Source organism: Sorex araneus, chromosome 4 (assembly GCF_027595985.1).
Source record: "Sorex araneus isolate mSorAra2 chromosome 4, mSorAra2.pri, whole genome shotgun sequence".
Lineage (NCBI taxonomy): Eukaryota > Metazoa > Chordata > Mammalia > Eulipotyphla > Soricidae > Sorex > Sorex araneus.
Window position 1 is genome coordinate 46,140,582 of NC_073305.1, and position 114,100 is coordinate 46,254,681.

Below are 114,100 nucleotides of genomic sequence, written 5' to 3' on the forward strand. Positions count from 1 at the left end.
AGACAGGAAGGGTCTCAGTCAAAGGCAAAGTGAGCACTTGCCTGAGGAGTGGAAAACCAGCTAGGCTGGAGCATATGGAGGAAAGGACATTTCCGCTGGCTAGCTGCTACCCAGCCTCTCCTTCCTCCTCTGCCCACGCGATCCCACTGTACCAAGGAAAGATTCTTTTCCTCAAGGGAAATTCTCTGATTCTGAGAATTCTGAGTGGAAACTGCTTCCGCCAACTTTGTATACCTAAGTTTGGACAGAGTGAAGCCACAGGAGACAGGCTGAGGTCCAACTGCTCCAGATCCCCAGCAAGGCGCCCCTGAGCAGGGCGGGTGAGCTCTTGCGAGGAGAGATAAGTTTTGGGACAGGACTGGTGGCTGATAGCCTAGGCGACACCCTGAGAACTCGGCACCCGCCCTTCTCTGTTCTGCACCTCTGACCTCTGCATGGTCCGCCCTCGGCCCTTTGCTCCCCGTCTAACTGAGAACCCCTCAGGTCTTGCACGGTCTAGCGAACGTCTCGTAAAGCAGCCAGAGGCCCTCGGACCTTCAGCCCTGAAACTGCGAGAGATTGTGGCTGCCCCAGGATTAGACCGCTACTCCGCCCTTACTCTGGCCCCTCATCAGCGCAGTTTCATTGAAGAGAAACTTCGAAGGACTTAGATCGGGCTCGGCCCCGCCTCGTCCCCCGTCTTCAAAGATCCATTGGTCCGTAACCTCAGGCCCCGCCCCTCATCTTCAACGATCCATTGGTCCGCATTCACCTCAGGCCCGCCCCTCGCCTACATAGATCCATTGGTCCACATTCACCTCAAACCCCACCTCTCGTCTTTAAAGATCCATTGGCCCACATTCACCTCAGGGCCCGACTCTCATCTTCAACAGCCATTGGTCCGTATTTACCTCAGGCCCCTCCCCTCAGAGGCGAGGACCCACCCCCCGACCAGTCAACTCACAACCTGGGCGGACAAATCCCCGCAGTTCCTCAGAGGCCTCGCTCCTCCCTAAAGATCTGCTCCCGTATTCCGTTTCCACAGTATCATCGCCTCTCGTGAGAGATACCCTTGGTCCCTTCCCAGTAACAGGGCCAGGACTGGGGCCCGCGACCTAGCCTCTCAGCCGTCTACTAGCTCTACTGTGGAAGGCCCTGCTCCTTTCCTCGAGGTCTTCATTCCTCCCCGGGCCTCCCCCGGCCCCCAGGCCCACGGTTCGACTCTCGCAGGCCCCACCTCCTTGCCACCGGGGCCACGCCCCTCTGCTAACGGTCCTCGCTCATTTGCCGGAGGTCCCGCCCCTCCCCGGGCGTCCCGGGACGGAGGCGGGACCACTCGGGCCGCTCTCGGGCTCCGCCCCCTAAGCCTCACTTCCGTGTGCTGGCACGCCCCGCCTCGCCCCGGGCCGAGAGCGATTATGGAGCGGCAGGTGAGGGCTCGGCTCGCGGTTCCCGTGGTCCTTGCAGCCCGGGCCGGGCCTGACCCTGGTGTGTCCCCTGCGCAGGTGCTGCTGAACGAGCCCGAAGAGGCGGCGGCGCTGTACCGGGGCCTTAGCCGCCAACCCGCGCTGAGCGCCGCCTGCCTGGGCCCGGAGGTCACCACGCAGTATGGGGGCCACTATCGGACGGTGCACACCGGTGTGTGTATGGGGGGGACCGGGCGGCGGGTCCGCTCAGGGCCGTGCAGTCGGGTGGAGAGGAGGGAAATGTGGAATGCTCGCGGCTTGACGGTGCACATGGGTGTGTGAATGAAAAGGAGGCTTGGAGGAATGGGGGTGAAAGAAAGGGTGCACACAGGTTTATGGGGGAGGGGAGGTTGTTCAGTCATTATGGGATGGTACCTATAAATATGAGTTGAGAAAGTGGAAGTAGAATTGGAATCTGGAGGCCTGCCAAATAGTACAAGGGCGCCGGCAATTAGCCTTGCATGTAGGTAACCCTTGTTATAATTCCCTGTACCATATACGGTATAACAACCAGCAGCACCACCAGGGTTACATTCCTACACACTGAATCAAGAATAACCGAATAACCACCCAGGGCACCGCTGGGTGTGGCCTAAACCTCATTCTTCCCCCCCAACCCACCCTCCAAATTAGAATTCAGATGTGAATTTGGGAGTGGGCCTTGTAGACCACAACTCATTAGTGGTTTCTCTGAGAGGTGTCAACTCAGTCTCTGGAGGACTAGACTTGGGCTGTGGCCAAGTTTGTCCTATCCTGTACCCAGACTATCTGAAGACAGATTGAGAAGGTGGACTGGGCCTTCCGGGCAAGGTAGGGAGGCAATAGCCTGGACTGGTCAGACCCAGCAGACTAATGTCTTTCCTCACAGAGTGGACCCAGAGGGACCTGGAACGCATGGAGAACATCCGATTCTGCCGCCAGTACTTGGTGTTCCACGACGGGGACACCGTGGTTTTTGCAGGCCCTGCAGGGAACAGTGTGGAGACCCGGGGGGAGTAAGTTTGAGGGAGGAAACAGTGGGCAAGGCCTCATCTGTCTTGGTGGGCATTGGATGAATGCCTACCATGGATCTGGGTGCAGGTGGGACCTCATGGGAGCTCAGGAGATGTCTAGTGATAATGCTTGAAAAAGACATGGGAGTCTTGCTCCAGAGATGCACCCAGGCTGTGCCATGGAAGCCCTGGGAGTCTGGGCAGAGGGGAGCTCCTGCCACAGGGGGAGAAGCAAGGTCTGAAGGGTTCATGTGAAGTCAAAGACTTAAGAATTTTGTTTTACAGTAGTGGAGGCTCTTGGGCACTTTGGTGGTGGTAAAGGTACAGTAACCTTGTACAACAAAATCATACATTGATACTGTTGTAACTATGTTACCTAAATTATAGTAACTTGATGGAAACAGACTTGCTTTTATAAAGAAAGAATTTAGGGGCCTTGGGGCTGGAGTGATAGCACAGCGGGTAGGGCGTTTGCCTTGCACGCGGCCGACCCGGGTTCGAATCCCAGCATCCCATATGGTCCCCTGAGCACCGCCAGGGGTGATTCCTGAGTGCATGAGCCAGGAGTGACCCCTGTGCATCGCCGGGTGTGACCCAAAAAGCAAAAAAAAAAAAAGAATTTAGGGGCCTAGTGATAGTACAGTGGCCCAGGAACCTACCTTGCACCCAGGCTGGCTGACTGGGATCGAGACTTCCCATATGGTCACCTGAGCACCACCAGGAGTAATTTCTGAGTGCAGAGCCATCAGTAATCCCTGAGCTTCGGTGAGTGTGGCCCCCAGACCAAAAAATAAATAATAGAATGAATCTAGTTTTAGGAGCTGTGGCCTAGCGGGGGAACAGACTTGCCCTTGTTGGTCATTGGGTGTAAGGTGACTGATTCTATTCCCTGTCCTCAGGCTGCTGAGCAGAGAATCTCCTTCTGGTGCCACAAGAGCGGTGCTGCGCAAGACTGGAGGCACGGGCCCTGGGGAGGAGAAACAGTTCCTGGAGGTGAGTATGCAGGGGACCAAGCAGTGGACATTATGGGGCTCAGCCCCTTGCGTGGGGGCAGATAAGCTGATAAACAGATATTCTTAGATCTGGGAGAAGAACCGGAAGCTCAAGAGTTTCAACCTGTCAGCGCTGGAGAAACATGGGCCTGTGTACGAGGATGGTGAGGCAGCTGGCTGGTGAGAAGGCAGGGTGGACAGGAGGGACATCCGTAGCCCAGAGTGTCCCCTGATGACCGGCCCTCCCTGCACCCAGACTGCTTTGGCTGCCTGTCCTGGTCGCACTCGGAGACACACTTGTTGTATGTGGCAGAGAAGAAGCGCCCCAAGGCTGAGTCCTTCTTTCAGACCAAAGCCTTGGACGTCAGTGGCAGTGATGAAGACATGGCCAGGCCAAAGAAGTCCGACCAGGCTGTGAAGGTGCTCATGGCCATGGCCAGTTCATGAAGGCCCCTTAGGGGAACCCTGAGGTGCAGGATGTTCCCTGCCCACACAGTGCCCATCAGAGCCGGGACAGCATTGGCTTCTGGGGGGTAGGGCAGAACCCTGTGGGATTGGCAAGGTGTTAACTCTCCTGTGTTTTCAGGGGGATCAGTTTGTCTTTTATGAAGACTGGGGAGAAAGTATGGTTTCCAAAAGCACGCCTGTGCTCTGCGTGCTGGACATTGAGAGCGGCAACATCTCGGTGCTTGAGGGGGTCCCTGAGAACGTGTCCCCTGGACAGGTTAGCCTGGCTCCTCCTGCATTACTCTTGGACCCTGGGTGCCTGCTTGCTCCGCTGCCCCAAGTTCACGCCTGGCCCATGGTGTTTGTAGGCATTCTGGGCCCCTGGTGACACAGGCGTGGTGTTTATTGGCTGGTGGCATGAGCCCTTCCGGCTGGGCGTGCGGTTTTGTTCCAATCGCAGGTGAGGAAGCAGCTCGGGGCCGGGGCCAAGCATGCAGGCTGATCTCGAAACTGACTGTGTGTGTCTCTGCTGGTTCCAGGTCAGCTCTGTACTACGTGGACCTCACTGGGGGGCAGTGTGGTAAGTGACTGGTGCCCAGCTAGCTGTGCTTTGCTGACACACACCGCACTGCCCATGCCTGCCTGTATGACATTCACATTTCCTTCTGGTCCAGAGCTCCTGTCCGACGACATTGTGGCGGTCTCCTCTCCCCGGCTGAGCCCAGACCAGTGTCGCATCATCTACCTGCGCTACCCATCCCTAGTGCCCCATCATCAGTGTAGCCAGCTGTGCCTGGTGAGCTTGGGGGCCAGGGGGTGAGGGGAGGAGGGGTCAGCAAAAAGAGGAGGAGGAGAGATGAGAGATGAAGGGAAGGTCATCTGGGTCTCCCCTGGGTGCCTCAGAACACCTCTTGTCTTAGGCAGTGTTGGTGTGAGTCCTGCTCCCGCCCCAAGGCAGGGCCTACAGGAATGAGAGGCAGGACTGTCTTCGGGGAGTCGGGACTCACCGCCTGGGGAGCGTCTCTGGGGAGAAGTGTGCTCCTCCGGGCCATGGGAGAGGACCCAAAAGCAAAGTACATACTATGTGTGTGGGAACCCCAGGTTTGATTCCCAGCATCGCACTGTCTGGTGTGGCCCCCAAATAAAAGAACAGACTGCTCCTCCCTTTGCTTCTCATCTGTGCATGCCCAGGCTCTAGGGGGAGCTGAGATCTAGGAAGCAGTAACGGTCTTATAGACCCAGGGCAGCTCACCCCACCCTTTCCCGAGACCACGCAGGGCTATCAGTGAAAGAGGGGGACTAGAGCTCTGTGTCCGGGTGGTATTTCCAGTATCCTGGCAGGCCTGACCTTCGTGTCCTCTTATAGTATGACTGGTACACCAAGGTGACCTCGGTGGTGGTGGATGTCGTGCCTCGGCAGTTGGGAGGTAAGTGGAGGCTAGCAAATGGATGTGTAGAGATGGTACCCCAGGTCTCCTGCATGACACTCCTGCATGGGGCCAGCTCCTGCTCCTGGGGTACGCTCTGAGGCCACCCTTCCTGCTGAGCAGCCCCGTGTCTGTCCCTTGCAAGGCAGGGAGTGGGGGTCGGGGAGGGAATCAGACAGAAGAAAACCCAAGGGGCCAGCTGAGACCAGAGCAGCCCAACCTGCTAAGGGTCTCATTGTTTCATTCCTGTGCTCCTGATTACTATTTTGTTTTCTCACTGCTCCTTCAGATGGGGTCTCAGAATGTACGCAAGCTTGGGGTGGCCTAACTGACCCCACTGAGCCACTCCCCAGACCCTCCAAGTCTGGTCAGCGGGCCTTGGGGATGGCCCTTGGCAGGCAGGCCCATTGGATCTCAGGTGTTCCCCGCTCTGTGGGACCCCAAAACATGCCACAGACAGGAGGGACGAGAGTCTGTTTCCTCGGCAGCCTGGGCAGATCCAGTGTCCAGTGGATGAGGAGTGGCCACAGCCTCCCGGCTGGGGTCTCAGGGAGGCCATGTTGGGGAATTGTCTGAATCTAGCACCACCCCCTGTTAGCTGCGGCCTCAGACCGTGTCCTGGCATCATGGCTTCCACTTCTTTGTCTGTGGTGGGTGCTGGCTTTGTGAGATTGATTGCTGTGGGGGTAGATTAGGGGTGAAGGGCCAGCTGTGTGAGCATTAGACTCAGCAAGCCCCTGGGCAGGGCCACTGAGCACTGCTCACAGAAGAACAGCACAGAGCCCTTTAGCCCTCACACCTCTGTACTCCGACCCTTAGAACCCTCGTGTGCAACAAACATTAGTGATGGGGTGCCACGTGAATCCCCCAACAGCCCAGAACCCCCACACCTCCTTTCCTGGAAACACCTCCCCAAGACCTCTCTTCCCCAAATCTTTGCAGAGAACTTTTCTGGAATCTACTGTAGCCTGCTGCCCCTGGGCTGCTGGGCAGCTGACAGCCAGAGAGTGGTTTTCGACTCGCCTCACCGCAGCCGACAGGTACAGGGCCAGGCCAGCGCGGAGGGCGCCCCTCTGACCAGCACCCAGAGCCCTCAGCCTGGAGCATAGCCCGGACACACCCCAGGGCCACCTGCCCTGGAACATCCTGTGCCCAGGGCTGGAGAAATAGTACAACGAGTAGAGTGGTTGCCTTGCATGCAGCTGACCTGGGTTCAGTCTGTGGCTTCCCGTATGGTCCCTGAGCACTGCTGTAGAGCCAGGAATAATCTTTGAGAATCATTGGGTATGGCCCAAAAAATAAAAAAGACCCTGTGCCTAATTCAGTTCCTGTGGGGTGACAGCAAAGTAACCCCAAAACATTTCCAGCCAGGAGAGAAGAAGCATGGGTGAGACGCTGAACACTATGAGAATTGTTGGCGTTGACACTGAGCCCTTCTCCCAGGCCTGCCCAGGGTCCCCGCAGCGTGCCAGGCTCCTCCTGGCTCTGCTGTCACTTGACTCTTACACTCCCTCAAAGGGTGCAGGGGCAGTCCCTGCCTTGTCCAGGGTCACCCAACATGTTTTGACAGGGCTGGGATTTGAACCCAGGCCTGAGGTCACTTGCTACTGTCCTGATTTGCTACAGGGGTCCCCAGGAGGGCAAAGAAAAGATAGGAGACAGGGGTAGGCACTGGAGGGCTCTGGAATGAGGGGTCACACTACTGTCCCTTCTGCTTTAGGACCTGTTTGCTGTGGACACCCAAATGGGCACTGTGACCTCCCTGACAGCTGGTGAGCAGGGCTGGGGTGGCAGGGGCACCTGGTGGCCTTGCAAGGACCCATCCATGCAGGATTCTTCCCATCTGGCTCTATCCTTATCACCCGGTCCCACCTCAGCATGAATGGCCTCCACCTACCCCACACAAACACACAAACATACAAACCAAATATACAAATTACAAACACAGAGCCATTGGGCCACATACCCTCCCTGCCACTCCCTTCCCCTGGGCTTGGTACATTGTTTCCAGTGGTGACTGTCCTGTCACCCTGGGACCCAGGACATGCTGGCTCCCTCGTTTTCCTCTCAGTCCTGGTGATTCTGTCCCTGAAATGTTTTTTAACCCGCCTGGGCTCCTCCATGTCTCTCCACTGCCTCCTGTGCACCCCAGCCCTCTGCACGTGGCCTCTCCCCTTATCTGGCATTCCCTCAGCATCACCAGCATCTGCCCCACAAGCGGCAATTCAAGCAGGAAGCCCACCCAGACCCTGTGACACTCGGTGACTGGTGTTTGTGACAGTCTCTCTGGTGTCCTTTGTATTTCAGGGTGGAAGGGGCACCTTGTCATAGAGTCTCTAGCGGTGGGGGGGCGGGGAGGGCTTGGCTCCACAGAGCTGGGGGAGTGAGGAGGGGCAGTGGTGCTGTTGCTTAGTCCTTTGTGTTCTCTGATCCTCCCAGGGGGCTCAGGTGGGAGCTGGAAGCTGCTCACAATGGACCGGGACCTCATGGTGGCCCAGTTCTCCTCGCCCAGCCTACCCCCAAGCCTGGTGAGTGATGGGAGGCCCAGGCCCAGCGAGTGGGGATTCAGTGCAGACATAGCAGTTCAGGCTGGGAAACTGTCCCCCGAGTCAGATCAGGGCTGCTCAGCATTTGAGAGACCAAGATGTGGACCCAGCCCAGCTTGGTCCACAGGTTCCAACCCCGCTAACAGGTTAGGGTCTGCTCTGAATGGAAGTATTGGAGAAGGTACCCCGTCCTCGGCATAACTGAGCCCAGGAAGTTGAGAAAGTGTGTTGAGAGAAGTGTGTATGTGAGTGTGTGCCCGCTAATGGGAGTCTCTGCTGTACCCGGGAGGTGGGCAGAAGACCAAGTCTAGTGAGGAGTGCCCATCTTCTCTGGGCACAAGCAGCCTGCCTCTGGGAAGCAGCCAGCCCCTGTGACACACTCGTCCCCCTGGCAGAAAGTTGGATTCCTGCCTCCTGCGGGAAAGGAGCAGGCGGTGTTGTGGGTGTCCCTGGAGGAGGCTGAGCCCATTCCTGACATCTCCTGGTGCATCCGGGTGCTCCAGCCACCCCCAGAGCAAGACAACGCGCAGTATGGTGAGCTGAGCTGGGGCTGAGGGACCTCTACGGCCCTGTCACACAGTGCCTTTGGTCCACCTTTTCCACCTCCTGTCTGATGTGGTGCTTGTGGACAGTTATAGGGTGCAATGTCCAGACTGGGCACCAGCAGGGCAATTCATAATTGGTGGGAAAACCAAGGTCCCAAGAAGTCAGGCCTGGTTTGAGACCTCTCTAACACTATCCCCAAGGAGAGCCAGTTGAGCCTCCTGTATGGGGGCAACAAGTGGGACTACCTAGTTTAAAGTCTTGGGGGGTCCTGGGCCTGCCTCTCTGGCCGAGGCGTCAGTGTGGAAGGCCCTGGGTAGGGCACTGGCCCTGCTGACACCTGTCCTCTCCCTGCAGCTGGACTGGATTTTGAAGCAATCCTGCTGCAGCCCAGCAACCCTCCAGATAAGAACCAGGTCCCCCTGGTGGTCATGCCCCACGGTAGGCATCTGGCCTTAAAGCCCCTGCCCTGCCATCACCCCTCCTGACTGGCTTGTTCATCCTCTGCTTCCTGTCCACAGGGGGGCCCCATTCGTCCTTTGTCACTGCCTGGATGCTGTTTCCAGCCATGCTCTGCAAGATGGGCTTCGCAGTCCTGCTGGGTGAGTGGCCAGGGCCTCATGAGTATGGGCTCAGTCTATACAAGTACCATGGCCGCCACCCTGATCTCCAGGCCTCTCTGTAGCCTCGATGAGCACCAGCAGATGCCTGGCTCAGCCTGACTCCTCTGTATACTAATGTGGCCTTGCACGGGAAGTGTGTTGTGGTCACTGAGGAGCAGCCACAAATCTTGGTCCCTTCCGCTTATGAGTCTGTGGAGCCTGAGCCCCAGAAACAACCTTGCAGAAGGGCAAAAGGCATCTGGGGAGCTGGGATTGTCACTTGACCGCCCTGTCTGGTCCCTCTGTCTAGTGAACTACCGTGGTTCCACGGGCTTCGGCCAGGACAGCATCCTCTCCCTCCCAGGCAATGTGGGCCGTCAGGATGTAAAGGACGTCCAGGTAGCAGAGTGGGGCTCTGAACAAGCGGGGGTGGGAGACAGCCCTCAGGATGTGACTACGCCTGATGGGGAGGCAGCTGGCTGCAGTGCTCTGCCTGCCCTGTCCTGCAGTTTGCAGCGGAGCAGGTGCTCCAGGAGGAGCACTTTGACGCAGGCCGAGTGGCCCTGATGGGCGGTTCCCATGGCGGCTTCCTCTCCTGTCACCTGATTGGTCAGTACCCAGAGACCTATGGTGCCTGTGTGGTTCGGAACCCCGTGATCAATATCGCCTCCATGATGGGCTCCACCGACATCCCTGACTGGTGGGTGTGCCGCTAGGTCCCTGCCACTCTCCCCAGGCCCCTCTGGCTGGCCTCAGGGCTCCCGGGGGCTGCAGCAGCTACATCTCTTGCAGGTGTATGGTGGAGGCTGGTTTCCCCTATAGCAGCGACTGCCTGCCCGACCTCAGTGTGTGGGCCGAGATGCTGGACAAGTCGCCCATCAAGTACACCCCTCAGGTGCGCAGCCCTCCCCCACCCTGTGCGTGGACGGTCCCCAGCCCAGGCCTGGCTCACCCCCACACTGCACCCCCCAGGTGAAAACACCGCTATTACTGATGCTGGGCCAGGAGGACCGGCGCGTACCCTTCAAGCAGGGCATGGAGTATTACCGCGCCCTCAAGGCCCGGAACGTGCCCGTGCGGTGAGTGTGGTGGGGACAGCCCTGGCTGCTGGCGGGCAGGTGAGTGGGGAGGTCCCTCCAGCTTCCAACACTGGCCCAACCCCTCCAGGCTCCTGCTGTATCCCAAAAGCACCCACGCGCTGTCAGAGGTGGAGGTGGAGTCGGACAGCTTCATGAATGCTGTGCTCTGGCTGCGCACACACTTGGGCAGCTGAGCCTGGCCCCTCCGCTGGGCAGGTTGGCCCATGGCACACTTTGCTCTGGAGGAGCCCCGGGACCTGGCAGGAGGCGGCCTGGGCTCTTGGCTCGGTGGATAGGGTGAACCAAGGACTGGGGGCTCTGGAGGCAGAATAAATGAGAACCAGAGTCTGGTTCCTGCTGGACTTTGTACCAAGCCACCTCTCACTTCCTCCCTCCCCTTGCGTTCAAAGACTATCCACTGGGAGTGAGGCCGCAGGGACCTCATGGCCCTCAGGGTGAGAAGACAAGTTGGGGATGGTGAGACTCAGGTTTGGCCAGCCGGGACGCACCGAGGGAGCTACCTCTGCTGCTGCACCTCCTGTTAGGAGGCCCGCACCATTCCTCTCTCCCGTGGTGTGTCTCGGAGACACATGAAGCCCTCCCTCAGCAGCACAGTCTGCATCTGTGGGGTCAGATCTGCTGCCCCAGGGTGCCCTGTGCTCAAGCCTCCCCGGCCAGAGCAAGGCGTTGTCAGCTGGTTCCCTGGAAGCAGAAGCTAAGCTGCATGTGCATAGGTGTGAAGAGGAAGGCAGCTTTATGTCGGACAAAGGCTCACCCTCATCAAGGCCCCCGGGCTTGCAGCCAGGCCTAACCCAGCTGCATGACCTTTTGGATCCAGTCTGTAAACACAGAGACGCGAATGTAGATGGCTGGCCAGCGTGGCCGCGCACACACTCGGTTGGGAATGATGATTCCCTGCAGGACCCAGCAGTCATGGGTGAAGCAGGCAAGCGGACCCCCGTAGTCGCCCTGGTAGGAAGGAAAACGGGTGAGGGACCCTGGGCCAGGGCAGAGACTGCTTCCCTGGTAGGGGTGAAATGTTTTCCTCTCCTCCTCCCCCCCACCCCTGTCCAGGCTGGTCAGTTGCTGACCACTGACCTCACAGGCCCCTACAGGGGCCAGCAGCCCCTCAGTGCACAGCTCATTCTCCCGCACACGCCCTCGGTGCTTGATGTTACATTCCTGATTGGAGATGACTTTCACTGAGGCCACGTTAAGGACCGAGTTGTCCCCTGTGCCTACAGTGAAGGGAATGCAAAGAGAGGGCCTGTGGGTAGAATGCAGGGCTGGGCACAGGGGCCCAGCACCCTACCTTGTCTCTCACCTTTAGTCTCCCCCCAGCCTGCAAGTTCACACTTGGTACTCGGAGGCACCACGTAGCGCTCAGGGGGCAGGCAGATCAGGGCCACACGCTGATTCAGGATCACGGGCCTTCAGCAGGGACCAGGGGACTCAGAGCCTGAGGCCACAAGGCCCAGCCCCACCTCACACCCTCTTCACATACCCCCCTCTTGAGCCTACACACCTCTCTAGCTTGAGCAGAACCAGCTGGGAGCCGGAGGGCCCACACACCAGCCTGGTGATTGGGACCCGCTGCAGGTCTGGCTCTGAGGGCTGGGGGTTCTGGAACAGGGTGCCCAGCCACACCTCATAACCTAGAAGGGGCATGTGGCTAGGGGAGGAAAAAAGTCCATGAGGTAAGCCCACACAGTCCCTGAGGCCCCGCTATTGGCCTGCCCAGGGGAAGATGAAGAGAGGCTCACCAGGAGGAGAAGCACTGGCGGGCAGTCAGCACCCACTGCTCCTTCACTAGGGACCCCCCACAGAAATGATGGCCCTGCCTGGAGGAGGGGAAGAGAGACCAGTGAGCCAGCTCTGGGCTCCAGGGCCACCGGCACCAGTCCTCAGGTACAGCATGCCCCCCCACCCTCACTGCTGCTCATGGCCTCATAGCCAGTGTGTCTCACCGGTTCCGCAAGCTGACAGTCCAGGGTGAGTTCCCAGGCTGGCCCCCCACCACCCGCATCCTGCGGGGCAGCTGGTCCTGGCGGGTCACCCTCTTGCCACATTTCTCAAACAACACCTGGTCTGGGGGGTAAGGTTGGGTATGGGTAAAACTGAGAAGTGGGCAAGGGGGACGGTCTCATCTACACCTGGTCGGGTCCATACCTGCCGGCTCCAGGATGGACGGGTGTTGCTTATCATCTGAAAGACCCGAGTTCACCGAGTTAAGGGAGCCGGGACGGCGGCTGGGACAGGGACTGGGGCTCGCGGGTGCTCACCGCAGCGCTTCAGGGCACAGTAGTCGAAAGGCGTCCCCGGGTCGGTGGTGTAGCACCAGGGTCCGTGGCTGTCGGCGTCGGGGTTCCGGCAGAAGTTCTCCTCCAGATGCGCATGGGGGGCCGAGGCGGGCGTGAACCTAGGCAGGGCGGGGAGGCCAGAATCAAAGCTCCGCGATGCGGAGCCTCCCTGGGCCCGGGTGCCTCGCCGATGCGCCGCCTCAGGACGATCGGACTCACTGGGGCTTGTGCGGCGTATCGGCGGACCAGTGCTGGCAAGTGACGCCCTTGCGGGTCTTGCTGACCGAGCCGCGGTAGCTCTCCCCGACGCCGTGGTAGCAGTCTGCAGCGGCGGACGCCCCGCGGGGCGGTCAGCAGCAGCGCGCTCCCGCGCCCCGCGCCCTCACCCCGCGCCCGGAACTCACCCTCGGCCCGCACGTCGTCGGCGCAGCGCCGGATCTGGTAGCAGAAGGCCATGCGCATTCCAGGCCGCGAGGTGAAGCACCAGGGTGCCTCCGAGCCGTCGGGATTCCGACAGAAATTCTCGCGAAGGTCCCTGCGCGGGCGGCCCCTCAGTGCCAGGGACGCTAGTCGGGCCGGGCAGCCCCGCCCTCTCAAAGCCCCGCCCCAGGCCGCCTGGCGCCCCGCCCACGAGTGTGGCCCCGCCCACGGGCGAGCGCTCACTTGCAAGCATATTTCTCCGGCTCGAAGAGATGCTGATGCGGGTACTGCGCGTCCCAGCGCTGGCAGGGCACGCCCGCGGCGGTGGTGTTGGCCGTGCCCCGGTAGCCCTCGCCCTTCCCACGGAAGCAATTGAATGTCGTAGCCTCCTTCTGCCGATGTGTGTTGGTCCCTTGGATGGACCCCAGAGACTGAGACCCCAAGGATGGGAGGGCCCGAATCCCGTTTTTCTGGTCCCTGTGGTCCTTTGATAGCCACCGATTCATCCCCAGCCATCCCGCAGCCACTGCTCTCCCTGGTGCGGCCACGCGCGTGCACACACCCCCCTCCCCGACACACACACACACACACACACACACACACACACACACACATAACCACACCCTTCCCATGCATGCCCCATCCCACCACGCTTGGTCACCCTACCGCAACGGGGAAGGTTGCAGAACTCCCGCTTGAGCTGTGGGTCAGTGGTATAGCACCAGGGCCGCTCGGAACCATCTGGATTCCGACAATAGTTGTCGTCCAGGTGTTTGTCTAGGAACCTGGAAACAGTAGTGGTGTATGAACAAGGCCCCTGGACTCAGGCCCTATCAGATTCAGACCATCTACCACCTTCCACTCGATCTCCTCCCTGGAACCCTGGCCCACCCCCAGGATAGCCGGTTGGTCAAGCCCACCCATGCGTACTTGCCGGGTTCGAAGGGGTGCGAGTGTGGGTGCTGCAGGTCCCAGCGCTGACACTCGCGCCCTGACTCGGTGTGGTCCACGGCCCCGCGATAATCTTCGCCATTGCACCAAAAGCAGGTTGCTGGAGGGCCAGAGAGACAGGACAGCGGGTAGGGTGCCTGCTTGCATGTAGCTGACCTTGGTTCACTTCCCTGTACTGGCTATGGTCCCCCCAGCACTGCCAGAAGTAAGCTCTGAGCACAGTTGGGTGTGGCCCAAAATCAAACTGAAAAGCAGGTTACTGGAGACACAAGAGTACAGGGCTGAAGTAGGTTCAATTGCTGGACCATGCAAGCCTGATTCCCCCCTCCCCATCCATTTACCCTCCTTGCAGGACTTAAGGCCGCAGCTCTGGTAACGCTTGGCAGGGTCTGTCGTGTAGCACCAGGGACCTCCAGGGTCCCTGTCAGGGTTGCGACAGAAGTTCTCTTCCAAGCCATTCTGTGGGGTGGGCGTGTACCTGTGGGCAGAGAACCCGCCAAACAATGGCACCATGGGACAGCATGGGGACACCAAGGGACAGAGGAAGGATGTCCATCTCACTTGTGGTCATTGGGGAACTTGTGTCTCCAGTGCTGACAAGGTAGGCCCTCCTTGGTGACCGCTGCGGTTCCCCGGTACTGGACCCCGATGTCTATGATGCAGTTCCGCACATAATCTGAGAGCAAGAGAACAGTCACTATGGCCCAAGCCCCCTGTCCCTGCAGGGCATCCTCTTCTACATCACTTGCCTTTTTTTTGGAAGAGGTCACAACCCCCAGATCGCTGCAGCTGTGTATGAGGTGAATATTGGGTCCAGGGCAGCATCTGGCAACCCTGGCTGCTCACACTGTAGTGGAAGGCCCTGGGTGGGGTGGAGGTGGGGGGGAGCAGGCAGTTACCCAGGGCCCAGACCACCCCCACCCCCAATCTGTTCTAGGTCCAGTGGTGATTTACCTGCAGTCCAGCAGGGCCCCGCAATATTTTGCACACTCCTCCGCATCTGCCACATTTTGTTGCCAAGGTCTGGAGTCCCCTGAGTGTAGCAGGTGCTGTAGCTCCGTACCCCGAAGCACCTGGAAATCATTCAAAGGCGAGCGCTGCCCTGTAAGGAGGTGGGGGTGGGTGCATGTCAGCACACATATGCCAGCGTGTCCACAAGTCATTCATTCAGGGTCAAAGCTACAAGGCCTCTGGCATGGACCCTATAGGCACAGTCAATAGTTAGTCCCCTATGAAAGAGTGGGGACAGCCACCCCACCAGATGGCAGTTGTCACCAGTGTGTGTCCCTGTTTAGTGGGCAAAGCATGAGGCGCAGTCTCAATCACACAGTCTAGGAGAACAGTGAGTGATGGTACTGGCCCCATGGAATTGGTCCCCTCTTATCTCAGCTGGGAAGTTATCACACTACCCAGCAGAGCAGCGCCCCCCTTGCCCCCCAGCACTTCTGACTTGAGTTCCAGCTCTCACCAGCCCAAGGCTGTTTGCTAGATTTGCCTGCGTCTCACTGCAGCAGCCCTGCACGCAGGCCCCAGGAGGCAGCGCGCATCTGCTCTAGGAACGCCAGCTCCCAGCCAGAAGCCAAGGTCACTGACTAGCCCGTGCCCAGAAGCTCCTGGTGCAAACAGCAGGAGGGGTCTGGGGCTGACCCTTTCCCAGGGACAGGTGGGGGACTCAGGGTGGGGGGCACTCACCAGGAACCCCTGAGAACTGTGTCAGCAGCAGCAGCAAGAACCACCCCATCCTCCCGTCTGGAGGTTGTACTGTGACCCCCCACAGCCCCATCCAGAACATTGTGAAACCTGTCCCAATGGGATTGGGTGGCTCTGGCTTCCCACCTCCCCGCTGGGCTCTGGAGCCTGATCTCAGACACAGGGGCAGGAATGGGGGTGGGGCTCGGCCTTCGCCCTCAGAGCGAGGGGAAGGCACAGCTAACTCCCTCCCGGTCTGCCCAATACATTGGGCACGTACGGGGGGGTCCGCTTGAGGCGCCCCAGAGAAGGAACAGAGCCTTGCAGAAGAGGATGCACAACCAAAGGGTAGTGGAGCTGCCAGGAACTGGGGTGCCCATGCCTAGGCGGCTACATTAAACTTGACTGAGCCTCAGCTATTCCTGGCAAAGTGAGGCCGTTTCTGTCCCGGTCCCCAGAGCAGCCTCCCGCCCTCAACCCCGCGGACTTATCGGGGCCAGCTGTCAGGTCTGCCCACGCCCAGGCAGCGCAGCCCAGAGGGGCTCCCCTAGTCCCGCCAGAGGTGCCTTCCCGTGGCAGGTGAGCAAGGCCATCTGCGGCGTGGAAGTGGGGGGTGACAGGTTAGCAGGGACCCCGGCAGGGGAGGCCTTTCAGACTTGCAGGGAGAATCTGTGCTCCGGGCCGCAGGGACGGGTTAGGAGCTGGGCTCGGCGGCCTGAGGTTCCCAAGCAGGAACCTGCGTTGGGACCTGCAGGCCCCGGAGACCGCAGGGAGGCCGAGCCCTAGAAGCCGCCGCCGGCGGCCACGGAGGGCGCCCCCTGGCGGCGGCCGGGCGCGGGATGAGCGCGTGCGCGTGCGCAGCCGGCGCGCAGTTTGGCCCCGGCCGGGCGCCGTAGCCGAGAGGCCGGGCGGATATCGTGAGCCGGGACAAGGCGGCCGGAGCTGGGGGTGAGTGAGGGGCGGCCGGGCTCGGAGTGGGGCGGGTCCCCGCGGCTCCCCCTCGCGGCCTTGGCGGGTCCGGTGCGAGAGGGCTCGCCGTGCGAGTCTCAGCCCCGCGATGCGGGGCTCCGGCTGGAGCCGGCCTGGAGGAGCCTCCCGAGCGTGGGGCCGGGTGGGGACGAGCTGGGGGGGACAGGCGCTGCCCTTCTCGTCCTTGGGCTCCCAGGTGGGACCTGTGAGATCGCAGCCCGCACGCCTCCCCGAGGCTGCACGGGATGGACGTGGACGGGATGGGCACCTGTCTCCTGCTGCGCAGCCCCTGCCCCCCCTCTCCCCGGAGTGGCTGGCTGTCCGACAGATAGCGATCAAATGAGTGACGGCCGCGTCCCATCCGCCCTGCACCTGCGCCCGTGTGAGGGGTGTCGCGGGCCGGGACCCCGCAACGGGCCAGGGGTGGGGGACCGGGTAGGAAAGAGTCGCGCCCCCCCCACTCCCGTCGGGGGCTGCGAGGCTGGTGGCGGGCGCGTGGGGGGGACGAGGGACGGGGGTGTGGCGCGATCGGAGGACTGCGAGGTGAGATAAGACCATAGGACAGCGAGCCTCAGGGAGTGTGGAGAGCCACGACGGGTGATAGAACTTTTGGCGCTGGGAAAATGTTCCATGCTTGTCATCGCGGGCCGCTTGTGGCCACTGAATCCTCCCAATAGGGCCAAGAGAAGTGAGACTCGAAATGTTCATGTTTTTAAACTTGAATTCAGACTTAAGGAGCCACCTGTGGCCACAGAGGACCATGGTGACGGCAGCGCTAGGCCAGTGCCAACCTTGGGCTCCCGGGAGCTAGGGCACCTCCCATGTGTGAGGGATGAACAGGCAGTGAGTGCCGGGGTGCCATGCCCTGATGGAGTGCAAGGCTGTGCGTGAGGGGGAACACAGGACCCAGAGGTGGACTGCCCTCTGAGAGTGGGGCAGGGGCTCTCACTTCTGGTCCAAGCTGGACACTTGGTGCCTCCTGGAAGGCGACAGGGTCTCTGCCTATGGGTCATTCACATAGGACACCTTGGTCTGGTTTTCCCAGGACGGAAGCGGTTAGTTTGGTTCAACAAACATCATTCCCTGGCACCTGCTTCCGGTCAGACTCCCTGCTGAGCACTGGAACTTGGTGAGGCCTGCCACGTGGGCCTCACTGTGTGGGAAGCTGAGGGCCGCTGCTTGCCTCTTCCCAAAGGGTTGGTGTGAGTGTGCATGCACCTGACCCCACCTGCCTGAGAGCCCTGTTAGTTTGGGGATCCTGAGACAAGCTCTGCTCTGGCCCAGCCCCCAGGACCGCTGACTGCCTGCAAGAGATGAAGGATGGCATCTAAGGGGTCTGGCGTGTCTTTCCCCCGCAAGAGCTATAGGCTGACGTCCGAAGCTGAGAAATCCAGGGTCACAGGTATGGGCTGGCAGGGTTGTGGGGAGGCATCTTGTGTTGAGGCCTGGAAGGAAGAGATCAAGGCGGTGGCAGAATCCTGCATAACATGAGCCTCCGGCCAGCTCTGTCCACCAAAAACCTTGCATGGAGGAGTGAGCCCAACTTCTCACAGGCTGACCCCTGGGATGGAGAGTTGTCTAGGGTCACCCCACTGGGAGCCTCACTACACCATGTCACCCTTCTCCTGACATGTCATTCAGGCATTGTGCCCGAGAAGCTGCTGAATGATTACCTACACCGCATCTTCTCTTCACCTGACCAGGCCCCCGCCACAGCCGCCGCCGGCAGGTATGTGGAGTGGATTTCCCCCCTCATGGGACCAGCCCCTCCATAGCTTGCTGGCTGCATTCTCTCTGTGTAAGGATGAGAAAGGAGAACACCTGTGTGTAAGAACTTGGGCAGCGAGTCTGTCTTCCAGACCCCACTTCTCCCCGCCCCCCCAGCAGCTGGCACTTCTTTTCCTTGGTCAGGGACCCAGCGTTTAGCTTAGCCCCTCACACTCGCCCCATGCTCAGTGTGCAGCCTGGCTCTCTCTCGCCTCTGCCTGAATCTGCCACGTGTAGGTACCATTTTCCCCTGCAAATTTATTATGTCTCCCAAATGATAACTGCACTTTAGCAAAAAAATTAGAACCAGGTAGATGAAAGATCATTAGCAAGACCATTTTGAGTGTTTCTCTTTTTCTTTTTTTGGTGGTGGGGGTGGTGCGTTGCTGGAATTGGACCCAGAATCCTGTTCATGTGAGGCATGAACTCTACCAAAGAACTTTGTCCTTGGCCCCTCCTGTGTGTTTTCTTTTTTCTCTCTCTCCTTTTTTTTTGGTGGGGGGGATTGGGTGGGGGAGCAGGATGTACACCTAATAGTGCTCAAGTGCTCAAGGGACCATATGCAGTTCAAGGATTGAACCAGGATTGAAGCTCTTTCTATTTTTTGGTGATACCAGACTCAGACGCAGGGCCTCACACTTGCAAGTCTGATGTCCAGCTGCTGAACTGCACGCTTGATCCTCCTCTCTTGTCTGTCTTATAATGTGTATTGTTTGGGCTGCACTGTAGCACTGTCGTTCCATTGTTCATTGATTTGCTTGAGCGGGCACCAGTAACGTCTCCGTTTTGAGACTTGTTACTGTTTTTGGCATATTGAATACACCACGGGTAGCTTGCCAGGCTCTGCTATGCGGGCGGGATACTCTCGGTAGCTTGCCGGGCTCTCCGAGAGGGAGGAATAGAACCTGGGTCAGCCACATGCAAAGTAAACACCCTACCCACTGTGCTGTCGCTCCAATCCCTTGTTTGGGCTAGGCCATGTAAAACATGTTTTAAAAACTTTGTCATGTGTTTTTAGCATACATTAAAATTTATGTTTTTTTTAGAAAAGAAGTTTTTTTCAGGGTCAAAAATGTGATTTAGCAATAGAACACTTGCCTTGCATGTGTGAGCCCTGGGCCCAAGCCCTGGCACTACAGGAAAAAAAAAAAGACATGGAAATTTTATTCAGGAATAATTGACATGTAATAAATACATATATTTATTTATTTAAGACTTTTATTGATTGAGGCTCTGTGATTTACAATACTGTTTATGGCGGTTTCCCATGTACATAATTCCAACATCACACTAGTGAACCCACCTTTCTGTCCCAAGGCCCCCCCCCATTGCATTGCCTTTGGCCCTTTGTTGCTATCTGGGTGTGGATCTTTAAGTCTCACATCTGAGAGAGACCACTTTGTATTTGTCACTTTCTTTCTGACTTCACTCAGTGTGATATCCTCCAATTCCATTTGTGTCACAGATTTTATGATTTTCTTTCTTCTTTCTTCGAGCTGCATAGTATTTCATTGTTCAACACATGCATGTATTTATTTATTTTGGGCCACAACCAGTGGTGGTCAGGGCGTACTCCTGGCTCTGGCTCTGAGCTCAGGGATCATTCCTGGCAGGGCTCAGGGACCATATGGGATGCCGGGGTCGGCTACGTCGAGTCATGCGCCCTATCTACTGTACTGTCTCTCTGGCCCCTATATACATGTATTTGAAAGTGCATCATTCAGTAAATCTTAAATGAACAGCCTGTGAAACCATTGCTGCCATGAAAGTGATAAACACATCTCTCACTCCAAACCCTGCAAGGGGCCAGAGGTGGGGTTCGAGGGGTTGGCCTTTGCATGTACAAGGCCAAGTTCAGTCCCCCCTTCCCACCCCCGACTCCACTGGGTGTAGCTGCCACAACACAGATGTTCTATATATACATACATGGGGTTGAAAACCTCTTTTTTGTTACACCCTGGGATGTTTTTCTACATTGGCAGATCGACCCTCCAGGACATCCTATATTGCTAAGGGTCTGCCATAGCCCTGAACACTGCTGTGGTTCAGAGGGGTTTTCGCTTCCATAATCAAGTGTTGAGGTCATGCCCAGGGTCATGATTGTGTGGCTGGCACATTTGAACTGCACTTTGCTTTTTTTTGTGTGTGTGTGTCATACCCGGCGATGCACAGGGGTCACTCCTGGCTCATGCACTCAGGAATCACCCCTGGAGGTGCTCAGGGGACCATATGGGATGCTGGGATTTGAACCCGGGTCGGCCGCGTGCAAGGCATATGCCCTACCCGCTGTGCTATCACTCCAGCCCCTGAACTGCACTTTGAAGACTCTCACTGAACCGCTTCTCTCGATCGTCACATAGATTCCCTCCCTGCATTCTGTCTTTCTGTGTCTCAGCTGTGTGCCCGCTTGGCTTCATCACTTGCCCCTACTCTGCTCTCCAGGAAGGCACGAGGGCAGCGGTGTTGCCTGTGTAGTTGCCAAAGGCTTCCTACTTCTGGAGGGCCAGTGCTCTGTCCACCCCAACCCTAGCCCTGGCCCGTCCCGGGGCCTTCTCCCTACTTCCTCTGGTGCCAGAAAGGCCCCAGCACCACTGATGCCATGGCAGCCAAGAGAAGAGATAGTGGCAGGGAGGGAACCTCAGTGGTGATGCTGATGCCAAGCCTCAGGTTGGGACCGGAAGCGGGGGTGGGGGGGCGCCAAGTAGGTGGGCAGAGAATGGGACTGGCCAGGTGGGCAGCACTGCAGGCACTCGGGGCCCACAGCTGCCCTTGGAGCAAGTGTGAGGCAGGAAGAGCCTTCCCAGGTGGCGGGCAGGAAGAACTGCGAATGGGGAGCCTTGCACCTCCGGGCCATTAGGGTGTTTGCGGACAGGGGCAGCCTCAGCTTTTGGTGCTGCTGATGGGGCTCCCCTCGTCCACCCCCAGGCTGGGCTCAGTCCTAGTATGAGGCTTCAGGCTTCACCGCCACCAGCCCAGGGACAGCTGTGGCTCCCAGCCAGAGACTGGAGCTGTGAGCTGTGGTCCCTGAGCCTGGCCTCCAGCTGCCTCACCGGAGGTTTGGTGCTTTGGCCCCTCCGCATCCCCTCCCCACACTTGCTCTGAGAGGACAGTTGGGGCTGGAACTGGCATCTAAGAGGGAGAAGCAGGTGCGGGCAGGCTGCTGGACCCAGCTGGGCATCGCGCCTTGGCGCTCCCTGAGCCCTGCTCCTTCCCACCACCCCTCCCCTGCTATTCTTAGCAGCTGGACTTGGGACAGGGCCGGCCGGCCTCAGATGGGACACTGTCTCCTCCATGCATGCGTGCTGGGAAGATGAGGAGGCCAGGCAGACCGATTCGTTTTCAAGTCGCTCTGGCCAGGACAGGTGGTAGATAGGTGACCCTGTGCTCTCCTGACCTGCAGACGTGGGTCTGAGACAGAGCTGGCCAGCAGCCGGGTGAGCCGAGGGGCTCAGAGCCCTGCTGCTGTGGGGACGCGTGTGACAGAGTCTCACATAGACTCTCCTGGCTGAGTCCCCAGGCCTGGAGTCAGGGACTGGACTCACTGTCCTGGGCACAGACCTAGCGGGGGTTGGCGCTTCTCCCAGGTGGAGTCAGCACAGCCACCGTGGAGAGCGGACAGGTTATGGACACTGCAGGCCCTTTTAGTTGGGTTTGGGGCCATGCCCGGGGGTGCCCTGGGGCCACTCCCAGCTCGGTACTTAAGGGCTGCTCCCAGCAGTGCTTGGTACAAGGGATAGGGCACATGGGGCATGCTTGCAACCCTGAGCCGTCTCTCTGGCTACCCGCTGTCCCTCTCACAGGTGAGGGAGGAGGATTTAGTTCCAAGGACTGTTTAGATCTCAGGGCACCCCGACAGTCCTGCCTCCAGCCCCAGGCATGCTCGGGCTCAGTGAAACTCCTGCAGGAGCCTGAGGCTCCGAGCCTCGGGGAGAGGGTGTGGGGACGGGGCTCAGTGTTCTCGGCTGGTTTCAAGGACATTTGGGCCCCTCGCAGCCTTTCGCTCTCCCCAGGAAACCCCTGACCTTCCAGAACCTGCCAGGGCATCTGGACCAGCTCTTGCAGGTGGACAGTGAGGATGAGGAGAGCCAGGGTATGTGGTGGTTCTGGAACGGACCTGGGGGAGCCAGTGCTGGGCCCAGGGATTCTGTGGGCCTGCCCTGGGGAATCTTCACGCATTCTGCACTTCCTGTCCAACCCGACCCGATCCCACACCCACCTGTCCCCCTTTTAGGACAGGTCGAAGGGCGCCTGGGTCCCTCCACTGTGGTCCTAGACCACACCAGTGGCTTCGAGGGGCTGCTTTTGGTGGACGATGACCTCCTGGGGGTGAGTAAGAGCAAGGTGTTCCCCCACCCCCAACCCCGGCCCAAGCACCTCTCCCAAGCTCCTCAGGCCAGGGTCTGGTGAAACTGCAGCCCCAGACCTGCGCTGGGAGTCCCCGGCCCCTCAAACCTCCTGACATAGCCCTGAAGGCCTCTTGGTGGGACCGGGCCCCTGAGTGCTTCCCATCCTGCTCCCCGCCGGCCCGGCCCCACAGCCATGCTCAGGCCAGACCACCACCCCGATGCGCTGTCATGCCCCCTGGGAGGAGGCTCACTCCTCTGCTCTTCGCTCAGGTGATTGGACACAGCAACTTCGGTACCATCCGCTCCACCACGTGTGTGTACAAAGGTGAGGCGGGGCCCAGGCTGCGGGAGGAGTGTGGGCCCACACCTGAGGCTGCCGGCAGCCTTCGGCCCTCTGCTGCGCCTGACTCGACTCTCTGCAGGGAAATGGGTCTACGAGGTGCTCATCTCCTCCCAGGGCCTGATGCAGATCGGCTGGTGCACCATCAACTGCCGCTTCAATCAGGAGGTGTGTGGGGGGCCCTCCAGGTCACCTGCCTTCCCCAGGCCTGCTGCATTCGCTCCGATGGTCTGTGGAGGAGGGGCCTGTCCACCTCGTCGTGGCAGACCAGCCCAGAAAACCAGCCTTCCCCTCCCCCCTCACCCCCCCATCCTGGTACTTGTGGGATCCCCCCCACCAGTGGGTGGGTAGCAGGTAGATCTGGCCCTTCCCCGCCTCGCTCAGACCTTAAGGCTTCCTCTCCAGGAAGGGGTCGGCGACACTCACAACTCCTACGCCTACGACGGCAATCGGGTGCGCAAGTGGAACGTGACCACGACGAACTACGGCAAGGTGAGATCAGGTCCCCTGTGGCCCACTCCCCCTGCCCGTCAGCCATCTAGGCAGCCCTGAGGGACTTGGGAGGGTCCAGGAGGGGCTCCCGCATGCCTGTAACCCTCTTCCCTGGCAGGCGTGGGCGGCGGGGGACATCGTCAGCTGTCTGATCGACCTAGATGATGGTACTCTGTCCTTTTGCCTGTGAGTGTCCTGTGCCTGCCCAAAGCCTGGCCTCTGCGCCTCCTGGACTGCATTCAGTTTCCGTCCCTGCAGGCAGGCCGGGCTGGGTTTGATAGCTTAGAGAATAGCCCCCGCTCTCAGCCACCTTCCACTGGTCACTGGCTCACGGGTACTCCCTTCCACCCCAGGAATGGCGTGTCACTGGGCACCGCCTTCGAGAACTTGTCCAGGGGTGCGGGCATGGCCTACTTCCCCGCCATCAGCCTTTCCTTCAAAGAGTCCGTGGCCTTCAACTTCGGCAGCCGTCCCCTGCGATATCCTTCTGGGAAAGTGTGTGGTGGCTGCCTGGAAGCTTTTGGGGGTACCGGGATGGGGGTTCCCTGTCCCAGGAGTCCAACGGCCTGGTGGCAGGCGGTTCCACAGCCTGCCTGGTGGGTTCCAGTGCCGTCTCCATCAAACATGGCATGCATGGAGTGGCTCGGGAATGCTTTGGAGAGGGTACCGGAAAGTGAGGGTGGACCCCAAGCCATCTCCTCTGCAGCCCTGAGGTCCAGGGCAGGGCTTTCTGGAGGGAGGAGCCTGTGTGTCACAGATCAGGTTATTTCCGGCTTAACTCGGTGGCACCTACCCAGTGCCAGGCTACCGGCCGCTGCAGGACCCCCCGAAGGCCGACCTGGTTCGGGCACAGAAGCTGCTGGGCTGCTTCCGGGCCGTGCTCAGCGTGGAACTAGACCCTGTGGTGAGCTGAGGTCTGTGCAGGGGGGGAGCTGGGTGCCTCCTGCATCCTTCTGCCCCTCATTGTCATGCCCCTGCTCCCAACAGGAGGGCCGGCTGGTGGAGAAGGAGAGCTCCGAGTGGCAGCTGCAGGGCCAGCCCACGGTCCTGCTCACACTGGCCCACATCTTCCACCACTTTGCCCCGCTCCTGGTGAGTACCCATGGTGGGGCATGAGGGGGGCAGACCCCATCCAGCACCCTACCCCTGAAGGGTGGCAGCAGTGGGGGAGGTGATGTGTCCTATGAGAGTGTTGAGTGTCTTAGAAAGATGTCAGGGGTGTGACCTCAGCGTGTCCCAGCCCCAGAGGGATTGTGGACTGGTGGCTCTTGGATATCACCCAGACCCCAGCAGGGGCATCTGTCTCGGGTTGCTTATGGGCTCTGGGCCCATAGTTTATGCCTGGGGGGCCTGAGGGGGGGGGTGGCCGCCCTGCCTCACTTGTGCCGCCTCCTACAGCGCCAGGTTTACCTGGTGGAGGCCGTGCTCATGAGCTTCCTGCTGGACAGTGTGGAGGCAGGCAGCCCCGCCAAGGCGGAGGCCCTGGTGCACCAAGTCCTGGATCTGCTGTGGCTCTTCATGGAGGTGAGATGCCCCCTCTGGACTGGGCTGCGACCCCTGCCTGGTGGAGCGGACTGATGGGGGCTTTGGGGAGAGGCCCCCAGCTGGTAGACGCACAGCCTGGCATCTTTCCCCAGGACTACGAGGTCCACGATTGTCTCAAGCAGTTGCTGATGTCCCTGCTGAGGCTGTACCGTTTCTCGCCCATTGTCCCAGACCTGAGTCTGCAGGTGGGAGCCCCGCCCATCTGCGCCCTGCGCCCCTGGGCCTCCCCTGCCTGCTCTGAGCACCCCCTCCCCACAGATCCACTACCTGCGGCTCACCATCGCCATCCTGAAGCACAAGAAGTCACGCAAGTTTCTGCTCAGCAATGTCCTGTATCCCCCCTTGCTGCCAGGCAGGTCCCACAGCGGCCCCTGGGTGGGCTCTGCCCCGTGGCCCCGGGATGCTAAGGAGGGGCAGAGTGTGTGTGTCATTGACCCAGGGCCCCGCCGAGCTGAGGACACAGTGGCCAGCCCCGGGGGCACTCTGCAGGCTGGTGTCCTGCTGATGTGTGGCTGCCAGAGCCCGGCCTCTCTGCCTGCGGGAAATGCCCACCTTCCTTGGCAGAGGTTCCTCTGAGGTCTTTCAGGAGCTCTTTCTGCTTTCCTGAGAAGGGCACACATGGGAGGGGGCCTAGCGCTGGGCCCCTGGCCAACGGTCTGTGCTGTGGCCATCCTCTCTCTGTGAGGCCTCTGGCCTCCATGAGGCCATCGCCAGAGGTGGGCGCTCAGAGAGGTGTCCAGCCCATTCGCACCTGGGCTGCCTCGCCTGTGGCCCTGACAGTCACGTTGCTTGTCAGCCTGACCCCTTGTCAGAGTCAGACCATAGGAGAGCTGCGGTGGGCACCGGGTGGGGGTGGGGCCGCCCTTTGGTGCATGGCCTTGACGACCATCAGCTTCGACGTGCTCCGCTCCGTGGTCTTCTTTTACATCAAGAGCCCCCTGCGCGTGGAGGAGGCGGGCCTGCAGGAGCTCATCCCCACCACCTGGTGGCCTCACCGCTCCAGCAAGGAGGTGGGCTCGGCCTGCCCGCAGGCCGGGTGCTCAGCACCGGCTCCTGTGCGGCCTGGCTGAACCTTGTCTTCCATCCCCTGCCCCTGCCTAGGGCCGAGAGAGTAAGGAGGTGAGGGATGAGACGGCCGAGGAGCGGCTGAGGCGGCGTGCCTATGAGCGGGGCTGTCAGAGGCTCAAAAAGCGCATCGAAGGTCAGCCTGGGCCTTGGGCGCTCAGTGTGTGGGGAGGTGTTGAAAGGGGCTTTGTGGGGCTGGAGCGATAGCACAGCAGGTAGGGCGTTTGCCTTGCACGCGGCCAACCCTGGTTCGAATCTCAGCATCCCATATGGTCCCCTGAGCATCACCAGGAGTAACCCCTGGCATTGCCGGGTGTGAACCTCCCCCCAAAAAAAGCAAAAAAAAAAAAAAAGGGCTTTGTGTGCCTCTGAACTTGGGGAATCAGGCCTCTGTTGGGCCCAGGGAATCCTGGGGCTGGAGCCTTGACCCCGATCTGGATGAGTGGCTGCGGCCCCCCCACTTCCGAGAGCCTAAGCTCTGTGCCCCTTTGTCCCCAACCCCAGTGGTAGAGGAGCTGCAGGTTCAGATCCTGAAGCTGCTGTTGGACAACAAGGATGACAATGGGGTGAGTGGCTCGGGGGTACGGGGGACTAAGGGGGCAAGGGCTGGCTCAAGTTCCCGTGGCAGGTCCAAGCGGACCAGGCCAACACCCTTAATCATTGCAGCCTCATTTCTTCTACCCCTGAAGGGTGAGGCTTCGAGGTACATCTTCCTGACCAAGTTCCGGAAGTTTCTGCAAGAGAATGCCAGCAGCCGGGGGGTAAGTGACCACCAGGCCACCCACATGGACCCTGTGCCTCAGAATCAGCACCCTGGTTTCTGGCACCTCCCTGTTTCCTCAGCCCAGCCCAGCCCCCTGCTGCTCCCCTCACTTCCACATCCAGCCCCAGGGCCAAAGATAGGGCCTGAGGGGAAGCCGGGCCCCTGCCTGGCACCAACAGCCTTTGCCCTGTGCCTGCAGAATCTGCCCGTGCTCTGCCCTCCGGAGTACATGGTCTGCTTCTTGCACCGGCTCATCTCTGCCCTGCGCTACTACTGGGATGAGCACAAGGCTTCCAACCCCCGCGCCTCCCTCAGTGAGGGTGAGTGGGCTGGACAGCGCAGCCCTGCTGTGGATGTGGACCCCAAGGGGTAGTGGGAGCTGGCCAGTAGCCTGCCTAGTCAAGTCCCACCCTCCCTCAGTGTATGTCTCCAAGGGACAGGTGCCTGACCACCCAGGGCAAGTCCACTGAGCCCTCTCTGCAGTCCTTTGTCTGAGGTCCCTTGTCTGGACTGTGGGTGCTGAAGGGCAGAAGGGCCTGTAAGAGCCTCCTCTCCTCTGTTCTGGGGGACATCCCACGGGCCGGGTCAGTGCTCTCTGCAACCCCAGGAGCCCTTTCGTCCTGCTTGTGCTGCTGCTGGCACTGGCCTGGCGGTAGATGGCTGGAGAGGGCAGTACAGTGTGCCTGCTCAGGCTGAGGGCTCAGACCAGGAGCCCCCTGTGCCCACTCAGAACAGAAGGGGGCACCTGGGGAGGTCTTCCTGCTGGCTCACTGCGCGCCTGACCTTCCACTCCTCGCAGAGGCCTACATCCCGCCCCAGATCTTCTATAACGGCAAGGTGGACTACTTTGACCTGCAGCGTCTTGGAGGCCTCCTCTCGCACCTGCGGAAGACCCTAAAAGGTGCACTAGGGCTGGGGAGCGTGGGGAAGCAGTCTATGGGGAAAAGTCCCCAGGTTGCTCCACGCCAGTGTTTAGTTGCCGTGTGCCCACCAGAGGGCGCCGGAGCCCTTGTCTGCTGGGCCAGGAGAGCTGCCTGCCTCTCTACTCTGGTGTTTAGCTGCCTTGTTCCCACCAGAGGGCGCCAGAGCCCTTGCCTGCTGGACCAGGAGGGCTGCCCACTGCTCCACTCCCGCAGCCTGAGGCCAGAGCCCCTCTCCCTGCCCTGACTGGAGGGAGTCTCATGTCACAGTGGGGATGGGAGGGTGCTGTGCTTCCTTCCAGGGTGAGCGCAGGTTGCTCCGGAGCAGTGTAAGCCGAGGCAGGGTACCTAGGAATAGCCCAGCACAGCCCACGGACGGAAGGTAGTTGGGGTGCTGCAGGGGAAAGTCTGAGGCAGCAGTAGTGACAGGCATGGACACGGCCCCTGCAGAGGTGCAGAGTGGGGCGAAAAGATGCATCGGCAGCTTTGGGTGCCCCTTTTGTCTGTGGGACAGGATGCAGGGCAGGCTGGGATGGAAGGGCCCTGTGGCTGGGGAACTTACACAGCGTCTCCCTCTACCGGAACCCTGGATGGGGGGACAGGTCAGGTGCAGACACTGGACAGTAGATCAGGTACAGTGGAAAATGGGTCCAGCAAGGCCCATTCCTCAGCCCCCGCTGCTCTGTGCCTGGGCCCCTCACCCCTCCGTCGGCCTGAGCACCTCCTTCCGTCCCCAGATGACCTTGCGTCCAAGGCCAACATTCTGATTGACCCGCTGGAGCTTCAGGCGGCCACCATGGATGACCTGGATGAGGACGAGGAGCCGGCGCCAGCTGCGGCCCAGGTGCCGCGGTAGGGGCAGGCAGGGGGCCCACTCTTGGGCCTTTCCTCTATTGTAAGGGTTGCGGGGGTTGGGAGGGTGGCCAGGACCCCCCCTTCCTGCACAGCGGGGGTTCTCCCAAGCAGGCCCCCATGCTGGAGGTGGAGGGAGGCCCACCCCTGCCCTTCCCAGCCCCATGAGCCCTGCGAGTCCCGCGTGGGCCCCGGTCCCGGGGAGCTGAGTGGCGTCTGGCCTCCTCTCTCCCACAGCGCCCCATACAGGCCCTGGCCATGGGGGGCGCGCTGCCCCTGCCCCGGCCTGGCTGGCTCAGTTCTCCAACCCTGGGCCGAGCCAACCGCTTCCTTAGCACAGCAGCCGTGAGCCTGATGACCCCTCGGCGGCCCCTGAGCACCTCGGAGAAAGTGAAGGTCCGCACGCTGAGTGCAGAGCAGCGGACGCGCGAGGACAGTAGGTGGCGGCGGGCCCAGCTGGTGCTGATAGCTTTACTCGCCCGCGGCACAGCAGGCGCACCCGCTTCCCCCTGGGGCGGGAGCCGGGGGGGGGGGGTGGGGGTGCTCTCCTGGGGCAAGAGATCCTGAGCACAGAAATAGGTCCCAGAGCTGCAGGCCCTCGCCTCGGAGTGGTGGACTGGACCCTGACCCTGAGCCCGCCTCCCCCCCTTCTAGTTGAGGGTGGCCACTGGAACGAGGGTCTGCTGCTGGGCCGGCCCCCAGAGGAGCCTGAGAAGCCCCTCACCGAGAACTCGCTGCTGGAAGTGCTTGATGGCGCCGTCATGATGTACAACCTCAGCGTCCACCAGCAGCTGGGCAAGGTCCACACACACGTGTGTGCATGTACCTGTGTGCTTGTGCATGTGTGTTGTATGCACATGTAGGTATATGTGTGTGCGCTCTGTGTACATGCCTGTGTGGGCGTATGTGTGTATGCTCTGTGTGTGTATTCATGTGTTGGTATGTGTGTGCATGTGCTATGAATGAGGCATGTTGGCACATGTGTGTATGTGCTGTGTGTGAGTGCATGTGTTGGTACGTGTGTATATGTACTATGTTTGTATGTCTGCATGCCTACATATGTGCTTGTGTGTGCGTGCGTGTGTTTATAACCTGAGTACATGCTCTGCTGGACTGGTGTCTGTGTAGAAACATGCCGTGCAGACGGGGCCTTACGGACTTTTATGGGCGGGGTCTGGGTCTCCGGTGGGGCTGGGGGAATCCAGACTGGGTCTGGAGCAGCCTGGCGCGGTGCCCAGGGGTCACCCTGGATGTGTGACATCTGATGCTCTAGATGGTGGGTGTTTCCGATGATGTAAACGAGTACGCCATGGCTCTGAGGGACACAGAGGACAAGATCCGCCGCTGCCCCAAGCGGGTAAGACTTGGACAAGCGGTGTGTCTCTGGTTGAGGAGTATTGCAGATGGTCAGCAGCCCACCGGGACCCCCAAAGCACGGAGAGCCTGGACTGACTCTCTGCTACTAGGGCTGTCCCTGGCACAAGCTGCACCAGCCAGCCCTGGCCTGTGCCCAGGTGATCCCCGCACCCCCCTCCACCAGCCCCTCCCCTGCCCTAAGTGCTGACACCCGCCCGGCTCATCAATTATGGATTCCTTCTGAGTGCTTCCTCAACCCGTGGGCAGAGTCAACAGGAAGCAGGACCTGGCTCCCCCACTCCTTTGGACACCCCCTCCCTGACTGCTCCAGCCTGGGGAGCAGGGCCAGGCATGTCCAGGCTGAACCCCTGTCCCATCTGCCGCCAGTCCCTGCCTTGGCCTGGGGTGCTCAGACCCACAGCATTTTCTAACTTGCACGTTTTGTGGGGGCGACTCTCACCCTGTTCTACAGCCCAGGCTCTGGGGGCCCTGCTTGCTGTGTTGGGGGGCAGTGGGTCTGAACGGGGCCGTGTCCTCTGAGTCTCTCCTTCCCTGGCAGAGGAAGGACATCCTTGCAGAGTTGACCAAGAGCCAGAAGGTTTTCTCAGAAAAACTGGACCACCTGAGTCGCCGTCTTGCCTGGGTCCACGCCACTGTCTACTCTCAGGTGAGTGCAGGTGGCCGGGGCGAGGGGCTGTGGTCCCCCACCTCACTCCTGGGACACAAAGGTGCCCCCAGGATCCCTCCCGTCAGTGATGAGCTCAGACAGGTGCCTCGGTCCTCCCAGAGCAGTTGTCCTTGGAGTTCCCCAAGAGCGTGCAGTGTGGTGGTCAGACTCGACTCCCAGGTCCACCCTTGGATTCTTTCATTACTGCCCCGTGTTGCCCCCCTACCCCCCGGTGTCCAGGCCAGGGCACCCCCTGTGTCCCCTCCTGCCTCACGCTGCTGCCTGGCTGGCCTGGGGCCAAGCATGCTCTGTCAGGACGCAGCCTGCCCCTCCCCATGCGCCATGACGGTAAAACAGCCCTCACGTCAGTTACCATCCTGACCGTGTTTTAAATTGTGGTCAAATACTGACTCCCCAGCTCAGCGTTCTCCCGGGGAGGTCAGCGGTGTCAAGCGCATCCGCACTTGTGTGGTCAGTCTGCAGGGCCTGTCCTCTTGCCACACAGAACTCCAGCAAGTTCCCTGAAGCAGCTCCTTGCTCTCTCACCTCAGCCCCAGCACCGCCAGGCTCCTAATCCGACTCCCTAGTCCAGCCCGCGTGGCAGTGGACGCCCACGGCGCTTGCCTTTGCCCCTGATGTGTCCCTTTATCAGCCGCACAGTTGACCAGCGGTGACATGTGCCCTTGAAAGACTGAATAACAGGCTAGAGAAATAGCACAGCGGGTAGGGCACCTTCCAGGCAAGCGGCCAGCCTGAGCTCAGTCCCAGCACCCCATGTGGTCCCCTGAGCCCCGCCAGGAGTGGTCCCTGTGCTCAGAGCACAGCCGGGTGTGGCTCAGAAATCAATAAATAAAGACTGAAAAACCTTCCACTCTGCCGAGACCGCACTTTGCTTCTCCCGCCGTGGGTCAGCGGGTGCTTGAATTGCTTCCATCTCCTCCTGTCTGCAGGGTCGCCTGCTGTGATCGCAGGTGTGCAAGTGTCTTTCCACCATCTGGTTTTCAATTATTTTGGGTCCATACCAGAAGCAGAACTATTAGTTTTTATTTCTTTTTTGTTTTTTTTGGTTTGGCAATTTCAGAAAAAACACCTTGTAATATCTTTCTAGTAATGTTGGACTTAAAGAAAAATTGATTCGCTGTGAGATACAAAATTACAAAGTTCATGATTGTATTTCAGTCCAACATTTGGCTTCTTCAGCAGAGCACATTCCTACCACCAGCATCCCCATGTTCCCTCCCCAGCCTGCCTCTGTGGCAGACACTTTTCTTCTCTCTCTCTCTCTCTCTCTCTCTCTCTCTCTCTCTCTCTCGCTCCCTCCTCTCTCTTCCTCCCTCCCCCCTCGATCTCTTTCTCTGCCCCCTCACATTCTCTCTCTCCCTCCATACACATTCTCTCCTCTCTCTCTCTCTCTCTCTCTCTCTCTCTCTCTCTCTCTCTCTCTCTCTCTCTCGGCAGGCACGGTGGTTTGCAATACTGTCACTGAAAGGTTATCATGTGTATCACTTTACCTCCTTTGAGCACTCAGTGCTTGTCAGAGTGATCATTTCCAATTCCGTTGTTAGAGTGGACCTTTCTCTGCCCTAACTACACTCCCCCATAACTTGTGGCAAACTTCCAGCCATGGACCTGTCCTCCTGGCCCTCATCTCTGCTACCTTTAGTATTATTTTCATACTATTTTTTTTAATATCCCATAAATGAGCACAGCCATCCTGTGTCTGTCCGCCCCTTCTCTCTGACTCGACTCGGCTCCCTCAGAGGCTGCTCTCCGTGTATTGGGTGTCTCTCGACACCCTTCCCCCAGTGGCAGTGCAGCCACAGCCCCATCCGCAGGGCCTGTGGACACCAATTCCTTCCCGTCCTCCCTTCTTTTCTTCTCTTGTCTCCTTTTCTTCTTTTCTTTTTTGATAGTAGCCAGCCTAATGGGTGTGAGGTAGTCTTTCATTGTAGTTTTGATTGAGTTCCCATGTGAGTGTTAAAAACCTTTTCATGTGCTCAGTGGCCATTTTTATATCTTCTCTGAAGAAATTCCAATTCAAGCCCATTTAAAAAAAAAAAAAAGACTGGGTTTCTAGGTTTTGTGTTCTTGATATTTTAGGTAATTAATTTGTAGAGTTCTGTATATTTTTCATTGGATTATATTTTACTAATGTTTCCTCTCATTCTGTGGTGAGTTATCTTTTCACCATACTCTGTCCTTTGATGCAGATTTTAACCTTATTTTATTTCCTTGTCTGTGCTTTTGTTGTTATATTCCAGAAATCATTGTCAGATCCAAGTCCTCAAAATTTTTATGTTTTTTTCAAGAGCTCTATAGTTTGAACAACTAACTTTAAAGTTTTGGTCCAATTTTAGCAGTCAGTGTGTAGTCAGGATCCAATGTGTAGTAATTGCTCCTTTGCGTGTCTCTCTCCAGCTTTCCCTGCATATATTTTCTTTGTTTTTGTTCTGGGGTATACCTGACATTACTCGAGACTCTGTGCTCAGGGGTCTCTCTTGTGGTGCTCAGGGGACCTCGCAATGCCAGGGATCAAGCCTGGGCTCCCCGTAGGCAAAGGCTGCACTGCTGAACTCTCTCTCCAGCCCCTGCATACCTTGTTTTCATGCAAATACATACTTTTAATTATTATGACTTTGCAATAAAATTTTTTGCTTTGTTTTGTTTTTGTTTCTGGGCTACTCTGGCAGTGTTTAGTCCTGGCTCCATACTCAGAAACCTGTCTGGCAGTGCTCGGAAGACCATGTGGGGTGCTGGGGTTCGAACCCAGATCAGTTGTGAGCTCTGGTTCCTGCAGTATGCCTTGAACTCAAAGTGGGAGATCTCAAACTTTGTTCTATTTCAAGATTGTTTCAGCTGTTTGGGGGATCCATTGAGACCCATATGAATTTTAGGATAGAGTTTTCTGTTTCTGCAAGAAATGTCTTTGGTACTTTTATAGGAATTGCATTAAATCTGTAGCTTGTCTTGGATAGTATGGCCATCTTAACCCTGTTAAATGTTGTCTGTGAGCAGGGGATGTCTTTTTATTTATTTGTACCTTTTAATATTTCTCAATTTTGTTGTTGTTTGTTTGGGGACCACACCCGGTGGTGCTCAGGGCTTACTCCCAGTGGTTCTGTGCTTAGAAGTCATTTCTGTCACAGACATAGGAGTGCTAGAGATTGAAGCTGGGTAGGTCACATGCAAGTCAAGTGCTTGACCTGCTGTACTGTCTCTCCAGCTCCTATTTGGTTAAATTTATGTTTATACATTTTATTCTTTCTCATTTTGGCATCAGTGAAATTATTTTCTTAATTTTCTTGTTTGAATTGCTCATTACTAGTTTATAGAAATAAAAAATGACTGGGGCTGGAGAAATAGTACAGTGGGTAGGGCGTTTGCCTTGCACACAGCCGACCTGGGTTTGATTCTCAGCATCCCTTATGGTTCCCTGAGTACCGCCAGGGGGTAATTCCTGAGTGCAGAGCCAGGAGTAACCCCTGTGCGTCGCCAGGTGTGACCCAAAAAGAAAAAAAAAACAGATTGGAGGTGGTATTGGGGCCACACCTGGCAATTCTCAGAACTTACTCCTGACTCTGGGCAGAGTGATAGCACAGCGGGTAATGCGTTTGCTTTGCATGCAGCCGACCTGGGTCCGATTCCTCCGTCCCTTTCAGAGAGCCCAGCAAGCTACCGAGAGTATTCCACCCACATGGCAGAGCCTGGCAAGCTACCCGTGGCGTATTTGATAGGCCAAAAACAGTAACAACAAGTCTCACAATAGAGACGTTACTGGTGCCCGCTTGAGCAAATTGATGAACAATAGGAAGACATTGCTTATCGATTGTGCTACAGTGCTACTCCTGGCTCTGTGCCTCAGGAATCACTCCTGGTGGGCTAGGGAGACCATATGAGGTGCCAGGGATCAAACCTTGGTCAGCTATGGGCAAAGCAAGGACCCTGCCTGCTGTACTATCGTAACTGCAGTCCCAAGAAATGCAAATAATTTTTGTGTTCATTTTGTATCCTGCAAATTTCCTAAGTTTATTTAGTATTTCTAGCTTACACCTGTTCAGCTTCTTGGGTTTTATTTATTGATTGGTTGCTTTTTGGGCCACCCAGCAGTGCTTGGCAGTGACTCCCAGCGGTGCTTGGGGGACCATATGTGGGTGCCAGGAATTGAACCAGGGTCACTGGGAGGCAAGGCAAGTGCCTTAACCCCTGCACTCTCTCTCCTGGGTGCTGGACAGCAGAGCCCCTGGGAAGTCTCCATACAGTCCTGCTCCATGCCTTCTTAAGGTGGAGCCTGGAGCTTGGTCCTGGGCAGTGACCCTTCCTGGGCCCTCCTGTGGGCCGACAGCCTGTCTGGACCCATAGTGGAGACCAGGCTCCTTCTCAGGTCTCATTTGCTTCTGGTGGCCACTGTGCCTCCAGCGGTTTGGCTTCCCCCCATCTCCCGCTATGAGCCGGACCCCAGCCCTTCCTGCCTTCTCGGCGCCTCCTCTTTGGGGGCATCACTGAGCAGCTCATGTTCCTCGTCTGCACCTCTGTGCCCTGTGCCCTGCTTCTCCCTTCTGACCTCTGCAGAGGCTCTCTGACCCTTGAAATGAGGGTGGCCCTTCCCTGCCCGCCACAGCCTCCCCAGGCCTGAACATCCAGCCTCTGTGACAGCTGTCTGGCACCAAGGTGGGGTTGCAGATTCTTTCTGCCCTGGTCCACCTGCCCTTGCAGCCCTTTGCTCTGAGCAGGGTTCCAGCCCAGAGTCTGGGCTGCGCTGGGGACCCCCTCCGGCTAGATGTGCCCTGTGCCTGCAGTGTATTCTAGCCCCCTGCCACACCTGGCAGTGTCAGGGGTTCCTCCTGGCTCTCCACCAGGTTCTTCACTCCTGGTGGTGCTCGGGGGACCATATGGGATGCCTGGGATCAAACCTGGGTCAGCCATGTGCAAGGCAAGCATCCTCCCTGCTGTTCTCTCTCTCTGGCCCCTTCATACTCTCCCTTGGGATCCTGTTCTCATGCTGTTTTCTTGGGGAGACCTTGCCTGATCCCCAGACCAGCTCAGCAATACCATGCTCCTTGCAGGAGAAGATGCTAGACATCTACTGGCTGCTTCGTGTCTGCCTGCGGACCATCGAGCACGGTGACCGCACAGGGTCTCTCTTCGCCTTCATGCCCGAGTTCTACCTGAGCGTGGCCATCAACAGCTACAGCGCCCTCAAGAACTACTTTGGCCCTGTGCATAGTATGGAGGAGCTCCCAGGTGATGGCACCATGAGACCGGGGGAGAATGTGGACGAGGACCCCCTGGTTAGCCCTGGCACGGGCAGGCAGCTACCTGCTCTGTCCCCATCAAACAACCCTGTGCAAGAGACCCACATGGTGCAGTGTCCTGCTGTGGTACTGACAGCCCCAGAACTAATGTTTTTCCACATCCCTGAGAGAATTAGAGGGTGAGGAACCCACTTGCACATTCTTTATAGTGCTACCATGGTCCAGGGGTGAGTTATGTGGTCTCCTGGAGCCCCCAAGCTCCTTGGTGACCCTGGCTCCAGGCTGGCTGGGCAAGCCAGGAGGTCTATCTGCCCTTCCCCACCATGGACCGAGGAGTAAGCTTTATCCATGGGGAGCACTGTGCTTGAACGGGTTCTCATGCTCTTGGGGCTCCTGTGGGACCTGCTGTCACCCCAGTCCTCCCATGGGTACCAACAAATGCATGCATCGAAATCTTGGTGCTGTCTGGGCCCAGACTGGCCCTTGAAACAAGTTCTGAAGCTCATGCCCCAAACCCACTCCCAGGGAAGGGTCACGGTGGGGGTGACATGCCTACCTCTAGGCACCCCCAACTCCCAGCAACCAACTCCTCCCTCACCTGCAGGCTATGAGGAGACTCTGACCCGCCTGGCTGCCATCCTCGCCAAACATTTTGCTGACACCCGCATCGTGGGCACTGGTGAGGTCCCGACAGGGTCGGGGGTGGGGTGCTGGCTCTTTCCGGTGCGAATGCTGGCCAGGTGGGCCTGAGGCTCAGGGACAGGGCACACGGCAGACCTGTGCTGAGGCCATCTGACCTTTCCCGACAGACATCCGGGACTCGCTGATGCAGGCCCTGGCCAGCTACGTGTGCTACCCGCACTCCCTGCGGGCTGTGGAGCGGATCCCGGAAGAGCAGTGAGTAGGGCTGGGGGCGGGGCAGGCGCCTGCCTGCAAGGCACCACACTGGCCTCACCCCACACCGCCACCCTTGCCCTTGCAGGCGCATTGCCATGGTGAGGAGCCTCCTGGCTCCCTACGAGCAGCGGCCCTGGGCCCAGACCAACTGGATCTTGGTGCGGCTCTGGCGGGTAAGCTGGTGAGAGGTGGCCCCGGCAGGCTGGCGGGACAGGACCGCCCAGCTTGCTCACCTCCCACTGACACTGTCCCCAGGGCTGCGGGTTCGGGTACCGCTATACCCGGCTGCCACACCTGCTGAAAACTAAACCTGAGGACGCCAACTTGCCTAGCCTCCAGAGTGAGTGTCCGGGGAGCACAGGCCGGGAGCCTTCCTGCCCGTGCTGTGCCTGCTCCTGGCCTGCTGGGGAGGCCCAGACTCCCTGTCTGTCTCCTGGGCTTTCCGTTAATCTGCTTCCTTCCAGCCGGGGGACCCTCTGGAACTGCTCCCCTTGCTCCCCACTTCCGTGGTTATTCAGCTGGGAGCCCTGCGTGGCCAGGGTGGGCAGCAGCTTCCAGGCACGTTGCCCCCCGCCCTCCTGGCCCCTAGCCCTTGCCCTTTCAGTCAGCTCCCTGCCCTCCCTGGAACCCTGCCCTCCCCCGTGCCACTGAGTGTGGAGGGAGGCCAGAGCCCCACAGGGTGTGCCTGGGGCTCCCAGGAAGGGGCATGTGGTAGAGTCAGAGGTCACACCCTCAGTGTAGAGGCACGGGAACACTGGCCCTTCATGAGGCCTGGTCCAGCTCTGGGACTGTCCAGCTTGCTGAGGCTGTGCTGACCCCCCATGGTGGCTCCCCTTCGCCCACACGGTCCGTTTCTATCCCTGCATGCAGTACTTGGGCCGGGAGTGTCCCTGGAAGCCTGGTGTCTTGTGCAAAGTCGCACAGCAAGCCCTTGCCAGTTGTCTTGGTCTCGCCTCCAGGGTGGAATTGAGCTGCAGATGGGGCACGGCAGCAGCCTGAGCCGCGTCCTCCTGCTGCAGAACTATTGATTTGCACGGGGGCTGGGGGTGCCAGCCCGGCTGTGGCCGACGGCTCCGGTTACTGTGGCCTATCAGCCCAGACTTGGCGCCCACCGCCTCGGCCACATGCCAAGGCCAGACCAAGGACAGCAGAGGCCCGTGGAGGACAGCAGGGCCCAGCATTGACTCTGGGGGTGCCGGCCTTGCCGAGTGAGGTGGTCCGAGATCTGGCCTTCCCCAAAGGGCGTGCCACACCTGTGGGGAGACGGCGAGGGCTGGCATGTGAGGGTCAACAATCCCGCAGCCCCGTTCAGCAGAGCAGAGACAGGGATTCAGCCCAAGCCCCAGGCAGGACCCTGACGTGCCCGGGCCAGTGGCTGCCTGCTGATGCCCGCCCCTCCGCAGAGCCCTGCCCCTCCACGCTGCTGCAGCAGCACATGGCCGACCTGCTGCGGCAGGGCCCCGACGTGGCCCCCAGCTTCCTCAACAGCGTCCTCAACCAGCTCAACTGGGCTTTCTCGGAGTTCATCGGCATGATCCAGGAGGTGAGTGGGGCTGACCCCAGGGCCCAGCCTGTGCGGGACAAGTCTGGACTGACCCTTGCCCGTGCCCCTGTTGGTGACGCAGATACAGCAGGCCGCCGAGCGCCTGGAGCGGAACTTCGTGGACAGCCGGCAGCTCAAGGTTTGTGCCACCTGCTTTGACCTCTCGGTCAGCCTACTGCGGGTCCTGGAGATGACTATCACGCTAGTGCCCGAGATATTCCTGGACGCCACTCAGCCTACATCTGAGATGCTGCTTCAGCGTCTTGCACAGGTGTGTCTGTCTGGGCAAGGAGGGTGGTGCCCTGGGGGTCACCCCTCAGAGAGTCCTTCCACCCGCCAACGGGGTCCTGCCCTCACAGCTGCTGAACCAGGTGCTGAACCGGGTGACAGCGGAGAGGAACCTGTTTGATCGCGTCGTCACCCTGCGGTTACCTGGTGAGGACCTCGGTGCCCTGCACCCTACACCTCAGGCCCGGGGTCCTTTGCAGGAGCAGTGAGGCTGTGTCCATTCTGCACGGACTCAGTGAGACGTGGCCCTCCCAAGCTGAGGCCCCCCCACACCTTCTGTGGGGAGGGGCAGTGGGAAGGGTGTGTGGCTAGCTCATCTCCTTCCCTTTCCCCTCAGGCCTGGAAAGCGTGGACCACTACCCTATCCTGGTGGCAGTGACAGGCATCCTGGTGCGGCTGCTGGTGCACGGCCCGGCCTCAGGGTGAGTGGGAGACCCCTGGCACCTGGCTGCAGGCCAGGGCTGACGGCATCTGCATCTCTGGATGCCCGGCCGCCAGTCAGGGCTACCAGCTGCTGACTGGGCCTCAGGCCAGGGCAAAGGAAGCAGGACTAGGGGGTAGGGTGGGATGCCAGCCTATCGGATATCCAGTGCTAAGAACGCACCTCACTCCCTGCACCTGCAAAGGCTCCAGGCATGAGTTTACATCACCTTTATTAAGAAACTTCAGACACTCGGTGCCCAGCCAGGAAGGGCTCCCAGCCCCGATTCCCTGCAGAGCCTGCCTCAGCCATTAGTCTGAGACCAGTGCCAGCCCATAAGCGGCATCTTCCCCCAGAGACAGCGAGTTCCAGCTTGGCCCTCCCATCTTGGCCCTGTTTAGCTTCTCACTCACTGCCCAGGGGCCCAGGCTGTGAGGCCTCTTGCTGCTGTCTCAGGGGGTCCCTGGATGAGGCTCCGCCCGCAATGGCCTGTGGATGTCCGTGACCAGACAGCTGCCCTGGCCAGGGCTCAGACCAGGCCCCTCAGGCCTACCCATCAGACCCGCCCTGCAGCTTAACGGCAGGTTGATGTTAGTGACCAGGCGTCACTTCCCCCTGGCTCTGGCTTTCTTCCTGCACAGGGTGGGCAGGGCTTCCTCTGGAATGTTCCTCTGAGGCTACCCCACCCGAGGCTGCCGCTGGGACCCTCAGGCAGCCTCTTCTAGGTGGGCCTGGTGTAGTCCTCTTCGGAGGAGGCTGCAGGGTCAGCGGGCACAGACAGGCTCTGGGAGCTTTGGGGTCCTGGGCTGCAGTGGAGGAGAGGTTGGGAACTTCCGGCTCCCCACCACCAGTGAGCAGGTGGCTGAGGCCCACCCATTGGTGGAGGACCAAGCCAGCACTTCCCACCAGCACGGGCAGCTCTCATGGATGGCAGCAGGGAGGGCGCAGAGCAGGGAGCAGGCAGGTGGGGCGCTGGGCGGCCTAGGTCATCACCACAGCCTCGGAGCCCGTGGAGCTGGCTGACTCCGAGCCCGCCTTGAATCGCAGGCTGGCGGGGTTGTAGAGATCAAAGTCCTCGGCCACCGCCAGCTGCACCCGACCATTGAGGCCTCTCCTGCCCGGCTCCAGGAAGACCACGTGCTTGTGGACACTGGCCTTCCGGCTGAGGGTGTCGGGCGGCGTGGTGCTGAGCACCGAGGACTGGGCACTCAGCTCCTGGAGTGGGCTGGGCGCTCGGGGCCAGCAGCAGCAGCGGCGGGTGCGGTGGTAGCAGCGGCGGCAGCCCGGGCAGGGCGGTGCGAAGAGGTAGAGCAGCACCAGCACGAGGCCCACGACACAGCCCAGTAGGGTGGTGAAGCCCGTGTTGAAGGCCTCAGTCTCAGGGTGTGGGAAGTGCACGCTCACGTTGTACTCGTGTGTCTGGTCGTGGTACAGGCGGGGCCCAGTGGCCAAGCACACGAAGACCCCCTCATGCCACGGCTGCACGTGACTGATGGCCAGGCTGCCGTCCGCCAGCACCGCGATGCTGCCGTTGCGGGATCCCGGCGCCACGAGCAGCTCTTGCTGAGGGGAGACCCAGGCAATGCGCACGGCGGGGGCGCTGGTGTTGCAGTGCAGCCGCAGAGACCGCCCCACCTGCACCTGCAGCTGCTCTTCAGGCCGCTCGAGACCGTGGGCTGGGGCAGCCGAGCAGTTCTCGAAGATGCGGCTGTGCTCAAAGAAGCGCACACCGGACGCAGGGACCTTGAAGGCCAGGCACGTGTACTCACGGGCAAAGCTGGTGACAGCACTCAGTCCCCGCTGCTGCCAGCGCTGCAGCAGTTGGTAGAGGTGGCAGTCACAGAACAGAGGGTTGCCGTGCAGGTAGAGGCCGTTCTTCAGGAAGGCTGGCAGCGCGGCCAGGTCAGTCACAGGGAGGCGTCTCAGGCGGTTGGAAGAGAGATCCAGGGTCCGTAGGTGCGTGGTGCCCAGGCCGTGCAGGTGGTGGAAGGAGAAGGACGAGAGCTCATTGTAGCCCAGGTAGAGGCAGTTGAGCGCGGCCAGGCCGTGGAAGGCGCGCTCATGCAGGCGTGCCAGGCTGTTATTGAACAGCAGCAGGGTCTCCAGCGCCCCCAGCCCCTCCAGGTCGTGGCGGCCCAGTGCGCGAAGGGAGTTGGATGACAAATCGAGCAGCCGGAGGCCACTGGCATTGGCAAACACCCCACGACCCAGCATGTCCAGCTTGTTGTGACCCAGACGCAGGGTGTGCAGCCGGTAGAGGGGTGCCAGCCAGCCGGGGTACAGGCGCTGGAGCTCGTTGTGGCTCAGGTCGAGGTCTGCAGCAGTGTCGGGTAATGGGGTCGGTACCCCCTGCAGCCCCCGGCCAGCACAGCTCAGCAGGTCTGCGGAGCAGATGCATCTCTCAGGGCAGTTATGTGGTGTGGGGGGCACAAAGTCCTCAGAGTCCAGGGTGCCGGACCCCAGGTGCAGCATGCACAGCAGGGTACATAACAGCACCATCCAGGCCATGGTGGGGACCGCGGGACACAGCTCCGGGACTCACCCACTTCCGCTCGGCTTGTGGAAGAGGCTCTACCCTGTGCAGGGGAGATGAGGGCTCCACCCCAACAGTCAACCTTTCCCTGCTCCGCTCCTTGCAGCTTTCCCAGCTCTCCGGGCACTGAAAGCGGGCCACCCGCTCTCTAAATACTCTCCCAGGGGGCGGAACCCAGGGGGTGGAACCCAGAGCCACCATTGGCTCATGCTGGAGGGGCGGGGTAGCTGCAGCTCCAAGATTCAGGGCCTCATGTGGCCACCAGAGGGGGCCCAAGTCTGACCCCTGATGCTCCCCAGACCTGCAGCAGAGCAAGTATTTCCCAAGGTATAGAAGGGAGACTGGGATGCATGCTTCGAGCCACTAATGCTTTTTTTTTTTTTCCTTATTTTCGCTAATGTGCATATTTGTTTTATTTGAAAGACTAACATGGGGCAGCTAACTTTTTCACTGTCTTTTCGGTGACTCCCTGAGCTCCCTTAAACTGGCTCCTAGGCTGTGGTCTCCAATGGGATGGAAGCCTTGGGGCAACTAGCAGACTGCGGTCGGTCTCCCACCCCTGCAAGAGAGATGGTGCAGGCCCACAAAGCCTTTCAACTGCCCTGTCCCCTGTCCCACCCAGGAAAGAGCGAGCCACATCAGTGCTTCTGGCTGACCCCTGCTTCCAGCTCCGTTCTATATGTTACCTCCTGGGACAGCCGGAGCCCCCCGCTCCTGGCACTGCCCTGCCTGCCCCCGACCGGAAGCGCTTCTCCCTGCAGAGCTGTGAGTGGGCTGGGGGTGGGTTGTGGGAAAGAAGGACTTGGTGCAGAATCTCAAGAGCAAATTCTCAGGCAGGGGTTCTCAGGAAGACACCTGGTTCTAAGGCCCCATCTGACCCAATACCTGCCGCCCCTCCCACCCCAGACACAGATTACATCAGTGTCGAGGAGCTGGTGCAAGTGGAACAGATGCTGACACACCTGACTTCTGCATCTGCCCAGGCGGCGGCTGCATCCCTGGTAAGTGGAGCCACAGCACACAGGCACCCCCTCCCCCCACACACGGGCACAACTGCTTACCACATAGGCAGTGTCTGACCACCCAACCCCAGACCTATGAGACCTATGCTCTGCCCCCTACAGCCCACCAGTGAGGAGGACCTCTGCCCCATCTGTTACGCACACCCCATTTCTGCTGTGTTCCAACCCTGTGGCCACAAGTCCTGCAAGTAAGTGGGTCCCCCGGCATGTGTGGTGGTGCGGGGACTGGCTGGAGGAAACGAGGGGGAGACCCAGTCCTTCCTCATGCCCTCCCCCACGGTAGAGCCTGCATCAACCAGCACCTGATGAACAACAAGGACTGCTTCTTCTGCAAAGCCACCATTGTGTCTGTAGAGGACTGGGAGAAAGCCACCAACGCAAGTGCCACTTCCTCAGCCACCTAGGCCTTCCTAGCCCACACAGCAGGAAGCTGCACCCCTGAACCCAGTCTGGGCCCTATTTATGAGTTCCCATTCTCCTGTGTGTGTGCCCCTACCCCCAGCCACGTGCAACCTCCTTGCCTGTGTAACCTCTTTGGCAGGAGCCCAGCCATGCCCTAATTGTGCCTGAGCTTGACTCTCAGTCAGGGCCACAGTGAACATTAAATTATTATTCCATACAGCCCTGGCCTGCCCCTTCTTGAGGGAGTGGGCTTTAGAGGGGCATGCCCAGCAAGGATCCGGCCGGATTATGTCCCCAGGAGAAGGCAGGTGTCCAGCAGCTCCAGCCCCCTCAAATGGCAGTGAGTCCGGGGCTTTCTGATGTGTCAGGCCAAGTGCTCCACTTGCCGATGGAGAAAGGAAGGCTCAGCCCCAAGGCATCTGTTACATGATGATGCGAGGTTCCGGCACCGACTCGCCAATGGACTTGTGGGGCAGCACGCTGGCCCCATTGAGGTAGAGTTCGTCGTTAACTATGACATCCTCACCCAGCACTGTCACGTTCTCCATGCGCACCTCGAAGGGAGGGGGCAGTCCTGGTCAGTGAGGCAAGAACATTCCCCGCCCCTCTCCCCATCTGGCCCAGCCCACAGGCTTACCCACTGGCCCACGCGGCAGCGCCAGCCCACAATGCAAGACTCAAGCCAGGAGTGAGAGCGGATGTGGGCATCCCGCAGCACCGTGCACCGCCGGATACACACGCCGTCCTCCACCACCACGCCAGGACCCAAACTCACGTTGGGGCCGATGCTACAGTTCTGGCCAATGCGGGCACTTGGGTCCTGGGAACAACAGGGGAAATTCAAGCGAATCCCTTTTGCCTCCCTCCCTCACACTTCAAGACAGAGGATTTATGAGGGGCTGGGCAAGAATCTCACCACCAACACGTTGCCCACAATGCCAGGGCCTGAACATAGTTGTTCAGGTTGCTTCTGTCGGAGAGACTGGAGAAAGAGGCACATGCCAGTGAGGAAATCCTTGGGCTGCCCAATGTCCATCCAGAAGCCTGTAAGGAGGGAATGCATCAGGGGGCTCAGCCCAGCCACGGACCACCCCCGCCCTGTGGCCTCAGCCTCACCCTGCAGCTCCATGGCATACAGCTGGCCCTCCTTGGCCATGACAGGGAAGACCTCCTTCTCAATGGATGTGGGCCGCAGCTGTGGGAGTGGGCGGCTGGTGAGCAGGTCGGAGTGGCAGAGGCTTGGTCTGCCCCCAGGCCCACCCTGAGAGGTGGTTACACACCTGGATGCGCTGCAGCACTGCAGGGCTCAGGATGTACATGCCTGCATTGATCTTGTTGGACACAAACACCTGGGGCTTCTCCACGAACCGGTGAATACGGCCTGTATCGGCCTCACACACCACCACACCGTACTTAGAGGGTTCCTCCACTTTGGTCACCTGAATGCAGAGACCTCAAGCCTAGTCCCAAATGCTAGAGGCTGTGCCCCACTTGCTTAAAGTCACAACATGAGGGGAAAGTTCAAGGCTGGGAGGGGTGGCATGGGATGGCGGGTAGGGGTGGGGGTGTCAGAGAAGACCCAGTCCCTTACCAAGATGGAGCCCTCCTGACCGTGGTGCCGGTGGAACTGCACCATAGCTTGGAAGGGGAAGTCGCAAATCACATCACTGTTGAGGACGAAGAACGGCTCCTCAGTCTCTGAGAGCAGGTCACGGGCCAGGGCCAGGGGCCCAGCTGCAGTTGGGCACAAGTCATCTTCATGCAGGCAGGTCCCAACCCCCTGGGCCAGGCACAGCGGGCCCCATTCAGGTGGTCCCAGACCTTTCCTGGACACAGACCCTTTTCAAGTGTCATGCCTGTCACTACTGACCTGTCCCCAAAGGCTCCTCTTCATGGGACATGGAGATTCGGATTCCCAGCTGGAAGGAAGAAGCCACCCGTCAGGTTCCTCCCACCAGGATAGAAAGGACAGGAGGCTGGGCGGGACCAAGATAAAGGGCCAAGAGTCAGCCTCACCCTTTGCTCCTGTGCCTTCATTTCCTTCTCCAGCACCTGAGACATGTAGCTCACTGCCAGAATCACGTGGTCCACACCTGCCTGTCAGAATAGTGCAGGGCTCATTCGGAAGCCAGGAGCCTCCCCACCCCACACTCACTAGCCGTCCCTTATCTAGTCAGGTGCCTACTACGCTCGGACCCCCAGACCCAGCCTTACCGCGGCCAGCGCCTCCACTTGGTGCAGTAAGATGGGCTTATTGCAGAAGTCCACCAGTGGCTTCGGGATGCTCAGAGTCAAGGGCCGGAGCCGCGTCCCATAGCCGCCCACCAAGATCAGTGCCTTCATCGCGTTTGAGGGCGGCCCAAGAGAGAGTCACGGGCTCCAAGGGTTCCGCGACCCTCCTGGCCGCCTGCAGCGCTCTGATGCCGCCGTGCCAAGACTCGAGCCCTTCACCTGCCAGACCGGCCAGCTCTGGCTCTGCTTGGTCCGCCCAGTCCACCCAAATGCTGAATTAAGGGCCGCCACACTCCCGGACGAGACGCAGCAGGACAGAGGGCTGCCGTCCGGAACTCAGGCCGGACCCAGCGGGCAGTGACGTGTTCCTGGGCGGGCCAATCAACAGCCGCGTACGTGGCAGGGCCGCTGGCGTCGGGACGCCAGGGAGCAGCCCTCTCCGCAGACGCAGCCAATCAGGGCCCGAGCGCGCGGGGCTGCCATGGGGACCGCGCCGGCACCTGCGGGTCAGGCGCCCATTGGTGGATCCAAAGGCGGAACTGGCGCCAAGGGCGGGCTTCCTCCGCTCCCTGCGCCGGCTCTGCGGCCTCCCAGTTGCTTCCGGCCCCGCCCCGCCCGGCCCGGCCCCCGCCTACCCCACCCACCCGCCGGTAGAGCCACCAGGGGCAGGACCTGGCCGCCACTGCCCGCTGCTCACAGAGATTCAGACACGCCTCAGATTCTAGCGGCTTTATTTTGACATACACGACCTCAGACACAAGCGGAGCGGAAAGCGCAAGGTGTACAGAAAGGGGAGGGGACGGGTCAAGGCCCGAGCATCCCTCAGCCCTCACGTAAGACCCGGAGAATTGGCCACTGCGCCGAGAAGTGGCGGAAGGAAGCCCGTGTGATGTCCGGCGCGGCCTCGGGCGCGTGGGCAGGTTTCGGCAGCTTCCAGGAGCTGAAGCAGAGCGCGATACCCAGAGGCAAGGCCTTAACAGTTCCCCTCTGAGAAGCAGAGGAACCGAGTCCTTCGCGGTGTTTTATTTTTGTTTGAAAACATTTTTGAACCGGCACAAAACAAAACAAAACCAAAATAGCTTTAAAGTTCAAAGCAATATAGAGGACGTGGGGGTGGCCAAGTGTGAGTCAGTACACAACGGCTACTGAGAGCCCACGCCTTGGGCTTCTTGGGGGTGGGGACCCTTGCCCACTACACAGGCCTCAGTGTGATGGAGGGGTGAGGGGGTCCCTGGCAAGTTGCTACACTGGTCCCCTTCCTCTTTAAGCACCACCCATCAGTCCCTCCAACCTCAGGGCGCTGGTGTTGACTTGGCCCAAGGAAGCACTATTGAGGGGTCACTGGAGCGCCCCAACCCGTGATCCCACATTGCATTTTGGTCCCAAGTTGAGGCTGGGAAGGCAGGACCTGGCAGGGAGGGCTCTCTGGCACTGGAGCAGCAGCAAATAGTGACCATGTGTGTGTGCACACATGTCCACCACCCATCTGGTAACAGGACTGGGTGTCCCAAGTGTTAAAATACTAAAAAGGTGGACCCTTCCCCTGGTAGAGAAGCAGCAAAATCTCAGGCCCTTCTGCTCTCTATAGTGCCAAGAAAACACTTAATATAATTGGATACAGCCCCTCACTATGAGGAGCAACAAAATGGAGCAACTGCTCCAGACTGTAGGAACTCAAACCACAGCACATCCCTCGGGCTGGAGAGTCAACCAAAGGGTCCTCAGTGGTCCCAGGCCCTTTGTCTTAGCCTCTTCCCTGACAGGAAATGACTGAGTATTCTAATAAAGCGCCACTGCTCCTATGGCAAACGCCACAGAATGGCAGAGAAGATGGTCGTTACCGACCATAACAGGCAAGCTGCACCTCTAGCCCCAAGCAATGGGAACCTGCCCACAACTGGCACCAGGGTCTGAGGGCCACAAGAGATGGAATCCACAAAGGAGTCCATGCAGGACATGAGGCTATGCCTCTAAGGGCCTGAAACATGGTTCACTGGTTTCCCAGGCCTCTCAGATACAGGCTGGTAGGCTTACCTTTAATGCCCAAACAGGGACAACCCCAGTGACAAAGACAGTGGCCCTAGGCTCAAAGGTTAAAGCACTAACCTTGGCAATGGCAAGGTCAGTGGTATCACCTCCTGGTGTCATGTATTAGAGGGCACAAGTCTCTGAGTCACTAAGACAGGCAGCAAGAATTACTAAAACCAAGAGAAAGGAGTTTCCCCATGAGCTTTACTGTACCACTGTCAGTGTTGGGGGTCAGGGGGAGAAGGGTGCTGGGTCAGCAGGAAAAACACCCCCTCATACAATTCATTTTGCTACCAGCTGTTTATAAAAAAAAAAAAAATCAAACCAACAACACCTGCTAAGGGGCCCAAAGCTTACCTCAGAAATGGGAAAGAGTATTTTGCTGAGGAAAGCATGAAGAAAATCAGTATTTACTAGTGAGCAAGGCTACAAACCAGTGACATAATCCCAAGAGACAGGACCTGGCATATGGACAAATGGACACATCAGAACTGAGACAAAACTCTCATTAGCAAAATCTAGGCAACTGCACCCAGGACTCAGACCACTTCCCTACAAGCAGACAAGCTTAAAGTTCTTTCTCATAAGCTTGGAGGCTCCTCACCTGGACTGCTTCTTTGAGCCTGGCCTGGGGAAAGGTGAGACCCTGAGCAGACCATAGCCCGGGAGCCCTGGGAGGAGCTGTCCATTCAAGGCAGCACAGCTGCCCAAGCTAGAGGAAAAGGAACCCTATCCACAGCACAAGAAGTGCAAATACTGTCTGGACCAGAGCCACCGAAGGCTCTGATGCCTACGGGAACATTAACTCTTAGCAAATAGAGGAGGGCCCCTTCAGTGGAAGAAAGGGGGTGACTGCCTCAAGCAAGAAATCTTTGTAAGGAAGGCTAGCTGGGTTGTACAGGCAGGAGGGGAGGCAGGTTCAAGTGCCAAAGAGCCTGGGGACCCCATTGATAGCCCTCTACCATAAGCTGGCTTTAACCCAGCTTCATCAATCTAGCCTCACACCAAGGTCAGAAGCAAGTATGGGCCCAGCCACGTGCAGCTGGCCCTGGGGGAATCTGTAAAAGAGACGGTTGACACAAGACTGAAAAGTCCCCCAAAGAAATGGGCACCCAAATCCCCTCAACTTCAATATATATGGAGGGAACATGTGTCAGCCCAAGGCTTTAACCTACAACCAGCAAGGCCCTGCAACCAAAGACCTAGGCAAGAGACACCAATGTCCAAGGGTACCCTGTCCCTACTGCCAAGCCCACCAGGGGCAGCTCTCCATTTCTAAAGGAAGTTAGCCCGGACACAGCAGTCAGAGCACAGAGCTAAGGAGCCTGGCTGAAGGAACGTGTTCTGCCCTCCACTTTATATATATGGATTCCAGGCTACAGCTAAAAACATTTCTTTTAGTTTACACCAAAGAGAAATATAACCCTTTTAAAGCAAGTCTGTGTGTCCTCATGGCGAGTTCAGAGCAATGGTCCCTGCCTGCGGGTGGAGAGGAAGGGGTTCTGGGGGCCCACACAGGGCCTACTGGTTCTCGTCCCGCATCTGTTCCATGATGCTGATGAGGTTCTCCAAGCCAAACACATAGCCTCTGTCTGGCCCATCATGCACAGTGGGATCATCCCGGAAGCCCTTGAATGTGCTGTGTGCAAAGTCGATCATGCGGACATCCACCTTGGGTGGAGAGGAGGGGCCTGCCTCGGGACTAGTGCTGGGGCTGGTGCTGGGGCCACAGAATGAGGCCACCTCAGAAAGCCCTGTGTCCAGGTGCTTGAGACGCATCTCGGACCGGCGGTCCAGGTAGGAGTCAGGACGGCACTCCTTGCCATCATAAATGACAAGCAGGGAACTGGAGTAGAAGCGGTAGGAAGCCTGCCGCTCCAGCACGGCTTTTAGGCCCCGAAGTTTGCTCAGGACGGGCTCAAAAAGGTCACGTCGCAGGTCCAAGCCATTGTGGAGGTATTGATAGAGAGCATTGCGGAAGCCTTCAATGGAGAGCCCACGGCCATAGTATTTGTTTCTGCAGAGGTAATGCCCCGTGTCCAGTTGGTACACCTGAAACCCCAGGAGACAAGAGAGAATGAGCCTAGAAAGTATTAGTGACCAATCTGCTTTTCTGCCTGCCCCCTACATAACCAGAGAGGGAAGGCCAGGTTTACCCTGACTTCCTATGGTAAAGCCAGCATACTAAAGAATTATCTGATAGGTTCTCTCCCTAACTGCCAGTCCTGCAAGCTCCCTAGACTCAAACTAGGAACATTTTGCTAAAAAAAAAACAAGTCTGTCTTGGCCCTATATCAAGGCAACAGGCTTTGACAATAGTTTTGGCCTGGAGTCCAGATCAGGGTCAATAAGTAAGGACCAGGACTGGCTAATAAAGCTGGTAGGGTGCTTGCCTTGAACGAGGTCAGCTCTGGATCTCTGGCATCCCATATGGTCCCCCAAGAACCACTAGGAGTAATTCCTGAGTGCAAAGCCAAGAGTAACCCCTGAGCACTGCTTTGTGTGGTCTAAAATACAAAGGACTGGGCCAGAGCAATAATTATAGCGGGCAAGGCACTTGTATGGTATGAAGTTGACCTGGGTTTGATCCTTGGCACATCTGGTTCCGAGCCCACCAGGAGTGATCTGAATCATCTCAGGAGTAATCCCTGAGCACTAACAGGTATGCCTCTCAGCCCCCATTCCAAGAAAAAAAAAAAAAAGTTAAGACCCTTTAACTTTAAGGACAAACAGCTTGCAATGGGCAGGTCACCTCCCTCTGAGAAGATTCTAGACCAATATGGGCTGAAAGGACACTTGACAGGCTGGCAAGCAGGCCCCTGCACAACCCCAGAACATACAAGCAGTAGCCCTCAGGCTCTCACCAGAGGTGACTCACCTGCATGCCACAGACCCTGACACCCAGGGTAGCTGACGTGCTCTGCTCGCACTTTCTCATCTGCCGCGCTGCCTTCTCGGCTGATGCGTCATCCCCATGCTGTCGGGTACCCATCTTCAGGTCCAGCACACAGGGATACTTAAAGTGGTGCACAACATTCTCAAGCAGGAGAAACTCTAGGCCACAGTCAAGGAGAATGACAGCCATGCTCACCATCAGCCCCAGCCAGGGTTACACAAGTGAATTTTTCTATAAAAAGGAGCAAGTTGGGGGTGGGGGGGGCTGGAGCGATAGCACAGCGGGTAGGGCGTTTGCCTTGCACGCGGCCGACCCGGGTTCAAATCCCAGCATCCCATATGGTCCCCTGAGCACCGCCAAGGGTAATTCCTGAGTGCATGAGCCAGGAATGACCCCTGTGCATTGCCGGGTGTGACCCAAAAAGAAAAAAAAAAAAGAGCAAGTTGGAAGGGGAACTGGGGCAAGGAAAGGGAGAGGCAAGCTAGAAGTGTTTGGGGGCAACATCTGGCAGTGTTCAGGGCTTACTCCTGGTTCTGCACACAGGGATCACTCCTGGTGGGCTTGGAGGACTATATGGAGTGCTGAGGATCAAACCAGGGTCAGCCATGTACAAGGCAAGCGCTGCTGCTATTATCCCTCCAGACCCAATACATTTTAAGGTGGGACAGAGGAAAATAAATAAAGGTAGGAGAATAGTTTGTCCTGGACCCCATAGATTTTCCCTTCTCTCCTTCCTGACTCGAGCCTCTGCTGCAACCATGTTCTGCCAGATCAGCTGTCAGGCTAAGAAGCACCTGAGCCTGAATATCCTTTTTATATTTACTGGAGCTGGAGGCCCTGGAGCAGCACTCTATGTCACCCATCCGGCACTGTTCAAAATAGATGTCCTCTAGGACAGAAAGAATAACCCAGAACCCTGGAACAAACTGGGCTCAAATCAATACAAGTTCCACTCAGTGAATGAAGATAACAACAAAATGAAATAAGGAGGTCCTGACTTCTCAACAAAATGTTTTACTGTAAAGCTGCAAAATGAAGGTCTTCCAGAAGCCATCTGTACAATTTTACACTTAATCAGGAAATATTTTGCCTTTAATGCATGAAATCATGTTGATGTATTACACCAGGGCTTACAATGATAAATAAATTTATAAAATTTATAAAATTATAAAATTTAGTGTGTCAGAGTTTAGAAGCCGGCCTCACATGCTGGAGGAAAAGGCAGCTCAGATAGAGAAGGAACCACCAAGTAAAAGGTGGTAGGAGGGCCCGCTCAGGATGGGAGATGCGGGGCTGAAAGTAGACTATACACCGAACATGATGGCCACTTAATACATCTATTGCAAACCACAACACTCAATAGGAAAGAGAGAGAGCAAAAGGGAATGCCCTGCCACAAAGGCGGGGTGGGGTGGAGGAGATGGGGTAGGGGTGGTGGGAGGGATGCTGGGACCATTGGTGGTGGAGAATGGGCACTGGTGGAGAGATGGGTACTCGATCATTGTATGACTGAAACGCAAGCACGAAAGGTTAAGTCTGTAACTGTACCTCACGGTGATTCACTAATAAAAAATTGGAAGAATCTTTGGGGATTTTGGGTTTTTTTTTTTTTTTTTTGGTTTGGGGCCACAATGGTCAATGTTCAGCAGGGCTTACTCCTGTCTCTGCCATCAAGAATTACTGCTGGTGGTGCACTGGGGAACCATATAAAGTGTTCGGGATCAAACCTGGGTCAGCCAAGTGGAAAGCAAGCACCCTAACATCTGTATTACCCCTCAGGTCCCAGAACTGTTTTAAAAATTAAAATTTAAAAGGGCAATCTCTTTGAAAGTAACTTGTGTTCATCTCACATACTCTCAACTGTGGATTTCATACACTGGCTTAATTTTTGTTTGGGGGCCATACCTGGCAGTGCTCAGGGCTTACTCCTCGCTCAGCCTCAAGCATCACTCCTCCCAAGTTCGGAGGACCATATGGGGTCCCGGGGATCGAACTTGGGTCAGCTGCATGCAAGGCAAGGCCTACATGCTATACTATTTCTCCAGCCCCCTTTAAAATTTTTATTGATATCTTCATTTTTTAGGGGGAGGGAGCTGTGAGTTGGGTACTGGTGATTGAAAATATGACCATACATGCTCCGATAGGAAGCATATATGCTTCTATGGGTCACACTTGGCTGTGCTCAGGGCTTAGTCCTGGCTCTGTGCTCAGGAATCAGTCTTGAGGGTTAAGAGGGGGGATGGCTCAGAGTGTGTTGAGGTGCTGGAGATCAAAGCTAAGTAGGCTGTATGCAAGGCAAACACTTTTCCCAAGCAAGGCTACCCCCCATCTGGCAGTGGTTAGGTTATTTTTTGGTTCTGTGCTTGGGAGTGATCTCTGGCGGTGTTCAGGGGGCTGTGGTACCAGGAATTCAAACCTGGGTTGGTCACATGTGAGGCAAATGCTTCACCTCCTGTACCATCCCTCTATCCCCGTGGCTTATTTCCTTAGAAAATTATTCTTACTGGGACTAGAAAGATAGGATAAGGGGTTAAGATAATTGCCTTACAGCAGGGAAAAATCCTCAAAAAACAGCTGGGCTCTGCCAGGTATGGGTCATGTCCCACCCCCCCATACTAAAAGAAAAATTCCTTTTATTATGATAGGAGAGATGGTCAGAGAACTAGAGCCCAGGTTTTGCATGCAGGGCCCCCATTTGATACCTAGCACCCATAAGGTTTCCTGAAAACAGCTGGGAGTAGACACTAACACTGCTAGGTGTGTTCTCCCAAAGTAACATTGGAGGACCTGGAGATAGCTCAAAGGGATGGAGTACATGCCTTTCATGGAGAACCTAGTGTTCAATTTCCAGTTTCTCATGCTCCCCTAAGAACTACCAGGAATGATCCCCAAGCACTAAGAGGGGAGTGGCCTAAGAACAAAGTAAAAATTAAAATTGAACAAATGTGGAGCCAAAGTGATAGTACGGTGATGGTATGGTGCTTGCCTTGCATGTGGCCAACCCAAGTTCAATTCCCAGCATCCCACAAAGTACCCTGAGCCTGCCAGGAGTGATTCCTGAGTGCAGAACCAGAAGTAAGCCCTGAGTACTGCCAGATATCGCACAAATCCCCCACCCCCAAAAAATGAACAAATGTTTTTTCTATGATAAAGTATGATAACATAAATTTACTATTGGAGGGGCCTGAGAGATGGTACAACAGCCAGGAACCTTGCCTTGCATACAGCTGACCCTGAATATGTCCTGAATACAGCCACATGTGCCCCCGCCACCAAAAACCTTGACAATTTTATTGTTCTGGGGCCACACTTGGCAATGCTTGGGGACACTCCTAGGCTGGTGCTTGGACTTCACCCCCAGCAATGCTCAGGGGATCACGAAGCGCTGGTATTTGAAATCTACATGTAAAGCGCGTACCAGCCCTTTCAGCCATCTCTGCACTTTTTTATTAGTATTTTCCTTCTTTTTTCCATTTTTTTCCCCCAGGGACAAATCCAGCTGTGCTCCGGGTCTACTCCTAGCTCTGTGTTCAAGAGTAACCATACGCAGTACCAGGCATCAAAGCCAGTGTTGGTCACACACAAGGCAAGCACCTCATCTCCAGCCCCCATTAACCATTTTTTTTTTTTACTTTTTGGGTCACACCCAGAGTGCTCAGGAATAACTCCTGGCAGTGCTTAGGTGACCATACCATTAACCATTTTTAAGTGTGCAGTTCCAAGACATTAAATATATTCAAACTACTGTGCAATGACTAGTGTCATTTATCATCTCCAAAACTTTTTCCCACAAAAAAACTAAAAAATTGTACCCATTAAAAACAACTCCCGGGGCTGGAGCGATAGCCCAGCGGGTAGGGCGTTTGCCTTGCATGCAGCCGACCCGGGTTCGATTCCCAGCATCCCATATGGTCCTCTGAGCACTGCCAGGGGTGATTCCTGAGTGCAGAGTCAGGAGTAACCCTGAGCATTGCCAGGTGTGACCCAAAAAGCAAAAAAAAAAAAAAAAAAAAAACCCAAAAACAACTCCCATGGGGCTGGAGAGATAGCACAGCGGGTAGGGCGTTTGCCTTGCACGCGGCCGACCCGTGTTCAATTCCCAGCATCCCATATGGTCACCCAAGCACTGCCAGGAGTAATTCCTGAGTGTATGAGCCAGGAGTAACCCCTGTGCATCGCTGGGTGTGACCCAAAAAGCAAAAAAAAAAAAAAAAAAAAAACAACTCCCATTTCTCTTCCCCAAAGCTCCTGGCAATCATTCCTCTACTGTCTCTATAAATTTGTCTAAGTACTTCACGTAATAAAATCATGTAGTATTTTTTCCACTGTAACTGGCTAATTCACTTACAAAAATGTTTATACTGGAGGCTGGAGCGACAGCACAGAGGGTGGGCATTTGCCTTGTACTTGGCCAACCTGGGTTCGATTCTCAGCATCCCATATGGTCCCCCAGCACCGCCAGGAGTAATTCCTGAGTGCAGAGCCAGGAGTAACCCCTGATCATCACTGGGTGTTACCCAAAAAGCAAAAAATTTAAAAATTTTAAAAAATGTTTATAATGCATGTGACAGAATTTCATTCTTTGTATCAGTGGACTGGGGCGATAGCACAGCAGGTAGGGCATTTGTTTTGCACACAGCCGACCCGGGTTCGATTCCTCCGTCCCTCTTGGAGAGCCCGGCAAGCTACCAAGAGTATTCCGCCCACACGGCAGAGCCTGACAAGTTACCGTGGCATATTCAATATGCCAAGAACAGTAACAAGTCTCACAATGGAGATGTTATTGCTGCCCGCTCAAGCAAACTGATGAACAACGAGAGGACAGTGCGACAGTGCTACAGTATCAGTGAAGAATTTCGTGCACGGGCGTGTGTGTATATGTACCACATCTGTGAATGTCATTTTTTTTAACTTGTTTTTCTTAGTTTGTAGACCTCATCCACCAATTCTTGAAGCCGATTTCTGGCTTGGTGCTCAGGAGACCACGTGATGCCAGGAATCAAACCCACAGTTCCCACATGCAAAGCAGGCACTCCAGCTCTTGGAACCACCTTACCAGCCCTGATAAAATTTTGAAATATTATCTTGATAGACTAGCAGACTATAAGCCAATTATTATTATTATTACATATGATTTCATTTTTTTGGAAGGGCCACACCTGGTGATGCTCTGAGCTTACTCTTGATTGTGCTCTGGGATCAGTCCTAACAGTCCTCAGGGAGCCATAGGGGGTATTAGGGATTGAACCTAAGTCAGTTTTGTTCAAGGCAAATGTTCCCGGTACTGTCTGGCCCCAAGTATTTTATTCTTTTTTTATTTTTATTTATTTATTTATTTTTGCTTTTTGGGTCACACCTGGTGATGCACAGGGGTTACTCCTAGCTCATGCACTCAGGAATTACTCCTGGTGGTGCTCAGGGGACCATATGGGATGCTGGGAATCGAACCCGGGTCAACTGCGTGCAAGGCAAATGCCCTACCCGCTGTGCTATCGCTCCAGCCCCAGGTATTTTATTCTTTAGATGAGTCCTGCAAACATCTCATGTCTTGCAGAAGGATTTGTGTACAACTGCTAAGCAACAAACCTATCAAAATAGATCCCCATGGGTTGGAGCGACAGCACAGTGGGTTGGGCGCTTGCCTTGCATGCAGCTAACCCAGGTTTAATCCCCGGCATCCCATATGGACCCCAAGCAGTGCCAGGAGTTAATTCTTGAGTGCAGAGCCAGGAGCAACCTCTGAGCATCGCTAGGTGTGACCCAAAAAGCCAAAAGGGGAAAAAAAAAAAAAGGATCTTCATGGCTGGACAGATAGTATAAAGGGTAAGGTGCTCTCCTTGTTGGCAGCTGATCCAGGTTCGAATTGGGCACCCCATGTTGTCCCCCAAGCCTCACCAGGAGTGATACCTAAGCACAGACCCAGAAATAAGCCCTGAGCATCATTAGTTGTGGACAAAAACAAAAACAAGTAAGTCCTTACCTAGGCCTAATGAGGACAACTAGGGCTGGGATGCAGTTCAGTGGTAGGGCTCATGCCATGCATGTGTAAAGGCCTGGTTTCAATGCTCAGCAAAAGGAAGGCATGCCAGAAATATAGAATAGGGGGAAAGAAATAATAGAATATAGGCCAGAAATATAGAATAGGGGGAAATATAGAATATAGGTCAGAAATATAGAATAGGGGGAAAGAAACTTGTCTTCCACAGGGTGGAATCTGGTTTGGTGGCCAACATCACATACGGTCTCCTGAGCAGCACTAGGAGTAAAGCCCTGAGCACCACCAGGGTTTACTCCTAATAAATTACTCCTGGCATTTTAACTAATGCCAGGCCACACCAAAACCCCCAAAAAATTACAAAGCAAAGCCAACCAAAGTCAACTGGAGAGAAAGACTGTCATGTGCAAGGTCATAAATTTATAATCCTTTACATCTGTGGGCCTCTAAGCACAACCAAGTGTAGCCCAAGGGACCCCACCTAATGCCAGGTAACAAGGAATGACCTCAGTCCCATAGAGTGCCACTTGGTGTGCTCTACGATAGATACCTTATAACAAAAAACTGAAGTGCTCAGCACACATCCTGTTTCTCAGTAATGTTTATCTATTTTCAAAAACACTACACAAATATAAGGATTTCTATTTTATAACACTTTTTCTCAGGGCGCAGGGGCATTCCAACTTTAGTGTATGTGTTACTGAAAAGAGCACAATAATTCTTTATCTTTCACATCTCTTTTTTTGTTTTTGGCTTTTGGGCACATCAGGCAGTACTCAGGCTTACTTCTGGAGCTCGGATCACTACTGTGCAGCTTAAGGACCATATGGGATGCCAGGAAGAAACCCAGTTAACCAAGTAAAAGGCAAGTGTTTTACCCACTTACTGTGGCTCTGGCTTCATATCTCACACATCTTAAAACTTTTGTACAAGTACAATGTTTATCTTTAGGCCAAAAAAGTCTTAAAACCAAATATCAATTTTTAATTATATTTTGGAAAGGCAGGGGACAAAAATGTATGTGTGCATATGGATGTGTATGTACACAGATGCAAATTTTTTTTTCTTTTTTGGGTCACACCCGATGATGCTCAGGGATTACTCCTGGCTCTGCACTCACGAATTACCCCTGGCGGTGCTCAGGGGACCATCTGGGATGCTGGGAATCAAACCCGGGTCGGCTGCGTGCAAGGTATACGCCCTACTCGCTGTGCTATCACTCCAGCCCCCACAGACACAATTCTTGACATGCACTGATGAAGGGTAACCATCAGCTATATTGGCTATTTTTGTTTGTTTTGGTTTGAGGCCCACACCCAATAGCACTCAGGGCTTACTCCTGGCTCTGTACTCAGGAATCACTCCTGGAGGGGCTTGGGGACACAATGGGGTGTCAGGATCAAGCCTGCGTCAGCCACATGCAATATACCTACCCGCCATACTATCTTCTAAGTTATTTAAATTTCAATTAAAAGAAATTTAAAACTAAGTCACAGCAGGACTGGAGTGATAGCACAGCGGGTAGGGCATTTGCCTTGCAAGCAGCTGACCCGGGTTCGATTCCTCTGTCCCTCTCGGAGAGCCCGGCAAGCTACCAAGAGTATACCACCCACACGTGGCGTATTCGATATGCCAAAAACAGTAACAAAGTCTCAAAATGAAGACGTTACTGGTGCCTGCTCGAGCAAATTGATGAACACCGGGACGACAGTGCTACAGTACTAAGTCACATAGTGACACTTCAGTGCTAGTGTTATACTAGAAAAACAGATACAGGAGATAGTTGCCTTACACTGCATATGCTGTAGTGTGCCCCCCCAACTCCGCTCCCCACCCCCGTCACAGCATCATCAGGAGTAAAGCCCTGAGTACTGCCAAATATGGTCCAAAAAACAAACATCTCAAGCAGATAAAGAATACAGAAAGTTCTAGATAGCCAGCTTATACTTCAGCTTTACCAGTCCCAAAAGGTAGAAAATATATGGTGATGAGGGAATTAAACAGAAGGAAGAGGAAGAAAACCCTATGGAAAAAGGAACTGCAACACAGAGGGACTTTTCAACAGAGAGCGTCTCTTCCATGATCTGAGCAGGTCCCTGGACACAGGTGCAGTGGGTACAGTAGCAGTCACTGCTGAAAGAGCAAGACACAAGGATACTGTAGAGCTTTCGGTCCTTGGACTCAGAGCGCATGCGGCTCAGTTGCTGCTTGTGACAGCGCAGGCTCCAGGGGTTGTGGCTAATCTTCTCAGAACTCAGACCGCTGTTGCCATCCAGCATCTGGAAAGGGACATCTGAGTGGCTGTGGAGCTCAACCTTTGGACTCTTTGCCTCCTGGGAGCTAAGGAGGAAAGAACATTCATATTATTAAGGAACTCAGAAACTCGCTGGATCCAGCCAAAGCTGCTGTCCACAGACCCTGCTAATGGGTGGCAAGGCCCCAGAGGCATAAAAACGCAAAGTGACTGAATGATATAATAATGTACCTCCTGTGTCCCTAAAAACTGTCTAAAATATTCATTGTGTTATATGAAGATACACTATTTCATATCCATTACAATAGCTATGATGAAAACTGGAATAAGTATTGTTGAGGATGTTTAGAAACTGAAGGAACTGGAGAAATAGTACAGTGGTAAAAGCACTTGCCTAATAAGTGGCCAACCCAGATTTGATCCCCAGCACAGCATATGGTCCCCTGAGCCCAACCAGGAATGATCCCTGATGACAGAGCCAGGAATATCCCTGAGCATTGCTAGGTGCAACAACTGACAAAAACAAAAAAGATTTAATTAAGTTAAAATAATTTTTTTTGGGGGGGGGCAGACCCAATGAAGCTCAGGGGATACTCCTGGCTTTGCCCTCAGGAATTGCCACTAGCAGTGCTTGGAGGATCATATGAGATGCTAGAATCGAACACAAGTCAATCACATGAAAGGAAAGCATCCTACCTGCTGTACTATATTTCTGGCCCCAGTATTTTTTTTTTTTTTAAAGAAGAAATCCCTGGGGCTGGAGCAATAGAACAGTGGGCAGGACACTAGCCTTGTATGCAGCCAACCCAGGTTCAATACCTGGCACACATTACAGTTCCTCAAGCGCCACCGAGAGTGATCCCTGAGAGCAGAGCCAGGTGTAAACCCCGAGCAGTGCTCAGTGTGGCCCAAAAACAAAAGAAGGAATCCTTGGTGACAGATCCAGATAGTGGTTACCTTTGCGAATACCAACTGGAGGAGATACAAAGTGGCCTCCTACGAGAAGTAGATGCACATAGGCTAGAGAGCTTTTCGAGATACAGAGGTACAGATCAAAGTACCAAACTGATTATGAGATTATGAGACTATGAGATTAACTATGTGACACCATAAGAAAAACAGTACTAATTAAGGCTGGAGAGGTTAAGGTGCTTGCCTTGCACACAGCTGACCCTGTTTCAAATCCCAGTTTAATCTCCAGAACCCACTATGGTCCTCTAAGCCCTGCAAGGTGTGATCCCTGAGCAGAGCCAGGAGAAATCTCTGAGCACAGCCAGGTATAATCCCAAAACAGAATCAAAACCAGTTCCAATTTCAACTTCTAAGTAACAACTCATTCTAGTTACTGAAATGTAACTTTGAGTGACATTAAATATAAAAGTAATCTGATAACACAGTATTCCACTTTGTTTTAAGCATGTCACATGAATTTACTTAAAAATATACCAGCCTTTTAAGCGTACTTACAAGACTGTAAAATATCACTCATTTTTTTACTTTCATTATTCTAAAAACAAACTCTTAGACTGGAGAGCTAGTAGAGTGGATAAGGTGCTTGTCTTGCATGCACCTAACCTGGGTTTGATCCTCGGCACCGCATATGGTCCCTCAAGCACAGCCAGGAGTGATCCCCAATCACAGTGTCAGGAATAAGCCCTTAGCACCCTGGGGTTTGAGTGTTTTTGGTTTTTGTGGCCACAATGGCAGTGTTTGGGATCTACATCTATCTCAGTGTTCAGGAGTTGTTTCTGGCAAAGCTCAAGGGACTGTGTGCCACTGGAAATCAAACTGGGGACCCAGTTTTCAAAAAGTATGCAACCCAGCCTGCTGCGCTATTTCCCTACTCCCATATGTATGTTTTCTCATTTGCTTCTTTCCCTCAGCACAAGATTCTCAAGGTTAATCCATGCTGCACAGCACATATCAGAATGAGGTCTTGGGGGAGAAAAAAAAAGAATCAGGAGGTAGGGCACTTGCCTTTCAAGCACTGACCCCTGTTCAAACCCCAGCACTGACTATTTGCTCCCTGAGCTACGAAGGATCACTCCTAACAATGAAACAAGAACAGCCCCTAAGCACTGCCAGTTATAGCCCCCCCAAAAGCAAACAACAAAACATTTTATTTCTATTCTGTTTGCAGTATAGTTCTGCTACATCTTATTTATCCAACCATTACTTGCTGGACGCTTGCATTGTTTCCACTTTATGACTACAGTAAAACACTCCTAGAAACAAACACTAGTGTGCAAGTTTTGTCTGTCAACAAATTTCTTCAATTACCTTTGGTTTTAGGGGGAGTTACACCTAACAGAGCTTCGGGGCTACTCCTGGCTCAGTGTTTGGGGTTGCTCCTGCCTTTGCTCAGAAGACCATGTGGTAGTGGGGATTAAACCAGGACCTCCAGCATGCAAAGTTATGTGATCAGTCATTTTTTTAATTACCTATGTCACTTCTGGGCTGGAGTGATAGCACAGCGGTTGGGCTTTCGCCTTTCACGTGGCCGACTGGTATTCAATTCCTTCGCCCCTCTCGGAGAGCCCGGCAAGCTACCCGTGCATATTGGATTATGCCAAAAACAGTAACAATAAGTCTCTCAATGAGAGACGCTACCGGTGCCCGCTCAAACAAATCGATGAGCAACGGGATGATAGTGACAGTGATGTCACTGCTGCATTTTTAGGTGGGGGGTAGGAGTATATATGAACCACATCCAGCAATGATCAGAAGCTACTTTCAGCTATGAGCTTGGGGAATAAAGGGTGGAGTCACTCCTGGCAGTGCTCGGGAACTATGAGGTATTTGGGATTAAACCGGGTCTCTCATGTGCAAAGCATGCACTCAGCTGAGTTCGCTCTGACCTTGCAACTTCTGGATTTACCTTTCCCCCAACTTTGTTGCTGGGATGATCAAGGATCATATGTTTGGTTGTCATATTCCCTTGGATCACACACTTTGTGATGCCTGTGTAGGGATCACAAAGGATCACATACTATTAGTTGTGGTGCTTGCCTGCATTCTGACTGTAGGACTCACCAGGGCAGGGGCTGCTAGGTGCTCAAAGAAGTGTCCTCCTGGGGTCACACTCTTAGCCAGGGTGTTCACACATCTATTTGTGGTGCATGCATACACAGGAGTCACAGACACTGCTACAGCATCTGCGATCCCAGACAGAGAGCCTCATGACCACACTTTGCACATGTGGGCAATACTGAGTCTTGAACCTGTGGCCTCACACTTTCAAAGTAGGTGCTTGTTGGTAAGTCAACCCATACTCCTGGATTTAACTTTTTCAAGAACTGCCAAGCTGTTCTCCAAAGTAACTAAAAATTTCATACTCCTTTTAGCAATGCAGCTCTATCCCCATTAACACTTTTAATAGTCTGTTCTTTTTATTATAACCACCTAAAGAATTTCCTTTTTGGGCAAGATTGAAGGGGACCTCCCTTTGGTGCTTGGGGGCCACCAGGGCTATACCAGTGCCAGAGACCAAACTCAGGTCTAGCACACGTAGTAGTACACAATGGTCTAGCACACAAAGGCCTAATACCAGGTCTTTGAACCACCTTCTCAGTCCTGAACTTATACTTCACTATATGAAGTATCGAGAAACATAATTCTGGGGCTGGAGTGATAGCACAGCAGGTAGGGCATTTGTCTTGCATGCGGCCAACCCGGGTTTGATTCCCAGCATCCCATATGCTCCCCTGAGCATGGCCAGGGTTAATTCCTGAGTGCAGAGCCAGGAGTGACCCCTGAGCATCGCTGGGTGTGACCCAAAAAGCAAAAAAAAAAAATAATAATAATTCTTTATAGGCTACTTTTAAATATATATATATATATATATATATATATATTTTTTTTTTTGCTTTTTGGGTCACACCCAGTGATGCTCAGGGGTTACTCCTGGCTTTGCACTCAGGAATTACTCCTGGCGGTGCTTGGGGGACCATATGGGATGCCGGGGATTGAACCCGGGTCGGCCACAGGCAAGGCAAACGCCCTACCCGCTATGCTATCGCTCCGGCCCCATAAATATATATATTTTTAATGCAACCAAACTTTAGGTACAAGGATTAAAGATATATCAGGACCACCAAGTAAAGGGTGTTTAGACGGTCCACTCGGGATGGGAGATGCGTACCAAAAGTAGACTATACACCGAACATAATGGCCATTCAATACTGGCACTGGAGACCACAACACCCCAAAGGAGAGAGAGAGTAAAAGGGAATGAACCTGCCACAGAGGCGGGTGGGGGAGTGTGGGGGGAGTGAGGGGGATGGGAGGGATACTGGGAACATTGGTGGTAGAGAACAAGCACTGGTAGAGGGATGAGCACTCGATCATTGTATGACTAAAACATAAGCATGCAAGTTTGTTAAGTCTATAACTGTGCCTCGCGGTGATTCATTAAAAATTTTTTAAAAATTTTAAAAATAATAAAGATGCTATCAGGGTCTCAGAAAAGTCTTTTTTTCCTTTTTGGAACACACCTGGCGATGAGATGCTCTGGGGTTACTCCTGGTTCTGCACTCAGGAATTATTCCTGGAGGTGCTCGGGGGACCATATGGGATGCTGGCAATCGAACCCAGGTAGGCCACATGCAGGGCAAATGCCCTACCCACTGTGCTATCACTCCAGTTCAGAAAAGTCTTGATACTTAAACTCATTAATATAATAATCTAGGAGAGCCAGAGAGATAGCACAGCAGGTAAGGTGCTTGCTCTGCACACAACTGACCCGGGTTCAATTCCTGGAATCCTATATGATCCCTAAGAACCACCAAGAGTGATGTCTGAGTGCAGAGCCAGCAGCAAGCCAAGAATTGCCAGTTGTGGCCAAAAAAACAAAACAAAATAAAAAAGAATATTAGTGTACATGATCCCTCATAGCCCTGGTGCTTTATCATACTGCAGGTCAAGAAGCAGCTAGTCTCCCTGTAGACAGTGTACACTACTGCAGAACACAGGAAATTCTGTTCTCACCTAAGAGAACAGGTGTAAAAAGTACTAGAAAAATGTGATACACAGGTAGGCTACACCTATTTTGGTGATCCAAGATCACCAAACATCTTACCTCACCTAGTACCTCACTTCCCCATTATATATGAAAATCTTGAGATGACTCAAGAATCTGTGCTGACCAAGACTAGACACACATCTTTGATCCCCTCAGTACCCTCTTACCTTTCAGTGGTCTCAAGGGACAGGCTGGCTTTCTCTTCCTTATGGTCACTGCCACTGCCTGACCGGTGCAGGCTCCGGCGGGAATGTTTGCGCCGAGGTTGCTCCCGCTCTGGTGTGTCATCTTGTTCCATGATCTCACTTTCCACATAAGGGTAAGCCACTAAATTGATGTAACCATCACTGTCGCCCTCAAAACAGACAGACACCACGCCTGTTGAAAAAGGTACCAGTCACTTAATGTTAACACAGGCTACATCCATGCAGTGGAGTACAGACATGTGCTACCTCCCAGCGCACAGTACCATCACATGCATCTACTATTCATTCCTCTGTAATTCTGCAATTTACATCTTCAATCTATACATATTTTCAACTTATCTAGCCCTCTTTTAACTGAATCTTTACCATTTAAAAGACACATGCATGCTCCTTACATATCCACAACTCACATAATTTTTGTGGAGGAGCACATCTGCCAATGTTCAAGGGCTTCTAGTTTGGTGCCAGTGATTGAACTTGGACAGACCACATGCAATGCATTTGTTCTCACGCCCTTTGAGCTATCCCCATGGCCCAACTGACATCATTTAATTCTCTATCTCTACTGCTTTGATGCTACTATTTCCCGATTCCTTCTATATATCTGATTTCCTTCTGCATACCAGCATCACCTGGAAAGGCTTCCAAGATTTTTTTTTCCTCTAAGACAGTCCCCAAATAATGTCTTTTGCCACCGTGAGCTTTAGACTATTCTAGCCTCACCACAGAGAACTTCCACTTGACACAGAACTTCCACCAGTTTCACTAGCGTTTCTACTGTATTTATTTATTTATTTATTTTTGCTTTTTGGGTTACACGCAGCGGTGCTCAGGGGTTACTCCTGGCTTTTCACTCAGGAATTACTCCTGGCGGTGCTCGGGGGACCATATGGGATGCTGGGAATCGAACCCGGGTTGGCTCTATGCAAGGCAAATGCCCTACCCGCTGTGCTATCACTCCAGCCCTGATTTCGATTTTCTTTGTTTTTTTTTTTTGCTTTTTGGGTCACACCTGGCAATGCACAGGGGTTACTCCTGGCTCTGCATTCAGGAATTACCCCTGGCCTGCTCAGGGGACCATATGGGATGCTGGGATTTGAACCCGGGTCGGCCGCGTGCAAGGCAAACACCCAACCCGCTGTGCTATCTCTCCAGCCCGATTTTCTTTGTTGTACTAATCCAAAATACTTTGCTGTGCTGTCCTTCTCCCACTTAATCATTTTTCAATATGGTTTTGGGTCATACCCAGTAGTGCTCAGGAGCTATTCGTGATTCAGTGCTCAGGGTTGCTCCTAGAGACCATGCTCAAGAGACCATGTGGTGAGAATTGAAGTCAGAATTCCCATATGCAAAGCATGTGCTCCAGTTCTTTAAGTTATCTCCCTAGTCCTACTGTGTCCCTCTTTTTTATTTTTGTTTTTTGGGCCCAGCAGAGCTCAGGACTTACTCCTAGCTCTGTACTTATAATCACTCCTGGCAGGACTCAGGGAACCAAATGTGATGCCAGAGATCAAACCTGGGTCAGCTTTGTGAAAGGCACACATCCTACCTGTTGTCCTATCACTCTGGCCCCCATTACATCCCTTTCAAAATAGTATGTTTGGAGAACCAGAGGGATAGCTCAAGGGGTGAGTGCATGCTTTGCAGGCAGGAGGCCTGTGTTTAATCCATGTGGTCCTCCAAAAACCACAAGGAGAAATCTGAGCACTAAAGCAGAAGGAGCCCTAAATACCATCAGTTGTAGCCCCAAAACAAAACTAAACAAAAAACAAACAAACAAAAAAAAAACAGGTTGAAAAATAATAAGAAGAAAACTCCCAAGTTGGGGCTTGAGTGATAGTACAGCGGGTAGGGCGTTTGCCTTGCAGGCGGCCGACCCGGGTTCAAATCCCAGCATCCCATATGGTCCCCTGAGCACCGCCAGGGGTGATTCCTGAGTACAGAGCCAGGAGTGACCCCTGTGCATTGTTGGGTGTGACCCAAAAAGCAAAAAAAAAAAAAAAAAAAAACTTCCAAGTTGTACTAGCAGTATTTCTGGGTCACTTAGAAAGAAATTACAACAACACCTAGAAATCTACCTCAAAGGTAGTATTTTATTTTTACTTTTTAGTTTTTTTCTTTTTGGGTCCCACCTGATGATGCACAGGGGTGCTCCTGACTCTGCACTCAGGAATTACTCCTGGCGTTCAGGAGACCATATAGGATGCTGGGAATCAAACCGGGGTCAGCCGCATGCAAGGCAAGCACCCTATCCACTGTACCATCGCTCCAGCCCCAAAGGTAATATTTTAATAAAACATACAGGCGGCCCTTTTACTATACATCCAACATTCAACTACATTTTTCAGTTTTCTTTTTATACTTTTAATATTTTTAATTTGGTTTTGGGCCACACAAACTGTGCTAAGGGCTTTCTCCTAGCTCCGTGCTCAGGGTTCACTCCTAGTGGTCCTCAGGAGACTATGTGTGATGCCAGGTATGAAAAATGGGTTGAACATCTTCTTTTATGTTCTTGGTGTGGTACAAACTGGCTTTCTAAACTGGAAAAGCATATGCTAGACTGAGAAAATGTTTCTTTTTGCCAATCCCCTTCTCTAGATGGGCACCCTGATTCTTGATGATCCCTGACCCTGCCTCTGTCCCCCCACCCCTGCCTTTTTTAAACCATTTTTATAGAGTCACACCCAGGAGTGCTCAGCTCTGAGGACCAAGCCTTACGGTTTGACCTGGTGCCTTTTTTTTTATCATGAAACTTAGAATTTCCAGGGTCCTGGAAGAGAATGCAAAGTGCTAGAGCATTGGAAGCCCAGAACCACCACTCCTCTAGCACAGAGACAGACTTCCTGCCACTGATCTCAATGTCTTAGCCTGGAAGCATCTATTCCTTTTCCTCTGGAACCAGAAAACTGCTGTTCCTTCATGCCTATGTTATCCCAGCAAACCAAGGAAACATCCCTGAGAGCGTGTTCTTCTCCACCAAGAGGGTTTAACATTGTGAATTATTCCCAGGTTACCTATCAGTATATCAAATTTTCAAGATCTAATGACCTCACTGATGCTTTCAACTTCTTAATCTTCTTTCAGAGAGTGATGAGCTGCTTTGAGACCTGTCATCACATTACATAGTCAACGAAACACAAAAACTGACTTAAGAACTACATGCACATGGCAGCTGCTCTCTCCAGAAACTGGACAGTGACTGACCTTTGTATTCAGGTGTGAACTCCTTCATTTCGGGAGGGAGGGATTCGTAGAAGCGCTGCTCCCGGGAGATGAGGGGTTTGCACACAGTGTGGTCGTCGTAGCGCATCATGCTGCTGTGTCCGCCCACCTGATGGATAAAGGGCTCCAGGAGGACTCCCCGGTCTCCGGCCCGACTTGCGTTCTTGCCATACTGCCCCACCTCCATGGTTTGACAAACACACATTGCGTTGGGGGCCGGCTGCACACTGAGGGCAGAGGATGCAGCACATGGGCCACAAAAGGAGAGCTAGGTAGAAGGAAGGTCCTTGCCAGCAGAGGCCACTAGTCAAGAATCTATTCAACCTATTCTTTCCTGAAAAAGAGAAAGACAGAGGAAGGGGAGGGGAGGAGGGAGAGAGGGAGAGGGAGAGGGAGGGAGGATGAGACGGAGGATGGGAGGGGAGAAGAAAAAAAAAAAAAGAATTAAACACCTGACAAGATACAACTTCCTTAGAGTTCACAAACTATATACTCAGAGCTTCCCAAACATATTTGGTCTACTGACCCCATTTCAGAAAAAGAAATGATTCCTTGACTTCCTGGAAACGTATTTATTTTGGTTTGGGGACCATACCCTGATGTGTTCAGGGTTTACTCCTGGCTCTGTGTTCTGGAATCACTCCTGGCAGTACTCAAGGGTCCATAGTGGTAGTAGGTATTGAAGCTGAGTCACCTGAGTGCAAGACAAGTGCCCTACCTATTGTACTGTTTCTCCAGCCCCTGAAATCTAGATTCTTCCTATCATGAACGGTAAGAATTATCAGGGTCAATCCTGGCTCTGCACTCAGGAATCACTCCTGGTGGTGCTCAGAGACCATATGAGATGCTGGGAATGAAACCCGGGTTGGCTGAATGCAAGGCAAACACCCTACCCGCTGTGCTATCGCTCCAGCCCCCTCCGTGGAACTTCTAAGGCAAGTATATATACAATTGGAACAGAAAGAAATCTAACAATCTAAACTAGGGAGAAGAAAGAACAAAGTGGAATCCACTTCTTGGAGCCATTGCTAAGCTTTATGAGGAGGAAATAAAAGACCAGACAAGGGCTAGGGAGATAGCTCAAAGGGATCAAGCCTATGCTTTGTATGTCTGTGTCCTGAGTTCAATCCCTGGCATCACAAAGTCATGCCACAAGGAGCAATTCCCACACACTGAGATGGGAATAGTCTATAAGCACCACTGAGCATGGTCCTAAAACAAACAAAAGGGCAAGCAAGCAAGCAAAAGATCAGAGAGCCACAGAAATAGTACAAAGGTTAAGGCATTGCCTACCATGTGACTATGGTTGCAACTCTGGTTTGAATCCCAACACTGCATAAGGTCCCCAGAGCACCAAGAGGCCCTTGAAGACATCAATGTGAGTGACCCGTGAGAACTACCAAATGTGGGCACTCCCCACAAAGATCAATCATGAATCAAATTGTGGGGTTGGGGAGAACACTCAAAGGGCTAGCGCACATGCCTTGCATGCACAAGGCCCTCAGTTTGATCCCCAGCACCACAAACATTGTCGAGCACCAGCAGGTATAGTCATAGCACCACAGGGCCTGAGCAGCACTGCGTAAGCAGTCTCCCAAGCACTGCCAATTAGAAAGCTTCTAGAAAATTCCAACACAACTTTGATTCTGCAATAGATATAAATTAACTGCATCAAGTAGTGCCCTGGAAGTTCCTACTCCTGACTGATGTTGTCACAGGCTTCTGCAGTTTCTGCCATAATACCAGAGCCTTCAGCATCTTCAACATTATCAGCTCTATATGCATAACTATTCAGATGATAGCGCCACCAAGAGAATCACAGTAACCATAGTAACCTGGGACAAAGCTATGCAGTATCATTCCTTAGTATTAACACTGGGGAGATGACAAAAGCATTTCTAGGGATCTTTAAGTAACCAACTACAATGCCAACCAATGACAGCAATCTAGATTCTTCCTATCATGAACGGTAAGAATTATCAGAACACGTGGGAAAAAAACACGTAATTTCACCCCACTACAAAGACTACTACTAATAAGGCTAGAGTAAGAGCTATTCAAAATTGTCGGAAACTCTACTGTACTACTACTATCTCCCAGCACTACTCTGCTCTGACCCAGCTCTAAACCCAAGTGAAGGGAAGGTACATGTTAGTCAAGCATTCAAAGGAAATATGTAAATGAAGTGTTTCTTCTGAGTGTATTGTCTGAGGGTTGTGCCACTACTAAATTCAAAGCCAAGTTTCACTTTCTGTATAAAATCAGTCCCATATCATTTATTGTTACCAAGTTACTAGTCTTACTATTTTCCAAGTGCCATTAAGATTTTCTCTGAGACAGCTGCTGCCATGAAAACAATAGCCCAGCTACACACTTCAAGACAAATCTCAAAAGAGATGCATGCCAAACTAAGACACTTAAACTTATCAGCTCAGTTTTACAGGCCCTAGACTTCCTGGAGCACACAGCCACATATGCATCCAGGCGACACCTCCAAATTCCACAATACTGTTGGGCCCAGCAGGAGCACACCAAATCAGATCCTATAGTAGCACAGAAGCCAACTTCACTCAATAAATAAAAATATAAACGCAGAAGACTCAACTAGCAGCAAACAGTAAATCCTCAATGACTTTAATGACTTCATTGTGAGATACAACTTTCATAAATTTTCTTTTGAGTATTTTTTTAATAATTCTATTAACTATCATGTAACAAGCAATATAAAAAAATTATACCTGCGAAGGGGGCAGGTTTGGAGAGGAGGGTGGGAAACTGGAAACAATTGGTGGAGGGAAGGTCATACTGGTAGTGGGATTGGTATTCAATCACTGAATGCCTCAAAAAACTGTATTATGAACAACTTTGTAAGTCACTGTGTTTAAATAAAGTTTTTTTTAAAGATTTTCTCTGGAAAGGTGGGATCCATGTACAGACCTCTAGACAGCAAGAGATGACTTAGTGTAAATAAAGACATTAAGGGTGTTGGACTATTACAAAAAATATTATGTACTGAGTATTGTAGCACTGCACTGTAGTACTGTCATCCTGTTGTTCATCGATTTGCTCGAGCGGGCACTAGAAACCAGTCTGTCCATTGTGAGACTTGTTACTGTTTTTGGCATATCGAATATGCCACCGGGAGCTTGCCAGGCTCTGCCGTGCGGCAGAATACTCTCAGTAGCTTGCTGGGCTCTCCGAGAGGGACAGAATCGAACCTGGGTCAGCGGCATGCAAGGAAAATGCCCTACCTGCTGTGCTATTGCTCCAGTCCCTGGGTTTGCTTTCTTCTAAACCTGAGGCTCCAGCATGCAAAGCATGTGTTCAAGCCATCTCTCAGGTCCCTGATATATTTTGTTTTTCAAATACTGCACTCACTTTATCTTCCTGTTATTCTGTATACTCTGGTGATGCTTGAGAGATTTCTCCCCAGTCTCTTACAGTTGAAGGCCTCCATTAATTTTCTCTTGTCCAACTATATATATTCACTTCAGTCCTCTCCTGAATACCAAAAATTTACATAATTACCATAACGACCTGTTTGACCTAGAAGTCTACATTTAAATGGTCAAAATTTATCTTCCCGTGCCCAAAACTACTCAACCTGCAGTCTTCCCCACCCACAATTACTAATTCCACACTGCTCAAGCCAAAAAGTTGCCTTTTTTTTTTTAAATACGAAGATAGGTAATGTGCTGGATGTTGTAATAAGATTTGAGAGACATCACACAAATTAGATGTGAAAAACCAATCATGCTTGTGAACTAGAAAGCGATAACCTTGTCCTTTTTATTCCTCTTTCATATCCTTTATCAAGTAATACTACTATGCCTGTCTTCAGAACATACCCAAATTCAACTACCTCTCACCACCAAATGTGCTAATTCCTGACATAATCACGAACATCTCTTTCGTTTGTTTTGGGTAAACACCTGAAGGTGCTCAGGGCTTACTCCCGGCTCTATGGCTCAAGAATCCCTCAAGGAAGTGCTTGGAGACTATACGCTGTGCCTGGGATTGATTGAAGTGGAATCAACCACGTACAAGGCAAGTGCCTTACAACCTAATTATCTCTCCAGCCCCATCCCTCACTTTCAAATAGATATTCCTACTTCCCACCATGGTCTCCTTGCAGTTTGTTCTCAATACAGCAGTGACAGTGTAAACTGAGTCAGAACATGTGATTTATCTGTTCAAAGGTCTGACACCTTTCCCATTTAACCCAGAGTAAAATTCCAACTCGTAACCAGTATCTGCATTCTTCCCCAATCCTATTTTCTTTCTGATCTAATTTCAAACCCCTCTTTGCCCCACTGCTTATTATGTCACTCTAACCAAATAGACACAAAGGCCTATTGCCATTTTAAGGTCTGTGTACCTTAAAGGGCTTTTTCTCTGCCTAAAATTTTCTTCTCCCCAAAATAACTACTTGGCTACCCTCCTTCCAAAGCTTTTCTTCACCCTCCTTCCAAAGCTTTTGTACAAATGTTTCTTTCTCTATGAGGTTTATCCTAACCCCCCATTTTACTTATTTTAAATCACAAATAATTTGGGGCTGGAGAGATAGCACAGCGGGTAGGGCGTTTGCCTTGCACGCGGCCAACCCAGGTTCGAATCCCAGCATCCCATATGGTCCCCTGAGCACAGCCAGGGGTAATTCCTGAGTGCAGAGCCAGGAGTAACCCCTGTGCATCGCCAGGTGTGACCCAAAAAGCCAAAAAAAAAAAAAGAAAAAAAATCACAAATAATTTTATTATTGGGGTGGGGAATTCTCATTATAATTAGCATATAATTCAATTGGAAGTAAAGAGGAAAAGGGATGTGAACCACCTGGCAAAATACAGGAGATAATGCACGAGCAGGGGTGGGAACTTCCCTTATGGCCTCAATTCAATGGTGGTAAGGGAACACTTTTTTCTCTAGGCAGAATCTTTACTGCCAAACTCTGGACTTTAAGACTTTGGGGGGAGGGGCTGGAGTGATAGCACAGCGGGTAGGTGTTTGCCTTGCACGTGACCGACCTGGGTTCAATCCCCGGCATCCCATATGGTCCCCCAAGCACCGCCAGGAGTAATTCCTGAGTGCAGAGCCAGGAGTAACCCCTGAGCAATGCTGGGTGTGACCCAAAAAGAAGAAGAAAAAAAAAGTATGGAATCAGGGTTAGCTGTGTGCAAGGCAAACCCCTGTAATATCTCTCTGGCTACCACCTTATTTACCTTTCTTGTTTTTTGTTTCTGCATTGGGGTTACACCCAGTGGTGCTGTTTACCTGGCTGTGCTCAGGGATCACTCCTGGCAAGACTTGGGGTTTATATGGGGTGCTATGGATCAAATCCAGGTCAGCCACATGCTAGGCAAGTGCCTTACCTGCTGTACTATCTCTCTGGTCCCCCTAGTCTTTTAAGAATTAATTTTTTGGGGGGGTCAGTACAGCAGGTTCGGTGCTTGCCTTGTATGCAGCTGACCTGGATTCAATCCCTGGAATCCCATATGGTCCCCCAGCACCAAGTGAGATCTTTCTGTGCAGAGCCAGGAGTAACCCCTGAGTACCACCAGATATGGCCCCAAAACAAACAAAAATGAACAAACAAATTAAATTTAGGGTCCAGAGATAGCTAAGCCTCTGCACATGAGAGGCCCTGATTCCCCAGCACTGCATGGTCTCCCAAGCATCACCAGGAGTGACTCCCGAGCAACATGCTGGCAGGACCCCGAGTGCTGGTTACAGCCCATAACACAAAACAAACAAAAAAGAACCAAAAACTGAAAAGTCCAAAATATAAAGTAAAAATTTGAAAATATTATAAATCTCTTCTTAAATTTTTTTCTCTTTTAAACACCCTAGTTTACAAAGTTGTTCATGATGTATTGTTACGGGCATTCAATATTCCAACACCAATCCACAGTGTGACCTTCCCTCTATCATTATCCCCATTTTCCCAATCACCCCCCAATAGTAAAAATCTTTAGTTTTTTACTGTCCTACGTAACCCAAGGGAATGAATAGCAAATTACTCAACTGAAAGGAACATAAATGAGGCAGGGAACATAGCTCAGCAGCAGAGCACTTGCCATGCAATGTGTCTGAGCCCCTGGGTTCAATCCCTAGCAATATTTACACACACACACACATACACACACACACAGAGCGAGATAATACAACTATGTAGTCACTCTAAGAAAAAAAGTAACACAAAAAAGTTAATTCAGCTTAGACTTTATGAAAAATAACTTATAAATAATTTCAGGGGGAAAAAAAAGCTGATTTAGAGTTAAATAAGAAGACACTGAAATATCCTTAAATTCATTAGTAAAGCAACTACAGTAAAATGGGGGAGTATCTCAAGTGGTAAAATCCCCAGCACCACATGGCCCATCAGCACCTCCAAGTATGGTAACCCCAGAGCTCCACTAGGTGTGACTCCTGGTAGCCCCCAACCACTAACCATCAGGCCAGCACTGCTGTGTCAAGCATCACCAGGAGTGACCCTGGGTGTAGTCCCTATTTTAAATAAAGATGGGAGGCTGGAGCAATGGTAGGGTGTTTGCCTTGCATGCAGCTGACCCAGGTTCAATCCCTGGCATCTCATACAGTCCCCCAAGGTTGCCATGAATTTGATCCCTGAGCACAGAGCCAGGAGTAAACCCTGAGCACTTATGGGTATGGCCACAAAAAATGGATTGGGACGATAGTAAAGCAGGTAGCATGCCTGCCTTGCACAGGGCTGGGCCAGGTTCTATCCCCAGCACCTCAAATGGTCCCCAGAGCCCTTCCTGCATGAGCTGTAAGCGCAGAGCTAGGAGGAAGTCCTAAGCATCATTAGGTGTAATCCAAATGACAAAAAAATAAAAATTTAAAAAATTTAAGAAGCTGTGTTTCCCCAGATATGAAAAGACTGGGGCTGGGGAGATAACTCATCTGGTAGGGTACGTGCTGTGCACATGGCTGAGTCAGGCTTAATCCCCAGCACCCTACACATCCCCAAGCCTACCAAGAGTGATTCTTGAGCACAGATTCAGGACTAAGCCCTGAGCACTGCTGGGTGTGGGGAAGGAGAAAAGAGAAGGGGTGATGAGGGGAGGGAGAGAGGGAGGGATTTAGGGAGAGAGGGAGGGAGGGAGGGAGGGAGAGAGGAAGGAAGGAAGGAAGGAAGGAAGGAAGGAAGGAAGGAAGGAAGGAAGGAAGGAAGGAAGGAAGGAAGGAAGGAAGGAATTTAGTTTAGACCCTTTTAAAAATATCTGTGTAGGGGCAGAGGGGCAGTACAAGGGTTAGGGATCTTTCTTTACAATGAAGCCAACCCTGGTTCAAATTCCCAGCACCACATATGGTAGCCTGAAACATCTCCTAGGGACCACTCCTCAGCACCACCAGGTATGGTCCCTCCAAAAAATAAATTTAAATTATCATTTAAAAAACAATGATGGGGGGCCGGAGCGATAGCACAGCAGGTAGGGCGTTTGCCTTGCACGCAGCCGACCCGGGTTCGATCCCCGGCATCCCATATGGTCCCCCAAGCACTGCCAGGAGCAGTTCCTGAGTGCAAAGCCAGGAGTAACCCCTGAGCATCGCTGGGTGTGACCCAAAAAGCAAAAAATAAATAAATAAATAAAATAAAAAACAATAATGTTTTTAAAAAATTAAAAATTATTTCCAACTATCATTGTCATAGTCATCCCATCTCTATCCTAACTGAACTCACTGTACTATCACTCCAGCCCTGTGTTTTTCAGATTACTTGGGAACCACATTTAAAATGTCACACCAACACAGTGGCCACTCAACACCTTTATTGCGAACCACAACACCTAATTAGAGAAAGAGAACAAAAGGGAATACCCTGCCACAGTGGCGGGGCGGGGTGTGGGGAGATGGGATTGGGGAGGGTAGGAGGGATGCTGGGTTTACTGGTGGTGGAGAATGGGCACTGGTGAAGGGATGGATTCTCGAACTTTGTATGAAGGAAACAAGAGCACAAAGATGAGTAAATCTGCAACTGTACCCTCACGGTGATTCACTAATTAAAAATAAATAAAGGAAAAATAAATAAATTTTAAAAAATAAAATAAAATGTCACACCAATAAAATAAGTAACTCAAAATAATAAGAGAACTCTTCAGAGAAAGGAATTAGACATATGAAATAGCTCTTATCTTTCCTGTGGTGTCTCAATGATACCACAAAACTATCTCAGAACTCCAGTGGAAGGGTTTTTTAGAATTTTTGTTTTGTTTTGTTTTGTTTTGGAGGACAGGGGTCATATCTGGCAATGCTCAGGAGCTACTCCTGGCTCTGCACTCAGGAATTACTCCTGGTGGTGCTTGGGGGACCATATGGGATGCTGGAGTCAAACCTGGGTCAGCTGTGTGCAAAGTAAATGCTCTACTGGCTGTACTATCGCTCTGGTCCCTCCAATGGGAGTTTAAAAATCATCAAATTTGGTACTACTTTAAAAGAGGTAACAAGAGGGGCCAGAGAGACACTACAGTACTTAAGCCACTTACAGTAGTTAAACCAGGAGCCAACCTGGTTTGATCCCCATCATCGTATATGGTCCCCTGAGCACCACCAGGAATTCCTGAACAATTGGAGTAATTCTTGAGTAATCCCTGAGCATCACTGATTGTTGCCCAAAAACAAACAAAAAGAGGTGACAAGAAAAGCTAAATATATAGTACAGCAGCTAAGATATTTGTCTAGCACATAGCCTACCCAGGTTTAATCTCCAATACCGCATTTGGTTCCCTGAACTCCACCAGGGGTGATTCCTGAGCACCTAAACAGAACAGCCCTGAGCACAAGCCAAGTGTGGCAAAAAAATAAAAAAGGTGCCAAGAGGTATCATATACAAAGCTTAAAATCAAATATGGAGGGCTTGGAGGTGGCTCAGTAGCAAAACACACCTCCCACGCCAACATGACGCCTGCACATCCAATTTCTCAAGTCCTGGAGGCGCCCACATGTGCTAAGCACATCCCTGCTCTGCTATTTGGGACTCCAGGCACGACAACAGTGTGCAATCTCCCACACACTGCAGTCAGGTATACACAAACACAAATAAAACAATCTCCAAAGCAAGCCCTGGCAACACTACACCAGGTATGACAGCATCACACCTGCTTTGTGAACCCCAGTGAGAATATGTGAAAGCAACACAAAAGTGTGTAAACCGGGGTAGGGGATGATAGTACACTTGGTAGGGACTTTACCTTGTAAGCTGCCAACCGGGGTTCAATCCCTGGCATCCCACCTGATCCCCCAAGCACTGGCAGGAGTAATTCCTGAGTGTAGAAGTAGGAGTAACCCCTGAGTGTTGCTGGGTGTGACCCAAAGTGTGTAAACCCCAGTGAGCACCCAGACTGAGTGTGGAAACTCCATGACCAAGCATGTGCCTGAATACCAGTCATGAAAACAGTAACAACAAAGTGATCAGATATGGCTACAATCCATGACTCTTGCTCTGATGGTAAAATCATGTATTTATTTAATTGCCTTGACACTAAACTACTCTGCAAGTTATCTGAAAATATAATCATAACAAATTCCTCAGACATGACCATTGGATTGCAGCTGTAACTGGAAGCTGAAAGTAAAGTGTCTATATAACCCCAAAGAGTTCTGCTCTTTTAGAACTTGCTACTATTCCTATAACGGGATTGAGACCAGCTCAAGGGACTGAGACCAGCTCAGGTTTTAAACTCCAAGGAAGTTCTGTTTGTTTTGTTTTTATTTTGGGGTCACACCTGGAAATGCTCAGGAATCACTCCCGGCAGGCTGGGGGGACCATATTTGGTGCCAAGGTCTAACCCAAGTCAGCTGCACGCAAGGAAAGTGCCCTACCCACTAACCCTCCAACCCTGATAGCACATTTTATTTATCCATTATCTCAACTGACAGACATTTATAACCCTACTATGTGTTCATATGCAGGTTTTTTGTGTAAACATGTCTTTTTACTATTCTTGGATAGACAACTAGAAATAGGGTTGTTAACAACAAGGTTATTCTGCATTTAACCACGTAACTGCCACTGTTTTCAAAGTTGCCCTCATCAGGGGCTGGAGCGAGATAGCACAGCGGGTAGGGCGTTTGCCTTGCACGCGGCCGACCCGGGTTCTAATCCCAGCATCCCATATGGTCCCCTGAGCACCACCAGGGGTAATTCCTGAGTGAAGAGCCAGGAGTAACCCCTGTGCATCGCCGGGTGTGACCCAAAAACCAAAAAAAAAAAAAAAAGTTGCCCTCATCAGGGGACAGAGCCACAGTAAAGAGGGGAGGACACTTGCCTTGCATGCAGCCAACCCAGGTTCAATTCCTGGCATCGTCTATGGTACCCTGAGCACCACCAGGAGTAATTCCTGAGCACAGAGCCAGGAGTAACCTCTGAGCACTGCTGGATTGGACCCTAAAAAATCCTAAATAAAATTTCTTGGGGCAATTTTGCTGGAAGAGAAATGACCTAGCATCACACCTCCAAAAGAACACATCCCAGTATCTTCCCAGGTAGACAGGCTCTGGATTGAGAACTCTGGGGCCATTCTCAGAATGGGGCTGGATAGATTCTCCTTTCTGCCTGAAGGAACAGTAGCCCAAAGCCATACCTGAAACCCTCTGACATAGAAATGGCCCAGCTCTGCAACTGAACCTCATCAAACTGCCAAACCAATGAACTGTTCCAGAACTATAGCTACAATACCCTAAAATTTCATAGTACTGTCAACCCAATAGGATCACAACAAATCTGTTGGGAAATCTGCATAGAAGACTACCAAGTTCAGTGAGCCTAAACAATAACACAGTAGGTTTGACTAGCACTAACTGGCACAGTAGATCCTCAGACAGTGACTTTAGTAATATCATATTGAGATGCAACAATTATCACAAATTGACTATAATTAATCTAAGCTTTGAAAATTCCACTTGCCTTTGTGTTTTAACAAACAATATTAATTAAATTTATTTGTGCCTGCAAAGGGGCAGGTTAGGGTTGTGGGTTGTAAATGGGGACATTGGTGGAGGGAAGAGCACACTGGTGGTGGTACTGATATATTTTAACATCTAATGCCTGAAACAATTATATTCTGAACAACTTGATAAATCACAGCATTATAATTTTTTAAATTCTTTTTGTTTGGGGCTGGAGTGATAGCACAGAGGGTAGGGTGTCTGCCTTGCACGCGGCCAACCCGGGTTCAATTCCCAGCATCCCATATGGTCCCCTGAGCACTGCCAGGAGTGATTCCTGAGTGCAAAGCCAGGAATAACTCCTAAGCATTACCGGGTGTGACCCAAAAAGAAAAAAGAAGTTCTTTTTGGTTTGTTTTTGAGCCATACCCACATTGCACTCAAGACTTACTCTTGGCTCTGAGCTCAGGGATCATTCCTGGCAGGCTTAGGGGGCTCTATGAGATGCCCTGGATCGAACCTGAGTAGTCCATGTGCAAGTGCCATATCCACTATACTACTTACTGCCCAGTAGAGGAGGGAGAAGAGGAAGTGGAGGGAGGGAAGGAGAAAGGGAAAGAGGAAGGGAGAAAGGGAGGAAGGGAAGGAAGGAATTAGTCGGTCTCAGATGTTAGCTCAGAAGCCACTGTTCAAATCCTACTGTAGTAGGGGAAGAAATAAGTTTAATTTAAAATCAGGGGCAAAGGGGCCAGAGATATAGCTCAACAACGCATGCTTTGCCTAGAGGAACAGTAGATACAATCCCTATGTTTCATGGCAACTGAGCAACACAGGGTGTGACACCACCCCTAAATTAAAAATAATAAAGTAACAAAATAAAACAAAATCAAGCAAAAACCCAGACCCACTGGAATATACAAAATGCCTAACTGCTCCTTGCCTCAAGCCAGGGGGCACAGTGCAGTCTGCAATCTTTCCCCAGCTGCTGTCCATCAGTGCTCCTTATTCAACCTGGGCAAGCGCTAGGAGATGGGCAGACAGATACTACTAACATGTTTACAACAGCTCAGAGAGGCAGGAAGACCAAGACCTAACCAATAAAATGGCCAATGCTGTGCTCACCAAACGTGTTTCTCAAGAGTCAAAAGTGAAATCTTGGGCTGTAGCAACAATACAAGAGGAAGGGTTCAATCCCCTCATATTCCATATGGTCCCCCAAGCACCTCTAGGAAGTTGTTCCAGAGTGCAGAGCAAGGAGTAAAGCTTTGATTCGGTGGTGAAATGCAAAGTTACAAAGCTGTTCCTGGTCTGCTTGACTAGTGTTCTAACACCGACCCTCCACCATGTACACTTCCCACCACCTGTGTTCCCAGTTTCCCTCCTGCCACCCTTCCCCCAGCCTTGTCTCTATCTATGGCAGGTATTTTCCTTCTTTGTTCCTTCAGGAGTAACGCTTGAGTATCACTAGGTATGGCCCCCAAACAGAAGCAAAACAAAACGAAAGCAACAAAAATCTGGTATCTTAGCCAGGAAGCCACACACTGTTTCTAGACCGCAGTTCTACATTCTGATCCCCTTTTTATGGGGGGAGGACCACACCCATCTGCTCAGGGGTTACTCCTGGAGATGCTCAGAGCACTATATAGGATGCCAAGGATTGAACCCAGGTGGACCATGTGCAAGGCAAATGCCCTTTCTCACTACACTATCACTCCAGCCCTTCGGTTCTATATTTTGAACAAGTTCGGCAACTCTGAGTTGAACAAGTTCTGCAGCACTGAGCATGGGATTCCAATCAACAAATACAAGCACTTCAAACAGGTAGTAGAGATCCTCCATCACTGAACTCACATTTCTACTTCCATGTTCCATCCACTTCCCTACTTAAAGAGTGTTTCCAATTCAAATTCAGCACATTTGAAAAAAAAAAAGAAAGAAAATCTTAGTTCCCATTTACTACAGGCAAGTATAAGAAGGCAAATACTGACCATAAGGATTAAGCCCAGAAAACCGCCAGTGTGGCCCAAAAACAAACAAAAAAGCAAATATTATTGGGCTGAACAGAGAGCTCACCAGACTAGAGTCATGCAGGAAATCCTGGTTTAATTCTGGCACCAAATGATCCAATAGCACCCCCAGAAATGACCCCCCAGGCAGAGCTAAGAATAGTCCCATCACTTCCAGCCCCCAAGAAAGAGCAAAGATTATGTTTAAAGGCAATACTTGGGGCTGGAGTGACAGTACAGAAAGTAAGGTATTTATTTGCCTTGCGTGTGGCAAACACAGGTTCTATCCCAAGCATCTCAGTGGTCTCCCAAGCACCACCAGGAGTAATTCCTGAACACAAAGCCAGGAATAACCCGAGCATGACCAGGTGTGGCCCCAAAACCAAAAGTAAATTACATAAATAAAGGCAATACTGCTACACAGTTCAGAGACCACAGAGTTAACCCAACAGCTGGAATGTTTTGGGACTGTTCAAAATCTGAGATGCACTCAGGAGAAAAGACAGTTCTGAAGAAAAAATATGCTTCTAAAATGGGGCAAAATTCATTGCATTCAGCTGGCAAGAGGATTTGTACAGGAAAGTAACTGTATGGACTGTTTGGCAAAACCATTTGTTTACTGCAAAACTAACCCTGGCGTAGCAGCCTGAGGGATAGATGGGTATTGAGCTCTGAACACACATTAAGGCACCAGATCTCAAAAGCCTGCAGCAGATTCTACTTCAGTATAGCTTTTGATACTTAGCTTGGGATGTAACTCAGTGGTAGAGTAACAACTTCACCTTCTATGTATAAAGTCCAGCATGGATCCCCAGATCCCTAAGACTAAAAAAGGGGAAAGTGCTCACAGTTATAGGTAAATTATAAAAAGACAAGAGGATGAAGAAGAATCCACTATTGTAATAACAATAAGCTTACTCATTTACACTAGAAAATGAAGTACTGGAGGGGCCAGAGAGATAGCCCAGCAGGTAGGATGCTTGCAATGCACATGGCCAACCCTGGTTCTTTCCCAGCATCTCATATAGTCTCCAGAACACCTCCAGAAGTAACTTCTGAGTGCAAAGCCAGGAATAAGCCTGAGCATTGCCGGGTGTGACCCCAAAACAAAATAAAACAAAACAGAAAAAAATAGTACTGGATGGGAGAGCTAGTATAGCGAATAAGGTGTTTGCCTTGCACACAGCTGCCCCAGATTTGATTCCCAGAACTACATATGGAGTGCTCCCTGAACACAGGGCCAGGAGTAAGCCAGATGTAGCTCCCAAACCAAAAGATATTATTTTTTAAATAAATATTATTGGTGGAGTTAGAGACCAGGTAGGGATTAAGGTGCCTGCCTTGCATACAGCTGATTCCAGCTCCAACCCCACCACCACCACATATGGTTTCCACAAGCAGCCAGAGTTAACTCTTGAGCAGAGCCCACAGTAACCCTGAGCACTGCAGAGTCTGGCCTCAAAGCCACTTTCCCAGAAAATAAAAGCGCAGTTATTAGCTACCATTATTTAATACCATGATAAGCCAAGTATCATCTGCTATTCTTAAGATTCAATAAAGCACTAAAAGCATTAAACAAATAATGAAGTTCTCGGGTATTCTATAATTCCCTTGCTTGAGCCAGAGGTTCCAACAGAGGGATAGAGCAGCATTTCCCAAATTACCAAAGTAGCTGATACCTTGAAGCCCTTTCCCTTCCCAGCCATACACACATAAAGAGGACCAATCTGAGAAGGAAGTAGTAATCTCCAGTGCATTGAGGAGCCTTTTCTATCTTTAGATTTTCAGGACCACAAAGCAATTTTTTCCTGAAAAGGGGGCAGTAGGCCAAAATAAGTCTGGGACTCTCTGGAAACATTTGAGCTGGAAGATGGATGAACTTTTGTAACCCCTAAAATTGTGTACCGTTCAGAAACTGGACTAGAATCTGTCTAGTTCAATATTAGAGGTTCGATATTCAAAACAAGTCAACATCCAAAACTTTCAGTAGGATTGGCAGAAACCAACAAGAACTGAATCGTGTGACTGCCTTAACTTTCTAAAGAAAAGTGTTCCTCAGAGCGGGAGTGGAGGTTAGCTTGCAGCAACCTGGAGTTCTAATAGTTGACCGCCTCCATCCTTTCTTAGAAAGAACTGCCCAAGGAACTGGTCGTGTCTCTGACCTCCTCACCCCCAAGGTCACAAGTCATCCAGGGATTCAAGCATCGGTAGGAGGGAAGGCACTGGGATGAAGAATCGAAGTGGAAAATTCTCTCTTCTCGCAAATAAGCAAATGGCAACCCAGCGGCTGCCTCCTCCGCGGTCATTGTCTGTGCTCCCAAAAAGAGCAGGAGCTGTTTTCTCTGAATAACAAACCGAGGTGAGAACAGCCTGATACAAGTCGTACACAAAGTACAGCTCAGCTTGATTCCTGCAGGCTTCAGGCATGAGCGCCTCAGGAGTCAGGGAGCACAGGAAGAGTCTGGGGGCGTCCAGAACTCTCCCTGCCCGCACACCTTGCCCCAGTGCCTCGCACCCCCCCCCAGCCCAGCCCCCAGGGCAGGGCACCCCCCCCACCCCGCTGTTTTCAACTGAGCAAGATTCATTGAGGGCTGTGAAAAGTTCATGTAGCAGGTTCACTCTATCCCCAAAGACCCCCATCCCCCGGCCCCTCAAAGAAAAGTTTCATTTCATTTTCAGAGTCTAATACACACCAGTATTTCCTTTAACAGATTAAAGTGGCAGATTGAAATGGCAGGAGCAAACACCAACACGGTCGCCACCTCCATAAATTCATTTTCTCCTAAGAGCAAAAAAGGGGAAGCCCTTCCCACCACTCTAAACGAGTGACAGCGGACAGCAAACCGAAAAAATCACGTTCCAAAAGACAAGCCGAGCATCACACTAGGCTTCCGAGCAGCAACCGACTGCGAGCTCCGAGAAGCCCCCGGTGGCAGGTGCGGGGAGGGAGGGTTTTGCCCGCCGGCATCACAGGGCTATTGCTACTGGCCAGCGCAGGTCGCCAAGGCTGGCGCCCGTTTCGTCTGGCCTTACGTCTCCAGCGCCGGAAAATTACTCGCAGAAGTGACATCTACGACAGAGCTCCGTGCATTGTCCCACAACACAAGAGGAAAACAGCAGGACACATCAGAGAGCCCCAGGCGGGCACTGGTCACGTTTCGGCGCCGCGGGTCAGCAGAGCCCACGACCCGAGAGGGAGACGCCCGCCGCTGGTGCCCGGCTCTCGGACCTTTTTACCCTTTGGCCGTTCCCTGCCGAGCGGCTGCATCCCCGAAATCAAGATGCTCCAGTGATGTTCGAGCCGGGCTCGGCCGAGGCCCCGGCCCTGCGCGTGCCCGCTCCCACCCCGCGCCTGCCGCGGAGAGGCCGGCCTCACCGCCCGGCTCCTGTCACTCACCGGCCCAGCCCGGGCTGCGGGCGCCCACGGCTCCCCCACGGGAGCTGGGCCCCCCGGGCCTCCAGGCTTCGGCCCGCCCCCGGGCAGGCAGCGCAGGTGGCTGAGCCCCGCAGCAGCGGCCCCGCAGCGGCCGCTCGGTCCAGCTCCCGGCGCTGCCCACTGGGTACGGATCAACAACAAGATGGCGACCAGCCGAGGGGGCGGGGGCCGGGCGTCATAGTAACCAGGATGGTGAAGAACCCGCCCCCGGCTGCCGTTATCCCCAATCAAGTGCCTCTCAGCCCGACGCCCAAGAGTGTGCTTCCCGTTGACAGGGCGGCCGGCTTGGCAGTCAGAGTCCGCCTCTCACGGCTCCAGCCGAACGCCTGGGCACGTGACTGTGACGGCACGGTTGGCGCATGCGTGCCGTTTCCCTGGCGGCTGGCGCCTGAGCACTGGCTGGCGGTTTTTGGGGCCGTCGCGCCCTTGGCTTCTCGGCTGGCGTGGCCTTTTCCTTGCGCCCGCAGCATCTCTTCATACACCCGCGCACCAGGAGAGAGTGTCGGCTTTCTGTGCTTTGCCTTTTTTTCCCTTCTGCTTTCGTTCTCCTCTTTCGGAGGGAGGCGTTGTTTTCTCCGGTTCAGCTGTGAGGAAACTGAGGCTTGGAGGGAAAGGCCCGGTGCCAAGGTCACGCAACCTCTGGAAGCAGAGGCGCAGGGTCTCATACCGCCAACTGGCTTCCAGGTCCAATGTCCTCTCCTAGCTGCTTACCCGGCGTACCTCACCCAGCCCTGAGAGGAGTCGTTTCTGGCCCGTTGCCCACATCTGTCTAAATTTTGCTTGGAGTCTGGTCCGACTGCACAGGTCCTGGCAATTAGCGCTCACTATCTCTTCCTGCCCTGGAGCATCTTGCCTTGGGTTCCTCTCGCAGCACCTTCGCTCTGGACAGTCGTGATCTGTCTCAGTGGCCGACTCTGATCCTGGGCATACTGGGAATACAGTTCTCCCTGGACCCACATCCAATGCCAGGACTAGCTGACTCGCAGGCTTTCCAGAGCCTCGGTTGCCGTTGCTGCCATTGTCCTGGTCGCCTATCCCATCGCCCCACACCCACGTATATACGCGTTACTGGGTGTGAACTCAGGCAAGACAGGTGCTCTACCACTGAACCACATCCCTGGCCTCTATTGCTCCATCTATATAAATAAGGATAACAGACCAGCTCCTCAACAAATGAAGATTTAATGAGCGCTTGAAGCAAGATTCGTGCTCAGGAAACGTCATCCTGGAACCACTCCAGGAACCGTGCTCTCAGGTTGCTGTCAGAAGCCAGCTCTAGGCCTCACGTTATTGGGAGATGATGTATGTTTTCCCCATGCAGACACTCAGCTTTTTCAGCCTTAGGACAGCATAACTAGTGCAGCAGAGCTCCTCCAGTGCCCTGAAGGGGTTTAGATTTTGCTTAGTAGAGGGGAAAATTTGACCACAGAAAAGTTGACTCCACCTAAGACAGCAGGTCCTCTAAGAGCATCAGCAGTAACCTGAGATCTACTGCCAGGCTTGGTCTTGGGGCCAACAATGCACCTACATGAACCTGCCTTTCCTCAGGTTTCATTGGCCACCCGTCTACCTGCAACAGCTCAACTCTGCTGAGCACAGGGAGTCCAGGACCACAGCACCAGGTACGTCTGGGGGAAATAGGAAAAGCCCCTCAGAATGGGCCTGTCAACCCCTCCATGACCAGCTCAGCTGCAGGATCCTCATGTCTGCACCAATGTTAGTGTAGAAGCTCCAGATCCTTTTCAAGAAAACTTCTACACTGGTCATCAATGTGCTCTGAATGTTACCGGGATCTTCAAATGTCCTCCATTTAAGAATGAAAGACAAAGTTCCTGGATCCTCTAAACTCAGTGAGCAGCTGATCACTAAGGGGACAGGCTGACTAAAGGCATCTTCAGTCATTGACCCTGCTTCTCTGTAAGGGTTAACCACCTTTTACACTGCTAGAGCATTGTACAATGCCTCCTAAAAAGAAAAGTAGCAAGCCAGAGCAATAATACAGCAGGTAGGGTGTGACCAACCTAGGTTCAATACCCAGCATACTATTTGGTCCCATTAGTCTGCCGGGAGTGATTCCTGAGTGCAGAGCCAGGTGTAACCCCTGAGCACTGCCAAGTGTGGCCCGAAAAGCTAAAAAAAAATTTTAGTGAAGAAAATTAGCTTTGCAGTTCTTAAGAGCCCACAAGAGTTGGGTATTTTCTCTAAGGAACATTAGGAAGCAAGGTCTCACAGCTCTCATATGTAAGTTACAGATCCAGGACCATTCTTGTAATTTCATTATTGAAGCAACTTGAAAGCAGATCCTATGAAGAACTTATTAATTTAGTGAAGGAAGGAATTTCTTGGCTTCAGAGCCAGCGCCGGGCTCCAGTGCTTGTGTTGTACACTCTTCCTGTACCTAAGAGCTCAGAAGATCAGGGGAAAGGACACTGCTGGCCTCAGCAGAACTTCCTCCCCCAACAAAAGTGAAAAAAGACTTTCTAGGACCCTTGGTGTGACTCCCCACCCCACTTCTGCTAGTCCTTGCCTCCTTTCTCAGCAAATTTGCTGAGGTAAAGCTCAAATGCACCGGAGGAGGAACCAGAGTGATAATATAGTAGGTAAGGCATTTGCCTTGCACACAACCCACCTGGGTTCAATTCCAGGCACTACATATGAATCTGTGAGCCCTGCCATGATTGATCCCTGAGCACCACTAGGTATAGCCCTAAAACATAACATAACCCCCCAAAATGAACTGTGGGGGGGGCTCGGGGAAACATCCTTGATTCCCCAAAGTTAGATATGATATGCGCTCCTCTAAGCCTACTATCAAATTGTTTTGCAGTTATTCACAGATGTCTCATACTGGGGACAGAACAATATTACAGTGGGTAGGTCATTTGCCCTGCCAGGAATGATCCCTGAGCAAAGAACCAGGAATAAGCCCTGAGCACTGTTGAGTGTGGCTCAAAAACAAAATATATCTCATCACTATCCCTACCCCCACCCTGGATAAGAAGCAGACCTTGTTCGTACCACCTTCAAGTCACACAGGTTTTTGACAAACAGTTGGAATGGGAGTGGGGAGGACAACAGACCCCATTCAGAGAGAAAAGATAATGGGTGCCTGGTAGCAGAAGGAGATCCTGAGTTAGGGTAAGGAGAGGAAATGGCCCCAGATAAAGAATATGAAGAGTGTGGGGCTGGATCGATAGCACAGCGGGTAGGGTGTTTGCCTTGCACGCGGCCGACCCGGGTTCGAATCCCAGCATCCCATATGGTCCCCTGAGCACCGCCAGGGGTGATTCCTGAGTGCATGAGCCAGGAGTGACCCCTGTGCATCGCCGGGTGTGACCCAAAAAGCAAAAAAAAAAAAAAAAAAAAAAGAATATGAAGAGTGGTTTAAAGAGAACAACTCACGAGCATCCTGTGCTCTGCCATCAAAATGCTGCTGAAGGGAATAAAGGGTTCAGTGATTGATTCTTGCCCGCAGGGAGCAAATGGAGACCTGCCTCTGAATGGGTCTGAAGCCCATCCACCTCCTTTAACTCCACAGGGACAGGGGTGGTGGGGAGCAGAGTACTCTGGAGAAGCCTCTGTGCCTATTAAATAGGATGGTGGATTGCTTTACCAGGCTCGTGACTTTCTGGGGCGCCTGGGACATCTCCATCTTCGGTGCCTCCATCAAGCCCTCAGTGGAACCTTCAGTTCCTTGGATTCTAGGGCAAAGCAGGTGTGGGAAGGAGAGATAAGACTGTAGGTCCCAGCCTGGGTTCAAGAGACAAATCCCAGGCAGAGAGTTATACAAAGGATGCTGACCTGTTTAGCAGCAGGGCCTGGTCTGGTTTGTTTGGTGCCTGTAACACTTGGAACAACCTGAATACCAGGAAAAGGGACAGAGAAGAGAGGCAGCTGTGGGCTCCAGGCATCAGCCCCTTCATTTGCCTTTATATCAGGAACAGAGTCCATATGTAGCACTCACATTTTTACCCCACCTTCATTGGATTCAGTCTGTGCCCACAAGAAAGTGTCAGGGACAGGTAAGGTTTCAGGTGGGGAGACAGGAAGAAGGCAAATACCCAGCTCATGAAAGCCTGGGCCTCCTCCTTACTTGTGTGTGCTTTAAGACTTGGAGTGAATGGAGTCATACACTTGTTTGTAGTGTCCAGCAGGGACCCCATAAGTATGGCTGCTCCTGTCTTAGATCTGGGAGCAGGTTCTGGGCACCTCCAACACTGACAATGATACTGTCCTGCCAGGGTCTGGTTCTAACCTCTTGATCTCCAGAGGAAAGGTGACCCTCTTTACTGTCAGTTTGTCTGCCCACTGACTTGGGCATTGCCATCCCAATTTTTAATAAAAAAACATCAGCAGGGATCTTTGGGGGCTGTAGGCGAGGCAGAGGCCACAGGAATAGAAATCCTACCTCTGCAGGAGCCAGCCCAGCGCCAGGAGGAGAAGGGCACTCGTTACTGTTAGCACCACCACAAACCAGGGCTCTGGCTGCCAGAAAGCCTCCGTGACTCTCACGACCAGAGGTGTCATCAGTGAAGATACCTGAAATGGGAGCCACAGTCTATCACTGCTCTGCCAAAAGAGACAGACTATCCAGCCTTCAAGGGTCGGCCACCTCAAATCCCACATTTGCTTTTCTATGTTGCCAACCTCTCTATCCTCAAAGGTTCCTTCTAGAACACCGTCCACTATAGTTCCATGTTGAAAATAGCTCCACTCTCCAAAAGTCTTTGTTATGGCAATAAAAACTAAACAATTTTGTGCCTGCCTAGGGGGCAGGCTTGGGGATAGGTGGAAAACTGGGGACAATGGTGAAGGGAAAGTCACACTGATCATGCTGATGGTGGAATTGGCATTGGAACATTGAATGCCTGAAACAGCTGTATTATGAACAACTTTGTAAATTAAGATGCTTAAAGTTAAAAAGTCTTTGTTACCATATTCCTCCCCTGCCTGCCTAAAAACCTGTAGTCACTTACTGTAGTTGTAGCGATTGTGCTGGGCCGCCATGGAACTAGATGCACAGTGATGGTAGCTGTGGTGCTGAGGTGGAGGGTGGAGGGACCCTCATCAGCCACACGGACCAATAGTTCATAAGTGTGGGGCTTCTCTGGCCAGGAGGGCTGCAATGTGAGACCTTTGTACACTAGGATGGCCCCTTGCAGGCTGAATTGATTCTGATTATTCCCTGAAAACAAAGTGACAGAAGAAGGAGGTCCTTGCTGGCCTGGGCCAGCCTTCCCCATCAGCCTGAAGGCTTCTACAGCCCTTACCTCTCACGATGCTGTAGGAGAAGGTCAGGCGCTGTGGCTCCTGGGGAATCCAACATGACACTTTGGTCACCTCTACACTACGACCCGGGGGGATGTGGATGGTAAGTTCCTGAAATGGGGGCTCACACTCGGGTGCATGCTCGTTCACATCCTGTAGGAAGGCAGCCAGGTCAGTCCTATAGTCTCCTCCCATGTTGGCCAGGGCCTAGGCGGCAGGAAATAGGCCCCAAACATAATGAGGCCAATTAGTGAAAGGAAATGGGGCAGAGTATGAAAAACAAGACCAGGGGGAGATTTAAACTTCAATGTTGGGCTGGAGAGAGTACATGGAGATAGGCTGAAGAGAGAGACCTTGCGCATGGCCCACTTGGGTTCAATTCTCGGCACCTCTATCGCTCTGAGCACTACCAGGAGTAATTCCCGAGTGCAAAGCCATCACTGGGTTTTTGGCCCAAAAGCCTAATACTAATACTAATAATAAATAATAAATTAATTCCTTCAATGTTTTCCAAGGTTTCAGGGCTCAATGACCTCAACCTCGATGGTAATTGTGCAGGAGCCCGTTCGGTGGTGGTCAGGGTGCTGGTCTTGGCCATAATCGACTAGCAGAACAGTGAGCCTGTACAGCCGCTGCACCTCATAGTCCAGAGGCCGCAGGAGGTGAACCTTCCCTAGAAGGAGAGGTCACAGCCTCAACCTGTAGAATTAACTCTGCACCACCTCCACCCTGTCCCTGGCGAGGAATACCACTGAGACGATCCACAACGAAGATGGGGGATCCTCCAGAGATGTAGTACTCAATGCTGTCATGCGGGTAGTCCATGTCTGTGCCCTCCACAGAGCCCAGCACAGTGGGGGGTCTTATGTCCTCAGGAACCCGGAGTGAGCGTGGGACACAGGTTGGGGAGAATTCATTGACAGGTGTCACCATCACCAAGACTGGAACCACAGCTGGGGACCATTTGACAATCAAAGAGCTGACCTAGGGTACCCAGCCCTGCCCTGATGTTCTAAGATGGAAAAGCCCTGGGGGAAAGGGGAAGCAATAATCTTCCCCTGCCGGGAGTTCATTTATGAGAAGAAAAATACGTGCCTTTGCCCTAAGGATTTTTTGAGGAAGGATTAAGGACCCCATGCAGATGTTGGGAAGAGAAGTACAGATCACAGCCCCAGTCCTGGGTGCGCTCACTCACTGCTCATTTGGGGCTGCCCCCTGTCGAGCACCAGGATGGAAGCAGCATGCTGCAAGCAGCCTCCGGGAGCATCACAGTCCAGTGTGTCATTCACCTGGTCAAAAAGGCAGGAGGATGAAGCCCAGCCAATGCCCAGAGAGCCTTGTTACTGCAGGGGACTGCCTCAGTCCTGGCTTCCACAGAGAACCCACCTGAAGCCTGGTTTTCCGGGGATTTGCTGACTCCTTTCAGCAGAATGCCCCACCCACCACCTGTGCGATCTCACACCCAAAGCCCCTTGGCCCACCTCCCTTCCTCTCTCGCTCTTAGATCTGGGAGCAGGGACTGGGCACCTTCAAGGTTCTGTCCCAAAGACAGAGGCTAGTGGAGCCAGGAGGGCCATGGAGCAGGAGCTGGTAGTCGAGGGTAGAGTTGGAAGAGTCAGGGTCAGTGCAAGTGAAGGTGCTCAGGACCATCCCCACAGGCACATTTTCAGGGATTTGAGTCCTGGGAGCAAAGGGCAGGAGTCAGGCCAGGCTGTGCAGGTGTGGCTCTTGTACTAGCGGCATAGGTAAGGGTCCCACAGACTCACAGCAGCTGTGCTGGGAGGCAGCGTGGGGGCCAGCGGTTGATCAGTTGTACTTTCACTGTGATATTGAGCTCTACACTGGCCCATGGCTGGAGTCGCTCAAAAGCCTTCACCTGCAGCCTGGTGACCATTGTGCTTGGGGCCTGTGCCAACTCCAGGGGTGCAGTGGTCCTGACCACACCATCAGCTGAGCAAGGAGGGAGGGTGGGGGGATGCAGAACATGGGCATGGTCACTCACAAGCTTAATCCCTTCCCATCTCCTCCCCACACAGGATCCAGTGCAGGACTGAACACAGCCACTGTGGTTATCTTTTGCAAAGGCTCACCTCAAATTCTATCCAGCCCACCAAGGTGCCCTAGTCCCAGTTTCTGTTTCAGCCTTATTCTCAGGAGGGTGAGGAGATAGTGCAGTTGCATGCCTGTACCCTCATCCTCCTTTACCGTAACCAATGGAGAAGAGTGGGCAGGGCACTGGAGAGAGGATTTCATAGCGCACGTCAGAGCCCTGGGCTTGGACCTGAACCACCTCACTCCCGGGCTCCACATCCTCCCGAATCATGATACTCCGGTTCTGTTTCCTGGATCAAAACAGGGGACTTGGCCTTAAGAACAAAACTGGCTTCCCTCCAAAAAACCTCTGAAGCTTCACTCATAGAGGAGCTAGCTGTGGACACCCCAACAGCCCCCCACCTTCACTCTACTCCTACTTCCTTGGGGCTGGGTTCCTTGTTGCCTTCCCCAGTGCTTCTAGTGCAGGGAGACTTACAGGAAGGAGAGGTGGCTGGAGGGGACAGGCAAAACTTTCACCACCAGCATTCCATGACAGCTTCCATTCATTCCGTAGGTCACTGAGATCTTGAGCGGGAAGACCTGAGGACCGGGAAGAGAGCCAATGTGTCTCTGTCTAATCTTCTCCTCAAATAAGCAGCCCCCTCAGATTTCACAAGGAACCCCAACACTCACTCCTTATGACCTGTCTCTACTGAGATATTACTAAGACAATATATTTTTCTATTAGGATATAAGGATACAAATAGATCTCCCCCCATCACCACCCTCCTCCCCGCACATACATGCACACATACCCACACAGAGTGATACCTGAGACATTCATGATGTGAATTGTCTTCTTTGATTTGCTAAGAACCCATAACTAAGACATGGACATTGTTTATTTGGTTTGGTTTTGAGGCCATATCAGGCATGTATGCTAGATCTTTGAGCCATTTCTCCAACTTAAGATGTGAAAGTGTTTGGTTAGTTTGGGATTTGGGTTTGGAGGCCAAATCAGGTAGCGCAGTGTTCAAGGCTTACTCCTAACTCTCTCAATCAGGAATTACTCCTGGGAGGGCTTGGAGGACCATATGTGGTGCTGGGGATTGAACTCAGGTTGATCATGTGCAGAACAAGTGTCTTGTCTGCTATACTAGTTCTCTGGATCAAGTCAGGGAAGTTTTGTTTTTGGTGGTGTTTTTCATTTGATGGTTTGTTTGGGGGCCATATCAGGCAGTTTTCAGGGCTTACTCTTGGCTCTGCATTCAGGGATCACTCCTAGCGATGCTTGGGCTACTATATGTGGTACTTGCGATCAAACCTGGGTCAGCCACATGCAAGGTAAATGCTTTACCCACTGTACTATGGCTCTAACCCCAATATCTCCTTTCTATTATAGCATTGTGAATTTTCAGAACCAGGTATTCCTTTTCTAATTCTTTTTTATTTTTCTCTTAGCTTTTGAGCTATACCCAGGAGTGCTCAAGTCTTACTCCTGGCTTTGCACTCAGGAATCACTCCTGGATGGATTCAGGGGACCATGTGGTATGCTGGAATTGAACCTGGATCAGCTATGTGCAAGGCAAGCACTTTGCTCTCTTCAATATCTATCCAGCCATGGAATTCTTTTACTTTTTGTTTTTTGGTTTTGGGACACACCAATGATGCTCAGGGGTTACTCCCAGCTCTTCATGCAGGGATCACTTCTGGTAGGGCTCAGGAGACCATATGGGATTCCAGGGATCAAATATAGGTTGGTGGCATGCAAGGCAAGCAATTTACCTGCTGTAATATTTCTCTGGCCCCTTTTTCTTTCTTGAATTCTTTTTCTTTCTGGAATTCCAGAGCCCATGGAGCAGCAGGTGCAAGGTGCAGCAGATATTCAAGAAGGCCAAGAAAAAACAAGCCAGGAGATGTTCGGCCCTACCCATGGACAGTACCAAGTCTAGACCATGCTCACCTTCTCAGCCTGCCCCTTGAGGCCCTGTGATGGTGCCCATAGCGAATTCGACCCATCAATGGAGAAAAATGGAGGGTCCTGAGCATTGGTGATGGTTATCTGATAAAAAGGAGACACTTGAGATTCCAGCAGGCCTCTGAACAACCCTAGTACCCAAATATCTGTCAACATACCCCCCACAAACCAGAAATTTCCTACCCACACCTAATTCTCCCATATCCTATAACTGACACCCTAGTCTGATCTCCCCAACACTTCTACCCTGACTCCTAGCACTGAGCCTCAAATAAAATTTTTTTCTTTTAAACCAACTATTTTGTGGTTTCTTGTTTAACTTGTCTTTTTTGTTTTCATCCCCTTTCCATTTGTTAGTCCTTGCTGCAGTTAATGGAGATCACACACTTGTTGTGGTGTCCAACAGGGACCCCATACTTATACCTACCAGGATCGCACTCAGCACGTGCCAGTGAGTGAACTCGAATGTCGAGTCTACTACTGAACCACATTCTGGGCCCTTCGTTTCTTTTTGGATTATAGAGTTGATGGAAAACTTTCATGAAGCAGTCAGAAGCAACAGAAAAAGAAGAAGAAGAAGAAGAAGAAGAAGAAGAAGAAGAAGAAGAAGAAGAAGAAGAAGAAGAAGAAGAAGAAGAAGAAGAAGAAGAAGAAGAAGAAGAAGAAGAAGAAGAAGAAGAAGAGGAGGAGGAGGAGGAGGAGGAGGAGGAGGAGGAGGAGGAGGAGGAGGAGGAGGAGGAGGAGGAGGAGGAGGAGGAGGAGGAGGAGGAAGAGGAGGAGAAGGAGGAGGAGGAGGAGGAAAAATGAACTCAGTTTTATTGCTGAGGAATATGCCTATATGAAGAGCCACGTCAAAGGACCTGGGTCAGGACATACATCATGCAGAAGCTCAATTGTGCACAAAGGGGCCTTTTGCAGGTTGTGTTTAACCAGGAGGAAACTGGTCTTCGTCTCCCCAGACGAAGACCAGTTATTCTTCCCTCCCACTGCCAATGTGCTAGGCTCACCTTGGCTTTCTGAAATTCCAGGCCTGGGAGCAGCAGAGTGTAGAGCCGAGCCCCAGGGGTGACTGTCTCAGGCACCTGAATGATCTCTCCCGCTGGGCAGAGATAACAGCAGAAAGGCAGAAAGGAATTTTTTTTTTTTTTGAGGCCATACCTCATCCCCACCCCAACCTGTTGTTCAGACCTCACCTGGGCTAGCAAATCGGCCAACACACTGGACCCGGCCAGGATCCCGCACCACATGCACTGGGAGTAGCAGGTTCTCATATTTGCCGCAAGTGTACTGGAGCTGCAGCTCATAATGGTTCACTTCCAGGGCATCCAGCCGGGCTGAGCTGCTCAAGGTCATCTATGCGGGTGGACAGTGCTCTGAGGGACCTAAAGTACTCACCCTCACCCCCACCTCTGGCTCTGTGAATTTAGGATCTTCCTTGGTTCACACCACAGGCCTTAGCTGTGCTTACAACCTTACCTCGATTATGTACAACGATCCCTTCCTCTGTTTTATGTTTGGGGGGTTGAAAAAGTTGGTGGGCGGCTGCACAGATAGCAATTTTATGGTGGGGTTGTAATAAGAACAGTTTATGGGGAAACTGTAAAATCCAATGTTAGGATCATGGTTCTCAGAGATCTTTATGAAGCAGGTTAGGTAGTGGAATCCTATCGGAGAAAGGACTCAGGTTAGAAGCTTCCCTGCTCATGGAACACCATGCACTAGCAAACTTCTGCCCTTCCATGTTGGGGCTCAGCCACATCTTGGGGCCAAACCACCAAAGTTCTTCTTCACCCTCAAAGCCAACCAGCTCACTTCACAGATGAGGACAAAAAACTGGTGAAATGAGAATTTAGCTCAAGGGAATGGATGAAGATTGTGTGTTCCAATACTTGCCCTTCTCTGACTCCCACCCCTCCCAACATGGTAGCTCATCTGATAAGAGTTAGGACTCTATTTCATGGAGTTCCCCCACCCACCAACTCCTCACCAGAGACCACCAGAACAAAAAGTGCTGTGGACCTGAGCAGCACCATCCTGGCTGGAAGACAGACGGCAGAGGCAGCTCCAGGAGACCAGGTGTGTTTGTCAGCTCACCCGTTGCTAGGTCAGTTGTTCAAACACACCAGGGGGTGGGCCTCTGGGCCTCCTTGGCCTCTCCCTGGTATCTGAGCTCTAGACTCTAGATATCAATCAAGAGGCCTTGAAAACTCTTTTTTTTTTCAATTCCTTAATGAATATCCCCACTCATGACTATACCTCAAAGGAGATATGAGGGGGAATGAGTCAAATTGTATATGGGGAAACTGAGGCTCAGGAAAGTCTTAATTCACAAAGTCCATGGAGACTAAGTAGGCCCAGCACCCAGGAAAACTAAGCCCAGAACTTGCCCATTAGGACATTATTTGCCTATAAAATCTGAGCCCATTCATCAATAAAATCTCTCCTTCAATAAGCAAAAGGAATCTGGCTGGAGAGATAGTACAGTGTGTAAGGCACTTGCCTTGCATATAGCTGAGCCAGACTTAATTTTTGGCACCCCATAAGGTTCCCTGATCTCCAGGAGTTATCCCTATGTGCAGAGCCAGAAGGTAGCCCTGATAACTGCTGGGTAGGGCCCCCAAACCAAAAAGAAAAGAAAAGAAAATTTAAAAGAAAAGCAGGAACCCTTGGTGATAGAAATCCAACTAGTGGATTTACAAAATGGCCAGGAATATCCTAGGGCCTGATTTTGACATATGTGCCACAGCTGAACAAATGTCTATAGCTTTTGACATTTATTGAGTTCTGCCTCTGAGACTTATCCATTCATTGCCTTTCATTGATGTGCCACATTTCCCAAGTTGCCTACCCTTGCTCTCTCCAGTTCTTTGCCTCTCTTTCCCTCTGCAGTGAAGTGTGTGTCTCTCCCCATGATGCTGCCCTTGTCAGGTTCTCAGAAATCTGCAGACTGCTCGGTTCAGCACTTCATTCTCCACTTTCTCACCTTCTATCCAGCATTTGACACTTGCTCCCCATGGCTTTTAAGTGCCTGCCCTCTCCCAAATTTCCTCTCACCTCCCTGGCTGCTTCTGCTTCATTCATTTGCTGATCCTGCACCATCTTCCCTACCTCCAGCCATGAAATGTTCCAGATCTCAGTCCTGACTGCTGCCTTCCTTTATCTAACCCACTCCTCCATCACACCCCGTTTCATGGTGGTAAATACCATCCAGATCCAGGGCTTCGATGCTGATCTTTCCCCCAAAGCCCAGTCATGGACCCACTGTGGGACCCCTTGGCTCCTTTTGGCTGTTCCTAGGCACCTCAAGAATCCCATGTCTGCAATTGATCACCCGATTTTCTTCGCAAACCCATTTATCCACTGTTTCATGAATCCATTCAGGGCAATTCCATCTGACCCTTTGTTCAATAAAGAAATGTAAGGCACGTATTTTGTTTGTATTTTTTGTTTAGGGGATACACCTAGCAGTGCTCAGGGCTCAATCCTAACTCTGTGCTCAGGTATCACTCTTGACAGGGCTTTGATATATAGGGTTCTAGGGATCAAACCCAGGTCAGCCACATGCTAGGCAAGTGCCATACCTGCTGTACTATCTCTCTGATCCTCTCTTTAGTTTTTTAAGAATTAAATTTATGAGAAGGGGGTGTGGAGCAGTAGTACAGCAAGTTGACTGCTTGCCTTGTATGCATCTGACCTAGATTTGATCCCCAGCATCCCACATGGTCCCCTGGTACTGCCAGGTGAGATCTCTGAGCCCAGAGCCAGGACTAAGCCCTGAGCACCACCAGTTATGGTCCAAAACCAAAACCAAAACAAATAAAAAATGAATTAAATTTAGAGTCTAGAGATAGCTCAATGCCTTTGTATATGAGAAGCCCTGATTTCAATCCTCAGCACTGCATGGTCTCCCAAGCATCACCTGGAGTGACCCCCGAGCAACCTGATGGCAGGATCCCGAGTTCTGGTTACAGCCCATAACACAAAACAAACAACAACAAAACAAAAAAAAATTGAAAAATGAAAAGTCAGAAATAAAATAAAAGTTTTAAAATATTAGAAATCTTTGCCTTGGGCCAGAGCGATAGCACAGTGGGTAGGGCGTTTGCCTTGCACGCAGCCGACCCGGGTTCGATCCCCGGCATCCCATATGGTCCCCCAAGCACTGCCAGGAGCAATTCCTGAGTGCAGAGCCAGGAGTAACCCCTGAGCATCGCTGGGTGTGACCCCCCCCAAAATAAAAAGCAAAAAAAAAAAAAAGAAATATTTGCCTTGCACGTGGCCAACCCGGCTTCAATCCCCGAAATCCCATATGGTTCCCCCAAGCACTGCCAGGAGCAATTCCTGAGTGCAGAGCCAGGAGTAATCCCTGAGCATTGCTGGGTGTGACAAAAAAAAAAAAAAAAAAAAAGAAAATATTAGGGGCTGTAATGATAGCACAGCGGGTAGGGCATTTGCCTTGCACGTGGCTGACCTGGGTTCAATTCCCAGCATCCCATATGGTCCCCTGAGCACCACCAGGGGTAATTTGTGAATGCAGAGCCAGGAGTGACCCCTGTGCATCGCCGAGTGTGACCCCCCAAAAAATATTAGAAATCTTTTGAAAACAATTTCTCCCCTTGAACCGGAGTGATAGTACAACGGGTAGGGCATTTGCCTTGCACACGACTGACCTGGGTTCGATCCCCAGCATTCCAGATGGTCCCCCCTGGCAGGGGTTGGGAACCATTTGGGGTGCCATTTAATCAAATACATACTAGCCTCTTGCAAGGAAAATGCCCTACCTGCCATACTATCTCTTTGGCCCTGACCCCCCTCTTTTTTTCTCTAGTAATGATCAAATCACCTCTGTGGTGTCAGTAACCACACTTAGGACTTTACCCTTGCCCTGGACACTTTCTTAGTCACTGTGCCATCATCTTCCAGGTAGTTTCTCCATGGGGATCCCTAACAGCAGAGTTGTCAGAATTGCCTGTGTGGTACTTTGTTTTATTAGATGAATTTATTTGACACAATAAATTAGGCAAATAAAAATCTACGCAACTGCATAAAAGAATCACATTTTTTTTTGGCTTTTTGGGTCACACCCAGCGATGCTCAGGAGTATTACTTCTGGCTCTGCACTCAGAAATTACTCTTGGTGGTGCTCAGAGGACTATATGGGATGCCAGGGATTGAACCTGGGTTGGCCGTGTGCAAGGCAAACACCCTACCTGCTGTCCTATCACTCGGGCCCTCAACAACCAAGTAGATAATTTCCCTTGCATGTGGCTAACCTGGGTTTGGTCCCTGGCACCTCATATGATCCCCCAAGTTACCACAGTGATCTCTGACCACAGAGCCAGGAGTAAGCCCTGAGCACTGCCAGGGGTAGCCTGCTTCCCTACTGCCCCCCCCAAAAAGTCATATTCTCATACTATTGAACGCACACAGGGTCAAAATAATGAATTGTGGGACTAGAGAGATAGTACAGCAGGTAGGGTGCTTGCCTAGAACATGGCCAACCCAAATTGGATCTCAGACATACCATATGGTCCCCAGAGCACTGCCAGGAGTGAGGAGTGATCTCTGAGTTCAGAGCAAAGAGTAAGCCTAGAGCTCTATGGGTGTGCACCTCCCCTAAAAAATTGTGGAATAGACTCTAGAAATTAATATATTAAAATATTCATGCTTCTAATTCCACTGAATCCAGTACTAAGCATGCTTCTTCAAATTTAAAAAAAAAAAATTTTTTTTTTTTTTAATCACAAAGCATGCTTCTTTCTGTTCCATGATTTTTTCTGCTGGTCTGTTTAACGCTCCAATATGAGCCTCTAGTCTGTGCTGGTGGTCCAAGGACCAGGAACTCAGCCTGTTGTTCAGTGATTTAATTTTTACCATTTTCAGCTTTCATCTTTTCAGCCTCTTCTTGGCTTCTTTTTCACACATCACTTTTTTGTGACCAGTCACTTCACAGGCTATTTTTGATCTTGATCAGCCTCAGGGGAGGATCAGACACGGTCCTGAGAGCAGCTCTGGAAGGAGGGGTGGGGAGCTGGCTATCTGTGGAGTCATTGTGTGGGACCCCACCCGAGGATCACAAACAGCTGGGCTGTTCTGATCACCACAAGGCATGCTGGGCACCAGGGTTTGGCCTTGCTGCTTGCCTGGGAAGTGCTTTAAGACACTGTCATCTTTTGTATCTATATTATAACTATTATTTTAAAAGATTTTTGGCGACACCAGGAAATGCTTAGGGGTTACTCCTGACTCTGCATTCAGGAATCACTCCCAGCTGTGCCCGAAATACCATATGTAGGGTGTCAGGAATGGAACCCGGATTGACCGTGTGCAAGGCAAGCTCCCTACCTGCTGTACTATCTTTCTGGCCCCTTATCTAGCTAGGCCTTCTTAACACTAACCCTAAACGGGGCAGGTGTTTTCCGACTTTCTTGTCTCCTTGAATGTAATAGCCAAGACTCGGGGTGGGGGGTGTCGTGGAGAGGCTTCAGGGCGCAGGCTCAGACCGTTTGCCTCGAGGTCGCAGCCCTGACACCGGGCGCTCTGAGCCTGCACGTGGCGCCCAGCAGAGCCGGGGTGTCCCTCGGGGAACGGACGTTAACGGCCCGCTCCCCACTAGAGGGCAGCGTCGCCTCGCTCCGTGCAGAGGCACGGGCTGCACCCTCCCCCGTGCTGTCGCGACGCCCCGCGCTCCGGGAGATTTCGGAGGGGCCCCACCCCTGCACACTTCCAGGGATTGTGGAGGCCGCTCCAGGAGCAGATCCTGAGGCTCGTGTCCCAGGTGGTCCCCCGTTATGGGGTCCTGCCAGTGGGGGGGCGCACGTGGGCACAGCCGGGGTTCCCTAGGTCCCCGACTTCTGTCCTGGGGAGAAAGGGGAAACAGAGGCTAGCGCGGGGAAGTGACTTGTTTGGGTTCACGCAGTGAATCTGGACTCAACCCCACCTCCCAAGGAGTCGGGGAGACCCTGGCCATACCCCTCCAGGGTTCCAGCTACAGCCCCGCCCCCAGCTGGTGGGGAGTGGGCGGTTGGCACCCCCACCCGGCCGGCCCGCCAGGGGCTGGGCCACTTCAGCCCCACCCAGGCCCCATTGGCTGCCGCGCCAGGGGCGGGGCGCAACTGCCAGATGTTGGGGCGGCCGCGGGAGCCGCGGAGAGCCAGCAGCGGCCGCGCCAGGAGCTGGGCCAGGGCGCCGCTGGCCGGCCCGCCCGGCCCTCTAGGCGCCGCGCTCGCAGAAGTCGGAGTCCCGGCGGCCTGGTGGGGGCTCGGCACGGGTATGCACAGCACTCGGCTTGACAGCTTCTTGGGCCAGCTCCGCTGGGAACTGGTGAGGCTTGGGAGCGGGTGTGGCTGGGGAGGACGTGTGTGGGGTGCTCGCTGCCGTCCGGCCACGCCGCACACGGGTTTTGGGTCCGCTCAGAGTGCCAGCCCTGGCGGGATGGGGGCGGGGCGGCGCAGATGGCCCAGCTGGCCCTCCTCGGGTTTCGGACGGTTGGGACTTCGCTGGGCATCAAGTAACAGGCACCCAGCTGGCCGTGCTGCTTGGGGCCCGCCAAGCAAGTTGAAGGGAAAGAAAAGTCTTTGGAAGTGGAGAGGGGGGAGGCGGAGGCTGGGGAGAAGTGAGGGGCTATAGAGGTGTTGGAACGGCTTGTGTCTCCTCACCTAGCAGACACCCTGTCCTCTGAAGGACACGGAGCTTGGGGTAAGCGACGTCCCCAAGAACACGGATGCGTCCCAGGCCCTGGGTTGGACCTACTTCCCCATCCAGGCCCGCAACCCTACCTCCCGCCCTGCTGGCGGGTGCCGACTTGCCCGGCTCTGCGTGCCGCAGCCTGCAGGACTGCCACCAGGTCGGCTGATGGGAGCCACACGAGCTGCGTGTGCCAGCACCCCTATGCAAGCCCGTGCCCACTGCAGGCAGTGCTTCCCCCGCCTGTGGGCCCCTCCAGCCCTTTTAGCCTTGTGTTCTGGACTGCACTGGCCACGCAGGCGGGAGTGACAAGCGCTGCCCTCTCTTCCTCTGCAGTTGTGCGGCCGGGACTCGGGCTCACCTCCCATGCCTGGCCCCCTCCCACCACCTCCCAAACCCAGCGCAGGTGTGCAGCTCCGGCACCGACTCAGGACTTCCGATGCTGCATTGGAAGAGGACTCTGTCTGCTGTGTGGAGGAAGAGGAGGAAGAAGCAGTGGGGACAGGACACAGAAGCATAGCCTTGGGAGGGCCCAGGGAGAATGCCCTGGACTGGGACTCTGGCTTCTCCGAAGTGTCCGGCAGCACATGGAGGGAGGAAGAGCTGCCTGTACCCCAGCACCCGGCCCTCCCAGTGCCCCCAGCACGCCTTCGGAGACAGCGCCTCTCCACCAGTGGCCTCCCCCTGCCCGGCGGGACTCCTGTGGCCAGGGTACCACCAACCCGCCGACCACGGCCCAAGTCCACCCCGGACGCCTGCTTGGAGCACTGGCGGGGGCTGGACTCTGAGGACTGGACTGCAGCGCTGCTAAGCAGAGGGCGTAGCCGGCAGCCCCTGGTGCTGGGGGACAACTGCTTTGCAGACTTGGTACACAACTGGATGGAGCTGCCTGAGGCAGCAGGTGAGGGGGACCCTGAGGGTGGGTCCCGGGCCCGTACTCGCCCCCCGCAGTTCCTTCTTGGCCTCTCTGAGCAGTTGAGGCGCCAGCTGTCCAGGGCACGGCGGGCAGCCATGGCGGGTAAGCGGTTCTCATGCCCACCTCGCCCGGAGCCTGAACTGCCTGCAGATGTCTCACGCTTCGCAGCCCTCATGAGCTGCCGCAGCCGCCAGCCCATCATCTGCAATGATGTTGTCAGCTACCTCTGAACGTTCTCTTCATCTCCCTTCAGTCTGGGACAATAAAAGCCTTTCTCTGCTCAGTCTTGGTTCCATAGCCCTGAGGCTGCAGGAGGCAGCCCCCCTCCCCACCCTCCAAGGCACAGTCTAGGCGCATGAATGGAAATAGTCTTTTCTCACCCTGCAGGGGTCCCTGGGGTGCCCATGTCATGTCACACCCCACCTGCCCACTGCCCAGGAGTCCAGCCTCTCCACTCACGCCTTCCTTCTCTGTTTATTGAGGGCCTCCTGGGCTTGGCATGCAGGACGGGGCGGGGGTGGGGGGGATGGGGGCAGTGCTGCAGTCTGGCCACAGTTGGTAGTGCAGTGGGGGGAAGGTGGTGTCGTCCTCTTCCCCCTCACAGCTCAGCTCCAGTTCCAACACCTGCTGTCCAGGCTTAGGCTCCCAGCCCATCTCCCGCATCACTTCAGTCACACTGGGCCAGAGGGTAGGGGAGACAGGAGTGAGCAGTGGCAGGCAGAGCGCAGAGCATAACCTGGCCTGGGCTAGAGGGTGCTGCTGGGCCAGAAAGCGCCCAAGGCAGGAGCAGGAGCAGGAGCGGCTCAAGACAGGAAACATCTGAAACTATTTTCAGAGAAGCGGGCGGGGAGGGCAGGAGGCAGGAAACTGCAAGTCCCCTGGGAGAGGACTGCGGAAAGGGGAGCTGAAGCAGGGGTGGAGACACTGGTGGGGAGGCTGGCGGGGAGTAGCAGCTGCTGGACACCCCTAGGCAGGCTCTTGGCCCTTGCCCCGCCCCCAGCCCATTTGTTGGCTCCATTTGGTCAAACCACAGGAAGGTGTGAGAGGCCCAAAAGGGGGTGGGAAGGGGGAAGCCAGCTTGTCTCCACCTCCAGGAGCAGCCAGGGATGGCCTCACCTGCGGGACAGGTACTGATCCCTCTTTTCAGGCGGCCATCGTGCTGAGTATACGTAGGCTGTGTCATGCAGTAGCATGCGCACCCTCACCCCGTGACGTTCCTAGAGAGAGGTCAGAGTCAGCTGGGCCAGACTGGGCCAGGCTGGCGGTGGCAGCCAGGAAAGGGACACACCTGGAGATGGGTCAGTAGTGACTCCAGGGTCCTCTCAGGCTGCCCTGCAGACACCTCCACGCGGTCCCAACAGGTCCATTTCCAGTTCTGGAACTGAAGGGGGAGAGAAGGGAGAAGTATGACTCTCCTTCCTCCCTCCCTCCCTCTCTCTCTCTCTCTCTCTCTCTCTCTCTCTCTCTCTCTCCCTTTCTCTCCCCTCTCTCTCTCCCCACCTCTCTCTCACACACATACACGCACAGCTGCCTCGATCCAGTACCAGCAGCTGATGGCCCCTTTCTAGGGGGGAACTGACTCCAGGCAGGAAGCAGAAGCCGGGGGATGGGGGTGGAAGGTGGGATCTGAGCCCAGAATCGTCTCAGTACCCTCCCGCCCATGGGGCCAGCACAGGAAATGGGGCTAGGGGCCCCCCTGCACAGGGAAACAGGCGATCCATCATACAGGCACTGTGTGTGTGTGTGTGTGTGTGTGTGTGTGTGTGTGTTGTGTGTGTAGGGGCGGGGCTTCCTGAGGAAGCTGGAGCAGGGCCCCTGCAGTCTTTGATAAACTTACTGCTCCTCAAACGCAAGGCTGGGAGCCAAGGAGGGGCTCATCCTGTCCCCTTATCCTTGTGTCACCAGGGCCTTGGACCACTCATAGGCACTTGGGGCAAAGGCACGGTGACCACCAGAGGCCTCCTGGCTCCGAGACCCAGTCCACAGAATCGTCTTTCTTGTCCCCTTTCCTTCCCAGTTTCAGGACACTGGGGTTTCTGGTGCCCAGAGCTGAGAGCCGAGGAGTGGCAGGAAGTCAGAGGCCAGGACAGAGGACCTAGCTAGCCCCCAAAACACAGTGGGGTCAAGCTGAGATGAGGCCAGAGAGGTGAGATGGGGGCTCCTCCTCCCTCTCCCTCCACTGCTGACAAAGGCAGCTGTGTGCTTGTTAGAGGCACAACCCTGACAAAGGGGCTCTGTATGCTGCACCCTGAGGGACCCCATGGCTGCACAGCAAAACTCCAGTGTTGGCCCCTGACCTCTCCCCTCTTCCCCCAGAGAGGGCATTCCCCAGGCCCTCTTTCCTGTGCTCCCAGGACATAGTAACCCCTGCGGGGCTGGGGCTCATGGCCAGGGGCACCACAGTTCTGCACTCAGAGACTCATACATGCACATGACCCAGGAACACTACATGTGTCCCTGTGCAACCCCATGAAGCCTGCAGAGCCCTGTGCTACATCTGGCACACAGATGTGGCGGCTCCCGGGCCTCCACTGCTGACCCCCTGCACACATTGATTCTGGCTGCAGCCCCCACTCTATGGGGTTAGTGTTTTCCTCAGCTGGGAGCGGGTGGGCCCATGCCCAAGTTGGAGGCGAGACTGTGTTCCCAGATAGAACCCTAGCTCCCCCCTCCCCCCTCATCAGGGGCACTTCTGGGAAGGAGGGGACTGTGGGGGATGTCTGGCTCCACTAATGAGTTAAAGCTGCAGCTCCCCCAGACCCAGGAGAGTAGAGAGTTGGGGGTGGGGTGGCTGACGGGCGGCTTCCTGTGTCTGACAGGTCCCAGCCTGGCTTCACAGCAGGAAGTGGGCTGGAGGATGTCTCAAGGACTCCCCCAGAGTCTGGGGCCTGGCAAGAGGAGAGCCTCTTTGTATAGGTGCAGAAACCCCAGTATCAAGGACTCACCGTTTGGATGGCTGGGGCAGAGGGTATCTGGCGGTGCAAACTGTTTTCAGCCATGTGTAGGTAGCTGTGGCGAAAGGCATGAAGGGGCCGAGACCCATCTACCACCTTGTACAACTCCAGGCCCAGCAGGCCAGCCACAGCTGCTGTGGTAGTGGCAATGGCTGGGATGATCTGGCCCAAGATTTGCTTGCTCTGCCAAGGATAAGAGATTTGGTCTGGACCTAAGGTGTGTGGCTAAGGGCTGACGCACGCCCCCCCAACCCAGCCACCATCTCCAGGCTGAACCCTAAGCAGCAGGGTTACCTGGGCCTTGTTCGCCGGTTGGATCCCGTAGTTCTGTGCCCTCAAACTGGCTGCTGCCGTCACAAAGTCCACATGGAAATTGCTGTCATCATCCTGGGGGCCCCAAATCCCAGCAGTGTTGGCCCTGCCTCAGCAGGCACCCCTGTGCCTCCTCCCCGCATTTATCAGGCACAAACACTGCAGTTCTGGAGAGCTGAGCTGCTTCTAGACTCCTGCTAGAACTCTGACCAAGGAGCCCCAGCTTCCTTCTTAGCTCTTGACTTTCTGCATCAGTACCCGAGCCCAGCCCTTCCTCCACCCTGACCCGGGCACCCACCTTGTTAAACATCAGGGTCTTCAAGGAAGGGCCCTGACTCCAGTCTTCCCAGGCTCTGCTCCGCTTCCTCCTCGGCTGCACAGTTCCTGGCAGGAGATTGTTGGTACAGCTTGTCTTCACCCTGTGCCTGCTGTCTGTCCTCGGGGTCACTTTCCAGGAGACCCCTCACTGATGCTGCTATCCCCTTCCCACCAGATCCTGCCCTGGTATGTGCCTGTATAAGTTTCCCCTCTAGCTGAGGCCACAAGTTAGCACTCCCCAGGGCCCAGTGTTTGTGTGGGTTTGTTCCCGGGAGGATCTACCAAGGGAACAGTGGAGGGCTCAGAGGAGTCAGAGATGGACCAGAGGGGTCAGAGAGTTAGTACAGCGGGTAGGGTACTTGCCTTTTGCATGCAGCCAACCCAAACTCAATTCCCAGCACCCCATACAGTCCCCTGAGTACTGCCAGGAGTAATCCCTGAACACAGAGCCAGGAGTAATCCCTGAGCACCACTGGGTATGGCCCAAAACCCAAAAAGCAAAAAACCAAACAAACAAAAGTATTGTAGAGGGGGCTGGGGTGATAGCACAGCTGATAGGGTGTTTGTCTTGCACATGGCCAACCCAGGTTCAATTCCCAGCATCAGATATGGTCCCCCCAGCACCTCCAGGAGTAATTCCTGAGTGCAGAGCCAGGAGTAACCCCTGTGAATTGCCGGATAGGACTCAAAAAAGAAAAAAATAAGAAAAAGGAAGTATTGTAGAGATGGGCCTAAACCTAGCCAAGCAGGTGAGAGGGGCTGAGAGGATGCTTGAGGGCTCCCACTCCCAATTTTTTGTCTTGTGGCCCAGGGTAGGGCCAGGCCTTCAGGGGACCAGAGATAATCCAGGGATCTCACCAAGTTCACTGGACACCTGAGCCAGCTCCAGGTCACTAGTGAAGACGGGGGCTTGGTGCTGAGCATCAGGCAGTGGCAATGTCTTCAGCAGATCCTTGAGTGCAGCCTGGTCTGGTGAGCCAGTCAGCTCGTGCATCTGGGCGTATAGGTTGGCCGCTGCCAGCACGAAGAGCAGGTGCATGTCCTGTGGCACAAGCAGGGGCAGAGGTCTGGGAGTGGGGGTGGGGGTCTCTGCCTGCTTCTGCTTTGCTGTGGGCATCCACAATGCCCCACACAGCTTTCTTGGCATCTCACATAGACTGTCCCACCTTCACAGCTCCCATGGGACCCCACTCACTTGGCTGGCATCGAACTTCAAGGGCTGGGGACACTGTTTGGGAGGTGACCAGAAGCGCATTCCATCGGGAGACACCTGGAGAAGTGGAGGCTGTGAGGTTCAGTCCAGTCCCTGGAGCCCTCAGCCTCCTGCGCAGCACTCACTTTATCAGGTGGATAGAATCTCAGCAGCCACTGGATGTCCGAGTGGAAGTGCAGGTGCCAGCAGCCAAGGGCCCACACCACACAGTCCTGCCAGGTCTGCGGTCGCTGCCTCAGTTCTCCCAGCACTTCCTGCAGCTCCTGTGGCTGTGGCCTCTGGGTGTCTGCCCTGGTGAGAGAAGGAAGCTTGAGGTCCCTCAGTCTGCTGCGAGGGGCCCAGGGCTTTCGTCCATCCACACTGAGGTGCTCACGGTTGTTGTTGGTTGATGATCTCAGCAGCTGGATAAAAGAGCTTCTCAAACAGCTCCCGGGCCCACTGTGGGGGAGGGGCAGTCATGAGGGGTCAGGTGGGGCACAGGGGTGCAGCTGAAGACTGAGCCAGGTTAGGGGGTTGTCGGGGCGTCCCTACCACCACGGTATGCTCTGTCCTGCTGGGGAAGTGCTTGACAGTGCACACAGGGTAGCGGCCCCCTTCCGCGGATGCATCTGATCTGGGTCCTGTGTACTGCTCGGTCTTATGTGGCACAAACACCGAAGCACTGCCCCGGGTGCCCAGTGTGCCTGCTTCCAGCAGTGGCTTCAGGTTGTGGTTGCAGCGAGCTGCCATGTAGTGCCCTGGTGAGGAGACAGGGGACAGGGTCAGGAGTGTGCTGGCTCTGCCGTGGGTGTGGGGCTGAGCTCCAGGGCGGTGGGTATACTCACGAGCCTCGAAACTGTCCAGGGCGGCAGCCACACCATCCAGGTCTGAGAAGAAACGGTCCCCGAAGATGTTCTCTGTGGAGGGGTTCAGCGGTCGGGTGTAGGGGGTCACCCGCAAGTCTGGGTTCAGGCGGCGTGCGGCTTCTGCAGCCACCTCTGCCTTTGGCCTCTGAGAAGAGAGCAGGGCAAGGTAGGGTGATTGGAGATGAGAGAATCAGTTGCGGGGAGGAGAGTGAGGGAAGCCCAGACCAGGTGTGGGGAGGGGCCGGTTCTCACAGAAATATCCTGAGATCTGAAGAGAAACTGTCGGCTGAGGTTGGACAGCTCCACGTGGTCTGGGTCGGTGACAGTCACACCCCCGCGGTCCCCCGTGCCCAGGCCCATTAGGGCGAAGCCTTTGAGCAACTCGCAGCCTATGGCACCAGCACCCACCTGCCAGCATGAGCTGTGTCACCAGAGGGTGGGCTTGGCTCTCCCACGGGCACGCCCACCCTCCCTGCAAGCTCACCAGGAGGTAGTGCTGGTGCCTCAGCTTCTCCTGAAAACCGGCCCCAAACACTGCAGTTTGCCCATCGTAGCGGCATCCACTCTAGGGGACAGATAGCAGTCAGGGAGGCTCATTTCCCTGTGCTGGTCCCTCCAGCATGGATGACCTTGGGCTCAGGCTTCCTTCCCTTCTCCCTTGCTTGGTTTCTGAATAAGGATGGCACCCGATTGGGTTCTCACTGGGGCGCAGTCCTCGGGTCTGGGAAAGGCCTCCTCATCTTCTGGAAGGCAATCGAGTGCATCAAAGTACAGCCACTGGTCCAGCGGTTTAAACTTCCTGGTGATTGCCTGAAAGCCAGAACTTCAGGGTTGGTCTCCTGCACCTCCCCACCCCCTTCAGGCTGGGGGCTGCACCCTGGGCCCTCTCTGGCATGCACACTGACCTTTGCACCCTTCCCTGCTCACCCTGCCTGTACATACCTTCAGCACTTCTTGGGCAGTCAGTGCACCCAGCACAGCTGCCATGGGGCTCAGGACACCGGCACTGCTCAGGGCGACTCTCCGCACCAGGCCCTCATCCCAGGGCTCTTGCAGGGGCTCGCCCTGTGGTCCCCTTAGTGGTTCCAGAGTCCGGAGCAGGCCCACCACCTCTTCTGCATCAGTCTGTGTGGGTAGAACTGTGAGCTCGACAGCTCTGGCCTGAGCCCCCACCCTCGTTCCATGCTCTTGGCCACCACGCACCCAGGTCTACAAAGAGCAGCAGAAATCTGTGGGAGTGGTCTTGTGGCCAGACTATGTAGTGGCCCCAAGGGACACTCTCCCAGGAGGCTTCACCAAGCTGGGAGCAGCTTCTAGCTGGGGTGTGAAGAGTGGGGAGGTTTTCACACACCCAACCTCTGGTATATTAGCTCCTTTTCCTGGATGGGGAACTGTCACTGGGAGGACAACTCGAACTGGTCATACGGTCACTGCTGCCTCCCAGCAGGTAAGACCTCCCAGTAAAACAGAGGTTGGGGTGACACCAGGGGCCACTTACAGAATTCCAGGGCTGAGGTGGGTGGCCCCGCTCGTGCTGGAACTGGTGCAGGGCCCGGAAGGTCTGATGCAGGCAGAGTGCACGCTGAGTGTCCTTGGCCACCACCTGGGGCTGCAGCAGGGCCACATCCAAGGGCTTCTGTGGGGTCATTCAATTCAGGGTCAGAGACAGAACAGTATGGGCCCCTCGAGGTGTGCCCGACCCCCCCATCTCAGAGCACCAAACTCACATGGCTCACAGTCTGGGCTCTCTTAACTTCAATGACAAGTCCACCACGTAGGTACTGAGAATAAAAGGATGTGTCCCCGATCTTGAAGGTCCCATCCTCTGGAAGAGATCCAGCCACGTGAGTGTGACCCCTGCATCTGAGCGGCCCCCACACCCCACCTTGGCTGCCATCGCTGCCCCCCAACCTTGCACCATCCCAAGAATGGTGGAGGGAGAAGCTATCGGCAAGGACCCAGCTATGCTCACTGCTGGGGGACCTGGTCACCGAGAGCTGGAGGGGCTCACCCTGTACATGGAGGGGATGGGGGTCACAGCCGTTGAGTTCCACCATGCCCTCAACACCGGAGAAGGTCACCCGGTCTACCTCTTGGAAATGGTGGGAATCATCCTGCAGAGTGAGGATGCCGGGGTTCCCCTGGATAAGAGGGGGTTAGGGCTTAGGGAGGACTTTCCTGGACTCGGGTCACCTGTCTGGAGTCTGAAGTGAATGGCCCACATCTGAGCCCCCACCTGGGAGATGTGCTGGATGGAAGCTTTCAGGGGTTCCTCCTCGGTGGGGTCCTCCACAATAAACTGCTCACCAAAGTCACAGAACAAATGCCTGAGGAGGGAAGTAGGAGTCTTGGATATGGCCCCCCCTATGGATTGGTGTTTGTCCCCCTAGGGGTGATGAAGAGGGACGAGGAGTCCTATTGACAATAGGGAAAGGGAGGCAGGAGCGGTTTGGAAGTCTGAGGGAGTCGCTGGAGCAGGGCCATAGTCGGGGGTGGAGGAAGCAGAAGGTGCAACTGCGACCAGAACCAGGAGAGGCTGCTGGGATGGGGCAGGGAGCTAGGCAGGTCACCTACCCCACGAGGCCCCGGGTATCAGCCACCAGGAAGTAGATTCCATACTTATGGCAGAAGGTGCCCACCTTCAGCTGCTCCTCCAGCCCCGCATTGGTCAGCACCACCACCTGGGGGCAGGGGGCACTGTGGTCAGCAGGGCCACAGCAAGCACCCTGCTGCTGAGGACAGATGGGTTGGGGAGTACCTGGGAGGCCTTCAGCAGGTCCTCAGTGAGGTCCCCTTTGTGGACAGACACCTGCACCTCGCTGTTGAGCTCAGCCACAGACTTCTGACATGCCTCAGCCCTGTTTTTCTGCAAATCCCTCTCTGAAAGGAAAAACTAGGGAGAGAGCCAGGAGGCTAGAGTCCAAAGGTTCTTTGGGGGTCCCATCTCCACCTGGAAGGGGAAGTCCTCACCTGGGCAGCAAGGTCAGTCCAGTGGGTAGGGTGGGGATCGTGCAGTGTAAGGCTGCCCACACCCATCAGGGCCAGGTTTTTGGCCACCTCAGCCCCCAGGCCCTGGAGGCCTGACAGCAGGACCTTGGCTTTCCGGACCCTCTGCATGGCCGGCAACCCCAGCACATACCTGTGGGAAGGAAGAAAGAGACGAGATGGGAGGTGTCCTCCTGGGAGAGAAGGCCCCCCTGCAGGAGCCCCCAGCCCTTTCCTGCTTGAGCCTCACAACTGCCGGGAGTACAGCTGCTCATCCATCTGTGGGCTGGTGTCCTGCCCGTCCATCCTGAGCTGCTGCAGCAGGCACACACAGGGAGTCTGAGGGGTAGTGACACCGGCAGAGGCCAGTGCCCGCCCCCGGCCCCGGAGTTGTCAAGGCTAAGGGGAGTGACAGATGCTGCTTTCAGTTTCCATTCAGGCTCCTTAGTGTGAGGAAAACAAAAGCGAAAGTAAAACTAGAGGCTGCGGGGTCCAGGTCCTGCCAACACCTCCTGTAAATCCCTGACCCGAAGTGAGTCTGGCAGCACAGGTGGGGAAGAAGGAAGGTCAGTGTGTGTTACCCTGGGGAGCAGGGACATGAGTCTAGAAAGCGGGCAGCACAATGGTCTCCCAAGGGCCTCCCCAGCTGCCCTTGACTGAATGGCTGAATGGGCTTCCTGCCCAGCGTGCTGCTGGGTGGGGACTCCCCTGTCTGCAGAAGGTGCCTGCTCTATTGTCCACCTCCCAGAGGCTGAGTCGCCTGAGAGGCTGGGGGAACTAACAGGTTACACCACCCCACCTCCAGGGCCTGGATCACAGGCACAGGGAGGAGACATCTTATTTCTTTTTTAAAATTATTTTTTGATTTTTAAAAACTTTTTTATTGAATCACTGTGAGATAGACCATTGCAAAGCTGTTCATGATTGGATTTCAGTCATACAGTATTCCAACACCCATGCCTCCACTGTGCACATTTCCCAGTACCAGTGTCCCCAGGTTCCTCCCATCACCCCCCTCCCCCGCCCCCCGCCTGCCTCTATGGCAGGAGCTTTTCTTTGCTCTCTGTCTGTCTGTCTCTCTCTCTCCTTTTGGGCATTGTGGTTTGCAATATTGATATTGAAAGGTTATCGAGAATATCTCTTACCTACTTTTAGCCCTCAGATCTTGTCCAGCGTGATCATTCTTATCATAACAGTCTCTTAAAAAAGAAGCCTCCCGCCAACTTTTTAGAGAATGATGACCCCTCCCTGCCCTGGATTGCCAGACCCTGACACATGGCAGCACTCGGCGGCCAGTTAGGGCACTGCACTGGGATGAGTCCAAGGACTCAAGGAGGGTGAGCAGCCAGGCCCATCTGACCTGACAGGGAGGGACAGCCACAAACACAGGTGCATGTTTTATTGAAAGCTTTACCTTTAAGTAATTAAGGATGATTTTTGGAACAATGTATGCCTGAAACTCAATCATGAGTATCTTCAGAAATTTGTAATTCGTGGTGACTCATTTAAAAAAAAAATGAATTCTTTTTATTTATTTGCATATTCCCTCCCCCCTCCCCCTCATTATTGACGTGGTGATGTCCGGAATGCACATGTCCATGGTGACCACTGCACTGACACATTTCCTGACCTTGTCCGTTCATGCATCTTTCTAGGTCAGAACTCGCCAGAATCGCTCTGGGTTGGCGACCCATAGCCGGTGCAGAACAGCAGGAAACTGCTAAAACCACCAGGGACCACAGAGCAGAGCTGACAGGGTCAGACGGTAGAGCTGCCAGAATCATGCTGGGCACATGTGGGACAATGGAGATTTGAACTTGTGAACATATGCTTACAAGACAGGAGTTCTAAGTCCAAACTTCTTTGACTGCACGCTTATGGAGTTGCATAACTGAATGGAATTGTTTGGTTCAAAAGTTTATGAGCATGTAATGACCAGAAATTAATGCAAAATCTACCACATCATGAATCTGAGGTGTTTCTGGTGGTACTTGCCCCTGTTGCACTTCTTGGACAAAAGTGGTCACGAGTGGAAAATTAAAGGCTTTTGTTGTTGTTGTTGTTGTTGGGGCCACACCCAGCAGTGTGTTCATGGTTTACTCCTGGCTTTGCAGGCAGGGATCACTCCTGGCAAGGGCTTGGGGGACTATATGGAGTGCTGGGATTGAACTCCAGATTGGCTTCATGCAAAACAAGCATCCAACCCGCTGTCTGGCCTCTGGCCCTTGAAGAAGTCTTTTTATGCCACTACACTATTCTTCCAGTGTCCCTTTTTTGCATGTGCATTTTTTTATTTTGCATTTTTTGCATTTTTTCTTTTTTAGCATGTTCAGCTCTTCTATCATTTCTTCATTGAACTACTTTACTCTTCTATCAAAGATTAGTTTGTGTGAGACTGGATAGATAATACAGCAGGGGGTAGTGTGCTTGCCTTCCATCATATGGGGTGCAGATGGAATTCCCTGCACCCCAAATCATCCTGAGTCCTGTCAGCAGTGATCCCTAAGTGCAGAGGTAAAAGTAAGCCCTCAGAGCCTTGAGTACTGCCAGTTGTGGCCCCAAAACAAAGTATATACACAAAAAATTTGTGCTGCTCTATTTCTGGTTCTATTCTGTTCTATAGACTTAATAGTTTTGGTTTTCGAGGGCCACACTCAGCTGTGCTCATGGCTTATTCTTTACTCTGTTCTCAGGCATCACTCCTGGTAAGGTTCAGGGGCCCATGTGTGATGGCTGGAATCAAAACTGGGGCTTCCACATGCAAGGAAAGCATGCCAGTCCTTTTTCTAGCTCTTCTGAGCACAGCTGGGAGAAATCACTAAGAACCATCTGGCATGGCACAAAATTTATTTATTTATTTTTGGTTTTTGGGTCACACCCGGCGATGCACAGGGTTACTCCTGGCTCTGCACTCAGGAGTCACCCCTGGCGGTGCTCAGGGGACCATATGGGATGCTGGGAATTGAACCCGGGTCGGCCGCGTGTAAGGCAAACACCCTACCCACTGTGGCTGTGCTATTGCTCCGGCCCCACAAAAATTTTTTTAAAATAAAAGTAATAAATAAAAAGATCTTTTGGGGCTTGGGAGATAGCTCAACTGACAGATAATGGAGCTTTGCATGTGCTGGAACCTAAGTTAGAACCCTGAACCATATGGTTGCTTGAGCATCAGTGGGTATAGCCCTGAAGGCTCCTGAGCACTGCCAGGTTGCTCCTGGTGGACCCCTGCACCACAGGGCCTAGTTAGCACTGCATCCTTGAGCCCTCGCATTGAGCTGTCTGGCCCAGGTGGGAGATAGCTGAAAGCAGTGGAGTGCATGCCTGGCATGCAGAAGTCTGGGCACAACAGTCCCCTGAGCACCGTCAGCCTGCACAGCTGGACTGAGCATCACTGAGCCCCCTAGACCCCATGAGAACTGCTTGAGGGGCTGCCTCCCCAAATACAAAGGTGCCGGACATTATGCTGGTACCCTTTAAATTTAATAAACACTTCAGCAGGTGAACCATTGCTGCAGAGGGCTGAAGCTAAGGCAAACACCTGGCAGACCCATCAAAGTGTTTTAATAAGAAAGATCCCTACTGCCAACCTGGAACCAGGCAGCTACTTTGGGAACTGGAGCTGATATCCGCAACCAGTGGGGCTGAGGAAATAGGGACAGGAGCTACTTCCAGTATAGGCTCTCCTTTCATCCAACAGACTCCTTGTTCCCTGAACAAGTTCCAAGTTTGTTTCTGGGCCACACATGGCAACTTACGGTTGACTCCTGGCTTGTTCTAGTGACCATATGGAGTGCTGGGATTGAACCTGGGTTGGTCATTGTGCAAAGCAAATGCTTTACCGCTGTACATTGCTCAGGTCCAGTTTCCAAGTTTTAAAATAATTGCCAAGAATTGAACCTGGGTTGGCCACTTGCAAGGCAAACACCCTACCCACTGTACTCTCTCTCCAGGCCATGATTACAATCACTCTTAATAATTCCATGTATTTAGGCCTACAATAAATTTAGTATTTGCTAAGCGTCACCATCTATATCTAAAACCTTTGCGTCACTCCAGAAACTGTTTTCCTTTCATTCTAGGTCTAGAAACCTCTAATCTCCTGTCTCAGATTTTGTCCATTGTAGACACTTCATGTAATCACACAGTACTTTTGCCCTCCACTTCCCCTTGTTGTTGGTACCAACCAGGGGTCAGTCACCATGCTTAGTTGTGGCATCTGCTGGGGCTTGCACATCGGGTTGTGTGCTCACTGGGGTTATACATTAGCTGTGCACTTGCACGTGTAGGCAAGGTTGCACTCATGCCAGTTCCGGGGTTCCAGCACGCTGTGGTCATAGTGTCTGCCAAGTCACTGTGGTCCTCACACATGCTCGCCTGGGGTCACATTCCTAGCTTATCTTTAGCTATGATGCCTGCAGTGGCAGTGGGGGCACACACCTGGCTATGTACTATTGTGGTGTGTGTGTACCCCAGACAGCAGAGTTGCCAGGACTACTCATTGCATGTGGGTGGCACTGGGAT

The 114,100-nt window shown here is 53.5% G+C and overlaps 8 protein-coding genes and 1 pseudogene across 19 annotated transcripts; 4 read left to right on the forward strand and 5 right to left on the reverse strand.

Moving 5' to 3' along the window:
* Nucleotides 1-1,286: 1,286 nt before the first annotated feature.
* Nucleotides 1,287-10,440, forward strand: APEH (acylaminoacyl-peptide hydrolase). The gene is made up of 22 exons (XM_004615244.2): nt 1,287-1,409; nt 1,485-1,617; nt 2,314-2,440; nt 3,337-3,430; nt 3,518-3,593; nt 3,686-3,849; nt 4,016-4,153; nt 4,245-4,336; nt 4,416-4,456; nt 4,551-4,672; nt 5,243-5,303; nt 6,246-6,343; nt 7,024-7,075; nt 7,743-7,831; nt 8,245-8,383; nt 8,750-8,833; nt 8,914-8,994; nt 9,305-9,393; nt 9,504-9,694; nt 9,787-9,889; nt 9,967-10,073; nt 10,162-10,440. The coding sequence occupies exons 1-22, from the start codon at nt 1,398-1,400 to the stop codon at nt 10,265-10,267; spliced, it is 2,199 nt and encodes a 732-aa protein (XP_004615301.1). The 5' UTR covers nt 1,287-1,397; the 3' UTR covers nt 10,268-10,440.
* A 100-nt stretch (nt 10,441-10,540) lies between these two features.
* Nucleotides 10,541-15,563, reverse strand: MST1 (macrophage stimulating 1). Of its 2 annotated transcripts, XM_004615243.2 has the most exons (18): nt 15,437-15,563; nt 14,699-14,846; nt 14,494-14,606; nt 14,306-14,420; nt 14,086-14,222; nt 13,724-13,844; nt 13,460-13,578; nt 13,037-13,205; nt 12,778-12,908; nt 12,593-12,695; nt 12,356-12,492; nt 12,243-12,278; nt 12,041-12,161; nt 11,837-11,914; nt 11,599-11,745; nt 11,398-11,504; nt 11,172-11,311; nt 10,541-11,042 (listed from the first exon to the last, which is right to left on the reverse strand). In XM_004615243.2, the coding sequence occupies exons 1-18, from the start codon at nt 15,534-15,536 to the stop codon at nt 10,881-10,883; spliced, it is 2,184 nt and encodes a 727-aa protein (XP_004615300.2). In that variant the 5' UTR covers nt 15,537-15,563; the 3' UTR covers nt 10,541-10,880. The 2 variants fall into 2 exon arrangements, with proteins under 2 accessions (XP_004615300.2, XP_054991955.1); XM_055135980.1 differs by lacking the exon at nt 12,243-12,278.
* Nucleotides 15,564-16,267: 704 nt separating this feature from the next.
* RNF123 (ring finger protein 123) lies at nt 16,268-43,090 on the forward strand. Of its 8 annotated transcripts, none has more exons than XM_055135971.1 (40): nt 16,269-16,381; nt 17,448-17,604; nt 17,687-17,804; nt 18,044-18,131; nt 22,180-22,259; nt 22,401-22,495; nt 22,786-22,840; nt 22,938-23,023; nt 23,261-23,347; nt 23,466-23,533; nt 23,701-23,826; nt 24,137-24,251; nt 24,335-24,439; nt 24,746-24,871; nt 24,985-25,077; nt 25,151-25,224; nt 25,785-25,902; nt 25,994-26,093; nt 26,462-26,523; nt 26,647-26,718; nt 26,920-27,040; nt 27,520-27,621; nt 28,378-28,484; nt 28,730-28,928; nt 29,147-29,292; nt 29,766-29,849; nt 30,408-30,515; nt 35,579-35,756; nt 36,372-36,446; nt 36,577-36,664; nt 36,750-36,837; nt 36,920-37,004; nt 38,068-38,207; nt 38,290-38,478; nt 38,567-38,642; nt 38,833-38,917; nt 42,072-42,214; nt 42,356-42,450; nt 42,574-42,659; nt 42,755-43,090. In XM_055135971.1, the coding sequence occupies exons 3-40, from the start codon at nt 17,723-17,725 to the stop codon at nt 42,873-42,875; spliced, it is 3,948 nt and encodes a 1,315-aa protein (XP_054991946.1). In that variant the 5' UTR covers nt 16,269-16,381; nt 17,448-17,604; nt 17,687-17,722; the 3' UTR covers nt 42,876-43,090. The 8 variants fall into 8 exon arrangements, with proteins under 8 accessions (XP_054991951.1, XP_054991946.1, XP_054991949.1 ...); XM_055135974.1 differs by having other exon boundaries at nt 17,448-17,598; nt 28,378-28,492; nt 28,828-28,928; XM_055135970.1 differs by having other exon boundaries at nt 17,448-17,598.
* GMPPB (GDP-mannose pyrophosphorylase B) lies at nt 43,062-45,444 on the reverse strand. 2 transcript variants are annotated; one of them, XM_004615242.3, is made up of 9 exons: nt 45,088-45,444; nt 44,890-44,970; nt 44,744-44,792; nt 44,465-44,607; nt 44,154-44,312; nt 43,990-44,068; nt 43,790-43,917; nt 43,511-43,693; nt 43,062-43,427 (listed from the first exon to the last, which is right to left on the reverse strand). In XM_004615242.3, the coding sequence occupies exons 1-9, from the start codon at nt 45,214-45,216 to the stop codon at nt 43,296-43,298; spliced, it is 1,083 nt and encodes a 360-aa protein (XP_004615299.1). In that variant the 5' UTR covers nt 45,217-45,444; the 3' UTR covers nt 43,062-43,295. The 2 variants fall into 2 exon arrangements, with proteins under 2 accessions (XP_004615299.1, XP_054991957.1); XM_055135982.1 differs by having other exon boundaries at nt 44,890-44,966; nt 45,088-45,226.
* Nucleotides 45,445-45,819: 375 nt separating this feature from the next.
* On the reverse strand, nt 45,820-83,222 carry IP6K1 (inositol hexakisphosphate kinase 1). 2 transcript variants are annotated; one of them, XM_004615241.3, is made up of 6 exons: nt 83,032-83,222; nt 66,709-67,060; nt 63,466-63,676; nt 58,183-58,364; nt 50,012-50,187; nt 45,820-49,185 (listed from the first exon to the last, which is right to left on the reverse strand). In XM_004615241.3, the coding sequence occupies exons 2-6, from the start codon at nt 66,929-66,931 to the stop codon at nt 48,655-48,657; spliced, it is 1,323 nt and encodes a 440-aa protein (XP_004615298.1). In that variant the 5' UTR covers nt 66,932-67,060; nt 83,032-83,222; the 3' UTR covers nt 45,820-48,654. The 2 variants fall into 2 exon arrangements, with proteins under 2 accessions (XP_004615298.1, XP_054990602.1); XM_055134627.1 differs by lacking the exon at nt 83,032-83,222 and adding an exon at nt 82,328-82,957.
* Nucleotides 50,228-58,176, forward strand: LOC129404188 (cytochrome c oxidase subunit NDUFA4-like; annotated as a pseudogene).
* A 2,196-nt stretch (nt 83,223-85,418) lies between the features above and the next one.
* On the reverse strand, nt 85,419-94,383 carry CDHR4 (cadherin related family member 4). Its single transcript, XM_004615126.2, has 19 exons — nt 94,338-94,383; nt 93,827-94,014; nt 93,544-93,703; nt 93,358-93,449; nt 92,336-92,434; nt 90,869-90,972; nt 90,544-90,680; nt 90,105-90,288; nt 89,866-90,019; nt 89,534-89,627; nt 89,088-89,291; nt 88,872-89,011; nt 88,341-88,491; nt 88,047-88,255; nt 87,479-87,609; nt 86,872-86,928; nt 86,684-86,771; nt 86,473-86,500; nt 85,419-85,468 (listed from the first exon to the last, which is right to left on the reverse strand). The coding sequence occupies exons 1-19, from the start codon at nt 94,381-94,383 to the stop codon at nt 85,419-85,421; spliced, it is 2,316 nt and encodes a 771-aa protein (XP_004615183.2).
* A 5,119-nt stretch (nt 94,384-99,502) lies between these two features.
* INKA1 (inka box actin regulator 1) lies at nt 99,503-101,215 on the forward strand. 2 transcript variants are annotated; one of them, XM_004615240.2, is made up of 2 exons: nt 99,503-99,673; nt 100,373-101,215. In XM_004615240.2, exons 1-2 carry the CDS (start codon nt 99,623-99,625, stop codon nt 101,180-101,182), a joined length of 861 nt encoding a protein of 286 aa, XP_004615297.1. In that variant the 5' UTR covers nt 99,503-99,622; the 3' UTR covers nt 101,183-101,215. The 2 variants fall into 2 exon arrangements, with proteins under 2 accessions (XP_004615297.1, XP_054992513.1); XM_055136538.1 differs by having other exon boundaries at nt 99,529-99,620.
* Nucleotides 101,216-101,426: 211 nt separating this feature from the next.
* On the reverse strand, nt 101,427-109,918 carry UBA7 (ubiquitin like modifier activating enzyme 7). The gene is made up of 24 exons (XM_055136670.1): nt 109,830-109,918; nt 109,565-109,733; nt 109,353-109,487; nt 109,169-109,275; nt 108,831-108,921; nt 108,606-108,735; nt 108,322-108,419; nt 108,093-108,230; nt 107,537-107,719; nt 107,297-107,404; nt 107,079-107,159; nt 106,847-107,002; nt 106,574-106,739; nt 106,281-106,486; nt 106,123-106,187; nt 105,875-106,040; nt 105,732-105,806; nt 105,395-105,578; nt 104,517-104,602; nt 104,201-104,293; nt 103,898-104,089; nt 102,241-102,333; nt 102,069-102,169; nt 101,427-101,628 (listed from the first exon to the last, which is right to left on the reverse strand). The coding sequence occupies exons 1-24, from the start codon at nt 109,883-109,885 to the stop codon at nt 101,427-101,429; spliced, it is 3,081 nt and encodes a 1,026-aa protein (XP_054992645.1). The 5' UTR covers nt 109,886-109,918.
* Nucleotides 109,919-114,100: the final 4,182 nt, after the last annotated feature.

Excerpts from the sequence above, each read along its gene's own strand:
- APEH (XM_004615244.2), top strand. Across the intron at positions 4,457-4,550 it reads CCTCACTGGGGGGCAGTGTG|AGCTCCTGTCCGACGACATT; the intron begins GTAAGTGACTGG and ends CTTCTGGTCCAG. Across the intron at positions 6,344-7,023 it reads CGCCTCACCGCAGCCGACAG|GACCTGTTTGCTGTGGACAC; the intron begins GTACAGGGCCAG and ends CTTCTGCTTTAG.
- MST1 (XM_004615243.2), bottom strand. The coding sequence starts at position 15,536 with ATGTTCTGGATGGGGCTGTGGGGGGTCACAGTACAACCTCCAGACGGG. Across the intron at positions 13,579-13,723 it reads CACCCCTTCGAACCCGGCAA|GTTCCTAGACAAACACCTGG; the intron begins GTACGCATGGGT and ends TACTGTTTCCAG. Across the intron at positions 11,746-11,836 it reads CGCCAGTGCTTCTCCTCCTG|CCACATGCCCCTTCTAGGTT; the intron begins GTGAGCCTCTCT and ends TTCCTCCCCTAG.
- RNF123 (XM_055135971.1), top strand. The coding sequence starts at position 17,723 with ATGGCATCTAAGGGGTCTGGCGTGTCTTTCCCCCGCAAGAGCTATAGG. Across the intron at positions 28,929-29,146 it reads GCAGCGGACGCGCGAGGACA|TTGAGGGTGGCCACTGGAAC; the intron begins GTAGGTGGCGGC and ends CCCCCCTTCTAG. Across the intron at positions 38,479-38,566 it reads TGCTTCAGCGTCTTGCACAG|CTGCTGAACCAGGTGCTGAA; the intron begins GTGTGTCTGTCT and ends CTGCCCTCACAG.
- GMPPB (XM_004615242.3), bottom strand. The coding sequence starts at position 45,216 with ATGAAGGCACTGATCTTGGTGGGCGGCTATGGGACGCGGCTCCGGCCC. Across the intron at positions 44,793-44,889 it reads TGAAGGCACAGGAGCAAAGG|CTGGGAATCCGAATCTCCAT; the intron begins GTGAGGCTGACT and ends TCTTCCTTCCAG. Across the intron at positions 43,694-43,789 it reads TTGTGGGCAACGTGTTGGTG|GACCCAAGTGCCCGCATTGG; the intron begins GTGAGATTCTTG and ends TGTTGTTCCCAG.
- IP6K1 (XM_004615241.3), bottom strand. The coding sequence starts at position 66,931 with ATGTGTGTTTGTCAAACCATGGAGGTGGGGCAGTATGGCAAGAACGCA. Across the intron at positions 63,677-66,708 it reads GTTCACACCTGAATACAAAG|GCGTGGTGTCTGTCTGTTTT; the intron begins GTCAGTCACTGT and ends CTTTTTCAACAG. Across the intron at positions 49,186-50,011 it reads TCAGGGTCTGTGGCATGCAG|GTGTACCAACTGGACACGGG; the intron begins GTGAGTCACCTC and ends CTGGGGTTTCAG.
- CDHR4 (XM_004615126.2), bottom strand. The coding sequence starts at position 94,383 with ATGGTGCTGCTCAGGTCCACAGCACTTTTTGTTCTGGTGGTCTCTG. Across the intron at positions 93,450-93,543 it reads TGGCCGATTTGCTAGCCCAG|CGGGAGAGATCATTCAGGTG; the intron begins GTGAGGTCTGAA and ends ATCTCTGCCCAG. Across the intron at positions 89,012-89,087 it reads CGTTGTGGATCGTCTCAGTG|GGAAGGTTCACCTCCTGCGG; the intron begins GTATTCCTCGCC and ends CTCTCCTTCTAG.
- INKA1 (XM_004615240.2), top strand. The coding sequence starts at position 99,623 with ATGCACAGCACTCGGCTTGACAGCTTCTTGGGCCAGCTCCGCTGGGAA. Across the intron at positions 99,674-100,372 it reads GCCAGCTCCGCTGGGAACTG|TTGTGCGGCCGGGACTCGGG; the intron begins GTGAGGCTTGGG and ends CTTCCTCTGCAG.
- UBA7 (XM_055136670.1), bottom strand. The coding sequence starts at position 109,885 with ATGGACGGGCAGGACACCAGCCCACAGATGGATGAGCAGCTGTACTCC. Across the intron at positions 104,603-105,394 it reads TCAGGTGTCCAGTGAACTTG|GAACTGTGCAGCCGAGGAGG; the intron begins GTGAGATCCCTG and ends ATCTCCTGCCAG. Across the intron at positions 104,294-104,516 it reads AGACCCTGATGTTTAACAAG|GATGATGACAGCAATTTCCA; the intron begins GTGGGTGCCCGG and ends TGGGGCCCCCAG.